The sequence below is a fragment of the Oncorhynchus kisutch genome, linkage group LG9 (assembly GCF_002021735.2).
Source record: "Oncorhynchus kisutch isolate 150728-3 linkage group LG9, Okis_V2, whole genome shotgun sequence".
NCBI classification, from domain to species: Eukaryota; Metazoa; Chordata; class Actinopteri; order Salmoniformes; family Salmonidae; genus Oncorhynchus; species Oncorhynchus kisutch.
This window is the reverse complement of record NC_034182.2, coordinates 24867374-24990125: the sequence shown is the minus strand read 5'-3', so window position 1 is coordinate 24990125 and position 122752 is coordinate 24867374. Positions and strand designations below refer to the sequence as shown.

General features: G+C 43.9%; 7 protein-coding genes across 15 annotated transcripts; 3 read left to right on the top strand and 4 right to left on the bottom strand.

Annotated features, from left to right (window-relative positions):
• The first annotated feature begins 12828 nt into the window (after positions 1-12828).
• On the top strand, positions 12829-16864 carry LOC109896965 (dehydrogenase/reductase SDR family member 4-like). 2 transcript variants are annotated; one of them, XM_020491440.2, is made up of 9 exons: positions 12829-12957; positions 13697-13839; positions 14141-14318; positions 14491-14592; positions 15421-15491; positions 15561-15612; positions 15717-15851; positions 16014-16069; positions 16368-16864. In XM_020491440.2, exons 2-9 carry the CDS (start codon positions 13700-13702, stop codon positions 16480-16482), a joined length of 849 nt encoding a protein of 282 aa, XP_020347029.1. In that variant the 5' UTR covers positions 12829-12957; positions 13697-13699; the 3' UTR covers positions 16483-16864. The 2 variants fall into 2 exon arrangements, 1 of the variants encoding a protein (XP_020347029.1); XR_004211044.1 differs by having other exon boundaries at positions 12925-12957; positions 15982-16069; positions 16368-16860.
• tinf2 (TERF1 (TRF1)-interacting nuclear factor 2) lies at positions 16733-29260 on the bottom strand. Of its 4 annotated transcripts, none has more exons than XM_031832225.1 (9): positions 21430-21791; positions 20635-20837; positions 20284-20382; positions 20025-20120; positions 19573-19807; positions 18684-19452; positions 18311-18375; positions 18089-18174; positions 16733-17804 (listed from the first exon to the last, which is right to left on the bottom strand). In XM_031832225.1, exons 1-9 carry the CDS (start codon positions 21455-21457, stop codon positions 17619-17621), a joined length of 1767 nt encoding a protein of 588 aa, XP_031688085.1. In that variant the 5' UTR covers positions 21458-21791; the 3' UTR covers positions 16733-17618. The 4 variants fall into 4 exon arrangements, with proteins under 4 accessions (XP_031688085.1, XP_031688084.1, XP_031688087.1 ...); XM_031832224.1 differs by lacking the exon at positions 21430-21791 and adding an exon at positions 29206-29260 and having other exon boundaries at positions 16991-17804; XM_031832227.1 differs by lacking the exon at positions 21430-21791 and adding an exon at positions 29206-29260 and having other exon boundaries at positions 16991-17796.
• LOC109896964 (cell death activator CIDE-B) lies at positions 28426-37251 on the top strand. Of its 2 annotated transcripts, XM_020491439.2 has the most exons (6): positions 28426-28755; positions 28892-29034; positions 32620-32743; positions 32967-33125; positions 36334-36524; positions 36642-37251. In XM_020491439.2, the coding sequence occupies exons 2-6, from the start codon at positions 29009-29011 to the stop codon at positions 36775-36777; spliced, it is 636 nt and encodes a 211-aa protein (XP_020347028.1). In that variant the 5' UTR covers positions 28426-28755; positions 28892-29008; the 3' UTR covers positions 36778-37251. The 2 variants fall into 2 exon arrangements, with proteins under 2 accessions (XP_020347028.1, XP_031688090.1); XM_031832230.1 differs by having other exon boundaries at positions 28577-29034.
• Positions 37252-37267: 16 nt separating this feature from the next.
• LOC109896963 (zinc fingers and homeoboxes protein 3) lies at positions 37268-41166 on the bottom strand. 2 transcript variants are annotated; one of them, XM_020491438.2, is made up of 4 exons: positions 40535-41166; positions 40073-40157; positions 39687-39979; positions 37269-39499 (listed from the first exon to the last, which is right to left on the bottom strand). In XM_020491438.2, exons 2-4 carry the CDS (start codon positions 40146-40148, stop codon positions 38201-38203), a joined length of 1668 nt encoding a protein of 555 aa, XP_020347027.1. In that variant the 5' UTR covers positions 40149-40157; positions 40535-41166; the 3' UTR covers positions 37269-38200. The 2 variants fall into 2 exon arrangements, with proteins under 2 accessions (XP_031688088.1, XP_020347027.1); XM_031832228.1 differs by having other exon boundaries at positions 37268-39499; positions 40073-41166.
• Positions 41167-44677: 3511 nt separating this feature from the next.
• Positions 44678-57766, bottom strand: LOC109896440 (GMP reductase 2). Of its 3 annotated transcripts, XM_020490693.2 has the most exons (12): positions 57673-57757; positions 56753-56922; positions 56538-56616; positions 52864-53001; positions 52526-52645; positions 50618-50701; positions 50295-50468; positions 49977-50058; positions 49745-49851; positions 47399-47441; positions 47064-47223; positions 44678-46804 (listed from the first exon to the last, which is right to left on the bottom strand). In XM_020490693.2, exons 4-12 carry the CDS (start codon positions 52948-52950, stop codon positions 46615-46617), a joined length of 1047 nt encoding a protein of 348 aa, XP_020346282.1. In that variant the 5' UTR covers positions 52951-53001; positions 56538-56616; positions 56753-56922; positions 57673-57757; the 3' UTR covers positions 44678-46614. The 3 variants fall into 3 exon arrangements, with proteins under 3 accessions (XP_020346282.1, XP_020346281.1, XP_031688083.1); XM_020490692.2 differs by lacking the exons at positions 56538-56616; positions 56753-56922 and having other exon boundaries at positions 57673-57766; XM_031832223.1 differs by lacking the exons at positions 52864-53001; positions 56538-56616; positions 56753-56922 and having other exon boundaries at positions 57673-57714.
• Positions 57767-58069: 303 nt separating this feature from the next.
• On the top strand, positions 58070-59618 carry LOC109896438 (NEDD8-like). Its single transcript, XM_020490691.2, has 4 exons — positions 58070-58272; positions 58502-58549; positions 58687-58769; positions 59059-59618. The coding sequence occupies exons 1-4, from the start codon at positions 58255-58257 to the stop codon at positions 59177-59179; spliced, it is 270 nt and encodes an 89-aa protein (XP_020346280.1). The 5' UTR covers positions 58070-58254; the 3' UTR covers positions 59180-59618.
• Positions 59619-63961: 4343 nt separating this feature from the next.
• Positions 63962-96089, bottom strand: LOC109896962 (large neutral amino acids transporter small subunit 2). Its single transcript, XM_020491437.2, has 12 exons — positions 95424-96089; positions 94978-95330; positions 82631-82835; positions 80195-80346; positions 74892-75017; positions 73137-73290; positions 72758-72881; positions 72300-72403; positions 70641-70737; positions 68605-68754; positions 66381-66558; positions 63962-65591 (listed from the first exon to the last, which is right to left on the bottom strand). Exons 2-12 carry the CDS (start codon positions 95117-95119, stop codon positions 65437-65439), a joined length of 1587 nt encoding a protein of 528 aa, XP_020347026.1. The 5' UTR covers positions 95120-95330; positions 95424-96089; the 3' UTR covers positions 63962-65436.
• Between the last annotated feature and the right edge of the window lie 26663 nt (positions 96090-122752).

The window sequence follows — 122752 nt, the reverse complement described above, 5'->3', positions numbered from 1 at the left end:
GTACACCGCAGGAGCCTCGGTCAGACTCTGATGCCAAGGAGACAGAACCGGCTGATTCTCCCTTCCAGTGTGTATTGGGGTAAGGTCAATGGCGGAGTGGCGGAGCGAGTTCTGGGCCATCTCTGCCTAGGGCACGAACGCCGCCCACACCCCCGGCCGGTCCTGGCAATAAGACCTCAGAAACCTACCCATATCGTGGTTAACTCTCTCCACCTGCCCGTTACTCTCGGGGTGAAAACCTGAGGTAAGGCTGACTGAGACCCCCAGACGTTCCATGAACTCCTCCCAGACCCTTGACGTGAACTGGGGACCCCGATCAGACACTATATCCTCAGGCACTCCATAGTACCGTAAGACGTGTGTAAACAGGGCCTCCTCAGTTTGTAGGGCCGTAGGGAGACCGGGCAAAGGGAGGAGACGTCAGGACTGAGAAAAACGATCCACAACGACCTCGATCGTGGTGTTACCCTATGAAGGTGGAAGATCGGTTAGGAAATCCACCGACAGGTGCGACCACGGCCGGTAAGGATTGTAACTCTGGGCAGGTGTCTAGATGCCTTGCACTGGGCGCACACCGAGCAAGAGGAAGCATAAACCCTCACGTCCTTAGCTAAAGTGGCCACCAGTACTTCGCACCAAGACAGCGCACCGTCTGACCGATCCCAGGATGACCAGAGGAGGGTGACGTGTGGGCCCAATAGATCAGCCGGTCGCGGACAGCAGACGGAACATACAGACACCCAGCTGGACACTGAGGAGGAGCGGGCTCTGCACGTGAAGCCCGCTCAATGTCCGGGTCCAGCTCCCACACTACCGACGCCACCAAACCAGAGGCGGGGAGTATGGGAGTGGGATCCACGGGCCGCTCCTCTGTGTCATACAGCCGGGACAATGCGTCTGCCTTAACATTCTGGGAGCCTGGTCTGTAAGAAAGGGTAAACACAAAATGGGTGAAAAACATGGCCCACCTTGCCTGGCGATGGTTCAGTCTCCTCGCCGCCCGGATGTACTCCAGATTGCGGTGGTCAGTCCAAATGAGAAAAGGGTGTCTAGCCCCCTCAAGCCAATGTCTCCACGCCTTCAGGGCCTTGACGACAGCCAACAACTCCCGGTCCCCCACATCATAGTTTCACTCTGCTGTGCTGAGCTTCTTCGAGAAGACGTGTGGTGGCATTTTTCTGCTTTACCAAATGAGGAGAGAGTTACCAACTTCACACACCAGTCAGAGTTACACTTAAACTACATATTTTTTAATAAGAGCTTTGCAATACACCCTTTGACTTTCAACAATTCACTATTTCTAATGACCCGTTGAGAAGTGGGGCGGCAGGGTAGCCTAGTGGTTAGAGCGTTGGACAAGTAACCGAAAGGTTGCAAGTTCGAATCCCCTAGCTGACAAGGTACAAATCTGTCGTTCTGCCCCTGAACAGGCAGTTAACCCACTGTTCCTAGGCCGTCATTGAAAATAAGAATTTGTTCTTAACTGACTTGCCTAGTAAAATAAAGGTAAAAAAAAAAGTACAAAGATCTTTTATAGCCAAGATACACCCCTCTCAAATTACATGACGAATCACAGATCTTAGGAACAGTTCACAAAGGTTAAGATTTGTATGAAAGATATCTATAAAACATAGATATTTACTGCTGTGTCAACCGTTCTCATTGTAAAGACCAGTGTCTGGCCCCCTCACTCCAAAAGCGAACCGTCTCTCCCTGACACGGCATAGAACAGAACCATTAGCTCGTGTTATCTGGAATGCTCTTTAGGCTTTATTACCCAAAGACATCGTAAATCTCCTCTGTCAGTGCTATCTCATAGAGGCCCATCTTCAGTGGAACAAACACAAACAACTATTATAATGTAATACAAGCATTGTAACAATCTTTATAACATAATTTAGCAATTTTCCATGACAGAAGGCACAAGGGTGGAGCTTCGGTGGCGTACCCGAGCGCTGAGAGAGCACAGCTCCTATCCCAGCCTCGGAGGCGTCCACCTCCACTATGAACGCCCAAAGAGGGATCTGGGATAGGGATCTGGGGATCTGGGCCAGCACAGGTCATGCCACAACAGGCGACCAAGCACTTTGCGCACCAGGGACACATGCTCGGTGCATGCAGCGGAGTATATCAAAATGTCATCAATATACACCACTACACCCTGTCCGTGCAGGTCCCTGAAAATCTTGTCTACAAAGCTTGGAAGACTGATGGCGCATTCATCAACTCGTATGGCATGACGAGGTACTCATAGTGCCCAGAGGTGGTACTGAAAGCCGTCTTCCACTCATCTCCCTCTCGGATACGCACCAGATTGTAAGCGCTCCTGAGATCTAGTTTGGTGAAGAAGCTCGCCCCATGCATTGACTCTATGAGCGGTCTACCTCACCGTGATCTGATTTAAACCCCGGGAGTCATTACACAGACGCAGACCTCCCTCCTTCACAAAAAATAAACTTGAGGAGATGGGTGAAGTGGAGGACCGAATGTACCCCTGACGCAGGAATTCGGAGACATAAGTTTCCATAGCCTCCATTTCTGCCTGTGAGAGGGGATACACGTGAGTCCTGGGAAGTGCAGCATCTACCAGGAGATCTATCGCACAATCTCCCCGTCGATGAGGTGGTAATTGAGTCGTCTTCTTTTTAGAGAAGGCGAGAGCCAAATTGGCATATTCAGGGGGAATGCGCACAGTGGAGACCTGGTCTGGACTCTCTACGTAGTAGCACCAATGGAAACCCCTAAACACCTACCTGAGCACTCTCGCGACCACACTGTGAGAGTCCTCTGTGGCCAAGAAACAGTGGCATTATTACAAGCTAACCAGGGTAGGCCTAGGACCATGGGAAACACAGGAGAGTCAATAAGGAAGAGACTAATTTTCTCAGTGTGACCCCCCTGCGTTACCATGCCCAAAGGAGCGGTGACCTCCCTAATTAACCCTGACCCTAATGGTTGACTATCTAAGGCGTGAACGGGGAAGGGCACATCCATGGGAACAATGGGGGTCCATAAACTATAAGCTAACGCTCTATCAATGAAGTTCCCAGCCGCGCCTGAATCTACAAGCGCCTTATGCTGGGAATGCGGGGAAAACTCAGGAAAAGTGACAGACATAAACATATGTGAATGGTGCCAACTCACCTGGGGTGAAGCCAGAGCACCCTGCCTGCTGCCTCGATTCCCAGAGGAACCAACCCGGCACCGACCAGCAGTGTGACCTCTTCGGCCACAGATGGTAGACGAGCGTAAACCCCCTCCGGTCTCCCTGTGCACCACCCTCCCAGCTCCATTGGTATCGGAGAGGGGGTGCGGGAGGATGGAACCACCAGACCCCGATCTGGACGCCCGCGAGTAGCCAGCAGGTTGTCCAGCCGGATGGTGAAAGCATAACCGCATGCTCCTGGACGTGCTCCTCCACCTCCACGGCCGGGGTACCTTCTCCTGCTGACTCCATAGGTGGTCTGAGATTCTGTAATGGGTGCGTGTTGGTGGCAGGGAAGTCAGGCGCAGGAGAATCGAACTTGGTATAAACGGAGTTGTTTAATCAGTGCTTCACAAAACTCCAAAACCAAAATGACAAAATAAATAAAAGTGGGTACAAAACCCGTTGCGCACCAACACATAATACACAAACATATAATCAAACAATATCTGACAAGGATATGAGGGGAAACAGAGGGTTAAATACACAACATGTAATTGATGGGATTGGAACCAGACAAAACCAATGGAAAATGAAAAATGGATCAGTGATGGCTAGAAGGCCGGTGACAATCGACCGCCGAACACCGCCCGAACAAGGAGGGGGACCGACTTCGGTGGAAGTCGTGGCAAGCTCAGAGTTGTCTGAGGGGCCGGTCGCAATGAAACCCGCCACCCCTCTACAGTTTTTAATTGGGAAATATCCCACTATGGAAAAAGACAAACTGGGTTTCAAGAAATGGCATGATTGGGCAAAAGACGCCTCTGAATATAGATGGCCCAATAAAATAAAACCAAGTATCAACATGTACAGAATATCGTGTAAAGAAGACAGGTAAATAAAACCAAGGAAAATAAATAAATCCACCCTGTTTTCTGTGACTGCTTTAGCAATGTTGAAAACTGAAGGTAACCTATTCTGGACTCAACAGAACCTGAACCTGCTTAAAGAAACAGTTAACAAAGACCCTGCCCCCGTCAAGACAGAGAAGTTTCCTCTAGAATGCAACGCCCCACCATATGCTCCACCACCCCCTCCCTACTGCGGAGATAGGTTTAAAGGAATTTATCCACTACTCCCAAATGAACTACTAGCTCCAGGCGATAATTCTTCTCCACCACCGCCACCGGGTAGAATGTATCAAGAACTAGGGGATATATGGAATGATGCCAGGGCACACTCAACGCTTCTCTACCCTGGAGTTGCCACGGAAAAGGACCTCATGGCAGCTCAAAAAAATAAGGTGCAGAGAGAAATGGATAAAGCTGTTGACAAAATCAGACGATATTGCGATGATGAAGACAGAGACAAAAGGATAAGTGGAAGTAACTTAACAAAGGGAAAGAAGAGAAGAGGAGATAAGACGAGAGAGAGAGCGGAATGTGAAGAAAGAGCAAGTGAACAATACATACATATCAATACATATCCTGCCGGTTTGGCCGTGTCTGGGGGTATCATCGGATGGGGCCAAAGTGTCTCCTGACCCCTCTTGTCTCAGCCTCCAGTATTTATGCTGCAGTAGTTTGTGTCGGGGGGCTAGGGACAGTCTGTTATATCTGGAGTATTTCTCCTGTCTTGTCCTGTGTGAATTTAAGTATGCTCTCTCTAATTTTATTAGAGGACCTGAGCCCTAGGACCATGACTTAGGACTACCTGGTATGATGACTCCTTGCTGTCCCCAGTCCACCTGGCCGTGCTGCTGCTCCAGTTTGAACTGTTCTGCCTGCAGCTATGGAACCCTGACCTGTTCACCGGACGTGCTACCTGTCCCAGACCTGCTGTTTTCAACTCTCTAGAGACAGCAGGAGCGGTAGAGATACTCTCAATGATCGGCTATGAAAAGCCAACTGACATTTACTCCTGAGGTGCTGACTTGTTGCACCCTCGACAACTACTGTAATTATTATTATTTGACCATGCTGGTCATTTATGAACATTTGAACATCTTGGCCATGTTCTGTTATAATCTCCACCCGGCACAGCCAGAAGAGGACTGGCCACCCCTCATAGCCTGGTTCCTCTCTAGGTTTCTTCCTAGGTTTTGACCTTTCTAGGGAGTTTTTCCTAGCCACCATGCTTCTACACCTGCATTGCTTGCTGTTTGGGGTTGTAGGCTGGGTTTCTGTACAGCACTTTGATATATCAGCTGATGTAAGAAGGGCTATATAAATACATTTGATTTGATTTTGATTTGATTTACATAAGGCAGTGTGAAGAAAAGAAGAGAGAGGAGAGAGAATGTGAACAATTAAAAGAACACGAAAGTGGAACTGAAGATGATGAAGAATATGGGTCTTGCGAGAGTCACAAGGACTCCCGAGCGCATGCCGGCGGCCAACAGAACATAAAACAGCAACTGGATCAATCGAGGGAGACATTGAGGCGCCTATCAAACATGGTGGTGCAAAGTGAGGAGGCACCATTACAGGGTGAATTTAAAAACATACAGCCCCGAACGTCACAGAGACTGGAGATGAAACAAACTGAATGGATGAAGACACAGCCAGGTGAAGATGACCGTCCTGTGGGAACTTACCCTCTGGTGATAAAACCCTCTGGTACAGGACAACCGTACTATGATTACAAACCATGGAGTTTTGGGGACTTGGACACAGCAGTGAAACAATTGCCCCGCCTATCTAAAGGAGCAGACAGGTGCATTCACACCTTTGAGACTGTTATAGCCTCACACCATCAGCTGTGCCTGGGTGACCTCAGAGCTCTCATGGCTAAGGTCCTGACCCCTGGACAGTGTGACACTGTTTGGAATCAACTACAACTTATCAAGGCCATGTCGAACTGCCGTTTACACATTTCAGACAACCGGCAGTTGAGGGAAATGTTTCCCACCACCGGAGACGTTGCCAGACTGGGTTAACTTCTTTTCACTGATATGATGATATCCTAAACTGGATGGATAAACTTTAGACAGAGTGGCAAAGAGAAGCCACTGAGAGGTTTGACTCCTCTGATACCACTGAAAACCTCCTCTATGCCAGACTCTGCAGGAATCTCCCTGAGTGGGTCAGAGATAAACTGATGAATGTTGTGGGATCGGACAGATTTGAAGGCCCTACTGAAGAGGACCACATTAGACATCACTTCAGAGCCTGGAAAAAGATGAAGACTGAAGAAAAAGCAAAGAAGGCTGGCCTTGACACACAAGAAAGCCCAACGGGACAAAGAAAAAACCATCCATCTTAATGGTGGCTGTAACCCCAGCTGCCCTGTAGCAGCAACCTCCTCCACCGCCTGCTCCACAGTTTACCCAAGCACTTGCTACTCAGTTCCCTCCTCAACCATATGGGAACCCACAACCATACCTACCCACACAGAGACAACCGCTGGTGTGCTGGTACTGCGGTGTGGCAGGCCATATGAGAAACATGTGCCCTCACCAACCACAGCAGCAGCCACCCTGGCAGCAGAGAGGGAGAGGGAATGCTGGCAGAGGGAACTTCCAAGGTGGTAGAGGTGGAAGACCAGCCTACACTGGACAGCCTCAGCCTGCCTTTTCCCAGACTCAGCCAATGAATGGTTGACAATATGGATGGCCCAACAGCCTCCTGCGACAAACCAGGTGTGTACCGCAGAAAAATCAACAATAGGGATGCCCTGACCCCCTTTGTCAGTGTCACCAGTACATATTTCCAGATGGTACCAAAGAACCAATCATTACAGCTTCACCTTATGATTCAACAATGTTCTGTTGTTAACCCAGCACAACTGCATGTGTCTCTGGAAGATAGAGAACCACACAACTGTCCTGATTTGGTCCAACCTGACTAACCTTTACGATGAACTTCTTGAGCTCTCTGATGTTACTCTCTTTGTTGATGGCTCTGTCTTTATTGATAGGGAGACTGGTAGGAAACATGCAGGTTTTGGTATAGTCTCACTATATAGGACATTGTTGATTGAACAGCCCTTGCCTGAACATTGCTCAGCACAACAAGCTGAGCTCCTGGCCCTTACTGAAGCATGAATATTAGGTAGTGGTTTGACGATTAACATTTATTCTGACTCTGCATACGCCATTGGTGTTTGCCTCTCCTGTGTTGGCGTTTGGAAGGGTAGGGACTTTGTCTGATACCCCCATTAAACACTGTTTACAGATTGAAGCCCTGCTGGAGGCCATGTTGTTTCCAGCTGAGTTAGCTATTCTTAGGGTCCATGCCCACACAGGTAACACTGACAGCGTTAGTTTGGGTAATGCAGCTGCTGCTGATGCTGCTGCTAAGAATGCTGCTTCCCGCTACCATACTCATGCTGTTCTGCTTGCCTCCCCGTGTACGTCTGAAATCACTGATCTGGACCATCACCAGGCTGCGGATGCACTTAATCATCCCTCGTGGGAGTCTAGAGATAACTCTAGGGGCCCCAATGATCTGTGGATCCCTCTCTGGCAAACCAGTTCTGCCTCTACCTCTCGTCTCCTCTGTGTGTCGCCTGGCCCAAGGGGTGGGTCACGCGCCAAGGGGGGAGATGGTAAGACTAATATCTGACACCTGGTTTTGTCCAAATCTGATTGAAATTTGCAAAACACACATGTTAAATGTACTACATGCATGCAATAGAACACTGGTTACGGTACCCCCCTGAAACCAGGGAAATTTCCAGCGCCGGCCCGTTCACCCATTTAGCTATGGAAAGACAGAAAGAGATACTGCCTGGTAATAACTGACTGCTTTACCAGGTGGGTCAAAGCATTTCCAACCTTGCACTGTGATGCCAAAACAGTAGCGAAACTTCTGGTAAGGGAAATTATTCCTAGATTTGTTATTCCAGAATTTCTTTCCGCAGACAATTGACACCCATTTCACAGGAGATGTGGTTGCACAGGTGGCTGGCCAATTGGGGATAGATCTGAAGTTTATTTGTATCTACCACCCACTGTCATGCTGGAATAAAGGATTTGGAGACAGACGCAGGAATACACAATAGGGGTTTTTAATAAACCCCCCAAAAACACGTATACAAAAACACTGGGATGTACCCAAACAAAAGATCAAGGGTAAACCTTGTTAAACGATACGGGACGATACCTGTAACACACAGCATAACAGCTGCACCAACGCATACAGTTGATGTCGGAAGTTTACATACACCTTAGCCAAATACATTTAAACTCAGTTTTTCACAATTCTTGACATTTAATCCAAGTAAAAATTCAGTGTTTTAGGTCAGTTAGGATCACTTTATTTTAAGAATGTGAAATGTCAGATTAATAGTATAGAGAATGATTTATTTCAGCTTTTATTTCTTTCATCACATTCCCAGTGGGTCAGATATTTACATACACTCAATTAGTTAGCATTAGCATTGCCTTTAAATTGTTTAACTTGGGCCAAACGTTTCGAGTAGCCTTCCACAAGCTTCCCACAATACATTGGGTGAATTGTGGCCCATTCCTCCTGACAGAGCTGGTGTAACTGAGTCAGGTTTGGAGGCCTCCTTGCTAGCGCACACATTTTCAGTTCAGCCCACACATTTTCTATAGGATTGAGGTCAGGGCTTTGTGATGGCCACTCCAATACCTTGACTTTGTTGTCCTTAAGCCCTTTTGCCACAACTTTGGAAGTCTGCTTGGGGTCATTGTCCATTTGTAAGATCCATTTGTGACCAAGCTTTAACTTCCTGAGAGATGTCTTGAGATGTTGCTTCAATATATCCACATAATTGTCCTACCTCATGATGCCATCTATTTTGTGAAGTGCACCAGTTCCTGCCGTAGCAAAGCACCCTCACAACATAATGCTTCCACCCCGGTGCTTCACGGTTGGGATGGTGATCTTCAGCTTGCAAGCCTCCCCTTTCCCTCCAAACATAATGATGGTCATTATGGCCAAACGGTTCTCTTTTTGTTTCATCAGACCAGAGGACATTTCTCCAAAAAGTACGATCTTTGTCCCCATGTGCAGTTGTTAACCGTAGTCCGGCTTTTATATGGCGGTTTTGGAGCAGTTGCTTCTTCTTTGCTGAGCGGCCTTTCAGGTTATGTCGATATAGGACTCGTTTTACTGTGGATGTACCTGCTTCCTCCAGCATCTTCATAAGGTACTTTGCTGTTGTTCTGGGTTTTGATTTGCACTTTTCACACCAAATACATTCATCTCTAGGAGACAGAATGCGTCTCCTTCCTGAGCGGTATGACGGCTGCTTGGTCCCATGGTGTTTATACATGCGTACTATTGTTTGTACAGATGAACGTGGTACCTTCAGGCATTTGGAAATTGCTCCCAAGGATGAACCAGACGTGTGGTCTACAATTTGTTTTCTGAGGTCTTGGCTGATTTCTTTTGATTTTCCCATGATGTCAAGCAAAGAGGCACTGAGTTTGAAGGTAAATCAATCCCATTTTTCCCATGATGTCAAGTAAAGAGGCACTGAGTTTGAAGGTAGGCCTTGAAATACATCCACAGGTACACCTTCAATTGACTCAAATTATGTCAATTAGCCTAACAGAAGCTTCTAAAGCCATGACATCATTTTCTGGAATTTTCCAAGCTGATTAAAGGCACAGTCAACTTAGTGTATGTCAACTGCTGACCCACTGGAATTGTGATACAGTGAATTATAAATTAAATAATCTGTCTAAACAATTATTGGAAAAATGACTTGTGTCATGCACACAGTAGATTTCCTAACCGACAGTCAACTTTAAAACAACATTAAAACCTATTCAGTCTGTCTACAAACAGGCTCTCAAAGTGCTTGATAGGAAGCCCAATAGCCATCATCATTGTCACATCCTTAGAAAGCATGAGCTCTTGAGTTGGGAAAATCTTGTGCAATACACCGACGCATGTCTTGTATTCAAGATCCTCAATGGCCTGGCTCCTCCTCCACTCAATATTTTTGTTAAACAGAAAACCCAGACATATGGCAGCAGATCCACAAGGTCTGCCATGAGAGGTGACTGTATAGTTCCCCTAAGGAAAAGCACCTTTAGTAAATCTGCATTCTCTGTGAGAGCTTCCCATGTCTGGAATACACTGCCATCAGACACACATAACTGCACCACATATCACACTTTCACAAAATGCTTGAAGACATGGCTAAAGGTCAATCAGATTTGTGAACATGGTCCCTAGCTGTGTGTTGCCGCTCTCCATGTTGTCTGTAGCTTGTGAGGTGTTGAAATACTTTGTTGCCTTTATGAATCTTGTCTTGCTGCTTTTTGTTTTATGTTGCTCTGTCTGTATGCTACGTCTTGCTTGTCCTATGTTGCTATGTCTTGCTTGTTCTATGTTGCTATTGTCTATATTGTAATTGTTTTTAATAACCTGCCCAGGGACTGCGGTTGAAAATTAGCCGGCTGGCTAAAAGCGGCACTTTTACTGAAACGTTGATTAATGTGCACTGTCCCTGTAAAAATTTAAATAAACTCAAACTCAGACTTGCCAAAAACTATAGTTTGTTAACAAGAAATTTGTGGAGTGGTTGAAAAACGATAATGACTCCAACACAAGTGTATGTAAACTTCTGACTTCAACTGTATATATACAGTACCAGTCAAAAGTTTTAGAACACCTACTCATTCAAGGGTTTTTCTTTATTTTTACTATTTTCTACATTGTAGAATAATAGTGAAGACATCAACACTATGAAATAACACATATGGAATCATGTAGTAACCAAAAATATATTTTATATTTGAGATTCTTCAAAGTAGCCACCCTTTGCCTTGATGACAGCTTTGCACACTTTTGTCATGATCTCAACCAGCTTCATGAGGTAACCACCTGGAATGCATTTAAAGGAACAGGCGTGCCTTGTTAAAAGTTAATTTGTGGAATTAATTTTCTTGATGCGTTTGAGTCAATCGGTTGTGTTATGACAAAGGCGGGGTGGTAACAAAATATAGCCCTATTTGGTAAAAGACCAAGTCCATATTATGGCAAGAACAGTTCAAATAAGCAAAGAGAAACGACAGTCCATCATTACTTTAAGACATGAAGGTTAGGCAATCTGGAAGAAATCAATAACTTTCAAGGTTTCTTCAAGTGCAGTGACAAAAACCATCAAGCACTATGATGAAACTGGGTCTCGTGAGGACCACCACAGGAAAGGAAGACCCAGAGTTACTTCTGCTGCAGAGGATACGTTAATTAGAGTTAACTGCACCTCAGATTGCCGCCCAAGTAAATGCTTAGCGGAGTTCAAGTAACAGACACATCTCAACATCAACTGTTCAGAGGAGACTGCGTGAATTAGGCCTTCATGGTCTAATTGCTTCAAAGAAACCACTACAAAGAACACCAATAATAAGAAGAGAATTGATTGGGCCAAGAAACACAAGCAATGGACAATAGACCAGTGGAAATCTGTCCTTTGGTCTGATCTGACCTTTGTCCAAATTTGAGATTTTTGGTTCCAACTGCCGTGTCTTTGTGTATACAGAGTAGGTGAACAGATGATCTCTGCATGTATGGTCCCACCGTTAAGCATGGAGGTGTGATGGTGTTGGGGTACTTTGATGCTAACAGTGTCAGTGGTTTATTTTGAATTCAAGGCACACTTAACCAGCATAGGTACCACAGCATCGATACGCCATCCCATCTGGTTTACGCTTAGTGGGACTATCATTTTCCAATTGAGCTGGTTTGCGATGAGTTGGACCTCAGATTGAAGGAAAAGCAGCATATGTGGGAACTGCTTCAAGACTGCTGAAAAAGCATTCCAGGTGAAGCTGGTTGAGAGAATGCCAAGAGTGTGGAAAGCTGTCATCAAGGCAAAGCATGGCTACTTTGAAGAATCTCAAATATAAAATATATTTTGATTAACCCTTTTTTGGTTATTACATGATTCTATATGTGTAATTTCATAATTTTGATGTCTTCACTGTTATTCTACAATGTAGAAAATAGTACAAATAAAGAAAACCCCTTGAATGTGTAGGTGTGTCCAAACTTTTGACTGGTACTGTATTTATATAATTGTTTACATGGAATTTAGCATAATGATTATGGCTTCATATGGCAGGAAAAAGCTGTTTTCGGTGTTAGAAAAATGCAACATTCTCCAACTTCTGGACTGGTGGCCTACCTCCCCTCTGGACCACACCCAAGCCATCCTCACATACTTTATACTTTGTGCCCCCTCAGATTTTTGGGGTGCATGATGCCACTTGGTCAATAGCGATTTAATGTTATTTTTTAATCATCATTGCAAGTATTGGCTAAACAGGAGGAACACTTCTGGCTATATGACAGAAACTATAAGGATTATATCATCAAACAAAATGCTAATTGTTTTGTCCCCAATGCAATGTGTTGACTGCATATTGATTGTGCTACTACGGCAATATCCGTTACAACAGACAGAGAAGGTTGTAGCCTTCACAATATTTTTGGAACGTTCGTTTAAATCGCAGCTGTTCAGAAATATGAGGAAGAGACATAGGATTCATCATCATATCGATCAAATTGGTTGATGGTTCAGAAGAGTGTGAGTAAAGAGATTTCCGTACGTTTCCAGAGGGGCGGTGGCGAAAACCCCCTTTTTCGTAACATTAGCCTTTTCCCAATGCTAAACTGCCTGAGTAAGACATCTTAATTTATCCATCATCGTTGGTGTGGCCCATATACTGCCGTACAGAGGAAAGTACAGGCGCGAGACCAATTGATGCAGTTAAATCATCGTTGGAACACCCATTGTAGGACTTTTATTTTGAAAAAGTGCCGGAAACGCTATCTCTCGTCTTTAAACTCGTGTTTTCGTCACTGTACTGAACGGACTCATCAACAGAGGTAGATTACTTTTTATATAAACCAACATTATGCCCAAACGTTGATGATTGGCTTTTCATGTAGCTCTTGTTGAAGGGAAGGTCATCTCTTTGCATTTTGAATTCAGCACTAACTATAGGCTACTGTAGTCGCGTGCTTGCACAATTCAACTTTCACCTACTTTCATCTCTTCAAGCTCGTCGACTGCTTGACAACTACAATTAAGGAAGAACATAAATTCAGTTTAAACATATGTGTTTCCTCCATCATGGATAAAGCAATGCAATAACTAAGGTAGCCGATTAAATCAAATCAAATGTATTTATATAGCCCTTCGAACATCAGCTGATATCTCAAAGTGCTGTACAGAAACCCAGCCTAAAACCCCAAACAGCAAGCAATGCAGGTGTTGAAGCACGTTGGCCAGGAAAAACTCCCTAGAAAGGCCATAACCTAGGAAGAACCCTAGAGAGGAACCAGGCTATGAGGGGTAGGGCGCAGAGTTTTAAAACTCAACTCCAGGATTTATGATGGAGTTGAGCGGTGACTAGTGTTTTTATCAAAAACTCCTGATTTCAGCATTCAAAGAATAGGCTGCAATTACACAAGTCACCGCTCAACTCCATCGTAAATCCTGGAGTTGAGTGTAGTCTGCTATTACTAAGGGAGCTTGTAAGTAAGATGTTCAGTTGTGTTTTTGCATCCTGAATATGTGAGCCTACTGTATGTGTGTGCATTGAGAAATATTCTTTCTTTCCAGGTAATGCTGCGGTGTCTTGTTAGCAGGTGCCTTTTGACCAATCCCGTCGCCTGTCAGACAAGAAAGATGTCAGGAGGCAGTCTTGCTGGGTCTCAAAGCAGTCTTGCAGGGAAGGTTGCCATAGTCACTGCCTCCACAGATGGGTAAGTAATGGCTGTACCAGCTGTTTTGCTGGGGTTATATTTCATTTGTTTATAGTGAATTGCTCTCCTGCTCTATGTTCCTTATAGTGATTTCTGACCACTTGACCTGACCTGGAAATTATATCTGGACAATTAGTTAGCCTATATTGTGTAACTAGGGTCTCTAAGGTATATCTACAGTATAGGGCCCAGAGATTTCCCTGGTTAGGTCATCCTGGCAGGAAAACTCTGGGCCCTACAGTATGTAATGCAAAATATACATATTTCTCCTACTGACTGGGACTTGTGGCATCTCTTCCAGAATCGGTTTGGCTGCAGCCCAGGCTCTGGGGCAGAGAGGGGCTCACGTTGTGGTGAGTAGCAGACGGCAGTCAAACGTCGACAAGGCCGTGGCACTACTGCAGAGTGAGAAGATACAAGTGACCGCGACGACTTGCAACGTTGGGAATAGTGAAGACAGAGCTAGACTTGTTGACATGGTAAAGAAAACCTCCATACAGTTTGGTCCCATTCTAACGGTTGCATCCAGAGTAAACATCAATTGATAATTCTGGCTTGGCCTTATACAGGTCGATTTAACACATGATCACAGGCATCAGTCATAAGCCTAAACTGAATTTCAGTGTTGTTATTTTCTGTTTTGATGTTTAGACAGTGGAACAGTGTGGTGGTGTGGACATCTTTGTTTCGAACGCTGCAGTCAACCCTTTCTTTGGGAACATTATGGACTCGACAGAAGCAGTCTGGGATAAGGTGTGTGCCTCGCATCCCTATTATCTAGGTCAGTGTTTTTTCATCTTGTTCCTGGCTCACGTCGTGGTGAGTAGCAGACGCCAGTCAAACGTCGACAAGGCCGTGGCACTACTGCAGAGTTGATGATTTGAATCAGGTTTGTAGTGCTAAGGCAAACACAAAAATGTGAACCCCTTTGTGTCCCCAGGACCAGGATGAAGAAACACTCATTTGGCCTCCCGGGTGGCGCAGTGGTTAAGGGTGCTGTACTGCAGCGCCAGCTGTGCCATCAGAGTCCCTGGGTTCGCGCCCAGGCTCTGTCGTAACCGGCCGCGACCGGGAGGTCCGTGGGGCGACGCACAATTGGCCTAGCGTCGTCCGGGTTAGGGAGGGCTTGGTCGGTAGGGATGTCCTTGTCTCATCGCGCACCAGCGACTCCTGTGGCGGGCCGGGCGCTAACCAAGGTTGCCAGGTGCACGGTGTATCCTCCGACACATTGGTGCGGCTGGCTTCCGGGTTGGATGCGCGCTGTGTTAAGAAGCAGTGCGGCTGGTTGGGTTGTTTATCGGAGGACGCATGACTTTCAACCTTCGTCTCTCCCGAGCCAGTACGGGAGTTGTAGCTACTACAACAATTGGATACCATGAAATTGGGGAGAAAAAGGGGTGAAAAAAAAGAAACACATTTAAATAACCAAACACAAAATGCATCAAATAACCATACATTTAGGAAGATATAGTTTCACTTAGTCTGAGAAGGATGATAGCATATGAGAAAAGTGGTATTTGTAAAAAAAAAAAAAAAAGTGTTGCGATATCAGCTGATTTTTATATTGTGCACTTCACACAGATCCTGGATGTGAATGTAAAGTCGGCCTTTCTTATGACCCAACTGGTGGTGCCTCATATGGAGAAGAGGGGGTAAGAGAGAGAACGAGGAATAGAAAGTTAGGCAAGTGTTTTGTGAGCTATAACATATCTGTTTTCCAGGGGTGGGAGTGTTGTGTTTGTGTCCTCTGTCGCTGGGTACCAGCCTATGCAGGTAAGTTCTTCTGATTTGACCTCTAAATTCCTCTTGGTTTGATCATTAGATCAATTTGCATTGTTATGGAGAATTCTTACTTTCTTTGACCTCCCCACCACCAGGCACTGGGCCCTTACAGCGTGAGTAAGACAGCTCTGTTGGGACTAACCAGAGCCCTGGCCCCTGAACTGGCCCAGAGCCACATCCGGGTCAACTGTGTGGCCCCTGGTGTCATTAAGACCCCCTTCAGCCAAGCAGTGAGGACCCCCTCCCTTTCTATTCTGTCATCTTTACCTGTGTACCCTTTTCACTTCACCTACCCTCCTTACCCTCACTGATCTTCCTGTCACACCTTTTATCCTTTGTTTCCCTCTATAATTCATACAGAGAAGGGAGTTTTGACGATTCTGTGTTCTCAGTTGTGGCAGGACGAAGACGTTGTGGACGAGTTCAAGAAGCAGCTTAGCATTAAAAGGTTGCCTTCAACTTCATACTTGGTTGTATCATTTAGGGTACATTCTTACCCTCGAGTGTTATTGTTTTTGTGATGTGTGGCCACAAGTGCCTCATTGTGACTGAATTGGGAGAAGTTGTGACATGGTCTGTGTTTGATTATTGATTTATTTTAGTGGCGTACACCATGAAGTAATCTGACACTATTCATCAAGTACAAAATGAAATGCATAATCGTAGCATGTACAACTGCCACCTTGTCACATAAGGTTATTTCATACAACAACAAAAATACATCCATTCTTGTAATATTCTCCCAGGTTTGGAAAGCCAGAGGAGATCGGTGGAGTAATCGCCTTCCTGTGCTCTAAGGATGCGTCTTACATCACTGGAGAGACGATCACTGTGACTGGAGGGATGAGCTGCAGACTGTGAGGCTGATTGACTGGAAAGTGTTAATAGAATCTGGCAACACTGACTGACACTCAACGGAAACTATGCTTTTGTAATATAATGGACTGTAAGACAGGAAGATTCACTATACATTTCAGTAATTTCTTTCTCTCAAAATCAAATGACACGAAGCCAGGAAGCGATGGGGAAGTGGACAGTCGCCACCACTGATATTCTTTCTGGGTATGTTTTCCAGTGGGCACTATACAGTTCAGTCAATTAACAAATAAACGGCATGTTTTTTTGCTAAGCTTTTAAAGCTCCGTCACAGCACATTGTAAGCATTTGAGCTCACAAGCAGCGTCCAAACTCAGGCCAGTTTATACCTACATTGCCTTAATAAAAAGGACTACACTGCTATTCATGTTTTGGATTATTGTACTTCATTAATAGAACTACATGGTAATTAGCGAAACCAAGAGAAGTGTGTATAAAAGACAGCCGAAACAGTTTAATACTTTAGTTTACACAGTAATAAAAATACATTGAATGTGAAAAAGGTATTACTTTACTTGGCAGATGCTTAATTTACATTTAATTCATGACAATCTTTAATGACATTATAGCTTAAACAGTTATTAGAATACAGTTACGAAAAGTCTTGACAAGATACAAAAGTACACATTAAAACCCCACTCATTTACAGAGAATTGACAATACTTGATTGTAAAAATATGTTAAATATTTTCTCCAAGTTATCACAACCAGGCATCAGAATCTGAAGATATTGAGCTGAAATAATCAGTTGAACTCTTGACAATTACTTAAATTGTCAGCCAATATGAGAAAGCTCTTGCCTCAGTTATCGCAGCCATCAACGTCTGAAGATATAAGTATGACCCCTAAAAGAAAATGTGTTGGGACATCTGAACTCCTGACAATGACAGCACACAGGCTGTAAGTATTGGTGACATAGGTTAATCCTCTTGATTTCAAAATAAAAGTCACAGGTTTTTAAATAATGCTTATTGCAGTGAGTCAGCTACAAAGAATCCTAAAACTGCCAATCATTCACTTTTACAACCATGGTTGTGTTCAGTTGGCCAAACTGTAGCAAAATGTTTTTGCAGTAAGAAACATGTTCCTATTGGAAAAGTTCAGATGGTACCCTTCCTGTTTCAAAATTCATATTTTGCTCCCCATGGATGGTGAAAGGATTTTGCCGTACGTCTGTGAATTATTGAGTGTGTCATCTGTGTCCGTTGCCGGGAAACAGCAGGTCGGGCCAGGCTGGGCTTCCAGAACTCCCTGAGGGTGGGTACATAGGTGTCGTGCTTGGTCCTATAGTAGCGCTTCCTAAACAGCTAGAAGAGACAGAGCACATTAGAAAGACAAGGTAGTAGTCCATTTTATTATCCCACAATGTGTAATTTGTTTGTGGTCATTTTAAAAAGACATGCCAAACATGATAGTACCAGTAGGGTCTCCGTAAGGAGGAAACATTTTGAAACAGAAATAGAACCTTTACTTTTTTTGTGGTCTTCTGATGCAAAATGTTTTGTTACGATGTAACCTACTGAACACGAGGGGGGGGAACTAAAGGTGCATCTCGATATTCTAAAGTAACTTCAACAGGATCAATTCTTACCCTGCCTTTGAAATTCTTTGTCGCCTCATCCTCTGAATCTCCTATGATGTCATCATTGTCACTGGTTACTGGTGAGGTCAGTATTTCTAGATGGAAAAACATAAATCTAAGAGTGTTACTAGGTTACCATTGCACTGTAAACTAATTCATAAACAGTACAATGAGTTCATTCTCACAGAAATGATCAAACATTTATTATCTTTTAGGGGGTGGGGAGATTACCTGTGCTTCTCATTTGAGGCAGAGGAACAATGGAGGGAGAGATGACTGAAGGAAGCAAACAGTTCCTGAAAAATGGGAGGTGTAACAATGAGTAAATGTCATACATTTCTGTTCGTATTGATAATCTTTTTACAATATAAATCGTTATGGCTCTAGTTTTAAGTATTAGTACTAGTAGTATTTTACTAGTTTAGTTGCCAGATCTGTTTGTGCTTTAATCAATTCCACAATTGTTTGTCGATCATTCCATCTATGATATGACAATGAACAACAGCGGAGTTGGCTAAAGAAACCACAGCCAGATCTGGCAACCAGGCTAGCATTAAAAAAAAAGTAGTCTTGGTTGTTTAATTAATCAGCACCAGACTCTTACTCTTTGTCAGCTGATGCTGGAAGCACCACATCTAGTGTCAACGAGCTGTCATTCAACTTCCGTTGCTGGGTCGAAGGAAGCCGACGCACAGTTATCGTCAGCCTCTTGTTCTGTCCCCATGGAGATCTACCTGCTGTTGGTGTCTCGTTGCTGCAAGGACTGTGAGGTTGTGACCTCACATGTGCAATGATGTCCGTGGAAGTCAGTCGGGGGATGAGCACTCTGGGTTGGTTAAGCAGACAGGATTTGATGTAAGAGCAGAGGTGCTGGTCTTCCGGAACCTTGAGGCCTGCAATCCCCAACTGATCCAAACAGTCCCTTTGAAGGTCCCTCTCAGTCTCTTCTTCTGTATCACTTGTCAAATCCTTCTCTTCACTCCTCCTCTTCCTCCCTCTTCTCACGACTATCACCTCCTCGTCCTCTTCAGATTCCACCTCAGTATATTTTGACCTTGCCGTTGACTCGGCTTTCTTCTCCACTTCTCTTGAATCCGATTGGATAGTAACGTCTTCCTTGCAAGTTCTTGTCCTGTTATTGGCTGAAGCCATGACTGGCAGATCTTCGCTGCAAATCCCACCTATCACAGGCGTGATGGGCGATGACCTGTTTTGTGTCTGTCTGTGATTGGTCAATGGGGTTAAAGACTGAGGGTTTGGGGTGGAAACAAAGGCAGGCTTAGATCCTGATTGTTCGCTTTGCTGAGCTCTTCCAGAGGGAGGGAGAGATAGGGATGAGAGTATGGAGTCTCCCATACAGGGAGGAAGAGAAGCTGAAAGGAGATAACAGACTGATGAGGTTAGCTGATACATTAAACACCTAACCAGGTGTTGTGAGATATGGCTGGTGACGCCAACGTAGTCGGCCTGGAACGCGCCCTATGTAGACCCACCTGCCAAATCCAGGTGACCCAGGCAGATCTGGTGCTGGAGCAGGGTCCTCAGGAGCTGTGGTTGGGAGGCAGCCTTCGCACACTCCTCTAGGACAGGAGGGGCAGCAGTGAGCCAGGACACCGTCTGAGCCAGGTTAGGCACGGGGAGAAGTTGATTCAGTCTGAGCAGGAACTCCCACAGCAGTTTCTCCAGTTCCTGGTCAAACTGAGGGCCATACTCTGAAGGAAACTCCTCCTGAAGGGAAGACGAGAGAAGAGTAAGGTGGGGGGAGAGAGAAAGGGACAAACGAGAGCGTGAGAAAAAAAAATAGGGGGAGAGAAAAAGGGAGACAAACAAAGAGAGCGAGAAGGGGGGGGGGGGGGGGGGGGGGCAGTTCCTAATTTGATGGTCTCTCAATAAGAGCTGTTCATTTAAACATTGATACATTGCATCTGGGAGGAGGCAGTTTCACCATGTAGAACAGTGCTCTCTCTGTGGGGTCTCTCAGGAGGACTTCCACCAGGCCATGCAAGTTGGTGACTGCGGTCTCAATCTTCAAATCCTTCTTCTGCAACATAGGCATGCAAAAACATAACTTACAGCAAACATACTGTATTTCTCACAAAATGATTGGGGAAAATGTGTTAAGGTGATAAAGGCCCATTCAAATACCACACTTGTGGTACAGAGAATTGCTGACTTAGAGGGGTCAGTATTTGACTGTCACTCACCAGTGCAGAGGAAGGAGTGAGGGCACGGATCCTGTCCAGCTGGGGAAGGATAACCGCTGGATCTGGTGGGTCCAGGCCATGACACACTTCTAAGATCAGCTATAAACAACCAGAGCTGTGAAAATTAGGGACTAAACAGAGATAGACAACAGCTCATACAGTGGAAGCACATACTGTATACATACAAAGTTGTATTCATTAGGACACACCATAGTAAAAGAAAACAAAATTGAGTCTCTTATTGGACAAGTTGAGATAGTCCCACAATGTTTGTTTGTTTTCTTCCATTAGGTGCCAAATTAATACAACCCTTTGCCACTACAACATAACTGTCCCAAAAGTCTCACCCACCCGTGCTCTCAGCCCCAGAGCCAGCTTGGCCTGGTGTCTAGATGTGAGCAAGCCAGGGACTGTCTCACAGGTTGATGTCACAAACTCCTCCAGCGTCCCATAATGCATCACATCGCGTTCCTTTATCACCTTCCACATGGCGGCAGAGACCAGCCGGAGAGGAGGGGCTAGGAGGCGTAAGGAAGATAAGGGGAGGGAGATGTCTGAGGGGGAAAGGGAGTAATGAGTGACTGGCTGTTCTTTAAGTAATTCCTTGATTACTGAGCAGAACTTCTTATTTTAGTTCAAATGTGTTCGATATGATATCAATGGCTCATTGTTACAATTGTTTATTGGAATTACAATTCTACTCAAAAACAACATATTACTGACAACTTCCTACCAGAGTAACCACACAAATATCAATACAAACAATATTGGGCAAAATGATACAAATGTAAAACAGTTGTTTAGTAACCATTTACTACGTTAGCCAAGCTAACGTTGATGACACCAGAATTTATTGACTAGGTTGTAAAACTGTCTGGCAACTGTCAATGTCACTGATTTTACACTGACTAGCGGTCTTGTTTTACGAGACTAATTACTACTAGTATAAGAGATGGTTGAACAAGCTAGTATGGCAACCACCGCGGGGTTTGGATTGTTCTGAACTGATTCAAGTAATTTAGCCTGCCACGGCAGTTAGTTATGCCGTGTCTTCACTGTCAATGGTTGCTAACTACTGCTACTAGTTCACTAGTGTCAATGCAAAGAGAAAACAGTTAGAAACCAAATATAATCAAAGGTAATTACCCATTTCAGATAACTTCTTAGTTGCCATATCGTCCAGTCCGAATTTAGGCAAAGTTAGCTCGATTTCTATAGCTGGGATAGTTAACGTTGTATGCTAACTAACAAAGTGCTTATTCTGAGATTGCTGGATATTGTTAACGACGAGGTTACAACAGTGACTAACTAGCTATACAAACTGAAAATATGCAACTCTTGAAGTTCTGTATCTACTACACTGACTTTGAAAGTTTGGACATTTTAAGAAGAAAAACAATGTGTTCTTTTATATCTCAATCACCATGTCTTCTCCCGCCTTGTCCAGGATACTTTCCTTTCAGGATGTGACGTAATGTGATGGCTCTCGCAGTAGTAATGCCGCGTTCAAAACAACTGGGAACTTAATTCCATTTAAATTGAAGGGGATTTATTGGCATGGTAAACATATGTTTACATTGCCATAACAAGTGAAATAGAGAATAAACTAAAGTGAAATGAACAATAACAAATTAACAGTAAACATTACACTCACAAAAGTTCCAAAAATAATAAAGATTTCAAACGTCATATGTCTGTATACAGTGTTGTAATTATGTGCAAATAATTAAAGTGCAAAAGGGAAAATAAATAAACATAAATATAGGTTGTATTTACAATGGTGTTTGTTCTTTAACTGTGATTGCACATTGTGGTATTTCACCCAATAGATATGGGAGTTTATCAAAATTGGAATTTCTTTCAAATTCTTTGTGGGTCTGTAAAATCTGAGTGAAATATTTGTCTCTAATTTGGTCATATATTTGGCAGGAGGTTAGGAAGTGCAGCTCAGTTTCCACCTCATTTGTGGGCAGTGTGCACATAGCCTGTCTTCTCTTCTCTCTTCAGATAACTTCTTAGTTGCCATATCGTCCCGTCCGAATTTAGGTAACGTTAGCAAGATTTCTATACTTAGCTAGGATAGCTAAGCAAGGCTATACTCACTGAGTCTGTACATAGTCAAAGATTTCCCTAACAGTCACAGTGGTCAGGTATTCTGCCACTGTGTATGTTTAGGGCCAAATAGCATTCTAGTTTGCTCAGTTTTTTTGCTGTAAATTCTTTCCAATGTGTCAATTAATTATCTTTTTGTTTTCTCATGATTTGGTTGGGTCTAATTGTGTTGCTGTCTTGGGGCTCTGTGGGGTCTGTTTGTGTTTGTGAACAGAGCCCCAGGACCAGCTTGCTTAGGGGACTCTTCTCCAGGTTCATCTGTCTGTAGGTGATAGCTTTGTTATGGAAGGTTTGGTTATCGCTTAATTTTAGGTGGTTGTAGAATTTAACGTCTGCCTAATTCTGCTCTTCATGCATTATTTGGTGTTTTACGTTGTACACTGAGGATATTTTTGCAGAATTTTGCATGCAGAGTCTCAATTTGGTTTTTCTCCCATTTTGTGAATTATTGGTTGGTGAGCACACCCCAGACCTCACAACCACAAAGCGTTCTATAACTGATTCAAGTATTTTTAGCCAGATCCTAATTGGTATGTCAAATGTTGTTTTTTAATGCATAGAACGCCCTTCTTGCCTTGTCTCTCAGATCGTTCACAGCTTTGTGGAAGTTACCTGTGGCGCTGATGTTTAGGCCGAGGTATGTATAGTTTTTTGTTTGTTTTAGGGCAACTGTGTCTGGATGGAATTTATATTAGTGGTCCTGGCTACTGGACATTTTTTGGAACACCATTATTTTTGTCTTACTGAGATTTACTGTCAGGGCCCAGGTCTGACAGAATCTGTGCAGAAGATCTAGGTGCTGCTGTAGGCCCTCCTGAATGGGGTACAGAAGCACCAGATCATCAGCAAACAGCAGACATTTGACTTCAGATTTGAGTTGGGTGAGGCCGGGTGCTGCAGACTATTCTAATCAAATCAAATCAAATTTCATTTGTCACATGTGCTGAATACAAAAGGTTAACCAATAATACAGTTTTAAGAAAAACAAGTGTTAAGTAAAAAATATAAATAACAAATAATTAAAGACCAGCAGTAAAATAACAGTACCGAGGCTATATACAGGGGGTTTCGGTACAGAGTCAATGTGCGGGGGCACAGGTTAGTCGAGGTAATTGAGGTAATATGTACATGTAGGTAGAGTTAAAGTGACTATGCATAGATAATAACCAGAGAGTAGCAGCAGCGTAAAGAGGGGGTGGGGGGACAATGCAAATAGTCTGGGTAGACATTTGATTAGCTGTTCAGGAGTCTTATGGCTTGGGGTAGAAAATGTTAGATTCTATGGATTCTTCAAATACATTGAGCTGATTTCCTTCTTTTTCCAAAGTGCATTTCTGTATTGTTTTAGTGATTCACCATAGTGAAGGCGTAGGCTCAGGTTTGCTGGTTCTATGTTTTTAGTTGGATAGGTTTCTCAATTTCTTTCTTAGGTTTATGTATTCTTCATCAAACCATTTGTCATTGTTGTTAATTTTCTTAGGTTGTCTGCTTGAAATGTTTAGATTTGCTAGGGAAGCCGAGAGGTCAAATATACTGTTTAGGTTTTCTACAGCTAAGTTTACACCTTCACTATTACAGTGGAACGTTTTATCCAGGAAGTTGTCTAAAAGGGATTGAATTTGTTGTTGCCTAATTGTTTTTTGGTAGATTTCCACACTATTTTCCTTCCAGCTATAGCATTTATTAATATTATTCTATTCCTTTTGCTTTGATGCCTCATGATTGTTCAAGTAGTGTGTTATTTTACTGTGATCTGATAGGAGTGTCAGTGGACTGACTGAACACTCTAAGAGACTCTTGGTTGAGGTCAGTGATAAAGTAGTCTACAGTGCTACTGCCAAGAGATGAGCTACAGGTGTACCTACCATAGGAGTCCCCTCGAAGCCTACCAATGACTATGTACATACCCAGCGTCCGACAGAGCTGCAGGAGTTGTGACTCGTTTTTGTTGGTTATGTTGTCGTAGTTGTGTCTATGGGGGCATATGGCGGAGGGAATGCTGTGACCTCTAGGTAGGTGTTTGTCCCCCTTTGTGGTGAGGGTGTTGGGATCTTGTCCAGTTCTGGCATTTAGGTCGACACAGTACATGTCCCTGAGCCTGGAAATTGTTGATCTCCCCCTCTAGGATGGAGAAGCTGTCATCGTTAAAGTATGGGGATTCTTTGGGGGGATATAGGTAACACACAAGGACATTTTTCTCTGTTGAGATCATTTCCTTATTAATTTCTAGCCAGATGTAACATTTTCCTGTTTTGACTAATTCAATAGAGCGGGTTAGGACTGCTCTATACCACATTTGCATACCCCCTGAGTCTCTTCCCTGTTTCACACCTGGTAGTTTGGTGAATGGAACTACCAGCTCTCTGTAACCTAAGAGGGCAACCAGTGAGTCTGTCTCCTTTATACCATGTTTCTTGTAGGATGACAATGTCTGTATTTCCAATTTATTTGATGAAGTCTGGGTTCCTGCTCTTTAGGCCAAAAGCAGATGACCTCACACCTTGTATATTCCAGGAAGAGATAGTAAAAGCTTTCTGTTCCATAGTGTCTAGTGTTGTTTTGTGTGGTTTAGGCCCGGACCATCACAGTAGGTGTGATCAGAGCTTGTTGAGCATCTGATACTTCTTAGGTCACAGGATGGGGCTTGGCTGGGTGTATTAGTGTGGGTTGGACATGTTGCTCTGCTCACGGCCTGGGCATATGTCCTGCTGTCATGTTGAGGTCCTTGCCGCAGGGGGGCATGGGGTGGGCAGAAGGGGCATAGGTCTGATATGGGGGGCCTACATAGGGTGTGGCCGCAGGGGTGGGGGGCATGGGGTGGGCAGAAGTTGCATAGGTCTGATATGGGGGAGGCCTATATAGGGTGTGGCCAGGGTTTGCTTGGGGTGGTCTTAGCTGGTTGGGGTGTGGCTGGTGATGCTGTGGTCTGGCTGTAGCTCCTCTTGGCATGGGTTTTCTCGGTGCAGGTTCTTCTGGAGGGGTCTTTCAGGACTGGGAGGGTATCTCGCTGGTCTGGGTGTAGAGTCCATTGTTCTGTTGCTCCTGTCTGAGGTGCTGGGGTTACGGTTGAGGGTGACGTCCTACCGGGTCCTGGCAAACGTTGGGATTGCTGCCTTGTAGAGGTGGACCTGGTCGTAAAGGCTTTTCAATTCCAGGGTGGAGTGGTGGGCCAGGTAGACATTAGGTTTTGAGGCACAGTCTCGCAAAATGCTAGCATTCACCCACTGTATGGTGGCAGAGTGAAAGTATTTTCGTGGTATCAGGGTGGAGACAACCACTTGTGCGTTGGGGAAAGTGGAAGAAGCTTTTTCAATCACTCCCTTGAGTGCTGTTGCCACCCTTTCCTGCTGGGCCCTCAGGTCATTTGTGCCCATGTGAATCTTGATGTGGCTGGGGGACCCTGGTGTCTCTTCTGACAACAGCTCCAGGGCATGCCTAGTGTTTGGGCACCAGAGTTTAGCCACTTTGTGTCGTCCTTCAGTTCCATGTGTGCCTCTTTAAGTTCTCCCACCTCAGTCCGTAGAGCAGCCAGCTCTCTCAGACAGCCGTCCATCTCTACCTTCTGCCCTCCGGGTCTTGTTGGGGGGGGGGGTGTTGTTGCGCTGGCCTGCTTCGTAGGCTTGTTCTGTCTGGATTGTGTGGACTAGCTCTCTGAGATCCACCATGTCTCTCTCCAGCTCTGTGAATGTATCCCTCTCAATGATGGAGGAGCAGTGCAGTTGTGGACCTGGGTGTGTTCAGTGCTGGAGGGGGGGGGGGGGGGGGGGGGGGACTATCCTCGTCTGCAGGACAGTTTGAAGAGGTGTGATAAGGCTCACTCAGGATGGGGGAGTCGTCACAGTGTGAGAGCTTTTCCTGGGCCAATACCTTCTCTCTTTACATTGGGGTAGTTCTAATTAGCACTGTGCCATGACAGGGGAAGGTTTGCTTATATTCCCCTCTTTGTAGCAGTCAGCAAATAGTGTCTCTGGATTGTCTTTGAGGAGTTTTTTTTTGTAGTTATTCCTTGCAGGGTTATTTTTAATATCCATGGGGTACTGTATTGATCTCTGGACAGGGATAAGCCATTGGGGCTTCTAAAGCCTCTGCGTTTGAAACTCTACTGCTATTATTGGGCTCAAGTGTTCACACTTCTGACTTCACACTGTTCTGTCTGTCCTAGCAGCTTGGTAGCTTAGTATGCTTATTTACTTAGCTTTATATAACACAATTACCTAGAGATGATTGTCTTTTACTTTTGGGCTTCAGAAGTAGCTTCAGACTGAATTTTGTGTTGGAACGTCATCTGAACGGAAATCTCTGACTTCCAACTTCAGTGCGTTCAAAATAACAGGGAACTCAGAAGAAATTAGCTCTGACTGGGAAAATCAATATTTATTTTAAATATGTATTTAACTACGCAAGTCATTAAGAACAAATTCATATTTCCAATGACGGCCTACACCGGCCAAACCCGGACGACGCTGGGCCAATTGTGCACCGCCCTATGGGACTCCCAATCACAGCCGGTTGTGATACAGCCTGGATTCGAACCAGGGTGTCTGTAGTGACTCCTCTAGCACTGAGACGCAGTGCCTTAGACTGCTGCGCCACTCTGCCATCCAACTCAAGTCTCGTTTTTGAGCTCAGACTTTCCAGCCTGACGATTTTTTGACGTCAATATTTGACCTATTTTTTTCAGAGTTCCCAGTTGTTTTGAACCAGACATAAGGAACGCCATTTGAGTATTTTTCCATGTTCAAAACAACTGGGAACTCAGAAAAATACGAGGTCAAATCATGACGCAAAGTCAGAGCTCTAAAAAGAGGCCAGAGTTTCCGAGTTGGATAACTAACAGTTCAAATCCATTGCCCCTGTGGGAGTTCACAGTTGTTTTGAACACACTGGGGTCGAAAACCAGAGATTTCCGAGTTCACAGTTGTTATGAAAGCGGTAAAAGTAACTTTATCACGCAATCAATGACCCCGAAGAATCGTTTGATCAGTGGTAGGCTTGATTACCAACAACGACGAGACGGCCTACAGGGAGGAGGTGAGGGCCCTCGGAGTGTGGTGTCAGGAAAATAACCTCACACTCAACGTCAACAAAACAAAGGAGATGATCGTGGACTTCAGGAAACAGCAGAGGGAGCACCCCCCCTATCCACATCGACGGGACAGTAGTGGAGAGGGTAGTAAGTTTTAAGTTCCTCGGCGTAGCGCCTCTTCAACATCAGGAGGCGGAAGAAATGCGGATTGTCACCAAAAGCACTCACAAAATGTTACAGATGCACAATCGAGAGCATCCTGCCGGGCTGTATCACCGCCTGGTACGGCAACTGCTCCGCCCACAACCGTAAGGCTCTCCAGAGGGTAGTGAGGTCTGCACAACGCATCACCGGGGGCAAACTACCTGCCCTCCAGGACACCTACACCACCCGATGTCACAGAAAGGCCATAAAGATCATCAAGGACAACAACCACCCGAGCCACTGCCTGTTCACCCAGCTATCATCCAGAAGGCGAGGTCAGTACAGGTGCATCAAAGCAGGGGCCGAGACTGAAAAACAGCTTCTATCTCAAGGCCATCAGACTGTTAAACAGCCACCACTAACATTGAGTGGCTGATGCCAACATACTGACTCAACTCCAGCCACTTTAATAATGCCACTTAATATAATGTTTACATACCCTACATGACTCATCTCATGTGTATATACTCTACTCGATACCTTCTACTGCATCTTGCCTATGCCGTTCTGTACCATCAATCATTCATATATTTTTATGTACATATTCTTCATTCCTTTACACTTGTGTGTATATAAGGTAGTTGTTGTGAAATTGTTATTTTAGATTACTCGTTGGTTATTACTGCATTGTCGGAACGAGAAGCACAAGCATTTCGCTACACTCGCATTAACATCTGCTAACCATGTGTATGTGAAAAATCCAATTTGATCAAGACGTTTTTCAAACCGTGTGCTACCGAAAAAGAGATCCCACTGATTTCGCTATGGTTCCGGTGATTTCTTCGATTCCAAGTTAGTTTCAAACACCGATCTCTAGTTGATACCATACTTACGATGTAGTTAGGATTTTTGTTCATTGAACGGTATCTCGAAACAGTGCAGCACTATGATTTGATTGATATTATGGAGAAAAAAAACGTTTATATGAACGCTGATTTTCATTGCTGACCAGCAGGTGTCCCATATCTACATTGTGTTAATCTCCGAGTAATGAACCGTTTCTCCGCTTTTCGGCACAGTTTGTTGAAGCCCCAAAGGTTTTAGAAAGCCACCGTTTCACATTACTAGTGACGTATGCTCTTCATTAGTATTATCGCAACTTCACTGAAAGGGTAGAAAACTGCTGAAAGGTAAAACGTTTTACAAATATGGAATTGAATGCCATGGCACAGTAAATGATATATAGTCAATGTTATCATCTCTCTCACGCACGCACACAGAGAGACAACTTTGCCCTATGCGTCTGTATCTGATTCATCGTCATAGGTCACTCACGGCAAAGTCCATCCAAAATAAATTGGTGAGTCAGACACGCAGAAATCGAGAGGCCACAGCAACAGGAGGAAAAACATAAAAAGAGAGAGGAAGATAAAAAAGTGGGATATGGAGACGACGTCATCACTAATAAAGTAAGTACAGTTGCTTCCTCCTAATTTACCACATTTTGGGTTGCAACAGCTCATTCTCAAGAGTATTTACGATAGAAAATATCTCTTTGGATTTTCACTTGTTCAATCAATTGTTATATTTTGAGATTCTGATTTGGTAAGCACGCTATTGTATAATACTATATCACTCACCGTTGGCTACTTGTTTAGGTGTGGGTTGTTGAAGGACCAGGGTAGGGATCATCAACTATAATGAACAAAAATATTTTTTATTTAACCAGTTAAACGAGTTGAGAACAAGTAATCATTTACAACTGCGACCTGGCCAAGATAAAGCAAATCAGTGCGACACAAACAGAGTTACACGTGGAATAAACAAGCGTAGTCAATAACACAATGGAATAAAGAAAGTCTATATACAGTGTGTGCAAATGGCGTGCCGCAGTGTTTCGAGATACCGTTCCGATTCACTTTCCATGAACAAAAATATAAACACAACATGCAAAAATGTCAAAGATTTTACGGAGTTAAAGTTCATATGAGGAAATCAGTCAATTGAAAAATGTATCAGGCCCTAATCTATGGATTTCACATGACTGGGAATACAGATTCATCTGTTGGTCAAAGATACCTTACAAAAAATGGGCCTTACAATGCGCCTCAGGATCTCGTCACGTTATTTCTGTGTATTCAAATTGTAGCTTATATGCCTGCCCATGCCACAACCCCACCTCTATCATGGGGCACTGTTCACAACGTTGACATCAGCAAACAGTTCACCCACATGTCTCCATACATGTAGTCTGCTGTTGTGAGACCAGTTGGAAGTAATGTCAAATTCTCTAAAACAACATTGAAGGTGGCTTATGGTAGAGAACTGAACATTCAATTCTCTGGCAACAGCTTTGGTGGACATTCCTGCAGTCAGCATGCCAATTGCACGCTCCCTCAACTTGAGACATCTGTAGCATTGTGTTGTGACAAAACTGCACACATTTTAGAGTGGCCTTGCACCTGTGTAATGATCATGCTGTTTAATCAGCTTCTTGATATGCCACACCTGTCAGGTGGATGGATTATCTTGGCAAAGGAGAAATGCTCACTAACAGGGATGTAAACAAATTTGTGCACAAAATTAGAGAGAAATAAGCTTTTTGTGCGTATGGAACATCTCTGGAATATTTTATTTAAGCTCATGCAACATGGGACCAACGGTTTACATGTTGCGTTTATATTTGTGTTCAGTGCAGATTCAGCCGTGGGCCAATTTGTTCTGGTGCAGGTGGTTGGGGGGCCGGGACATAATACAAAATGTAGACTGCAAATTGAACCCAAGAAGCCTGAAGTTATATATTTGACTATAACATAATCATTTCAAACCTTGATTACATTTGGGAACATTGTCCTGCGTCGGATGCCGGCTTTCGGATGGGTTGTTAAAATGGGTGTGCCCTGACTGTCTGTGGTCATTCCAATTCCCATAGCTCTTGTAAGAGTAGGGTTTGTTCACCCCGTTTTAATGGCTAATTTCACAACTTGGCCAAATTCCTTCATGGCCACCTAATCATCCCCCTCATTCCTAATGGGCATATATCACTCCTCACCTCTCCACGTGATAGCTGATGTGTGGTGAGAGTTCTGGTACAAAAATAGTCGCTGTGCATCACTGAGGTTGGTGCTGCACATTGATGGAGGATGAGGTGAGTTTCCCCCTACTATGTAAATACTTTTGAGTACCTCAGTTGATGGAAAAGTGCTATATAAATCCAATTAAATATTGTTATTTGTATGCAATCACATACAGTATGTCTCTCTATTATGCAATACTTGGGAACAGATTTCCCAATTTAAAGTCACTTGGAGCTGATTTCCTTGTGTTTTAACAGTTTTTATGGCCAACAACGGAAAAATAAATAATTAAATATATATTTTTTTCTTTTTCGGGCCACCAGTTGGGGAACCCTGGCCTAGGAAAAATAAATAATTAAATATATATTTTTTTCTTTTTCGGGCCACCAGTTGGGGAACCCTGGCCTAGGGAGTTGGCAAAAAGGCACAGTGACAACAAACCACTGGAACATTTATATAATTGGGGCCTCTAATTGGAGTTGGACTTATTTCCACACTTTGTCTCACAGACACTGTATTGTCTCTACTACCACATTCATAGACGCTAACTGCTGTAGCGCCTATTGACGATAGTGTGTTCTGACCGGGTGAGTTTAGCTAAATGCCCCAACGCTTGCTGTAAACATGATCACACATCACTTGTGGTACTGTTTTGGAAACATAAGGAAGTATCTATCATGTCGGCGACAAATGTTTTTCAAAAAACAAAAGTTTAAATTACTACACACCTTTTTTATAGGGTTAGTGCTCACAGCCATATCTCCATGTTACAGCGCTTGTGTAGTAGAAGTGTATTTTTTTCGGATGGAAGCACCCATAGCTGTATGGATCTGTGCAAAACTGCTACGGTTACTGCATATTTTATTTATTTGAAGGGTTCTTTCTCGCTGATGAAAGAGCCATATGTTTCGAACCCCCTATCGCAAGCGATGATTATTGACTTTTTCTAACCTTTAAAACACAGCGTCTGGATTGTAGTTCACACGAGCCAGTCGTGGGCGAAGCTAATCGCTTAAACCTGTAAGGAGAAGGCAGAATGCTTCCTAGAGTTTTCGAGAGCTACACTACATGACCAAAAGTATGTGGACACCTGCTTGTCGAACATCTCATTACGAAATCATGGGCATTAATATGGAGTTGGCCAGCCCTTTGCTGCTATAAGAGCCTCCACTCTTCTGGGAAGGCTTTCCACTAGATGTTGGAAAATTGCTACGGGGACTTCATTCCATTCAGCTATGAGCATTAGTGAGGTCGGGCCCTGATGTTGGGCGATTAGGCCTGGCTCGTAGTCGGCGTTCCAATTCATCCCAAAGGTGTTCGATGGGGTTGAGATCAGGGCTCTGTACACTTCCACACCGATCTCGACAAACCGTTTTTATATGGACCTGCTTTGTGCCGGGGCATTGTCATGCTGAAACAGGAAAGGGCCTTCCCCAAACTGTTGCCACAAAATTGGAAGCACAGAATCTTCTAGATTTGTCCGTCAGACTGCCAGATGGCGACGTGGTTCATCACTGGAAGAGAATGCGTTTCCACTGCTCCAAAGTACAATGGTGTCGAGCTTTACACCATTCCAGCCAATACTTGGCATTGTGATCTTAGGCTTGTGTGTGGCTGCTCGGCCATTCTATTACTCTTACTATCTCTCAGTGAAATATTTGTAAACCAAATCAATCTTCCATAGAGCAGTACAAATGTATACACTTGTATCTATGGACTAGGAAGAAGTTGTCCCTAACCACTGATACAGAGTCAGGTTGTACATTCCCTTCATGGTTCAGGTTAGGATTGGTGTGTGTGGTAATCTGATACAAGAATAGGGCAACTTCAAGCCTTCCCCGAGATCTGGTTGCGTGACAATGACCGTAGGTGTTGATAAAACCGCATAAACAGATCTGGGACCAGGCAAGGCAAATTCTACATTAAGCTGGCTGTGTCTGGCCTTGTGAACATCTTCTTACTCCTCTTCCTCCACAGGTCTGTGACCAGGCGGGTGTGGTCGTCGGCCCCTGCCCATCAGAGACCATTCAGGGTGTGTTCCCATGACAGGGGCACCAGGAAGGGCATCACAGCAGGAACCCTGGAGGAGCTGAGAGAGAGGGTGAGAGAGATGGACATGATGAATAAAGAAAGAAAAAAAGGGTTTCCTGTTGTTATAAGGCCATGAGTGACCATGTGACCTGAACAGGAAAAGCTCTGTACTGTAGTTGTATAAGGACAGGTCTGGGATCTGAAGCACTTGCCAGAGAAGAATGTATTTGTGCCTTCAAAATACACTGTGACTGTATGTCCTCTGACTATATCTACCTTTGTTGCTACCCCAGGTGTGCCAGGCCAAGATGCTGTGTTTGTCCAGTCTGGCTGTGGTGCTGGTGTGTGAGGAGGATGGGACAGTGGTGGACTCTGAAGACTTACTGATGTCTTTGCCAGACAACACAGTCCTCATGGCCCTGGAACCTGGACAGACATGGAAAACTCCTCCGGTAGGGGTGTCCTGATCTACACTACCGGTCAAAAGTTTTAGAACAACTACTCATTCAAGGGTTTTTCTTTATTTGTACTATTTTCTACATTGTAGAATAACAGTGAAGACATCAAAACTATGAAATAACACATGGAATCATGTAGTAACCAAAAAAACGTGTTAAACAAATCAAAATATATTTTATATTTGAGATTCTTCAAACAGCCACCCTTTTCCTTGATGACAGCTTTGCACACTCTTGGCATTCTCTCAACCAGCTTCACCTGGAATGCTTTTTCAACAGTCTTGAAGGAATTCCCACATATGCTGAGCACTTGTTGGCTGCTTTTCCTATACTATGCGGTCCGACTCATCCCAAACCATCTCAATTCGGTTGAGGTCGAGGGATTGTGGAGGTCACGTCATCCGATGCAGCACTCCATCACTCTCCTTGGTCAAATAGTCCTTACACAGCCTAGAGGTGTGTTTTGGGTCATTGTCCTGTTGAAAAACAAATGATAGTCCCATTAAGCCCAAACCAGATGGGATGGCGTATCGCTGCATAATGCTGTGGCAGCCATGCTGGTTAAATGTGCCTTGAATTGTAAATAAATCACAGACAGTGTCACCAGAAAAGCACCCACACACCATCACACCTCCTCCTCCATGCTCCACGGTGGGAAATACACATGCGGAGATCATCCGTTCACCCACACCGTGTCCAACAAAGACACGGCGGTTGGAACAAAAAATCTCAAATTTGGACTCCAAACTAAAGGACCATTTTCCACCGGTCTAATGTCCATTGCTTGTGTTTCTTGGCCCAAGTAAGTCTCTTCTTATTATTGGTGTCCTTTAGTAGTGGTTTCTATGCAGCAATCATGAAGGCCTGATTCACACAGTCTCCTTTGAACAGTTGATGTTGAGCTGTATCTGTTACTTGAACTCTGAAGCATTTATTTGGGTTGCAATATCTGAGGCTGGTAACTCAAATGAATTTATCCTCTGCAGCAGAGGTAACTGGGTCTTCCATTCCTGTGGCGGTCCTCATGAGATCTAGTTTCATTATAGCGATTTATTGTTTTTGTGACTGCACTTGAAGAAACTTTAAAAGTTCTTGACATATTCCCTATTGACTGACCTTCATGTCTTAAAGTAATGATGGACTGTCATTCCCCTTTGCTTATTTGAGCTGTTCTTGCCATAATATGGACTTGGACTTTTACCAAATAGGGCTATCTTCTGTATACCACCCCTACCTTGTCACAACACAACTGAATGCATTAAGAAGGAAATAAATTCCACAAATGAACTTTTAACAAGGCACACCTGTTAATTTAAATGCATTCCAGGTGAGTACCTCATGAAGCTGGTTGAGAGAATGCCAAAAGTGTGCAAAGCTGTCATCAAGGCAAAGTGTGGCTATTTGAAGAATCTCAAATATAAAATATATTTGGATTTGTTTAACTTTTTTTGGTTACTACATGATTCCATATGTGTTATTTCATAGTTTTGATCTCTTCACTACTACTTTACAAAGTAGAACATCGTAAAAATGAAGGAAAACCCTTGAATGAGTAGGTGTCCTAAAACTTTTGACTGGTAGTATAGGTATCTCAACTTGAATGTGTTTTGTTAGCACAATATGTCCATGTGTGCAGATGATTAAAGAAAAGTAGGGTTCTGAGTTTTTCTCTCCCACATGACCCGATCAGGAAAATCTTAAAGGCCCAGAGTTTTTCCTGGTTAATAATGTATAATATATGCCATTTAGCAGACACTTTTATCCAAAGCGACTTAGTCATGCGTGCATACATTTTACCTATGGGTGGCCCCAGCGTGAAACAAACAGTAGCAGTGCATGGGTAAAATCACTGGGGAAGCCAAGCCAGAAAAAAGCCATATTACAACCCACGTGTTGTGATAATTGCGTTGTTTGTTCTATAACCTGCTAGTTCATATGCCTCGCGACCGTGATATATAGGCCTGAGGCCTAGACAATACGAATACACAGTGGCAGAATAAATTAAACCACACCTTTTTTGTTTCATCACAAAACCGGAGAGCAACCTCTGTCCGGTGAAGTCCACAAAGCATATTACACATAACAAACAGTTAGGTGACCTACTGTTTGACCTTGCATGGTCAAGCAAGTTTATGTTTCCAACATTTTCAGACTACTAAATATCTATTGATTTAGAACCTCAGAGTTACCACCATTCTAGCACCATTTCAATTTCTACATCATCAAATCATGCTTAGTCTAATACAGTGACAACTGTATTTAGTCCAATCAGCGTAAGCGAAGTATGTGGCTATCCATGGTTCTGATTTGTGTGTGTGTGTGTATGTATCTGTGTGTGCGTTCGTGCAAGTAGAAAAAACATGTTGACTCACCCTACTTGTTGAGAAAGGCCAATGCCATCCTCTTTCATGTTGATGAAATGGTCTATGTCATACAGTACACGCTTGTATTTTTTGTTTTCCTAAGCTACCTGGCTAAAATGCTTGCTGGCTAACCTAACTTCCTTTCATTGGCAATGTTAGCTATTTAACGTTAGCCTTCTACATCTAGCTACATATTGAACTTACATCCTCTCAGGTCAGGGCCCATTGTATACATTTATGGTTGGATCAGAATCGCCATTATAATCATTGGCCAGTACGGAGAATTAAGTAAAACCACAAGTCCAAATCCCTGTCTTCATCCATGGCTAATTTAGGAAAGGGACAATTTTAGCTAGTTAGCCACTGGAGGACAACAACACAACGAGATGCAACAATTAAAGTTGTTTTTGTCAGTGACGGTATTGCTCTCGATGTGATTGGAGTGAAGACAAATCCAAACTGGCTTCCCAAAACATTTTTTTTGTGTGTGCCAGGACCATTCACAGTTGAGTTCACTCGGTTTAGCTCAACGCTGATTGACTATTTTTTAATCAAGGGAGGCCAAACGCTAGCTGGCATCCCTTGCATTCAATGCTACGGGCGGCAACAATCTTATACTCTTTTTGACCTGACAGCATCAGATAGATGGCCTACACATATAGAGACAACCCGCTGTGAGCTCTAAACCAACAATGCTACCGTCTCTTCTGGAGTAGGGTGCTGATCTTGGGTCAGCTTTGCATTTCCCCCACTAACCTGATCCTTAGATCTGTACTTAGGGGAAACTTCACCCTGGAGCGTCTCTCCCTTTCACACCATATCCTATGCTAAACCTACAGGGTACAACGCTCTCTAAAGCCCAAGACCCCACCCAGCCGCGGACAGGAAAGGATATAGCCCGCGTGACCTTTGACCTGTACCGGCAGAACCCCAAGGACGTGTTTGGCTCCCTGAACGTAAAGGGCACCTTCTCAGGCCGGTACTCCGTCAGCGCCGACTTCAAATGTCTGGGGCCCAAGAAAGTCCTCAGGTGAGTAGAGTAGAGTAGAGTAGAACGGGATGGGATGGGAGGAAGTCTTGTCCCTGGTGGAATGTGTCTTTAACAATGGTAATTTATAATACTCTCTTTCCCCATTCTCTCTCTCAGAGAGGCCCTCCGCGTGGCCTCCACTCTCCTCCAGGCAGCAGGTCACATGTTGATCACCTCAGCTAATCTGATCAAGCGGCTCATCGAGGGAGCAGAGTTCTGGCAGCCCCAGAGGGCGGAGGTTGCAGAGTACTGAAACTGAGACAGTTGAGGCTGTAATTAAGGCTTTTGAGGCTAGAATTGAGTATGTACAGGTCCAATCTTAACACGAGCTCAAGTTAGGACATGGCCCTATAAAAGTATTGCTCTAGGATCAATGAAGAAGAGAAGAGATTCGATGTTTATTAAAGCTGAACACAACAACCACACTTGTAGTAATACCAATTGCTGCAGCGCAACATTCCTATTTGTCTGTTGAATTTTAAATACTGTACCATGTGTATGATAGCGTGATGCAAGGTTGTGATGAATCTATGTGTAGAAAGACAATTACTCAAATGGGTGTGTTGTAAAATAGGATGTATCTATTTCTATAAATCTTGGGAATTTCCTATGAAAGTAAGGAATCGAATTTTAAAAAAAAGAGTAGGCATACATTTTTGACTTTCTTTGTAGTTTCTAATCACTGTCTCATCTTGTGTTCAATAAATGCTTTCAGTTGTTACATTCAGATGGTCACCTGTCAACAACGTAGAGGTTCATGATCCAAAATATAAAAGATACCCAATTGCAGAACAAGGAGAACAGTTATTTTTATTCACAAAAGGGAAGAAACCTGTTCACCACACAAAGAACCAGATACGACTCCACATACTAGCTCTGAAATCAAAATAAATGATCTACTTTCTTACTACCAATAAGACCACACCTTAAGGTATGTCCCAATAATCTCTGTTCTCCCAAAGTGTGCACTTGTTCAATTCCCTTAATGGACTCCCCCCTAGCCCATGTCTACATCACTCCAATGATTTTAACTTTATGGGGAGAAATGAATGCGCAAGTGCACACTTCAGGAGGAAGGAGAGATTATTGGGACGCACCCAAGGACATAGGTTGTCGCAGGTCTGGTAGTTTCCCTAATTCTTTACACTCTGAACATATCAAACAAGGAACATCAATGCAATGTCATAGAAACTTCCCAGCATAAAATTGTGATAGAACTTGAAAGATGAATTGCCATTTGAATGAATAACTGAACAGGAAGTGCCAGTCTCAATAGTGCTACAACTAAAGTAGACTAGAACATCATAAACATAATCAACAACTTGTAACATAAAAACAGAATGCTGTCTCATTCGTGACAATTCCTAATATGTAGCCCTTTTCAGCACCCTCCAGGCCTCTCCAGCATTACAGCAGGGGTGTGACTCTACTCCGCTTCCTTTTCCATCACTGCAGACAGGTGAGTTTCAGATTTCAAGTTTCAACAAATAACATTTCACCTGTTAGGCCATGCTGGATCAGTGCTCCTAGAGGAGAGAGCACAAAGGAGAAGAAGCCTTTTTATACTATTGAGTACCCCAAGTCTCTCAGCGGTCACTCCAGCTTCACGCCATTCATAGGTCTCAAAGTCCCAGCTCCATCCTCCTCCCTGCCAGCCTCCCCATTAGCACTATGAGTCACGGTAAAGCAAAAGCCGGCACGGAGGAGGACCCTGATGGACCGGTTTCCTCAGTCATCAACCAGTCCCTCTGCCGTTGCCTCTGCTTCCCCCTAATCTGCGCCAGGACCTTCTGGTGCTCTTCCCCACTCATCCAGCGTTCCATGCCCTTCTTGACGTAGTAGCGGGTGTCTCCGAACCACTGGGTGAGAGCCTTCCGCGAGAGGCCTGTCTGCTGCTGCAGCTGCGTGTAGTCCCCTTTGGTGGGCCACTGGCAGGTGAGGAAGAAGTGTCTCAGGAGCTCCAGCTGAGCTATTGTCTTGTTCTTCGGCCACGGGCCCATTTTGAGAACTTGTTCTTCTCCGTCGTCATCGATGAATTTGGTGATCCCCACCGCTTTCCGCTCCTCCTTCAGTTCCTTCTTGACGTTCTTTGTCCATCTCTTAGCTCCAGCTCTGGCCGTTTTCTCTTTGTCTGCTGCTCCCGTCTTCTTCTTCTGTACGTCCGCTGGTTCTTTCTCTTTTTCCTTCACCTTCAAGTTTGACCTAATCTGGTGGGGGGTGTTAGCGGGGTTGCCATGGACAGGGTTACCATTGCGGCTCCTGCTTAGGAAGTCGACATCATCTACTTGACAGACCCTTTTCTTTGCCGGTGATGGTCTGACCCTGCTGTCAGTTGGCGGTGGTGGTTGTGTCAGACGCTGAATAAGCTGTGTCTGTGACGACAGGAGGTCGTTGGACTGTGACTGGCCGTTCTCTTCAGACTCTGGGTCGGCCTTGACGCGGTGATGGAGCAAGAAACGCCGGTTGCAGAACCACTTGCGGATGTACTTCATGTGGAGCCTGGTGAGGGCCTGCAGACGCTGGAGCTCCTCCTTCGGGGGATTTGTGTTGCGGCCGAAGCTCCGCCACAGCTCTGAATGAAAATCCTGACAGTGCCTCTGGGGTTTGTTGGGGGCTTCGAGGGTTTGCCCTGTGGTTGTGGGGGGCGCCACTAAGCACAGAGGGAGTGGAGGAGAAGGGTGTTGCAGATTGGAGTTATTGGGTGCAACAACAAGGTGGTGTTTATGGCTTTTTTGAGGAACGGGTGACGAGGACTCGAAGGACAGGCTGCTAAGCTGATTGGAGGTGGAGACAGGTGAATGTTCGATCCTGTTTCTCCCATCATCCTCCTTACTGAGGGGAGGCAATACCTCCTCTTTCTCTTTTTTGTCCTTCGCCTGGTTTGGTCCGCACATCTTGCACCGTGCCATACAGATCTCTTCTGCATCCCAGCTGATCCCATAGCGGAGCCGCTGGACCATAAACCACACTCTGACCTAAGATAAGGACAGGATAAGATTGGTTGTTTTCACAAGACATGTGCTGCTGACTCCTAATGACTAAAGGAAAGAAGGTGAGCAAGGACCATGTGTTGGTAGTTTCCCCATGCTATGTAGATGTCAACTAGAAGTGGACAACCATGTATCAGGGCAAGAGGACTGGGGACTGTACAGGGGACTATACCTGGTCCAGATGCAGAGAGCAGCTCTGGGCGAGCGATGCCGTCTCCCCCAGGGTCGGGTATGGGAACACGTTGAAGGCCTCTATGAGATAAGTCACGCCGTCCAGTTCCTGGGTCTGGTCTGAGCACGCCCACAGGAGCTTCAGGTGCTCGGAGACCAGAGGCAGACACACCACGTGGTTCTGGTTGAGGCCGAAGGGAGCCGGAGCCAGATTGTAGGGGGATGCTGTGCCTGCCCTCCCCTGACTTTTGGGGGACATGATCCCTGTGCCCCCCTTGCTGCTGTCAGCGGGGCCTACGGGAGGGAAGGGAGTTTGGTCAGGGATGGAGGCTGGGTACTGTGGTTGTGGTATAGGTGTAGCTGATGTTAGGGCTGGAGCTCACTCACTCTTCTCTGTGAGCTTAGCAGCTGCAGCTGGATCCGGATGCTTGTCCAGCTCTGCTGTCTGCTTTGTTCTGGTCATCACAGCACTCTTATGGTAATAGATATATAATTTAAAAACTCCTACCTTTTTGCATATTCTTTTCATAATTTAAACAACAAAGTTGGCTAGCTAGTTTGCTACTATAGTTAGAACTGCTTTGGACAAATTAGCTAGCTACACTTCCATCCAAGTGTTTTGGTCATTGTCATGTATTCCGTGCATGTGTGCGTGTCATGCGTCAGCGTGCTAACCACTGGGTGTGTGCAATGCAATGTAAGCTACAGTACTTGCTACTGTTAACCAACAATGCTAGCTTGCTAACTATTTGCTAGCTACTATAGCTAACTGGGATTCATAGTTAGCTAACTAGCGCTACTTATTACTGTTATCATCCCAACAACAAATATTTATCTAACAGTACTTACCAATAGATACCATTAAACGAACTCGCAGTATGGCTAGCTAACGTTAGTTTGCTGTGCTTCACTGTTGTTTCTCATAACATTGGCACCGTATCCATGACCACATAGCTAGCTAAATTTAAGCGTCAACCCTAGCTACATGCCACCGATTATTATTTTTGATTAAAGGATGGATGGATTCAGGTTTACATGTAAACTCGCACTTTGTCTCCCCCTGTTGGCTATGTTGTACATCTAACATGAGTTCCATTCATTTATGCCCTGGGTCTCTTTCTCCCGGTTTCCACTAGATACAGTGGTGGAAAAAGTACCCAATCTTCATACGAGTAAAAGTAAAGATACTGTACCTTAATGAATCATGTAAAAATGAAAGTCACACAGTAAAATACTAGTTGAGTAAAAGTTCAAAAGTATTTGGTTTTAAATGTCATTGCTAAAATATAACGTTACTTTCAGTATCAAAAGTAAAAGTATGAATCATCCAACATTTCTTATATTAGGCAAACCAGACGGCACGATGTATTTGTTATTTAAATTTATGGCTAGCCAGTGGCACACTCCAACACAATTTACAAACGAAGCACTTGTGTTTAGTGAGTCCGCCAGATCAGAGGCAGTATGGATGACCAGGGATGTTCTCTTGACAAGTGCTCGAATTTGAGCATTTTCCTGTCCTGCTAAGCATATGAAATGTAACGAGTACTTTTGGATGTCAGTGAACATTTATGGAGTAGAAAGTACATTATTTTCTTTAGGAATGTTGTGGAATAAAAGTAAAAGTTGTCAAAAATATAAATGGTAAAGTACAGAGACTTAAAAAAACGACATAAACAATAACCCTTACCTAACTCTTACTTTAACCATTTAAAATGTCAACTTCAATGGTGTAGCTATGTCTCAAGAATTCAGGATGGCACTGACCAATTCCACAGCCACAAAGTCTAAATTTGGTACAAAAGGTATAAAATATGTGTGTTATACATAAGGTTAGCAGTGTGGTTAGGATTAGGTTGAAAATACAATTTTAAGAAGATAAATGATAGAAATGGACAGGGGTTAGACAATATTGGCCATATTTAAGTGGATCAAAATGACTGCAGGCGACTGCTCTACAAAGCACCTTTTATCAAAACGACTCATTATTTGAAGATCGGTCAGTCACAATTTACCCATGATGCATTGCGGGTTTGAGCCTCTCGAACATGGCCTATGACTGTTGCTGTGTTAATGATACATTGGAGCTGAAGATTCGAATCACGTTCTTTTACCACTACTTTACGCACATTTTGGTAGTCATCCAACCTCGAGTCCGTTCACATTTCCCACTGTCCACCGTGAATGATAATTCTTCAAGTTTTCACTTAGGGCCCTTAAAAAGGCTAGGGACGGCTTTGACTGCATGTGCTGGTATGGATGTGGGTACTCAGACCCGCAAGCCACTGAGGACCCTAATGAAGACTACAGATTTTTTGTGGCCCCCACCCCTATCCAAGTTGGCATCCCTGATTTAGCTCTTCTTGAGATGCTGTTGAGTTTTGGCCACATGAGAGAAGCATGTGACCATGTGCACAATCATCCTAAAACCTCCTAAGAAATTTGGTGGTGTTTTTTGTCTTCCAGTAATGTTATACTATGCTATTACTACAGTATATTTGGGTATGTTATGTAGAATACTATCATTATGTGATCTTGCCGCCATCCCTAAATCAGGGATGCCAACTTGGATAGGGGTGGGGGCCACAAATCTGTAGTCTTCATGAGGGCCCTCAGTGGCTTGCGGGTCTGAGTGCCCACATCCATACCAGCACATGCAGTCAAAGCCGTCCCTAGCCTTTTAGGCTTTGACCTAACTTTATTAAAACAAGCACCATTCGCCAGAGTAACATGTTCTCAGGAGGTGACCCAGCCATTGCCAGACAGTATGGAGAGCAGCAGTGGGGATGCCCATGTGGAGAGGTCTATCACTTTCAACAGCAGTCTTACCACCACCAAAATCTAATGAGTGAGTCTCACCAAGGTCCCATGTGCAAGTGTGAGAGGGTTATCGGTATGCCGTATATAGAGGAATTCTGTGAGCTTGTCTAGGCAATATCTTAAATGTATTGAATTCAGTTTGGATCCCGACTATTGTGCTGCCATGCTATGTTGTCGTCATAGGTCTCTCTTTATGTGGTGTTCCTGGTGTCTCTCTTGCATTGTGTTTTGTCCTATATTTTTATTTAATTTTTAATCATAGCCCCCGTCCCGACAAGAGACTTTGTGCCTTGTGGTAGGCCATCATTGTAAATAAGAATTTGTTCTTAACTAACCTTCCTAGATAAAGGTGAAACAAAATACAAATATTGTGTCTTACACTGGCTAGATTTCGGTTAACTTGTAAGGCAGGACTTTGTCTCCCCCTGCTGGTTAAATTACCCACCTATCACAATGTTGTCCCATTGAACTTCCATCTTTTCATGTCCCTTAATCACATTTCATTGACCTCCATCATTGTACAATAAATAACGTAAATATTCAGTTGATTGAATGTAAATACTGATGTTTCTGTCCAGATATTTTGAAATGGTTCATTTACAAACAGGTCTGAGGAATACATTGCCATTTTCTTGACAGTATGCCAATATATCAAACAGTACAGTTTATTTATGTACTGTATTTTGTATACTATATTATGTGGATATTTCTGTCATGTTAAGATGTACTCTTAAAATGAACAATAAACAATGTACTAACAATAAACAATGCTCTCTGAGTCAAGAATACTTTCTGAATCAAAATACAACATAACTTTAAAAAAAATAAGCCTACGCAACATAAACCAATTAAACAGTTGTGTAGCAATGAGGTTTGTGCAGTAGGCTATAGGCCCAATACATTATCACTGCCTATTGGCAATGCTTGCATTGCCCTGCTAATGTTGTTCTTCTCAGACCATCTTGAAATCATATTTAAACATGTTAGGTGTATGATCACACTGGTAATAGATCATTTATTGTATTACTTGTGAGGCACAGCTGAGTGAGCATAATAACAACATTTTGTTTATACTGGACCGATGGCCTGCATCTGATGGTCAGTCTGAGGGGAGAGAAGGAGCAGCGGTGAGGCTGCCTCTCACCGTCCCTCCGCTCTACCTTCCCTCCACTGGGGAAAGGGGACAGTTTTCCAGCTGATGTCAAAACCTATTTCTGCCTCATGCACAAATTCATGTTGTTAACCTTATGACCAGAGAAAGTGAAACAGTCCTTCACATTAGAAAAGACAAGCCACTAGTAATAACAGACGCAAGCTTATCAGGAACACTTCGCCATCTATACTCCTTCATTGCAGCTGCAGTGATGGTTGCAGCGTGAGTGGAAGTAGGGAGAACATGCATTTTATGGCTTAACATGTTGACCGTGCTGAATAACAACTTAAACGTGAACTTACTCATAAAAACATCCGTTCTTTGCTGTATTCGTTGAGTCTCTTTGTAGTCAGGGTTTTAAACTCTCACAGTATACATTTTTGCTGTGCATTCCGGGCTTATTTTTAGTCTCTGGCTCGAGGAAACTGTGCAGATAGGTGATCTGAGCTAAAGTGTTGTAGTCTTATAGGTGCACTTGATTTGCTCTCTGGGCCTGCAGGGTAGGCCGGGTTCTACATTCAGACACATGAAATGGTTAAAAATGGGAATACTTTGCCTTCCTTTTGCTGGGACTGCTGAATAAAGTGCACCTACCGCCAACTGTATGAAATAAATCCAATTAAATAAGAAACGCTAGGCTTCATCACAAAGTTTCTAAACCCAGAAGTCAATGAAAGAGAAGTCAATGAAAGAAGTGAAAAATTCAACTTTAGCTGTTAATTTTCTAGATTCGAGACAATGTCTTAAGTTGTTGAACATGCTATTACTCCAACCTCGTCAAAGTAACAAACTGGGACGTTTTAATTTTCGTTTAAAAAAAGATATATATCAAATGAGTGACTTTGATTTGACAGCTTGCACATCTTGCGCTGTTCGATGCGAGACGACCGTTAGACCCGATGGCGTGTTTCTGCGCTTTATCGTTGTTTTATTTGACCTAAATGCTTGGCGATCTAGGAATGCCTTGGAGCTGGACCGGTCGATGGTAACCATTGCTCTAAAACAAACGGTGAAACAACTCATATGGAATGCTCTTTATTGGTCAGAACCAGGGGCGCAACTTTCACTGGGGCGGGACATGTCATTCTGAAATTGTATTTTCAGTTTTATTATTGGAATGTGATACAAAACAAGGCAACCGTGTGCTTTATGACCATGCGGACGACCCCGAGCGGTCGGGTAGGCTGTTTGGAATGTTTATCTGACTGAAACAACAACAAATGTGGCTTAAAAACGGCATGACATGTTTGACTAATACCAAAATATATGAAAAGGAATCATCCTGGAAAACACTATGAAGTAAAGTAAATATACAGACATAATGAAAACTAGTCAGTTGCACACCTTAAAATAATAATGCATAGACAACATTCTAGCAAAGTAACTGAATATCCAGTAAAGTAATAATGTGAATACTGATTGAATGGAGATTCTATCTAGTCTAAATTAAAAGTAAATCGAGGTAACAATCAAAGCTGTCCTGCCTTCCTTAGCAACAAAACATACTGTAGCGAATTCAGGAGGGAGCCCTGACAAGGACTCGAACCATGTCCAGTGACTGTCAAGCCAACACCTTAACCATTAAGCTAAGAAGTGCAAACCTCTTGACGAAGTCGCTAGGTGTTGTGTTAAAGGTCGCTACAATACTTTGAATTAGGGTTGCAAAATCCCGGTTCCTTTCCCAAAATTCCCAAGTTCTCCAGAAATCCTGGTTGGGGGTTTGCTGGATTTCTTGCTTTTTCTGCCATATTCTGGGAATTTTCCAAGTTCCACTCAGGACTTCTGGAAAACCTGGGAATTTGGGGAAAGTTACAGGAATTTTGCAACTCTATATTTTGTATTCCACAACAGTTTCCCGTCAACCTGCGGTGTGTCATTTGACTGACCGGGTTGCTGCTGTAGCTGTACAGCACACTATTTCCTCCTCGCCTTAATATTTGGTCCGCATGAGAATAGCAGAAAAACTAACTTTCTATGGGGAAAACGACTGGAATACTACATCATTGCAAATCTTTAAGTGCAATATATATTTAAGTTATTTTGAAAAGGATAAAATAATCTAAAATATTTTAAATCGGCAGTATTGGTCATTATTATGAACATCTGAATCTCTTCACTGTATGTATGTCCACTTGACTCAGAATTTGTTGACTATCTAAAATAATAAAAGCAGAGGTTTTTAACGCTTGCAATCTCAATATAGTACATACTTCATACAGTGAAATACTGTATATTCATTTATGGCATATGGTTTTCAAACAGCATGGCGATGAGATGTCTTGAAAAACAGGGATGTGCATAGAAGTGTTAGGAAAATGGGGGATTGAGAGGTAAAAGAGAGAGAGAGAGCGCAAGATCATGTGAAATGATAGGACATGGTAGATAATATTGAACATAGAGAGAAGCCTGTACTCACCGCCCCCAGAGCGGAATGGGAATGATTGAGCAAGATGACAAAAGAAAAACCTGGAAATACGTCCTGAAGTGCCCTCAGTTCACTTATTACCAAGAAATGTACATTTATGGCAGTTTAGTATAAGTCAAATTAAGTTGAATTATGAACTGGGTGGATTCGAGCCCTGAATGCTGATTGGTATGACAAAATGTTTATTTTTACTGCTCTAATTATGTTGGTAATCAGTTTATAATACCAATAAGGCACCTCGAGGGTTTGTGGTATATGGCCAATATACCACGGCTAAGGGATGTATACAGGCACTCCGCGTTGCGTCGTGTGTAAGAACAGCCCTTGGCCATGGTATATTGGCCATATACCACACCCCCTAATGCCTTTTGCTTAAATATGACTCTTAGATAAGGGATTGTTTGATAATATTATCTAAAAAGGTTTTGGTTTTGGCAACCAAACATTTATACTAGGTTTAAGTTTCTCAAATGACTGATTCTTACTATCAACGGTATGGTGTGTGTATATGTGAACCAGCCTGGGCCTCGCCTAGTTATCATTCCCAAAGACGGTGTTGAGCTGCTGGGTGACCCTGATGAAGGTGGTCCTGCGGCTGAGCTCCTTGAGCTTCCCTGCACCCACGTAGGTACAGGTGGAGCGTACCCCACCCAGGACATCCCGTATGGTCACGTCCACGGGACCCTTGTAGACTACCTCTACCGTCTTCCCTTCAGATGCCCTGGGGGAAGAAGAGGGAACGGTTTCGCGATCTCTTACGCTTCCCCATATTAGAGTCCTGTCGAGGGGGTGTACTTGTACATCAAGCTGCCTCATGCTACAGAAACAGGAGATAGGTTCCTGGCATGCCCCTGTGGGCCGTTCTGACTCAGACAAGGCTTACTTGTCCAATACTGACTTACTACTTATTCTTTCCCTAAAGTGTGCTACAAAGTTAAAAACTGCTAATTTCCTGCTTTGCTGCCAGTAGCATCTCTGACCTGTACTCGGCCACACCCCCGGCGTGTCTCTTCATGGCCGTGTCGGAGCTCATGCCGTAGAACAGCTTGTACTTCTTCCCGTTCTTCTCGATGACCTCTCCCCCGCTCTCTGAGTGGCCGGCCAGCATCCCGCCCAGCATCACAAAGTCCGCCCCGGCACCTGTGAGTCACACACAACCACAGCACACAGCCAATCAAAATGCAGAGCAAATCCAGCCGGGGTCAGACACATAGTACTCTGTTGTAGACTCTCTGTCCATGGTTGAAGGCTGATTAAAGTAGGTACTGTGTGCTTTGTGAGCTGAAAAATCGAATTTGACCGTTACAAAACTCACCAAAAGCCTTGGAAACGTCACCAGGGCAAGTGCATCCACCATCCTTTATGAGAGAAACGGAAATAGGGAATAATAAGATCGTGCACATTTTCAGACAAAGTCTCTGCCTACGGAACAATCTTTGTATGTACAGGGACACGCCTTGTTTGTAAATAAGAATATAATGTTTTAGACACTTGCACATTAATGTGGATGCTACAGTGATTACAGATAGTCCTGAATGAATTGTGAATAATGACTGAGTCATAGCGTCCACATTCATTGTAGATGTGTTTAGAAACATATTCTATTCTTATTTACAATAAAAGTGACTGCAAAATGACACTATACATTATTTACCATTCATTTGTATTGGGCACAAATATAATCGAAAACACAAACAAAACAAACAGCAAATGCATCCAACAAGTTTGTAGAGTCACAATCTCGATGTATTCTGCTTGGAATATGAGACAGAATACAAAACGTTTGACTACACTATAAGTGAAATTGTCCCAAAATGAAGGGACTATGTTTTAAAAAATGCTGTAATTTCTACACAGTTCACCAGACATGGATGGAAATACCCTCAAATTAAAGCAGACTGTCTGCACTTTAACCCCATAGTCATTGTATAATTTAGAATCCAAAGTGCTGGAGTACAAATCAACACAAAAAAACGTGTCACTGTCCCAATACTTTGAATGTACAGTTCATTCAGAAAGTATTCAGACCCCTTGACCTTTTCCACATTTTGTTACGTTACAGCCTTATTCTAAAATGGATTTGTTAAAAATCCTCATCAATCTACACACAATAGCCCATAAGCAAAAACAGGTCTTTAGATTTTATTTTTAGAAATGTATATGTTCCAAAAACAAATTGAAATATCACCTTTATATAAGTATTCAGACCCTTTACTCAGTACTTTGTTAAAGCACCTTTGGCAGCGATTACAGCCTCGAGTCTTCTTGGGTATGACGTTACAAACTTGGCAAACCTGTATTTGGGAAGTTTATCCCATTCTTTTCTGCAGATCCTCTCAAGATCTGTCAGGTTGGATGGGGAGCGTCGCTGCACAGCTATTTTCAGGTCTCTCCAGAGATGTTCGATCGGGTTCAAGTCCGGGCTCTGACTGGACCACTCAAGGACATTTAGAGACTTGTCCCGAAGCCACTCTTGCGTTGACAACAACCCTAAGCACACATCCAAGACCTGTTAGAAGGTGAACCTTTGCCCCAGTCTGAGGTCCTGAGTGCTCTGGAGCAGGTTTTCATCAAGGATCTCTGTTCTTTGCTCTGTTCATCTTTCCCTCGATCCTGACTAGTATCTCAGTCCCTGCCCCTGAAAATCATCCCCACAATATGATGCTGCCACCACCATGCTTCACCATAGGGATGGTGCCAGGTTTCCTCAAAACGTGACGCTTGGCATTCAGGCCAACGAGTTCAATCTTGGTTTCATCAGAACAGAGAATCCTGTTTCTCATAGTCAGAGTCCTTTAGGTGCCTTTTGGCAAACTCCAAGCGGGCTGTCATGTGCCTTTTACTGACAAGTGGCTTTTGTCTGGCCACTCTACCATAAAGGCCTGATTGGTGGAGTGCTGCAGAGATGGTTGTCCTTCTGGAAGGTTCTCCCATTTCCACAGAGGAACTCTAGAGCTCTGCTCAGTTTGGCCGGGCGGCCAGCTCTAGGAAGAGTTTTGGTGGTTCCAAACTTCTTCCATTTAAGAATGATGAAAGCCACTGTGTTCTTGGGGATCTTCAATGATGCAGACATTTTTTGGTAACCTTCCCCAGATCTGTGCCTCGACACAATCCTGTCTCGGACCTCTGCGGACAACTCCTTCGACCTCATGACATGGTTTTTGCTCTGACATGCACTGTCAACTGTGGGATCTTCTATAGACAGGTGTGTGCCTTTCCAAATCATGTCCAATCAACTTAATTTACCCCACGTGGACTCCAATGAAGTTGTAGAAACATCTCAAATATGATCAAAGTAAACAGGACGTACCTAAACTCAATTTCGAGTCTCACAGCAAAGGGTTCTGAATAATTATATGAATAAGGTATTTCTGTTTTTGATCTTCTATAAATGAGCAAAAATTTCTAAAAACCTGTTTTCGCTTCGTCATTATGGGGTATTGTGTGTAGATTGATGAGATTATACTTTTAAAAAAAATCTATTTTAGAATAAGGCTGTAATGTAACAAAACGTGGAAAAAGTGAAGGGGTCTGAATACTTTCCAAATGCACTGTATGTGTGTATAATGATGTTCAGGGTGTATAAACGTTTTATAAAGACTGTTGAGCCAAAAGGATGTGAGTGTATAACTATAGGTGTAATATAATAATGGAGGCTTACAGAGATGATGTGTCCGCCCAGGCCGTGGGCAGCATCTGCACACTCTATCACAGCGCTCAGCTGGGGATAACCCACCCCTGTTTTCTTACGGGTGGTGCACACAGAGCCTACAGACAGACATACATACAGACAGAAAGTTAGGTGTTTATCAGTATGATCACACGAAGGTTTCAATTCAATACGACGATCCAGAAAAAACAGCCATGTGATAGTCCCCAGTTTATGACATCACCTGGGCCGATGCCCACTTTGATGATGTCAGCGCCAGCGAGGATCAGCTCCTCCACCATCTCCCCGGTAACCACATTCCCCGCCTGTGGCAAAGACAACACAATCACTTTAAATGGTGCACTACTATATAGTGCACTACTTTTGACTAGTCCTATATGGCTTCAATTGACACCCTGAGTGCACTACTTCGACAAGAGCCCTCGGGAATAGTGTGATTTGAGACGTATCAACTATCATCAATGTCATCACTGTAAAAACACTCCAAAAGGCCTAACCAGAGTTCGCCCAATGGAAAAGACAGCGTAGAGGAGTCACTGACCATGATGGTGTGTGTCGGGTACTTCTGGCGCACGTCTTTAACAAATTGGACAAAGTGCTCAGAGTAGCCATTGGCCACATCCACACAGATGTACTGGAGCTGAGGCACAGCGGCTGTGATCTCACCCAGCCTGTCAAAGTCCCCTTCGCCTGTCCCTGTGCTGACTGCCATACTCTAAGAGAGAGGGAGTGAGAGAGTCAGAGAGCGAGAGAAAGAGATAGAGAGACCAAATTAACACATCATTCAAAAACAAGAGGAGTCTTGTCATACAGTTATTACAAGGAGTCATACATTGGATTGCAACTGATATTGTTTCAACGTACCGGTACACATTCTGGATTCTTTGTTGCAAACTCCTTCCAGTCATCTACTGAATAGTGCTTGTGAATGGCAGTGAAGAGTGTGAACTGTGTGGGAGAAAGAGAGACAAGACCACTTACTTTACAAACACCTTTAAAGTTATAAAACCTATGTGTACAGAGACATCAGAAAGTATTCAGACCCCTTGACCTTTTCCACATTTTGTTACGTTACAGCGTTATTCAAAAAATGGATGAAAAAATATAAAAATCCACAGATCTACACACAATATCACATAATAACAAGGTGAAAAAAGGTTTTTAGAAATGTTTGCAAATGTATAAAAAAATAAGGAACAGAAATACCTTATTTACACAAGAATTCAGAGCTATAAAACTCGAAATTGAACTCAGGTGCATCCTGTTTCCATTGATCATACTTGAGATGTTTCTACAACTTGAATGGAGTCCACCTGTGGTAAATTCAATTGATTGAACATGATTTGGAAAGGCACACACCTGTCTATAGAAGGTCCCACAATTGACAGTGCAAAAACCAAGCCATGTGGTCGAGGGAATTGTCCGTAGAACTCTGAGACAGGATTGTGTCGAGGCACAGATCTGGGGAAGGGTACCAAAACATTTACGCAGCATTGAAGGTCCCCAAGAACACAGTGGCCTCCATCATTCTTAAATGGAAGAAGCTTGGAACCACCAAGACTCTTCCTAGAGCTGGCCGCCCGGCCAAACTGAGCAGTCGGGGGAAAAGGACCTTGGTCAGGGAGGTGACCAAGAACACGATGGTCACTCTGACAGAGCTCTAGAGTTCCTCTGTGGAAATGGGAGAACCTTCCAGAAGGACAACCATCTCTGCAGCACTCCACCAATCAGGCCTTTATGGTAGAGTTGCCAGGCAGAAGCCACTCCTCAGTAAAAGACACATGACAGCCCGCTTGGAGTTTGCCAAAAGGCACCTTAAAGACTCTCAGACTATGAGAAACAAGATTATCTGGTCTGATGAAACCAAGATTGAACTCTTTGGCCTGAATGCCAAGCGTCACGTCTGGAGGAAACCTGGCACCATCCCTATGGTGAAGCATGGTAGTGGCAGCATCATGCTGCGGTGATGTTTTTCAGTGGCAGGGACTGGGAGACTAGTCAGGATCGAGGAAAATATGAACTGAGCAAGTACAGAGAGATCCTTGATAAAAACCTGCTCCAGAGTGCTCAAGACTTCAGACTGGGGTGAAGGTTCACCTTCCAACATTACAATGACCCTAAGCACACAGCCAAGACAATGCAGGAGTGGCTTCGGGGCAAGTCTCTGAAAGTCCTTGAGTGGCCCAGCCAGAGTCCGGACTTGAACCCGATTGAACACCCTTGGAGAGACCTGAAAATAGCTGTGCAGCGACGCTCCAAGCTGTCAGAGATTGAGAGGATCTGCGGAGAAGAATGGGAGAAACTCCCCAAATACAGGTGTGCCAAGCTTGTAGCATCATACCCAAGAAGACTCAATGGTGTAATCACTGCCAAAGGTGCTTCAACAAAGTACTGAGTAAAGGGTCTGAACACTTATGTAAATGTGATATTTCAGTTTTTTATTTTTAATAAATTAGTAAACATTTCTAAAAACATGTTTTTGCTTTGTTATTATGGGGTATTATGGGGTATTGTGTGTGGATTGAAAATTTAATACATTTTACAACAAGACTGTAACGTAACAAAATGTGGAAGAAAGTGTCTGAATACTTTCCGAAGGCACTGTACTGTATTTGTAGTTTGCTTTCTATGGGAGCCAGGAGGGGATATTTGTGGGAGTAGAGGTTGTTTAGTATTAGAAGGTTGGACTGAGGGAGGAGGTTGATGATTGCTTTTTGCTATCTATACCCAATGATGTATATACACACACTATGTATTTCTCTATGTCTATACCTTGGACAAAGCCAGAGCCATCTCGAAGGTGCCGACAGTGTCCATGTTGGCTGCAACAATGGGGATTCCTCTGTAGCTTCCCTTGGAGTTCCTGAAGGTGTAACTTCTCATCAGGTCCACCTGGAGGAGAAGGACAGACAGACAGGCAGAAAAGCAGGCAGGCAAAAAGACAAAGACAGACATACGTACGGAGGGACAGACAGACGTGTTATAATTAGAGAAAAAGCCTTCATTTTTATTGAAGAGCGATACGCTGTGTTTGTCTGGGACAAAATGGGTATCTGAATACAACAGAACAATACACAAACACTACAAAATAGGACAAAGGAGGTATGCACCTCACTACGGGACTTGAGTGTGCTTCGTTTCGGACGGAGAAGTACATCCTTGAAGTCCAACTTGATGTCATTCTCAATGCGAGGCATTTCTACTGCTGGTTATCTGTAGTATGGACACGTTGTATCTTTTTCTGCTGTCTGCAATGAGATCGACAAAACGGAATAGAACAGGCTGTCACACCAACACAAGGTTGTGTTGGTTACTTTCTAAATGTAATCCGTTACAGTTACTAGTTACCTGTCCTAAATTTGAATCAGTAACGTATTTTCTGGATTACCCAAATCCGTAATTACTTTCAGTTACTTTTGGATTACTTTCCCCTTAAAAGGTATTAGTAGAAGACAAAAATAATCCATCAAATACATCTGGCGTGTGATCATAGCGGTCTCTGACTTGTGGTCAGACTCGTTCAGGCGGAACAAACATCCTAAGTGAATAGAACAATAATCCAATAAATCATCATCTAGTTTTTCAAAAGCATCTGTAATCTGATTACAATATTTTTTGCATGTAATGTAACTGATTAAATTGACTTTTTTTGTTTTTGTAATCAGATTACATCTCAGCTAACATTATGATAACCATATGTTTCTTAGAGCTTGGTGAGTGTACTGTATGGTCGTCCTATGGTTATTTTGCCTTCTCACAACTTTCTGGGAATGGTGCAGGGTAGTTGCTTGGCTTTGGAACATTCTCAGCACATTTAACGAACTTGACAAGAAACATTATTTTCTTGGTATTTCATTACTTTAACAGAACGTTTCCTTAAAGTTAAAACATGGTTACGTTCTAGGAACGTTCTCCAACTGGTTTGACATTGGGTATGTTCTCAAATAGGCTAGTTTAGAGAATGCTAAGAAAAAATATATGTGGGAATTTCCGTACTTCAGCATAACATTTCCTACAGGTTTCCTACAGGTTAAAATAATCAGCGGCGTCAAACTCATTCCATGGAGAGCCATGTGTCTGCAGGTTTTTGTTTTTTCCTTTCAATTAAGACCTAAACTACCAGGTGAGGGGAGTTCCCTACTAATTAGTGACCTTAATTCATCAATCAAGTACAAGGCTGAAGCGAAAACCCGCAGACACTCGGCCCTCCATGGAATGAGTTTGACACGTGGTTTGAATAGACTAAAATGAACAGCTTTGCATGCGTAAAAAAAACATGGAATTCAGTAAAAGTTTTAAGAAAAACAAAAACCTCCAAAAAAACTGTAATTTTTGTTTTCAGAGCGTTAATAAAACCTCCCAGGAAAACTTTCAAGGAACCATAGTAAAACCTTTTCAGAACCTCGCTGCAACCTAAAAATAAACGTTCCCAGAACAGGCTACATTTTCACTTTTCACTGTTCTCAGTGCATTTAAATAAATTAGTAAATCAGTTTTACCAGTCAGGAAACGTATGGACTTGCTCCCAGAAACAATGTCAAACCAAAAACATACGTTCCCACAACTTACATGTAATCAGTTACCACTCCACAACCCTCCCCATACACACGCACTCACTCAAACTTAACGCACAAATGCACACACAATATTTGTATTAATTCATACACAAATGCACATTTTTGCAATTGTATGATTATACAAATTCCAATCAAACATAAGGAAAAACAAGGGAGAATGTGATAAACAATGTGTGCCTTACAAATAGGTCACAGAAAACAGCAGAGTAAGCACATTTTTGCATAAAATCCCATTGAGGGTCTGTTCATTTTAGTGACAGTGGGGCAAGAAAAACAATACACCCTTTAAAATGTTTAAAGTCATTTTATGATCATCACTATCAAATGAACAGAATATCCATAATGGGCCAATTGAGATATCGCTTGTGACTAATGAATTTCAGTTAATTACTATAGAAAGTTTCAAATTACTATAGAAAGTTTCAAAGTGGCACCGTCATAGGATGCCACCTTTCAAACAAGTCAGTTCGTCAAATTTCTGCCCTGCTAAAGCTGCCCCGGTCAACTGTAAGTGCTGTTATTGTGAAGTGGAAACGTCTAGGAACAACAACGGCTCGGCCGCAAAGTGGTTGGCCACATAAGTTCACAGAACGGGACTGCCGAGTGCTGAAGCGCATAGAGCGTAAAAATCATCTATCCTTGGTTGCAACACTCACTACTGTGTTCCAAACTGCCTCTGGAAGCAACGTCAGCACAATAACTGTTAGTTGGGAGCTTCATGAAATGGGTTTCCATGGCCGAGCAGCTAGACACAAGCCTAAGATCACCATGTACAATGCCAAGCGTCGGCTGGGGTGGTGTAAAGCGCGCCATTATTGGACTCTGAAGCAGTGGAAACGCGTTCTCTGGAGTGATGAATCACGCTTCACTATCTGGCAGTCCGATGGACGAATCTGGGGTTTGACGGGTGCCAGGAGAATGCCACCTACATCTACAGTGCTAACTGTAAAGTTTGGTGGAGGAGGAATAATGGTCTGGGGTTGATTTTCATTGTTCGAGCTAGGCCCCTTAGTTCCAGTGAAGGGAAATCTTCAAATCAAATCAAACCACACTGCCAGTTCTCTGACCTCCTCCCTATAGGCTGTCTCATCATTGTCGGAGATCAGCAAACTCGTCAGCAAACTTAATGATGGTGTTGGAGTCGTGTTTGGCCACGCAGTCGTGGGTGAACAAAGAATACAGGAGGGGACTAAGTACACACCCCTGTGGGGCCCTAGTGTTAAGGATTAGCGTGGCAGACGTGTTGTTACCTACTCTTACCACCAGGGGGAGTCCTGTCAGGAAGTCCAGGTTCCAGTTGCAGAGGGAGGTGTTTAGTCCCAGAGTCCTTAGCTTAGTGATGAGCTTCGTGGGCACTTTGGTGTTGAACGCTGAGTTGTAGTCAATGAACAGCATTCTCACATAGGTGTTCCTTTTGTCCAATTGAGAAAGGACAGTGTGGAGTGCGATTGAGATTGCGTCATCTGTGGATTTGTTGGGGCGGTATGGGAATTGAAGTGGGTCTAGGGTGTCTGGGAGGATGCTGTTGATGTGAGCCATGACCAGCCTTTCAAAGCACTTCATGGCTACCGACGTGAGTGCCACGGGGCAGTAATCATTTAGGCAGGTTACCATCACTTCCTTGGGCACAGGGACTACGGTGGTCTGCTTGAAACATGTAGGTATTTCAGACTCGGTCAGGGAGAGGTTGAAAATGTCAGTGAAGACACTTGCCAGTTGGTCCACGCATGTTTTGAGTACACGTCCTGGTAATCCGTCTGGCCCAGCGGCTTTGTGAATGTTGACCTGTTTAAAGGTTTTGTTCACATCGGCTACCGAGAGCGTTATCACACAGTCATCCAGAACAGTTGGTGCTTTTTTTTTTTTTTCAGATTGCACATGCTCGTAAAAATTTGTTTAAACTGATTGATGTTTGCCTGCAGTAAAGTCCCCGGCTAGGAGTGCCGATTCTGGGTGAGCATTTTCTTCTTTGCTTATGGCCTTGTGGAGTTGGTTGAGAGCGGTCTAAGTGCCAGCTTCGCTTTGTGGTGGGAAATAGACGGCTACGAATAATACAGATGAGAACTCTCTTAGTAGATAGTGTGGTCGACAGCTTATCATAAGGTACTCTACCTCAGGCGAGCAATACCTCGAGACTTCTTTAACATTAGACATCATGCACCAGCTGTTATTGACAAAAAGACACACACCCCCACTCCTCGTCTTACCAGAGGTACCGTCTCTGTTCTGCCGGTGCATGGAAAATCCCACCAGCTCTAAATTGGCAGTTTCTTCATTCAGCCACGTCTTGGTGAAACATAAGATGTTACAGTTTTTAATGTCCCTTTGGCAGGATAATCTTAATAGTAGGTCATTCATTTTATTTTCCAACTATTGCACGTTAGCAAGGAGAATGGAAGGCATTGGGAGTTTGCTCGCTCACCTCCGGATTCTCAGAAGGATCTCCAATCTGCGTCCTCTTTTCCGGTGTTTTTTCTTCACCCAAAAGGCGTGGATCTGGGCTTGTTCCAGTGAAAGCAGGATATCCTTCTCGTCGGACTCGTTAAAGGAAAACGTTTCTTCCAGTCCGCGGTGAGTAATGGCTTTTCTGATCTGCAGAAGTTATTTTCGGTCATAAGAAACGGCAGCAGAAATATTATGTACACAATACGTTTTTTTATTTTTTTTATTGCACAATTGGTTGGGAGAATGTAAAACTGTAGCCATGTTCTTTGGCGCCATCTAACGCTACAGCTTACAATGACATTCTAGATGATTCTGTGCTTCCAACTTTGTGGCAACAGTTTGGGGAAGGCCCTTTCCTGTTTCCGCATGACAATGCCCCCGTGCACAAAGCGAGGTCATACAGAAATGGTTTGTTGAGATCGGTGTGGAAGAACTTGAATGGCCTGCACAGAGCCCTGACCTCAACCCCATCAAACACCTTTGGGATGAATTGGAATGCCAACTGCAAGCCAGGCCTAATCGCCCAACCTCACTAATGCTCTTGTGGCTGAATGGAAGCATGTCTCTGCAGCAGTGTTCCAACATCTGGTGGAAAGACTTCCCAGAAGAGTGGAGGCTGTTATAGCAGCAATGGGGGGACCAACTCCATATTAATGCCCATGATTTTGGAATGAGATTTTCGATGAGCAGGTGTCGACATGTAACTTAGCTACTCGAAAAAAATCTAGTCAATACAGGCTATCCTGCTGTCATTTCGATGGTCCTGTCAAAATTCAAGGTTAGCTAATATTGAATCAAAACCGCCAAATTAGGTTAAATTCCCTATATCTGTACGGTTAGATGTAATTATATATGTAACCATATTCTTCTCTACGAAATGAGGCATAAACTTCTTACCGTTATGAAATGTGTGAGAAAGATATCTTATTTCACCAGCACTGTTTCCGCTACAAATGCGAGGCATGAATGTTTAAGAGGACGGGTCTTTACTGTAAAGCCATTATTGTAGTTCTATTATTCGGCTATCTGTGACATTATTGGTGCAGTGGAGGTTGAGAAAAGACTACAAATAAAGACTAATTTACGAAATTCCTAAGACTAATTTACGTACGTTTTTAAAAAGGTCTACGAAAATGTATTTTTTTTAACAGTAGTTATGGGGCTACCTGTAGGGATTTTTCGAACAGTAACTAAACTATTTAAATAAACATATTTAATCTAATACAACTTTTTGACGGAGAAAACGTAACACCGTAGTTTTACTAAGCACATCGCGGACCTCTTTCGTTGTGAGCACGGAGAATAGTGGGACCTATTTCTGAGAAACACAGGAACTTCAATTTAATTATTTGCGACAAAGAAAGATTGGTGTAGAAATGTCTCATGTTGTAGCTAAGCAGGATACCACATTTATCTGATATTACACAGATACCAATTCAGTTATAATATAATTGTGTTTAGAAAACAAAATAAGTCAAAATGTTGATTAAAGTCAAGGTAAGAGAACTTCAGACACATACAGTATATGCAGCCACACAAGCAATTTGGCTAGTTTAGGTTTTAATTCAGCTGCTCAGTGCACACAGTCAGTAGCTAGCTAGCCAGCTACATGGGTCCATAAAATAAGAATCGAATAACTTGGATCATAAGTAACTAACTGATGTGTGCTGGTTATGAAGGCATCCTTTTAACATGACTAACTATTTGATCAATGTCTGTCTCTCAGACACTCACTGGGAAAGAAATTGAGATTGACATAGAGCCCACAGACAAGGTATGTGCTAGAATTTGTTCCACTATTCCCATTGTTCCTTATCAGTGTGTGTGTGTGCCCATGCCACAGCCCTCAGTGAAACCATACAGTGATATTATGTATTCAGTGTGTGTATTCTCTGGCTCGTCTCTTGTCAGGTGGAGAGGATTAAAGAGCGAGTGGAGGAGAAAGAGGGGATTCCACCTCAGCAGCAGAGGTTGATCTACAGTGGGAAACAAATGTAAGGCACAGAGGCAACATCGTGGAATTAATCATGTGTAAAAGAAACCTTAGCTTATATATTCTCTGTGTTCAAGTGATTGCGCCGCATTAGCCTTGGGAGTTCCAGACCTAGGGCAACAGCACTGGACCATTGTTAATGTAGGAGGCAACCCATCTTCGTAGGAAGAGTACACGTCCACAGACATTCTCTCTAGTCAGTGGTCAGATAACAACACACACAAAAATAACAGTTTGTGCATGAGAATGAAGTTGTCCCTCTCTTCCTAATATCAGTTTCTTTCCCTCAGGAACGATGAGAAGACAGCAGCAGACTACAAGATCCAGGGAGGCTCCGTACTACATCTGGTCCTTGCGCTAAGAGGAGGGGAGGTCCTCCACTGTCCCACGAGCCTCCTGCTTGCCTTGTAACGACCACACCCACCTTGGCCCCAGTAGATGTTGCCCTTAGGCACAGATCTAGGATCAGCTTAAACCTCCACAAATCCAAACCATAACCATTATGGGCTATAAATGCTGAACTGATCATAGATCAGTGATTATGGGCAACTTCAGCCCTCTCCCCTTGGGACAGGCCACACTAGACCTTCTTGGAGACGTATTACCCTGTTACAATCACTCATGTGTCATTAATATTAAAATATGAGGACCCTGCTTCATATCTGTAAAGAGAAGGTTTTGTCCTTTGGGCTTATCAGCACTCGCTCCTGTCCCTCCCTCTTTTGAGTGCATCAAACTGATGATGCCGATGTTACGTTTACAGTGCATGAAAGTGAGAAATTATTATTATTTTAAGTAGATTAATGTAATGATTTGCTTTGTCAATAAAAAAAACATCAGCTATCAGTTACCGGTGTTGTGTTGTCATTAATGATGTGTTTAATGTTATAGAACTGAAAGCTACGTTCTGTAGGAAAAATACAAACGCCACACCAGTCATCAACAATGAATATACTTCAGTATATATTTATTAATCTCTTGTTACTATATGTACATTCATGCTGAAACTCACAAAAATAATCCAGAAGAGACAGGAGGTTGGTAGAAAGTTAAACCGTTATCATGTGGTCAAGAAAATCTCTTGGCTCTATGTGTAAGGGAGATGGTTGGACTCAAAAATAATTTGCAGCAGAAAAGTATTTTTTTTAAATAGCTTAATTTATTTGAACTATCTGTCTATTTGGCTCCCAATGGTGCCAGGAGGATTAAGTATGGAGCTCACAATCTTATTGCTTAGAACAAAAACGTAGTGAGACCTCACATCATGTATTGCATGGCTTTTAGCGCGTCCATCTCCATCAACACATAGATAGGCATTGCCATAGCCCGGTTAAATGTGTTGTTATTGCGCTCACCATTGTTTCACTTGGTGAGTGCAATGTTCAGTGTGGTTTAACCAGGCTAGCATAGACAAGAAGGTGGGCAATGATTTACTGAGGTGTGTTTTGCATATAAAAATAGAATCTACCTATTTTATTTCTATGTTGCAGTACTACACACCAAGGCTTTTACTGTATATTCCTGAACCACCATTGAAGGCCTGCAGTTCTCTGTTTGGTCTGTGTCAAGGGAGGCAATTACTTGGTGTTATTAAATAGCTCATCAGTGTAGATGAGGCAGTGATTGAGTAGCCTGGTTCTATCTGTAGTCTACGTGCTTCAGCCATTCATTGTACGCTACCACGGTGATAGTCATGGTTGCATATACAGATCTAAGACCAGGCTAATATTGACCAAGCAGAACAGAAGGTCTGATACTACAACGTAAGCAGAACAGTAGGTCTGATACTACAATGTTGCTACAACGATTTCTCATTGGTAACGCATAGTAGTTGAAAAGATGAATATTCTACTGAAGGAAATAGCAAAATGGGGATATTTAAGTGCTATACCTGTGGGATTCTTCCTCAGTAATACACAAATGATACACATTGGGTTTAACATTGGGTTACCATGAATGTATATGAAGACATCAACCCTGTGCACATGCATCGCAATGTCCTTCTGTTGTAAGAGTAAAGCCAGTTTGTTTCTGAGGCGACTGAGCTGATGGTAGTGGATTAATAATGCACAGTTATGTCGATAAAGAGGATACATTACCCACTTTAAAAAACAAAATGTTTTTCCTGTGGTGAGTTCCCATACAGTACGTACAGTAGAATATATAGTTAATGTGACATCTAGTGATATATAGGCACATATCACACAACTTTCAGACACCCTGTCTGAGCTACAGTATATGTTGAAGTTCCAGGCAGACTACATTGCAGATGCATGCCAGATCTCACAACGCCTGGGTAAGTGTTTAACACATCAGCTAACCACATGATATAATATAGCAATCTGATGCCTGACTGCCCAGTTGATGACGTGACACATAACCATTGATTGATGCAATGCAACATCAGCAATGTAGTCGCCCTGGAACTCGACCTTTGACCCTGAACGAACGCTGTGATTATTAAACCTTCACAAGGACAACAGACACCAACCCATACCATTACCTTTGACTTGTGCTAGCACTGCAGAGGGCAAACTGTCTCTATACAAACTGGTTGACTTATCATAAACTGCATGTATAGATGTATATTGGTTTCAATGACTTAATACTGTAAAGTATGTGTCTACGGTCCAAATCTGTATTATTATTGTACATTATTAATACAATTGCATCCATTACATTATTTTTGTATCTGCATGATCAGTAAATGACCATCGGAAATAACGTTAATGTGATTTCAGAGGAATGCGTATACATTTATGAAAGATGAAGACATCTAGACTAAAGGAATGACTTCTTCACTTCACTGGTAAGAGGTCTTAGGACAAAGGTGGTGGTCATTAACATAAAGCCAGCCCTCTATGGAAACCGGTAAACTCTTGAGTGTTCATTGGTTTTTGGCAGTGTGGAGAAGGCAGTGTGAATGTACTGAGAAGGCCCCAAACTGGTTATAAAATCTGAAGAAGAACAGTGTGTGTACGTGTGTGTTTCAAAGGTCAAATAGCAAGGCCATTGTTGGTATACTGGGCCACACCACCATCCATAGTATACACTACCGGTCAAAAGTTTTAGAACACCTACTCATTCAAGGGTTTTTCTTTATTTTTACTATTTTCTACATTGTAGAATAATAGTGAGGACATCAAAACTATGAAATAACACATATTGAATCATGTAGTAACCAAAAATGAAGCCAATAGCCACCCTTTGCCTTGATGACAGCTTTGCACACTCTTGGCATTCTCTCTTCATGAGGTAGTCACCTGGAATGCATATTTCTGTCTCTCTCTTTCTCTCTTTTCTCTCGGAGGACCTGAGCCTGATGACTCCTTGCTGTACCCAGTCCACCTGGTCGTGCTGGTGCTCCAGTTTCAACTGTTCTGCCTGCGGCTATGAAACCCTGACCTGTTCACTGGACGTGCTACCTTGTCCCAGACCTGCTGTTTTCGACTCTCTCTCTCTACCTCACCTTCTGTCTCTAACTCTGAATGATTGAAATTGAAATCGAAATGATCGAAATCCAACTGAGTTTTACTCCTGAGGTGCTGACCTGTTGCACCCTCTACAACCACTGTGATTATTATTATTTGACCCTTCTGGTCATCTATGAACGTTTGAACATCTTTGCCATGTTCTTATATAATCTCCACCCGGCACAGCCAGAAGAGGACTGGCCACCCCTCAGAGCCTGGTTCCTCTCTAGGTTTCTTCCTAGGTTCTGGCCTTTCTAGGGAGTTTTTCCTAGCCACTGTGCTTCTAAATTTCCATTGCTTGCTGTTTGTGGTTTTAGGCTGGGTTTCTGTACAGCACTTTGTGACATCGGCTGATGTAAAAAGGGCTTCATAAATACATTTGATTGATTAACAGGTGTGCCTTCTTAAAAGCTTATTTGTGGAATTTCTTTCCTTCTTAGTGTGTTTGAGCCAATCAGTTGTGTTGTGACAAGGTAGGAGGGTATACAGAAGATAGACCTATTTTTACTATTTGGATAGTCCATACTATGGCAAAAACAGCTCAAATAAGCAAAGAGAAATGAAAGTCCATCATTACTTTAAGACATGAAGGTCAGTCAATACGGAATATTTCAGGAACTTTGAAAGTTTCTTCAAGTGCAGTCTCAAAAACCATCAAGCGCTATGATGAAACTGGATCTCATGAGGACCGCCACAGGAATGGAAGACCCAGAGTTACCTCTGCTGCAGAGGACAAGTTCATTAGAGTTACCAGCCTCAGAAATTGCAGCCCAAATAAATCCTTCACAGAGTTCAAGTAACAGACACATCTCAACATCAACTGTTCAGAGGACTGTGTGAATCAGGTCTTCATGGTCAAATTGCTGCAAAGAAACCACTATTAAAGGACACCAATAATAATAAGAGACTTGGTTGGGCCAAGAAACATGAGCAATGGACATTAGACTGATAGAAATGTGTCCTTTAGTCTGGAGTCCAAATTTGAGATTTTTGGTTCCAACCGCCTTGTCTTAGTGAGACGCGGTGTGGGTGAACAGACGATTTTCACAGGTGTAATTCCCACCGTAAAGCCTGGAGGAGGAGGTGTTATGGTGTGGGGGTGCTTTGCTGGTGACACTGTCTGTGATTTATTTAGAATTCACACTCAACCAGAATGGCTACCACAGCATTCTGCAGCGATACGCCATCCCATCTGGTTTAGGCATAGTGGGACTATCATTTGTTTTTCAACAGAACAATGACCCAACACACCTCCAGACTGTGTAAGGGCTATTTTACCAAGAAGGAAAGTGATGGAGTGCTGCATCAGATGACCTGGCCTCCACAATCCCCCGACCTCAACCAAATTGAGATGGTTTGGGATGAGTCAGACTGCAGAGTGAAGAAAAAGCAGCCAACAAGTGCTCAGCATATGTGGGAACTCCATCAAGACTGTTGGAAAAGCATTCCAGGTGAAGCTGGATGAGAGAATGCCAAGCGTGTGCAAAGATGTCATCAAGGCTATTAGAAGAATCTAATTTGTTTAACACTTTTTTGGTTACTACATGATTCCATATGTGTTATTTCATAGTTTTGACGTCTTCACTATTATACAATGTAGAAAATAGTGAAAATAAAGAAAAACCCTTGAATGATTAGGTGATCTAAGACTTTTGACCGGTAGTGTATGTATACTGTATATTACAGAGTCACCTGACAACAAACAAACAGAACATTTCTCGTCCATATAGGGGGTGTATTTAAATCCCTGATGACACTTCAACAACAAACGTAACTTTACATTCATGTAATATTATCCCGTTATTCTTTTGGGGATAAAACATGATCAGTTATATTAATTCAAACGTCACCAAATACAGCACTATCAAACTACGTTGAAGAGTAGATGTGTAGATGTGTATTCATCTACAAAAATACTGAATTACCTCATTACTGATAGACATTAATAATAGACATTTACATCAACACCAGCACGCCACTGCTGTTGATTTACACTGAAGTAAGCTTAACTACACATACAATTCAACTTCTGACAATTTTCTCCCAGGGCGTTGACATATGAGTGTGTGTTTGTGTGCATGCGAGTGTGTGTGTGTCCGTGTCTCTATAGGTGTAAGAACTGTAGTCGGCTTGTTAGTCTGTGCTTCTCGTCTTTTAAATCATCAGACTGTTCATTTGTGGAGTTGATTGTCTGCCTTTAATGAAATCTTCCTCAGGTAAACACACCTGGAATATTCAAAATGGCCATTTCTTTGTTTTTTTTCATCAACATGATTTAAAAAAAAAATCTCTTTAAAAAGTCTCTGGATAAAATAACCTGTCAATAATAACAATTACATACGACTACCTAAGGCACCGAATCAGATCCCTCATAGGCTCTTAAAAGTATACCGTCGCTGTTGCAAAAAAGAAAAGAAAAAGACCCAAAAGTTATTGATATAAGAACATAAAAAAACTAATATAATAACAATGACACGTGATATAAACAATTACAACAATTATAAAAAAAATCAAAGACACTATTTAGTGTATTTGAAACAGAACATTCAAAGAATGTATCTGAATTTGATGGTTTTGATAAAAGAATACAGCTTTGGTGTGTTTTCAGTAAGACAAGGCAAATTCTATTCCAAAGGTGGCAAAAAAGAAACAAAACACAAAAGCAATGCTGATGATGAATCTGCCACAGTACAGTATGAGTACTTTAAAATGGCCAGCGCTCTCTCACTCATGGAGTGTTCAGGGAGTGTGTGAAGGAAGATGAGGAGGATGAAAAAAAAAGAGTAGTTAAGGGGGTAAATGAAAGGACTAGAGGATGAAAAGATGAGTGTGTATCTGTGAGGATGTCAGGTTGGATATGCAATAAGCAGCGTTGAAAGGTGGCACACTGAAACGTAATGACCGGATATAGGTCTATATAGGTCTCCTCCTCCTCTCCTCTATTTGGCACAACATTGGTGATTGAAACAAAGATACAATCAGATGGGTGAACACATAAAAACAGTGTGTGTCACTAAGAGTATTTCCGGGTCTATGAGTGTTAACTCCTCTCTGCCATAGTGATATACCTGAAACTCTGACTCTACCTCAATGAGAGTGTGTTTCTCTGAGTTTGTGTGTGTGTCTGTGTGTGTTGAGGAGTTGGTGGGTGGTGGTGGTGTGTGTGTGTGGGGGGGGGCTAGTAAAGGTGTGTGTTTAGCAGTCTGCAGACTTTCGTGTCTCCCCATCGTCTTGCGAGAGAGGAGCCTGGGACTCCTTCAGCTCCTCGCCCTCCTCCCCGTTCCCTGCTCCCTTCGTCTCCCCTGGATACACCACCACACAGAACTTCTGGCCCAGGTAGGTCATCTTGGCTGAAGAGAGAGAAGAGGAGCGGTTAGGACACTAGAGTAGACTCCAAAACTAGTCAGTGGATCCATAGTAGAAATAGAGGGAAACAAGAGGATGACAAAAGACTGCAAACGTATAGTGAATGCAAAGTTGATATAGAGAGAAAGACAAAGAAGTTTATAAGTATCACATCATAAACACAGTACAATAGAGCCTTGGCACATGTAACAGGAAAATACACAGGGTTAGATAGTTAGATTAGTAACTGTGGCCTTGTCTGAATACCCATACTTGTGTTCTAAATAGTAGGCATTTTGGGTTTGGGAAAATAGAATGTTTTATGGTAAGTGGAATTTTGAAAATCTAGTATGCTTTAAATCCCAGGATGTCATACTCATTTTGGCTTTTCATCTAGTAGAATTCTCTGCACACTAATGAGGCAGAGAATCGTCTTTTGAGACCTCCGTGTGATTACTACACAGTACATACTAAATGATACACAGGTTGATTAGTACACAGTGTGTTGTTTTAGTAAGCAGTAGGCAACACATATTTCGGACACATAGTCTATCATAACAGCCTTAACATTGCCGATTTGGTTTTGGCTACTGAGATTAGAAGTGACACGCTGTGAATCAACATACGTAACATAACGTCAAGTGACTAGAGACAGTTGAGTTAATAAAAACAACAAAGGTTGAATAAAGTTGAATTCATCTGAAGGAAGTTCCAGTTTATTGTAAATACGAAGTTATTCTTAATTGACTTGCCTGGTTAAATAGAGGTTAAATAAAGAAATAAAGTTGCCGTACCAACGAAGCTGTTGAAGCATTCAGGCTTGTTGTCCCAGTAGACACCGAGGAAGTAGACCGGCACTCCAGTCAGCATGATAGCCATGCCGAGGCCACACACAATGGGCTCAGAGTACAGGGAGAAGATGAGCAGGAAGGCCCAGAACAATAGGTAGATGACCGGCCATACCAGACTGATCTGGAGGGGGAGAGAGAGAGGGTGAGAGAGTGAGAGTGATCGGTGGAGTCATAATGCAAAAACACAATGAGAATAGGCCCTCAAATACCTACAGTCAGATTTACCAAAATCTTTGCACTAGCTATAAAATTAGCCCATACTTTCAAAAGGGAATTAAACACTGTGAAACAAACTAGATGGTACTTTTACATTAAGTAAACTTGTGGGACATAATTTAGCTCTTTAAAAGTATTCTTCTGGTAGTGGAGGAAGTGTTCTGATTTCAGATTTAAATAGCAGAGAAGTAGACCAGGATGTCATAATGTGACACCCCTATGCGACACTCGTCCCTCAACTGATCTGTCTTGTAGGACGTGGAACTCGTCTCTAAAAAAAAATCTAGATTTTTGCTCATCGATCTAACACTGGTTCCTAAATTCAAAAAATCGCAGTAGCTATGACGCACTGGCTACTACGGCAAACTCATCATCTGAGCAAACTTGCTCCAGCTAGCAGCCTAGTGCAAGCTTGTTTGAATGGTCTTTATTTAGGTAGCTTGTTTGCCAGCTTGTTGATGAAGTTGAACGGCACCAAAGTTATTTGACTGTAATCAGAAATCAGCACGTACAGCATCTGATTGACAGCTGGCACTGTGCCTTCGCTACTTTATAACATTTGTCCAACGCGATGATAATGTCGCAGAGGACAGTCAGCTGTGCTGTAGAACTGGGCGCACTATTACTGCAGAACAGATATATTGAAAACGTATTTGTGCATTAGCCACATCTTCACTACACTACCTAGCTAGGAAACGTGGCTAGGTAGTGGTAACATTTTCAAACGTTAGAACAGCCAAATTGATTTTTTTGCTATCCCGTGAGTGCGCGTTATCAGACAGATCAGTGCAGACGGTCGTCACGCTATCTAACATGAGACAATGGGGGAAAGTGGTCAAAGTAGCTGATTTGTGTCAAAGAATTACATTGTTGACATGGAATAGAATGTTTGAAGTCTTGGAAGTTTATAACAATGGGACTTTTAGAAGGTTTTAGAAATCCCATTCAAGTGGAGGATTACATTTTTTTAAGGACAAAAAGCGTAATAGGTTAAAAAGTACAAATATTATCAAAAAGTTGTATGCAAGCAACTTAATCCAGACACATTTTAAAGTTTGAATGTAATTTCTAGCTTAAATGGTGTCAGAGGAGTAACATAAACTCACCCCATTCCGTACAAATGTGAGCAACCGCAACATTCAAATGAGGCTAAAAAGAAAACTAATGGGACTGTGTTGACGTCAAAATCGGGGGTGTGAACTAGGTTTCTATTCAAGCGTTGATCGACATGGTAATGGCTCTATAGTATTGGAGAAAAGTTGAAAAAACGGACCCTCCGTTACATCTTGACGTGTCATGTAGTTACATACAGCACGCATAAAGCAACTATTTCTGTCTTACGATCTCTGTCCACCAGGTGTAGCACTTCTATCCTCCTTTAAAAACAAGAAATGGACAGTGACGGGGGTAATGGGGGGATACCTAGTCATTTTTTTGCGTCATCATTGCATGCGATCAATCATCATTCTCAAAGCTGTTGGACAGATCGAGTGAAAAAAAGTAATTTTCCCACACAACATCTCTCCTTCTCACTATCACGCATTAGTTTCTCTTCCCCACCCGCCATTTTTAAAAAGACCCGACGGGGCTCATTGCCTGCTTGAATTATGCAGAAACGGCCAGCGTTTAGGTCATGTAATTGATTCTGTTGGAAAGGGGAGAAATTGTGCTTTACAATGGTATTGACAGTACAGTTGATCTGGAAGTATTACATTTTTGGGGAGCTAAAATAAGGGCAATTGTACGGACCGAGACGATGTACGAGTTTACATGAGTTTACGTTAGTGTACTAAACAATCATATAAAGATAGATGTATGACAAAGATTTAAAGTGGGACATCCAATTAAAAAGTATATATAAAGTGTATCCTAAATGAAGATTTGTTGGAAACGTTTAGTAAGTATAGCCTCAAGAACCCAGTGCCAAGAAAATGTCTTCTTTGAAATTCACCCTGATTGGTCGGTGCATGTCGGGTGCCTTGATGCGCAGCACGATCTGCCCGGCAACAGTGACCCCGTAGAAGAGGTAGTTGATGAAGCCCACGTAGTTAATGAGGGTGTACATGTCACTGGTGCACAGCATCAACAGGGTGGACAGACACTGGGGGAGGGAGAGAGGGAGAGAATGGGTCAATATGGGTACAGTATATGAAAATATAAGGTACACTACATGACCAAAAGAATGTGGACACATTTTTTACCTTTATTTAATGAGGAAAGTCAGTTAAGAACAAATTCTTATTTTCAATGACGGCCTAGGAACAGTGGGTTAACTGCCTGTTCAGGGGCAGAACGACAGATATGTACCTTGTCAGCTCGGGGGTTTGAACTTGCAACCTGCCGGTTACTATTCCAACACTCTAACCACTAGGCTACCCTGCCGCCCCGAAAGCTCATGCTCGTCGAACATCTCATTCCAATATCATGGGCATTAAAATGGAGTTAGTCCTCCCTTTGCTGCTATAACAGCCTCCACTCTTCCACATACATTTGTATATACAGTGGGAATAAAAAGTATGTGAACCCTTTAGAATTACCTGGATTTCTACATAAATTTGTCATAAAATGTTATCTGATCTTCATCTAAGTCATAACAATAGACAAACACAGTCTGCTTAAACTAATAACACACAAGCAATTATAAATGTTAATGACTATTTTGAATACACTGTAAATATTCAAAGTGCAGGTTGGAAAAAGTATGTGAACCCCTGGATTTAATAACAGGTTGACCCTTCTTTTGCAGCAATAACCTCAACCAAACGTTTTCTGTAGCTGCGGATCAGACCTGCACAACGGTCAGGAGGAATTTTGGACCATTCCTCTTTACAAAACTGTTTCAGTTCCACAATATTCTTGGGATGTTTGGTGTGAACCGCTCTCTTGAGGTCATGCCACAGCATCTCAATCGGGTTGAGGTCAGGACTGACTAGGCCACTCCAGAAGGCGTATTTTCTTCTGTTCAAGCCATTCTGTTGTTGATTTACTTCTGTATTTTGGGTTGTTGTCCTGTTGAATCACCCAACATCTGTTGAGCTTCAATTGGCAGACAGGTAGCCTTACATTCTCCTGCAAAATGTCTTGATAAATTTGGGAATTAATTTTTCAGTTGTAAGGTGTCCAGGCCCTGAGTCAGCAAAGCATCCCAAACCATGAAGCTCCCTCCAACATAGTTTAAAATTGGGATGAGGTTTTAATGTTGGTGTGCTGAGCCTTTTTTCTCTCCACATATAGTGTTGTGTGTTCCTTCCAAACTACACAACTTTAGTTTCATCTGTCCACAGAATATTTTGCCAGCACCACTGAGGAACATCCAGGTGCTCTCTTTTGCGAACTTTTTTGGACAGCAGTGCCTTCTTCCATGGTGTCCTTCCATGAACACCTTTCTTGTTTAGTGTTTCACATATTTTAGACTCGTCAACAGAGATGTTAGCATCTTCCAGAGATTTCTGTAAGTCTTTAGCTGACACTCTATGATTCTTCTTAACCTCACTGAGCATTCTGCGCTGTGCTCTTGCAGTCATCTTTGCAGGACGGCCACTCCTAGGGAGAGTAGCAACAGTGCCGAAATTTCTCCATTTATAGACACTTTGTCTTACCGTGGACTGACTTTTAGAGATACTTTTGTAACCCTCTCCAGCTTTATGCAAGGCAACAATTCTTAATCTTAGGTCTTCTGAGATCTATTTTGTTTAAATTATGTATTCAATATAGACAAGAAAAACACAATCATTTGTGTGTTATTAGTTTAAGCACACCGTGTCTATTGTTGTGACTTAGATGAAGATCAGATCAAATTTTGATGTAAAATATATGCAGAAATCCAGGTAATTCCAAAGGGTTCACATACTTTTTCTTGCCACTGTATAGTGTACTGTGCAGACACAGACACCTGTGTCAAAGGTAAATACATAGAGAGAAAGAAAGAGAGAGGGGAAGAGAGATGGAGAGAGAGAGAGAGAGAGAGAGAAAGGATGTAGCACTCACAGTGAAGAGCAGAGCAGGGATGGGGGTACAACGCTTCACGTGGATCATGGCCAGGAGACTGGGGAGGTGGCCCTCTCTGGCTCCAGCAAAGAACAACCTGTTCGAGAGAAAGAGAGAGAGATTGAGAGCGAGTGAGAGACGGGTTAACTACTAATACAATCTAACGCAGTGAAACAATACGGAGAAATGAACGGTTGACGTGGGTGGGATAAGTACACCGATAAAAAAAAAGAGAGTTCACAGAGAAAGATATACAGTACCAGTCAAAGGTTTGGACACAACTACTCATTCAAGGGTTTTTCTTCATTTGACTATTTTCTACATTGTAGAATAATAGTGAAGACATCAAAACTATGTAATAACACATAAGGAATCATGTAGTAACCAACAAAACAAAATGTATTCATCATCATGTTGAATCATGTTAAAAAAATCAAAATATATTTTATATTTGAGATTTTTCAAAGTAGCCACCCTTTGCCTTGATGACAGCTTTGCACACTCTTGGCATTCTCTCAACCAGCTTCATGAGGAATGCTTTTCCAATAATCTTGAAGAAATTTCCACATATGCTGAGCACTTGTTGGCTGCTTTTCCTCCACTCTGCAGTCCAACTCCTCCCAAACCATCTCAATTGGGTTGAGGTCGGGTGATTGTGGAGGCCAGGCCATCTGATGTAGCACTCTCCTTCTTGATCAAATAGCCCTTACACAGCCTGTAGCTGTGTTGGGTCATTGTCCTGTTGAAAAACAAATGATAGTCCCACTAAGTGCAAACCTGATGGGATGGCGTATCGCTGCAGAATGTTGTGGTAGCCATGTTGGTTAAGTGTGCTTTGAATTTTAAATAAATCGCTGACAGTGTCACCAGCAATGCACCCCCACACCATCACACCTCCTCCTTCATGCTTCATGGTGGGAACCACACATGCAGAGATCATCCGTTCACCTACTCTGCGTCTCACAAAGACAAATCTCAAATTTGGACTGATCAGACCAAAGGACAGTCTAATGTGCATTGCGCTAGTTTCTTGGCCCAAGCAAGTCTCTTCTTCTTATCGGTGTCCTTTAGTAGTGGTTTCTTTGCAGCAATTCGACCATGAAGGCCTGATTCACGCAGTCTCCTCTGAACAGTTGATGTTGAGATGTGTCTGTTACTTGAACTGTGAAGCATTTATTTGGGATACAATTTCTGAGGCTGGTAACTCTAATGAACTTATCCTCTGCAGCAGAGGATGAGAGCCAGTTTCATCATAGCGCTGGATGGTTTTTGCGACTGCACTTCAAGACACTTTCAAAGTTCTTGAAATTGATTGGCTCAAACAAATTAAGGAAAGACATTCTACAAATGAACTTTTAACAAGGCACACCTACATCATGAAGCTGGTTAAGAGAATGCCTAAAGTGACTTTGAATAATCTCACATTTTAAATATATTTTTTGTTTGTTTTAAGACTTTTTTAGTTAGTACATGATTCCATATGTGTTATTTCATAGTTTTGATTTCTTCACTATTATTCTACAATGTAGAAAATAGTAAAATATAAAGAAAAATCTTGGAATGAGTAGGTGTGTCCAAACTTTTGCTGGTACTGTATATGGAGATAGATAAAGAAAAATAGAGATACAAGAGGCAGATAAATAATGTGGAGGAGAATACCGTGACGAGGTGAAGAGGGACCCGTTGACCCCTCCGAAGGTGGACAGAGCAACAGAGATGGGCATGATCCATGACATCACGCCTAGCAGCTTCTCACCAAACGTCTGGAGAGAGAAAGGAAGGAAGGAATAGACGGAGGAATATAGGGAGGATGAGAGGGGAGAAGAGAATATCGTGAAACACACAATTACACATTCAATGAACTGCTACATAGCTACACCACAAGGTTTGATACTTAAACACTTAAAAGTTAAAATTGTAGCATCAGTTGATTGATAATATGGTACAGATATGCCACTCCACTAAGCAGAATTCAAAGTTGAATCTGAATTTAAGGACCATTAACTCTCTGTGACCGACGAGGGGGCGCCAGAGGCCTTTGTTAATACTGTGGTTGAACGCGAATAAACCCAGAGCTGCTTCCTGATCCTGGCAGGACGGTGGGTGGAGCTACTCACTACAGCAACAGCGTTGGAGGCCAGCAGCTCCTGAGGACTCATGGCGGTGACGTAAGCGATGTTGGCAAACACGTACACGAACGTCACCAAGGGGATGGAGATGAAGATAGCACGTGGAAGATTCCTAGAATAGAGAGAGGAATGGAGGGATGGGGAGAAGGGATGGGGGAGGGTATATCATTCATTAGAGACATGTAGGTAATAGGTATCAGTCCAGTTCAGAATAGAGAGAGGGATGGGGAAAAGGTAGACCAAAAAGGTAGACCCTTCATTAAAGACATGTAGGTCTCATTCAATAGGGATCAGTCCAGTTCTCAAATATAATATCAAAATATAGAATTTGGGACACACGCATGGACTAATTGTAGTAAGGCTTTACACATAGGGGTCAACCAGCTCCTCAGTGACGTAGTTGAGGAAGTTCCATCCTCCGTAGGCGAAGGAGCCTTGTAGGAAGGCCAGGGCTATCAGCCCCACGTCGTACTCCTGGAAGGGATCAAAGGCATGGGCTGGCTCCAGCCAATAGTACTCCCCTGGAGGAGTAGAGAGGAACAGAGGGGAAGAAGAGCGAATGAATGGGGTTTAGAATGAGGATTTTATGGTGGTGTAAGGCCTAGATTTTAAAGTGGTGTAGGTCTAGATTTTAGCGTGGTGTAGGTCTAGATTTTAGGGTGGTGTAGGTCTAGATTTTAGGGTGGTGTAGGTCTAGATTTTAGGGTGGTGTAGGTCTAGATTTTAGGGTGGTGTAGGTCTAGATTTTAGGGTGGTGTAGGCCTAGATTTTAGGGTGGTGTAGGTCTAGATTTTAGGGTGGTGTAGGTCTAGATTTTAGGGTGGTGTAGGTCTAGATTTTAGGGTGGTGTAGGTCTAGATTTTAGGGTGGTGTAGGTCTAGATTTTAGGGTGGTGTAGGTCTAGATTTTAGGGTGGTGTAGGTCTAGATTTTAGGGTGGTGTAGGTCTAGATTTTAGGGTGGTGTAGGTCTAGATTTTAGGGTGGTGTAGGTCTAGATTTAGGGTGGTGTAGGTCTAGATTTTAGGGTGGTGTAGGTCTAGATTTTAGGGTGGTGTAGGCCTAGAATTTGTATTTTTTGTGAAATATGTATTTATAAAAATGAAAAACAATTGAATGAGGATTTTTGGGGGATGTGTAGAGATTTTAGCTTTGTGAAATTGGTTCACTACTACTGCCTCTGTTATAGCAATGCAGATTGATAAGGGAGCTGCCAGGTCACACATAGGACATAACAATAAGGATGCAGTGTGTGCATGTGTGTGTGTTTGTGTGTGTGACAGACAGACAGAGTACGCACTATTGGCTTGCACACCATGTCTACTTCCGACCGCGTCTATCTCTGTCCTTTCCTCCTAGTCTCATCTTTTCGTTGTCATGCCAATACGAACAGGTTATGCATCCTTAATCTCTCTTCCTGCCTCCCTCTTTCTTCCTCTCCTTCTTTCTCTGTCATTGTCTGCCTCTTCCCCACCTCTCTCCCTCAGTTTTTGCTCTTACTCTCTCTCTGTCCCCATCTCTCTCTGGTTGGTGATTCTCCCATACTCTCACCCATTGTATTCTTACACCAACACTCAGAATCCCTCTCTCCTCTCTCTGTGTCTACAGCCCTATTCTCACTGTTGTCTCTGTCTGTCTTTCTCATAACTGACCCTCATTAGTGTTATGCTAACTAACCCACAGACACGACTGGGATGAAAACCACCTTAAAACTCTATTAGCTCTGTGAGTTTTATCAGAGGCCCCAGAACTGGAACCTCTTATCTCTGTGAATCGGGAAGCTATGTCTCTATCGCAAACAGCACCCTATTCTCTATGTAGTGCACTACTTTCGATCAGGGCCGTTAGGGCTGTGATGAAAAAAAGTGCACTATATGTGGATTAGGGTGTCATTTGGGACACAGACTTTGAGTCCACAGCGACCCAGACTTTGAGTCCACAGTGACCCAGTGATGGGATGTGTCTTTGTGGTGTCTCTGGACCGAGAGAGAGATGAGAGAGATGGGCAGACTCTGTGGTATGGAGTGTGACACACACACACACACACACACACACACACACACACACACACACACACACACACACACACACACACACACACACACACGCGGTGCCTAGTCCTACCCTTGCAGATCTGCACGATGCCCATGATAATGATGAGAGCCAGGGCCAGCAGCTTGCCGGCTGTGAAGATGTCCTGGACTCTGGTGGCCCATCGCACACTGGAGCAGTTCACCCACGTCAACAAAACTGAAAGAGAGAGAGAGAGAGAGAGAGAGAGAGAGAGGGAGGAAGCGATAGTGTTATAGTGTTATAATTGATTAAATGTGTTTTTATCATTATGCATTTTTGCTGTGGCAATATAAGATAGGGACTTATAATGCCACAAAAGCTTGTTGAATTAAACTGTATTCAATTGTCAATAAAGCTTGGAATTATATTCAACTGAAAGGTTCAATTGTCAATAAAGCTTGAATCAAATTGAACTACAAGAAATATTACACAACAGAGATCAAAACAATACAATTCACGCTGGGCGTTGTGCTCCGTTCATTCATGTCCTCCACTGCTCTCTGCTACATTACACCAGCCAGGCCAGAATAACACAGGAACACAATGGCGAATCCCAGTACAATAAACATAGTAGATTGGAGGAATTCTCACCATAGAATTCTCATCAGCTCAGCAGAGATCTGTTGCTAACAATGCACAAAGGGAGAAGTACACGGCTACACTACATTTCCTTCTGTTGTGTTTTTTTTGAAGGGTTTCCAACAGCGATCGGTGTGAGTGCACGGACACTAGCTAGTGGTCATAGTACTATAAACGGTGACGTAAGGAGAGAGGAATAGAGGGAGCGAGAGAGAGACTGAGAAACAGAAACAGTAGTAGCGGATGGATAGAGAATCGGAAGGAGGGAGAAGAAGGTGTGTGTGTGTGTGCGACGGGAGTTGCACATACACGCAGCTACCGCACGCAGCTACCTTTGCTACCGTCATTGAAATGACGTGCAAACCACGTGGATTCAACCAGTGTGTGCCCAGTGGGGCTGTACTATCACAACGTACTAGGACCCCCCCCCCCCTCTCTCTCCTTGCCTCTCAACTTCTCGGACACATTGACACGTACCACACGCCAAAGGCTCATGGGTCTGAGTTCATCCACAGACACTGACTGGGGTTCAGTGTGTCTGTCCTGCACTCTGTCTCACCTCCACCTTTCTCGTGCTGCAGTTTCTCGTGCTGCACTGTCTCCTGACCCCTCCTGTCTCAGACTCCAGTATTTATGCTGCAGTAGTTTATGTGTCGGGGGGCTAGGGTCAGTTTGTTATATCTGGAGTACTTCTCCTGTCCTATTCGGTGTCCTGTGTGAATCTAAGTGTGCGTTCTCTAATTTTCTCCTTCTCTCTTTCTTTCTCTCTCTCGGAGGACCTGAGCCCTAGGACCATGCCCCAGGACTACCTGACATGATGACTCCTTGCTGTCCCCAGTCCATCTGACCGTGCTGCTGCTCCAGTTTCAACTGTTCTGCCTTATTATTATTCGACCATGCTGGTCATTTATGAACATTTGAACATCTTGGCCATGTTCTGTTATAATCTCCACCCGGCACAGCCAGAAGAGGACTGGCCACCCCACATAGCCTGGTTCCTCTCTAGGTTTCTTCCTAGGTTTTGGCCTTTCTAGGGAGTTTTTCCTAGCCACCGTGCTTCTACACCTGCATTGCTTGCTGTTTGGGGTTTTAGGCTGGGTTTCTGTACAGCACTTTGAGATATCAGCTGATGTACGAAGGGCTATTTAAATAAATTTGATTTGATTTGATTTGCAGTACAGTACATGTCACCATGGTCCCCGCAATGGAATTAACGTCCTGTCCAGGTGGTGTACTTGTACATCAAGCTGCACTATGCCACAGAAACAGGAGATGTATGGGCTGTTCTGGCAGAGCTGCTTCCTTACTGTTGCAAGAGTAAGGAGACCTACTTACTCGGGTAATGTTAGACGTGATGGAAACGATAGGGGCAGCAGGTAGCCTAGCGGTTTAAGAGCGCTGGGCCAGTAACTGAAAGGCCGCTAGTTCAAACTCCCCCAGCCGACGAGGTGAAAAATCTGTTGGTTAACCCGCTCTGCCAGGCACAGATGGAGAGGAGGAGAGGAACAGGGGATGAGAGGAGGGGCTTGTTAGTAGTTGATAGTTGTGAAAGAGTGTATGATGTTTAGAGGTTTGGGGGAAGTCGAGGGGGTAGTGAGAGGAAAGGGGGTAGGGGGCTGTTTGGCCTGATCTGTGGGCATGTTGTCAGCCGGTAACACATAGTTAGTCTGGTCCCAGATCTGTGTGTGCTTTATCCAACTCCTCTGAATATTGTTGTACAATGGAGCGTAAAAAGCACATTAAGTACAAATCATGGATCAGGCTAACAAAATAACAGCTGCAACACACTGTAGACACAACAGTGGTAGTGGTGTGTGGGAGAGCCAGTGTGCTCTATGGGGAGTAAGACTGTGCTGTTTCTGCTCTCTGATTCGGTAAACAGGAAATACAGACAACCACATATGAGTTGAGCTGTGTGTGTGTCGAACCTCATATCTACATTTAAACAACAACTATACGTAACGAAGAACGAACCGTACAGATGTGCTCTCTCTGCAAAGCGGCAAGTGCGTTTGCAATCATTCCAGTAACAATAACATACGTAATGGAAAACACCGGTGACATTTCTGCAAAATGCCCCTGTCAGTGCAGTCATATCCACTTGGCAGCACCTGTGCTACAGGGCAGGGGCACATTTTAATCAGCCCTACTGTGGGCTGTCTCATACTCTCATTTTTCAAAACAGCATGAATCCCACTCCTCTCTGTTCTACATGTGGTCAGGCTAAGAGGAACGTATACTGGTTAACACCTGGGAAACCGGGCGCGTTCTGAGAACCCGAGCCAATCTCAGCTGTTTGTAAGCTGAGTACACACTGGGATCTGAGGAACTCCATAACCAGGCACCAACTCCAGGCCACGGAGACAGAGAGAGGGGAGGAGCTGGCTGGTGGCACGTTTCTGAACCCGGTGACACTTTCCTAAAGTATGCCCATGGCTGCAGCACGAGTCCCCAGTGACCAATGAATGGTTAGTGGTTGTGTGTTTACAAAAACAGGAGTGTGGGGGGGGGGGGGGGGCAGTTAATATATATATATATATATATACTGTATTGCAGTTTTTGTTTTTGTTTTTTTGTGTATAGTCAGAATAAGTGATTGCACAGCACCATTCAGGTACTGGAAACACATACACCCTCACAAAAAACATCCCCATACCTGCTATAGATTGTATATTGATTTTCTAGGGCATATGTGATAGAAAACAGACAGCAAGGACGTCTGGACTCTCACGACTCTTCTTAGACACATGAAACCTCTTGTAGAACACAAACCTACAGAATATCTCGGACACCCTCCCTCCCCAAGACACAGTCAGCCAGTCACAGATCGAGAGTGTACTGTACGTTCAGGGGCAGTAAGAAACAACAACAGAAAACAGAGATGGAGGAAGGGCAGAAAAAGGGAGAGAGGGAAGAGGGGGATGAAAAAGAGGAATTGTAATAAGGGTTCAGCTATCAGAGTATACTGCTCTATGGGCAACATGGGCAACAAGACAGATACAGGTACATGCCATATAAAGTGGGTACTGTAGACGTGAATGGTGACACTAAAGAACAGTTTCCCAAACTGTTAATCAGTCGCTCAAGTAACAATTGACCAATTGATAAGATCTTCTTAGAAAACACTGATTTGAAGATGATTATTAAACTGTTCTTAGGTTTTTTTTTTAAAGATTTAACAGACAGAAGACAAAGGATATTTGGGAGGTTGTTTGCTTTTTCACAAACTAGCTTCACACTGTTCATGTTCCCTCTCTCTGTTCCCTTTGTCGCTATGACTCTCTGTCTCTGTCTCTCTCTCACTCCCCATCTCTCTCCCCATCTCTCTCTCTCTCTCTCTCTCTCCCCATCTTTCTGTCTCTCTCTCTCTTTCTCCCCGTCCCGCTCTCTCCCTCTCCCTCTCCATCTCTTTCCCTCTCTCTCTCCCTCTTTCCCTCTCTCTCCCTCTCTCTCTCTCCCTCTCTCTCTCTCTCCCTCTCTCTCTCCCTCTCTCTCTCTCTCCCTCTCTCTCTCCCTCTCTCTCTCCCTCTCTCTCTCTCTCCCTCTCTCTCTCCCTCTCTCTTACTTTTCCCACATATGATTCACGACATGTAGCCTATTAAAACAATTGGGCACCTAAGAATCTAACGTTAGCAACAAACCAAAGACATTTCTATAAAGTGGCTTTTAGTTGCCTGGCTTGGTAGATTCAGCTATCCTAAATCCATTCTTAAACGGATGTTTCTTTGTGTGCACAAAATAGAGCAGGTAACGTTGCTACTTGGACCAGACTGCTATTTAAATGAGCTACAAGTTTGAAATCGGACAACAACAATAGAATGTTCATGATTTAATGCATGCCAAAGCCGGTAAGATGAAAGGAGACATTAATACCGAGGGGTTGGCAGCAATTTTAAACATAATACCGCAACGATTACTAGGTCAGTTGGAGGAAATAAAAGTACAACACCTTTCAGATATAAAGAAAAGTCTGCAACAAAAATTTGGCGTCAAAACGCCCCTTTTAGAAAGGTGTAGCTGTCTCTCTCTGACTGTCTGAGCACTGCTTGTGGTATTTGGGCAGCGTGTGTGAAGTTTTCAGAGGGTTCCGGCACTACGACTCTCAGAGTGGAGCAAACACAAGTATCCGTTTGTCTTAAAACACTCTCCCACTTTGCTACCTTCTTTTACCCACTCTCTTCCTTACATGCTCTTTGACCCTGGGTGAAGAGAAAAAAGGGCAGAAGGAGGAAGTGAGAGAGAGAGAGAGAGAGAGAGAGAGAGAGAGAGAGAGAGAGAGAGAGAGAGAGAGAAAAGGACAGACAGAACCTCACAAAGTCGTTCCCTTCTTTTTGCCCTTCACGCTCATTCACAGATCTGCTATGATTGGATAGTTGAAAGCTCTAAGGCGTAAACCAGGTGTAGCTACTGCTGGCACCTATCCCATATTCTTAGATTTGTGAAAGAACAGTCTGTTGATGTTTCATTCCTCTTTCTTTCTTTTGTCCTTTTCCCGCCCTTTCCACTCTTCTATCTCTCTCTCTTTCACATCCATGTGTGACTTTACCCATGGTCAGAGAACTCGGATCATGGCCAAAACACCAAGTGGCGCTACTACAACACAAACAAAGAATCTTTAGCATGCAGAGAGTTGACAAAAGTGTGTCTACAGGATAACTCATTAAAGTTGTCAAAGTTTAAAGAGTTTTTCAGACTTTCAGTAATTGTTGCACAGCTGAAAGTCCCTCCCTCCCTCCCCACCATCTCCCTCTCCCTCCAGGATATAGGGTACTCACGTAGGCAGACGGCGGCCAGCAGGCGCAGTCCGTTCTCCGGGGGGAAGCAAGTTGGGAAGAGGGGCTGTAGGACGTAGTTGGAGAAGGTGAGGGCGATGACTGCCTGGTTGGTGGGGTAGATCACCAGCACCGCGATCCACAGACGCAGGAACCTAGAGGAGAAGGAGGGAGGGAGAGATGGAGGCAGAGGGGTCAATTAGGGTTATGAACGGCATTTAGACACTGACGTACGTACGCACACACACATACACACACACATACACACACACACACACACACACACACACACACACACACACACACACACACACACACACACACACACACACACACACACACACACACACACACACACACACACACACTCACTAGCTTCAGGTCAGAGTGTGGTAACACATAATTGTATTAATGGGGCAGAGTCTACACTTAGAAGAATACAGGTTATTCACTTAGAATGTGTGTGTGTGTGTGTGTATGTGTGTGTGTGTGTGTATGTGTGTGTGTTAGGGAGGGGGCAATGGGGAGTTGAGATTTAGCTGACTAGAGAGGAGGCCACATTAGGACATGGTTTTTCCACAAATTCTCCACAAGCTTATGGAGAGAGCATTACGCGTCGCTGCGTCCACCTTGTTAGCCTGGTTGTCCCTCACAACGAATGTGTGTGTGTGTTTATGCGTGTGTGTGAGCGAGTGTTGCGCTAATGTATGTCTGTGTTTCTATATATGTGTGTGTGTGTGTGTGTGAACAAATGTTCACAAAGCAATAAGTCTGTAAGATTAAAGAAAAGCCCCAAAGCTGAGCCATCAGTAAAGGACTTTATTTGCTAACACTGCGGATAGCGTGTCATCACGACTGTATGTCACCACCACTACCAAGTGTGGCCCCTGGAATGCTTGGCCCTGCACCGCTGGGGTGAGTGGGCACCTGTGGAGAGTCTCCGTGGAAGAGTCCACTCCCCCCGGGAACACGGGGGTGTCCTTATCGACACCCTCCTCCTACTCCTATACAGTACACCATCCAAACAAACACTCATTGATTGTAGCTTGGTATCACAGAGAGAAGGAAACAGGGAAACAGTATGCGCCCCGAAAAACTTCAAACCAAAACATCTGAGGCACTTGGAGGAAACAGTTCGAGACCATTTCTAACATACCAAACAAAGCCTTCAAACAGAGAATATCAGTTGGTTCTGGGTAGAATATCATGTTTCATTGTATATTTCTCATTGATGTATTGATGTCTATAATGGGACACTAACAATAGTCTGAGGTGCTGTTTTGTCTGGGTGGATTCCTATCTGAAAATATCCATGTATCCATGAGACTTTTACAAGACAAGGTCAAAACTTAATCTGAGTGTGTTTACCGTCTGGGAGAACACTATGAACACACAGACAGTCTTCAATCAATGTGTACAAAGGTTTGATGATATGTTCTGGGTAGAAGTTGTCAGAGAAGATAAGAGGGTGAGTGAGTGACACAGAGAGAGAGAGAGAGAGAGAGAGAGAGAGAGAGAGAGAGAGAGAGAGAGAGAGAGACATCCTCCTCCATGCTTCACGGTAGGAACCACACATGCAGAGATCATACATTCACCTACTCTGCGTCTCACAAAGACAAGGGGTTGGAACCAAAAATCTCAAATTTGGACTCATCAGACCAAAGGACATTTTTCCACTGGTCTAATGTCCATTGTTTGTGTTTCTTGGCCCAAGCAACTCTCTTCTGAACCATGAAGGTCTGATTCACGCAGTCTCCTCTGAACAGTTGATGTTGAGATGTGTCTGTTACTTGAACTCTGTGAAGCATTTATTTGGGCTGCAATTTCTGAGGCTGGTAACTCTAATGAACTTGTCCTCTGCAGCAGAGGTAATTCTCTTCCTTTCTTGTGGTGGTCCTCATGAGAGCCAGTTTCATCATAGTGCTTGATGGTTTTTGAGACTGCACTGGAAGAAACTTTCAAAGTTCTTGACATTTTCCGGATTGACTGACCTTCATGTCTTAAAGTAATGATGGACTCTCGTTTCTCTTTGCTCATTTGAGCTGTTCTTGCCACAATATGGACTTGGTCTTTTACCTTCTGTATACCAATCATAACTTGTTACAAAACAACTGATTGGCTCAAACACATTAAGAAGGAAAGAAATTCCACAAATGAACTTATAACAAGGCACACCTGTTAATTGAAATGCTTTCCAGTTGACGACCTCATGAAGCTGGTTGAGAAAATGCCAAGAGTGTGCAAAGCAGTCATCAAGGCAAAGGGTGGCTACTTTGAAGAATCTAACATATATTTTTGATGTCTTCACTATTATTCTACAATGTAGAAAATAGTACAAATAAATAAAAACCCTGGAATGAGTAGGTGTGTCCAAACTTTTGACTGGTACTGTATGCTGTGGGTTAAAGGTCACCAAACACCACAGCTCTAGTCACTCACCCTGCCAGTCCTCCGAAGATGTCCTTGACGTATGAATAGTCTCCCCCTGACTTGGGGATGGTGACACCCAGCTCGGCGTAGCACAGCGCTCCGATGGCCGTGATTATGCCGGTGACAATCCACACGATCAGCGCCAGACCCACTGAGCTAGCATTCTCCATCACGCCCTTAGGGCTGACAAAGATCCCAGAGCCGATGATATTACCTGGGATAGAGAGAAGAAGAGGGGGATGGTTATTCATGTGACACAAACAGTTATTTGAAACACTGAAGAGAAAGGGGAACGATTATTAGTGTGACACCAGTGTCATTCATAAGCTGGAAGAGCTGTAGGGGGGTTGGAACATTTTAAGTGAGAGAACATCTGACTTGCCTAGCTAAATAAATGTTAAATGAATTAAATTTAAAAAATCTCTTCCACCAGCTCATGATGAGGGGAGAGGGGGCCGTTATCGACGGGACACCAGCATCTGTCACAGAATGCAATCAGGAGCTCAATTGGGGGGAGTGGAACAGAGTGAACACAATGGAGAGGGATTCTAATCAATATATGCAACAAAAGCACAGTTCCAACTCCTACAGAATCCCTATTCCAACCATGAGTGTAATCTACACTGAATATACAAAACATTTGGTACACCTGCTCCTTCCATGACATAGACTGACCGGGTGAATCCAGGTGAAAGCTATGATCCCTTAACGATGTCACTTGATGGCTGACGTTTTACATGCTCCTAACCACCTGTGCTATTTTGTTAGTTTTTACTTATTTTGTACATAATGTTGCTGCCACCATCTCTTATGACCGAAAATAACTTCTGGACATCAGAACAGTGATTACTCACCACGAACTGGAAGAAGCTTTTTCCTTTAACCCGTCCAACGAGAAGGATATACTGCTCTCCCCGGAACAGGCCCAAATCCCCGTCATTTGCGTGAAGAAAAGACGAAGGAAAAGGGGGCGTGTGGTAAGACGAGGGGTGGGGGGTGTGTGTCTTTTTGTCAATAACAGCTGGTGCGCGATGTCTAATATTAAAGAAGTCTCGAGGTATTGCTCTCCTGAGGTAGAGTACCTTATGATAAGCTGTAGACCACACTATCTACCAAGAGAGTTCTCATCTATATTATTCGTAGCTGTCTATTTGTCACCATAGACCGATGCTGGAACTAAGACCGCACTCAACCAACTCTATAAGGCCACAAGCAAACAAGAAAATGCTCATCCAGAAGCGGCGCTCCTAGTGGCCGGACACTTCAATGCAGGCAAACTTAAATCAGTTTTACTACATTTTTACCTGTATGTCACATGTGCAACCAGAGGTGAAAAAAACTCTAGACCATCTTTACTCCACACACCGAGATGCATACAAAGTTCTCCCCCACCCTCCATTTGGCCTATATGACGATAATTCTATCCTCCTGATTCTTGCTTACAAGCAAAAACTAAAGCAGGAAATACCTGTGACTCGCTCAATACGGAAGTAGTCAGATGATGAGGATGTTTCGCTACATTACTGTTTTGCTAGCACAGACCAATGGCATTGAGGAGTATACCACCTCAGTCATCAGCTTCATCAATAAGTGCATCAACGATGTCGTCCCCACAGTGACCTACGTACATATCCCAACCAGAAGCCATGGATTACAGGCAACATCTGCATCCAGCTAAAGGCTAGAGCTTCCGCTTTCAAGGAGCGGGACACTAATCCGGACATATATAAGAAATGCCCTCAGACGGACCATCTAACAAGACAAGCATCAATACAGGATTAAGATTGAATCCTACTACACCGGCTCTGACAATTGTCGGATGTGGCAGGGCTTGAAAACTATTACGGATGACAAAGGGAAACACACACGCGAGCTGCCCAGCAACGTGAGCCTACCAGACGAGCTAAATGCATTTTATGCTCGCTTTGAGGCAAGCAACACTGAAGCCTGCACGAGAGCACCAGCTGTTCTGGATGACGGTGTGATAACGCATTCGGTAGCTGATGTGAGCAAGACCTTTAAACAGGTCAACATTCACAAAGCCGCGGGGCCAGACAGATTACCAGGACATGTCCTCAAAGCATGCACAGACCGATTGGCAAGTGTCTTCACTGACATTCAACCTCTCCCTGATCGAGTCTGTAATACCTACATGTTTCAAGCAGACCACGAAGGTAACCTGCCTAAATGATTACCACCCCATAGCACTCACGTCGGTAGCCATGAAATGCTTTGAAAGGCTGGTCATGGCTCACATCAACAGAATCCTCCCGGATACCCTAGTACCACTCCAATTCACTTACTGCCCCAACAGATCCACAGATGACGCAATCTCAATCATACAACACACTTCCCTTTCCCAACTGGACAAAAGGAACACCTATGTGAGAATGCTGTTCATTGACTACAGCTCAGCGTTCAACACCATAGTGCCCATGAAGCTCATCACTAAGCTAAGGACCCTGGGACTAAACACCTCCCTCTGCAACTGGATCCTGGACAACTGGATCGTTGTTGCCAAGACAACAACGTCTCCCTCAATGTGAGCAAGACAAAGGAGCTGATTGTGGACAACAGGAAAAGGTGGGCCAAACAGGCCCCCATTAACATCGACGGGGCTGTAGTAAAGTGGGTAGAGAGTTTCAAGTTCCTTGGTGTCCACATCACCAACAAACTATCATGGTCCAAACACACCAATATAGTCGTGAAGAGTGCAAGACATAACCTTTTCCCCCTCAGGAGACTGAAAAGATTTGGCATGGGTCCCCAGATCCTCAAAAAGTTAAACATCGAGAGCATCCTGACCGGTCGGATCACCGCCTGGTATGGCAACTGCTTGGCATCTGACCGTAAGACGCTACAGAGGTACAGCCCAGTACATCACTGGGGCCAAGCTTCCTGCCATCCAGGACTTATATAATAGGCGGTGTCAGAGGAAAGCCCATAAAATTGTCAGAGACTCCAGTCACCCAAGTCATAGACTGTTCTCTCTGCTACCACATGGTAAGCAGTACCGGAGTGCCAAGTCTAGGTCCAAGAGGCTTCTGAACAGCTTCTACCCCCAAACCATAAGACTGCTGAACAATTAATCAAATGGCCACTGGCCTTTTTACATTTACACCCCCATTTGTTTTGTACACTGCTGCTACTCGCTGTTAATTATCTATACATAGTCACTTCACCCCTACCGCACACTGACTCGGTACCGGTACCCCCTGTATATAGCCTCGTTATTGTTATATTATTGTGTTACGGGCTCGGGAGAGACGAAGGTTGAAAGTCATGCGTCCTCCGATACACAACCCAACCAAGCCGCACTGCCTCTTAACAGAGCGCTCATCCAACCCGGAAGCCAGCCGCACCAATGTGTCGGAGGAAACGCCGTGCACCTGGCAACCTTGGTTAGCGCGCACTGCGCCCAGCCCGCCACAGGAGTCGCTGGTGCACGATGAGACAGGGACATCCCCTACCAGCCAAGCCCTCCCTAACCCGGACGACGCTAGGCCAATTGTGCGTCGCCCCACGGACCTCCCGGTCGTGGCCGGTTACAACAGAGCCTGGGCGCGATCCCTGGGACTCTGATGGCACAGCTGGCGCTACAGTACAGCGCCCTTAACCACTGCGCCACCCGGGAGGCCCCTTTGTGTTACTTTTTATAATTTTTTACTTTCATTTATTTGGTAAATATTTTCTTAACCCTTCTTGAACTGCACTGTTGGTTAAGGGCTTGTAAGTAAGCATTTCATGGTAAGGTCTACACTTGTTGTATTTGGCACATGTGACAAATAAAATTTGATTTGATAAATCCACTTCAATCAGTGTAGACGAAGGGGAGGAGACAGGTTAAAGAAGGATTTTTAAGCCATGAGACAGTTGAGAAATGGATTATGTAGGTGTGCCATTCAGAGGGTGAATGGGCAAGACAAAAGATTTAAGTGCCTTTGAATGGGGTGTGGTAGTAGGTGTCAGGCGCACTGGTTTGTGCCAAGAACTCTGGGGGTGCAATGGGGGCGCAACTAAATATTAGGAAGGTATTCCTAATGTTTTTAACACTCAGTGTATATCACTGAGAGACCACCCACTGGGCACACACTGGTTGAATAAACATTGTTCACACGTCATTTCAATAAAAGGACGTTAAACCAATGTGGAATATACATTGAATTGACATCTGTGCCCAGTGGGAATACTGTGTTACCATACCCATGGGGAAGAATAAGCTTTGCACCAGAGGCCGTTAAGGCCCCTCATTGCTCCGCCTCTCAGTTCTAATGAGAGAGTGTGGAAAGAGGAGGAGAGAAAAACAGAACAATGGGAGATTAATATGGGTGTAGTGCAAAATGGATGAGAGGGAAAAAAAATGGGGGCAGAGAGAAAATTGGACGAAGGAGACAGACAGACAGAGAGCAAGAGAGAGACAGCGAGACATAGAGAGATAAACAGAGAGACAGAGAGAGAGAAAATTTTGTTTTAAAAGCAATGAGCAGACCCTCCAGCAGACAGAGTGGGAACGCAATGTGCTGAGTTAGCACTGAGGATGAGGAGTCATGGAGAGAGATACTGAGGGAGAGAGAGAGAGAGTGAGCGAGAGAGAGGGGTGGGGGGGGGGTTACAGAGTACAATGAGGAATGAGAGGCCCGTGTGTATGAGTGTGTACTAGGGAGGAGCCAAAACTACATCTGAACATCAGAACAATGCCCTGACAGCCTCTATAAGCATCAGACTGTCAGTCAGTTTATAGAGCAAGGAAACATGAAAGAGACTGCGTGTGTGCCTGTATGCGTGTGTGTGTGTGTTTCTGGTTCAGACAGGTTCACTACTCGTGCCCCATCAAAGATCTGACAAAGCAGTAGGGATCAGAGGTCGGGGGTTGAGAATCAGAAAGCTGACTGATTGGCTCATAAACATTGACAGCCAATAGGGCTTCAGGGCCAAAGGTTATATGTTAGAGCTTGCAGTCGGATCTGAGTGTGGAGAATTTAAAGTTCAAAGTCAAAGATATTGATACCGATCTGTTTGAGATTTTAATGTGCTAGTGGTGTAGTTTGATAAGGTGTTGCGTGTCTCTGTGTGTGTGTGTGTCTACGCGCGCATGTTTTAACACACATATGTTCTCTTTCACTTCAGCATTTCTCCACACGTGCAGTACCAGTCAAAAGTTTGGACACACCTACTCATTAATTTTTTTATTATTTTTTTAAACTATTTTCTAGATTGTAGAATAATAAATGAATCAAAACTATGAAATAACACACATGGAATCATGTAGTAACCAAAAAAGTGTTTAACAAATCAAAATGTATTTAAGATTTTAGATTCTTCAAAGTAGCCACCCTTTTGCCTTGATGAAAGCTTTGCACACTCTTGTCATTCTCTCAACCAGCTTCATAAGGTAGTCATGAGGGCTTTATAAATACATTTGATTGATTGATTAACAGGTGTGCCTTGTTAAAAGTTAATTTGTGGAATTTCTTACCTTCTTACAGCGTTTGAGCCAATCAGTTGTGTTGTGACAAGCTTGGGGTGGTATACAGAATATAGACCTATTTGGTAAAAGACCAAGTCCATATTACGGCAAGAACAGCTCAAATAAGCAAAGAGAAACAACAGTTTATGACATGAAATTCAGTCAATCCGGAAAATGTCAAGAACTTTGAAAGTTTCTTCAAGTGGGCTCCCGAGTGTTGCAGCGGTCTAAGGCACTGCATCTCAGTGCTAGCGGCTTCACTACAGACCCTGGTTTGATTCCGGGCTGTATGACAATTGTCCGTGTTTGGGAGTTCCATAGGGTGGTGCACAATTTTCCCAGCAGCGTTAGGGTTTGGCCGGGGTAGCCCGTCATTGTAAATAAGAATGTCTTCTGAACTGATTTGCCTAGTTAAATAAAGGTTCAATTAAAATAAAGGTTAAATTGCAGTCACAAAAACCATCAAGAGCTGTGATGAAGCTGTCTCTCATGAGGACCGCCACAGGAAAGGAAGACCCAGAGTTACCTCTGCTGCAGAGGACAAGTTCATTAGAGTTACCAGCCTCAGAAATTGCAACCCAAATAAATGCTTCACAGAGTTCCAGTAACAGACACATCTCAACATCAACTGTTCAGAGGAGACAGCGTGAATCAGGCCTTCATGACACCAATAAGAAGAAGAGACTTGCTTGGGCCAAGAAACACGAGCAGTGGACATTAGATCGTTTTAAATCTGTCCTTTGGTATGATGAGTCCAAATTTGAGATTTTTGATTCCGACCACGCCGAGTCTTTGTGAGACGCAGAGCAGGTGAACGGATGATCTCTGTATTTGTGGTTCCCACCGTGAAGCATGGAGGAGGAGGTGTGATGGTGTAATGGTGCTTTGCTGGTGACACTGTCTGTGATTTATTTAGAATTCAAGGCACACTTAACCAGAATGGCTACCACAGCATTCTGCAGCACTACGCCATCCCATCTGTTTTGCGTGTTTGTGGGACTATCATTTATTTTTCAACAGGACACACCTCCAGGTTGTGTAAGGGCTATTTGACCAAGAAGGAGAGTGTTGGAGTGCTGCATCAGATGACCTGGCCTCCACAATCACCTGACCGCAACCCAACTGAGAAGGTTTGGGATGAGTTAGACAGCAGTGACAGAAAAGTAGCCAACAATTGCTCAGCATATGTGGGAACTCATTGGAACTGGAAAAGCATTCCAGGTGAAGCTGGTTGAGAGAATGCCAAAGCTTTGACCAAAGCTTTCATCAAGGTGGCTACATTAAAGAATCACAAATATAAAATATATTTTGATATGTTTAACACTTTTTTTGGTTACTACATGATTCCTTATGTGTTATTTCATAGTGTTGGCGTCTTCACTACTATTCTACAATGTAGAAAATAGTAAAAATGAAGAAAAACCCTTGAATGCGTAGGTGTGTCCAAATTTTTGACTGGTACTGTATGTACATATCACATGTGCAGTGTCTAGCCTAAACCCCTCTCCTGTATTATTCCGTAGCAAGGTTACCTTAGTGGGTGAAAGGTAAAAGCACGATAAATCTCAACCTCGACAAAAGCAAGTGACTGCTCCAAGATAGCTGACTCCCGTGGTCTTTGGTACTCCGCTGTATGAGCAGTGACTGTGTCAGCTTTATAATGCATCAGTTCAGCAACTTTGTGTGTAACACCGATGATAAGACAATGAGGAGACTGGGTTAGGTTGTAGTGTCACTGGTGAGCTGGTGAGAGCAGTGTAAAAGAGACTGGTTTAGACTGGTTAAACTATGGTACACCTTATCTGTGGGATGAGCTTCTAGTTTCCTTATTCAGACTGTGTGTGTGTCTGTGTGTGAGAGTGAAGGGTGCTGACTGAAGTGGAACACACATGCATACACGCTTACACACACACACACACACAACGATTCACACACGCGCACACACACTTACGTTTCCTATTCTCACTTTCGCCCTGCTTCCCCTTTGTGTGAATTGTACTGGAAACACAACAATGCACACACACACTCCCTCACACACATACGCACCCACACACATTTCTTGTTCTCTCTGTCTACCTGCTTCCACTTCCTGCTTCCTGTTCTCACTTTCCCCCTGGTCCCCTTTGTGTGAACTGTACGAGAAAGAAACATCCCTGACACACTCTGACACAATGCTCCAGAACGGGTGGTTTTTCCTCTCTCCTCTTCCCTCTTCCCCTCCTCTCGTCCTACCTCTGATGCCAGGGCTGCGATTGTCCACCCTTCTCCAAAGTGGGCACTTGCACACTCCCGTGATGGATTTAAAAGTGTAGGATTGGTGCAAACGTTGGCTGGAGGTAGTTTCCGCCATTGTTAAATCTATGACGGGGAGTGTGCAACCGCACACGTCTTGAAAAGGGTGGATCATCTCTGGAAGCACCAGAGCAGGTAAGAGCCAAACCCAACGTGTGTCATCTCCAGGAGAATATAGCCAAAACATCACTGGCCTTAAAACGAAGCTACGGTAGTAGGCCTAAAGCTCAGACAAAGCCGTTCAAGTCATGGACGAGGCTTACTTACTCGGACAATGGCTGCATCCCAAATGCACCCTATTCCCTACATAGTGCACTACTTTATTTGGAATAGGGTCCCATTTGGGACGCAACCATTGTCTACTTCAGCTTTCTGATTCCCTTTTCAGGAACAATGTGCTGTGTAGTGTAGTGCCTACTCAGGCTTTTGCACATGAAATGTAATGATACATAGAGTGTCAGCAGCAGTGTACTACTACGGTGTAGTTTCGGGGAGATCGCTGATGATTGGTGTCAAAGTTGGACGTCTATCCATGAGGACTTCAGGAAATGCCTTCGAAATCGGCCACTAGTGGCAACAGTGAGCACTATCACCATCAAGTGGGCTTGGGTTTTGCTAGGGTGTTGTGGACGGGCGTCGCGTCATCCCATGACTCTGGATCAGAAGGTTGCGTGTTCGGTCGTGGACACTGTTCTTTATTTTTATTTGACCCTATCCAAAACCTTAACCCTTGCTTTAAACATTTGGAATGACTGCCTTAACTTTACCCTTAACTTCTACATTTGATGTTCGGAGAAATAGAACAATACAGAGCAGCAGGAACAACAACAAAAAACGCTTTCAAATTTTACGTTTGGAGAACGTGGATGAACGTCTAATTCTGTAGTGAGAGCTTGTTGGTAGTTTTGCATTTTCCCCATTAATGGTTGAGTTTAGGATCGGGGCCAACTACTGCTTGGACACTGTCCAACACTGTCCAACCTCTCTAGTTCCACCAAATCTGCAAAAGTTCACTTCTGATCCCAGCTTTGCGTGGAGGAGGGGAGGGGCAGGGGGGGGGGGGCTGAAGAAGGGGGTGGAGGTGGACTTGAAGGAAAATAGGTGTACCTTAAACTCATAAAGAACTCCCTCAGCCCACTTTGAGGAAACTGAGCGAAGCAGACAGAGAACAAAGGGAAGAGTTTGAACATGGCAGTTTGAGTTCAGTGATCTGACGATAAGGCCTCTCACGTGAGATAGGAGGAGAGATCAGGGTCATTTTCATTTGGCAACAAACGTACAGAAGAAAACAGGGAGGGGCACTGTCTGAACATATCCAATAAGAAACGTCCCTTTTTGTATTATGTTGCAAAACCTTTTGCTATGGTGTAAATAAAAATTAAAAATTAAATTATTTCACCTTTATTTAACCAGGTAAGCCAGTTGAGAACAAGTTCTCATTTACAGCTGCGACCTGCCCAAGATAAAGCAAAGCAGTGCTACAAAAACTACAACACAGAGTTACACATCAACAAACGTACAGTCAATAACACAAAGTAAAATAAAAAAAGAAAGATCTATGTGCAGTGTGTAAAAAATGTAGAAGAGTAGGGAGGTAGGCAATAAATAGGCCATAGAGGCGAAAATGATTCAAATGTAGCATTAATACTGGAGTGATATATGTGCAGATAATGATGTGCAAGTAGAGATACTGGGGTGCAAAAGAGCAAAAGGGTAAGTAATAATATGGGGATGAGGAAGTTGGGTGTGCTATTTACGGATGGGCTGTGTACAGGTACAGTGATCGGTAAGCTGCTCTGATAGCTGATGCTTAAAGTTAGAGAGGAAGATATAAGACTCCAGCTTCAGAGATTTTTGCAATTCGTTCCAGTCATTGGCAGCAGAGAACTGGAAGGAGAGGCGGCCAAAGCAGGTGTTGGCTTTGGGGATGACCAGTGCAATATACCTGCTGGAGCGCTTGCTACAGGTGGGTGTTGCTATGGTGACCAGTGAGCTGAGATAAGGCGAAGCTTTACCTAGCAAAGACTTATGGATGACCTGGAGCCAGTGGGTTTGGCAACGGATATGTAGTGAGGGCCAGCCAACGAGAGCATAGAGGTCGCAGTGGTGGGTAGTATATGGGGCTTGGTGATAAAACGGATGGCACTGTGATAGATTACATCCAGTTTGCTGAGTATAGTGTTGGGGGCTATTTTGTAAATGACATCGCCGAAGTCAAGGATCGGTAGGGTAGTCAGTTTTACGAGGGTATGTTTGGCGGCATGAGTGAAGGAGGCTTTGTTGCGGAATAGGAAGCCGATTCTAGATTACATTTTGGATTGGAGATGCTTAATATGAGTCTGGAAGGAGAGTTTACAGTCTAACCAGACACCTAGATATTTATAGTTCACATATTATAGATATTTATAGTCCGCATATTCTAGATGTCTACAGAATGGTGTTGTCTGCGTAGAGGTGGATCAGAGAATCGCCAGCAGCAAGAGCGGCATCATTCATATATACAGAGAAAAGAGTCGGCCCAAGAATTGAACCTTCATGAGGTAGTCACCTGGAATGCATTTAAATTAACAGGTGTGCCTTGTTATAAGTTCATTTGTGGAATTTCTTTCCTTCTTAAAGCGTTTGAGCCAATCAGTTGTGTTGTGACAAGGTAGGGGTGGTATACAGAAGATAGCCCTATTTGGTAAAAGACCATGTCCATATTTTGGCAAGAAGAGCTCAACTAAGCAAAGAGAAATGACAGTCCATCATTACTTTAAGATATGAAGGTCAGTCAAAATGTCAAGAACTTTTAAAGTTTCTTCAAGTGCAGTCGCAAAACCCATTATGCTCTATGATGAAACGGTCTCTCCTGAGGACAGCCACCGGAAAGGAAGACCCAGAGTTACCTCTGCTGCAGAGGATAAATTCATTAGAGTTACCAGCCTCAGAAATTGCAGCCGAAGTAAATACTTCACGGAGTTCAAGTAACAGACACATCTCAACATCAACTGTTTAGAGGAGACTGCGTGAAACATGGTCGAATTGCTGAAAAGAAGCCACTACTAAAGGACACCAATAATAAGAAGAGACTTGCTTGGGCCAAGAAACACGAGCAATGGACATTAGACAGGTGGAAATCTGTCCTTTGGTCTGAACAGTCTAAATTTGAGATTTTTGGTTCCAACCGCCGTGTCTTTGTGAGATGCAGAGTAGGTGAATGGATGATCTCTGCATGTGTGGTTCCCACCGTGAAGCATGAAGGAGGAGGTGTGATGGTGTGGGGGTGCTTTGCTGGTGACACTGTCCGTGATTTATTTTGAATTCAAGGCATACTTAACCAGCATGGCTACCACAGCATTCTGCAGCGATACACCATCACATCTTGTTTGCACTTAGTGGGACTATCATGTGATTTTCAACAGGACAATGAACCAACACACCTCCTGGCTGTGTAAGGGCTATTTGACCAAGAAGGAGAGTGATAGAGTGCTGCATCAGATGACCTGGCCTCCAGAATCACCTGACCTCAAACCAATTGAGATGGTTTGGGATGAGTTGGACCCCAGAGTGAAGGAAATGCAGCCAACAAGTGCTCAGCATATGTGGGAACTCCTTCAAGACTGTTGGAAAAGCATTCCAGGTGAAGCTGGTTGAGAGAATGCCAAGAGTGTACAAAGCTGCCATCAAGGAGAAAGGGTACCTACTTTGAAGATTCATTTTGAATTGTTTAACACTTTTTTGGTTACTACATGATTCCATATGTGTTATTTCATAGTGTTGATGTCTTCACTAGTATTCTACAATGTAGTAAATTGTAAATAAAGAAAAATCCTTGAATGAGTAGGTGTGTCCAAACTGTTGACTGTACTGTATGTAAATGTAATGTTTCCGTTTTTTTATTTTTTATTTTTTAAATAAATTAGCAAAGATTTCAAAAAAAAAAAACGTTGTCATTATGGGGTAGTGTGTGTAGATTGATGAGGAAAATATGTTAAATAGATTTTAGAATAAGGCTGTAACCTAACAAAATGTGGAAAAAAGTCAAGGTCTCTTTATACTTTTGTAGCTCTGGTGATCAGATTTAGTGTCCAGATTTAGAAATTATACATAGAGTAGTTCGCTGGTTACATCGGGTTTCCAATTCTACTGGTAACGTGGGTGTAAATAACTTGCATTTACAAAAAAGGTCAGTTCAGTCATCTTCATTTACAGTAATGATGGGGATAATGTCATGACAGTTTCGGTTTGCGCTGAAGATCAAAGAGATTTTCAAACCACCTCACAGAGAGATAAAGAATGACTGTCAACTGCTGAAGTGATGCAATAGGCATCAATGATAATTAGCCTTAATTAGAAGCTTAAACACCTACATTATAAGTTGAAAGTGATCCATAACTAGTAATAGAGTAGGTGACCTTATGCTACTTAATAACCCAAACCTTGTTCTAGTCTTTATATAAATCCGACTGCAAACCAACTCTCAGCAAACCTGAGCAGCAGTGGTCAGTTACATTTTCTACTAGGCCTATTCATAATTCCCACACAATCAAACCTTTGCAAATATACATCAAAATTAGGACATTATCTATACCCATTTTTATTTTTTTTTACTTACCAACAATAATTCCGCACGCGCTCACAAGACCGATCTCTTTCTTCAGAGCCACCCCTCCTTCTCCGGACTCTTTCCCGGACTCGGGGCCAGCATCCCCGCCAGACGCCGCTGAACATCCTCGTTGCCTTGGTCCGTCCGTCATTTTGTTGATAAGAGTTGTTCAGTCCTCGTTGACACTTGCTGCTGCAGCTGTACCTGTGGTCGCTCTCAGTTGACAGCTAAAGAGCGCTTGGAAACAGGGGCTCAATTTGCGCTTTGGTAAGACAGCACAACACACCTCACCCAAAGTTGCCGAAGATGATCGGATACAAGTTATTTTGACTTGTTGCTGTATACTGGTTTGGCAATTCAACCTTTAAAAAAAAATCGAATGGAGATTTCAGATGTTATGGGCACCGCACTACACAAATGGTTAATTTATATATACAAAAAGTCAGTGCACTTACACTTTATGTAAACTTTGTTTTTAGCTCTGTATCATCATCATGTTTCTGTTGTCCAGAATACCAATGTATTTGTTGTTATAATGTTGCACTCGTGCGCTGCTTGCGCACTAACGAATTTTGTCAAATAAAAACACATATGCCTAGTTTGCGCTGCGGGCAACCACAACAAAACATTAGATGAGATAGCTTTCTATCTCGACTAGCACATTTGTGATTTCATTGTGCTATATTTTCACTGTTTGACGTCTTATTAAACATGTCTACGCAAACAAGTTACACGTATTCAATAGTACATTTAGTGAACAAGAATTGCGTGTTCCAGTGACATACTGCGAAAGAAACCTCCTGTCACAAAACAATAGCGTTCACTGCTTCCTTGTTTCCAGGCGAGAGCTCGAGAGACCCGACTAAAGCATCCTTTTTTTTTAACTCACAAACAAAACTGGTTGAAAACCACACGGCTGTGTCTTCTTATCCCAAAATCGACCCTCAATAAAAATGTCCTTTCTGGTCTTCAGACACGAGCTGGATCCTTGATGCTTCGGTTTGACTCAGCAGTGAGCAAGATATTGGGTACATATACATATCCCTTCATTTGAGTACAGTAGGACCGCCCCTTTACCGCACTAGCCCGCTCCTCTTCTCGCCACCACTATTTCCTGAGCTTGTTTTCTTCCTTCAGTTCAGCCTGTTCCATATACCCAAACCCTCCTCCCCCATATTCAAGCAATCAGCTGTTCCTCGACCCACCTCTGCTCCGTACAGTACACCACCATACCCCCCCCCCCCCCCAAAACACACAGCAAACGTAGTACTACACTGTCTCTCCCTCTCACTCATAGGTCTTCGTCAAGGTGCAACCTAAGTCTAAGTGTAGCATGTTCACTTGCACCTCTTGTGGAGTGAATTTTTCTGACTTCAGGGTGATGAAATTCCACTATGACCTTGTCATTGCACACACAGACTACACACACCATGCACACGCAGACACACAACACACCATGCACACGCAGAATGCAATTCTTGTGTTTCCAGCAGGTATCTTTGGATTTGCTGACGTGCTGCTCTTTGTATCCTTGATTATACGCGGTGTGTGTGTGTGTTTGTCTATCAGACCTGAGCAGAAAATAGTTGTCTTTTTCAGTTTATAAAAAAAAAAAAAAACTGTTCAACTCCTTGAGGTTGTCGAATATAGTTTATATATTGGGCTACCATCGGCTACAGCTGATGACAGAAACAAGTATTTACAGTTTTATTACAGACACAATAACAGTTTAATGTTTTTTATTTATGATTTTTGTAATTTAACCTTTTTCTTATTTAACTAGGCAAGTCAGTTGCCTACCAAAAGGCAAAAGGCCTCCTGCGGGGACGGGGCCTGGGATAAAAAAAATATTATTGTTACTGAGAATGCAAACAGTACCAAAATATGGATATTAAGTGTCAAAAAGAAACAAAATATTCCAAAACTGCCTTCTTGAATCAACTACAGCCAAGGTGAAAAATCATGTTAGTTTGCATGTCCGCAGGAACATGTAGTTACTTTCTGAGATCTGTATTCAAATAGTTTTGAAAAGTAGTTACTTTCTGAGATCTGTATTCAAATAGTTTTAAAAAGTAATCATTTTTGGGGATCTGTATAGTTGTAGTCACCTCCAAAGTAGCTATTTGTTCCCCGGGTAAAATAGTTACTTTTCCATAAAGCATAGTTAAACCTATAGTTAACCCAGGTCGGATGTGTGTACTGTATGTCTAAAATTGAGTAAGAGATGGTGAGAGATTCTGAAAAAAAGTGTTTTTTTTAAACGATTCCATATTGTGTTATATGTTTTCTCTCACCCATCTACACACAATACCCCGTAATACCCTTTGGATGGTGTATCAATACACCGAGTCACTACAACGATAAAAGCGTCCTTCCTTACTCAGTTGCCGGAGAAGAACAAAACCGCTCAGGCATTTCACCATGAGGCCAATGGTGTCTTTAAAACAGTTGCAGAGTTAAATGGCTGTGATAGGAGAAAACTGAGGATGGATCAGCAACATTGTAGTTACTCCACAATACTAACCTAATTGATAGAGGGAAAAGAAGGAAGCCTGTACCGAAATACAACTATTTTAAAACATGCATCCTGTTTGCAACAAGGCACTAAAGAAGCTCTGCAAAAAAATGTGTCAAAGCAATTAACTTTTTGTCCTGAATACAAATGTTATGTTTGGGGCAAATCCAATACAACACATGACTGAGTACCACTCTCCATATTTTCAAGCATAGTGGTGGCTGCATCATGTTATGGATATGCTTGTAATTGTTAAGGACTTGGGAGTTTTTCAGGATCAAAAAGAAACTGAATGGAGCTAAGCACAGGCAAAATCCCAGACACTGGCAGATTAATTCACCTTTCAGTAGGACAATAACCTAAAAAAGCAAGGCCACTGGAGTTGCTTACCCAGAAGACAGTGAATGTTCCTGAGTGGCCGAGCTACAATGGTGACTTACATCTGCTTGAAAATATATGTCAGTGGTTGTCTAGCAATAATCAACAACCAATTTGACAGAGCTCGAAGAAATTAGAAAATAATAATGGGCAAATGTTGCACAATTCAGGTGTGGAAAGCTTGTAGAGACATACCCAGACAGATTCACTGCTGTAATCGCTGTTAAAGGTGCTGCTACCAAGTATTCACTCAGGGGTGTGAATAATTATGTAAATAAGATATTTCTGTATTTCATTTTCAATAAATGTTTTTTAAAACATGTCTTCACTTTTTCATTATGGGATATTGTGTGTAGATGGGTGAGAAAATTTTGAATTTTTTTCCATTTTGAATTCAGGCTGGAACACAACAAAATCTGGAATAAGTCAAGGGGTGCGTATGTGTGTGTGTGTTTATGTGTGTGTGAGTGTGTCAGTGTGTGTGTGTGTCAGTGTGCGGTCACTGTAAATAAGACCTACTACACTAAAAAATGCTGGGTTGTTTGGAAGACCCAACTGCTGAGTTGCAGACATTGGGTCACTTAGTTGGGTTGTTTTCTTAAAATATAGCAAGGTTGAGTTGTTCATCCTGGGTCATTGATGAGTAAATGTCATTCCGGTTCATCTGTTCAGTTGATTTGTCATCACATGTTAAGGTTGAATGAGGCTTTAATGAGGCTTACACAAGTGTATGGATTCCTCAAGAGCCTATGCATATCCCACTTTGTTACAATATGTAAATAATAATGTTATGAATTTTATATTAAAACATGTAACGTGCAAAAATATTCATGGAAAATGGAACATTGCAATGTACAATCTTAACATGAGCAGCAATGACATTAACTCTCACGAGTGGCCAAAAATAACTATCTGAAAGCCACAGTCCTAATAAGCCAAGCATCTTGAAAATAACCTGTGGATTATATTTAATAATACCCAGCTGCTGGATCAACCCAGTATGAAAGTGAATAAAGGCCCAATTGATGGTTAAATTAACCCATGTTTGGTTAATCCAAACAACCCAACTGGCTGGGTCAAAATAACTCAGCGTGTGATCTGTCCAATATTTACCCAGCGCTGGGTTACCCAATAACCCACATTGTTTTTAACTGAGCATTTTTTTTAAGTGTAGGTGATACTTCTCGTCTGTCCCTCTCAACAGAGAGCAGGCATGCCAAATGGCACCCTATTCCCTATATAGTGCACTACTTTTGACCAGGGCACACAAGGAATAGGGTGCCATTTTGGGACGCAACCTCGCTGAAGGCTATTTTAAGAAATCATTCGTCCAGGTTATGCAACTTGTTCTTTGTTCTGAGTGCTTAGAGCTCTAATGATGAAAGGATTAAATGTGATTCGGATGTTTCAGTTTGTTCCAACACTGTATGCGAGGGTGAGGAGCTAAACCTACTTTGCTTGTTTAAATTAGCATGACATGTTTCGTTTATTAGGATCCCCATTAGCTACCGCACATGCAGCAGATACACTTCCGGGGGTCCACATAAAATGTACAAATACATGACAAAGTACAGAACTGTAATAGACAAGAACTACATAAGATATTACATTCAATTCAAAATAAAAATGTTAATAATAGATATGTAGCAAAGACACCAAGAGACAACAAAAATACTATTTACACACGATTCATATACATCTTCATATTCTTATGTACAGTACAGTTAAAGTAGATCTTTAGAAAGAGGAGAGGCGTTGGTGATACAATAGTTTCTTATCTGTTTTTGTTGCCTGAGTAACCTCTGGTGGCAGAGCATTCCAAATCTGTTTTCTTTATTGGTTACCGTGAAGAAACACATAGTGGTATGGCTGGTGGAGTATGTATGTCTGTTTGAAGTGTATGCAAATAGATTAGACAAGTGGTTAGGCATTTTCAACAGACAAATGTTTCTTAAAAATACTAGAAGAGAAGTAGTCCATTTCTCCTCAACCCTCAGCCAGGAAAGACTATGATGCATGTTGTTGATGCCAGTTCTGTGTGTGCAGTTAAGTGCAAGGCGTGCTGCTTGGTTTTGAGCCAGTTGCTGTCATGTCTTGTCATATTATGTCTTGTTCCTGTTCTTTCTCTTCACTCTGTCTCCCTCTGCTGGTCGTATTAGGCTACCTTCTCTTTCTCTCCTCCTCCAGCTGTTCCTCATCTCCTCTAACTACCTCGTTCACCCTTTTCCCACCTGTTCCCTTTTTCCCTCTGATTAGGTCTCTATTTCTCTCTCTGTTCCTGCTTCTTTCTTTGTCAGATTCTCGTTTGAGTTTCTCATGCCAGAACCAAACTATCGTCTTGTTTGCTTCACCCTTGTCCCATCCTGTTGGAATCTGCCTGTTCTTCTGATGCTACGTGTGATCAGGTACCTCTGTCCGCTACGACCCGCGCCTACCCAGAGAGACCAGCAGTCTGTCGCCGCAACCCAGCTATTCTCCTCTGCTGCTAAGAAGGGGACTCTTTTGTAAATATCAGAAGGACTTTCTGTTTCATTTGTCGCCCTCTCTGAGGGTTGTCTATTTTGCAATTTTTCTACATCTGAAGAGGATCTATGTCTTCCCTGTGTTTTTACATTAAAGGACTCTGTTTTTGTTAAATCGCTTTTGGGTCCTCACTCAAGTGCACAACAGAAGAATCTGACCAAGAATGGACCCAGCGATTTCGGATCCTTTCCACTCAGCCGTCGAGATCCAGGGAGCGATGCTAGGCAGACACGAGCAGGAATTGTCTGTTGCTCGACATGCCGTTGAGACCCTGACCGCCCAAGTCTCCGACCTCACAAGACAGGTTCACCATCTCCGCCTCGATCCACCGGCCACTTCCAGGGCTTCCGAATCTCCGGAGCCCAGAATCAATAACCCGCCGTGTTACTCTGGGGAGGCCACTGAATGCCGCTCGTTCCTCACCCAGTGTGATATTGTGTTTTCTCTACAGCCCAACACTTACTCCAGGAGCACAGCTCGTATCGCCTACGTCATATCTCTCCTTACTGGACGGGCTCGTGAGTGGGGCACGGCTATCTGGGAGGTGAGGGCTGAGTGTACTAACCAGTATCAGGACTTTAAGGAGGAGATGATACGGGTTTTTGATCGTTCTGTTTTTGGGGAGGAAGCTTCCAGGGTCCTGGCTTCCCTATGTCAAGGTAATCGATCCATAACAGATTACTCTATTGAGTTTCGCACTCTTGCTGCCTCCAGTGACTGGAACGAGCCAGCTTTGCTCGCTCGTTTTCTGGAGGGTCTCCGCGCTGAGGTTAAGGATGAGATTCTCTCCCGGGAGGTTCCCTCCAGCGTGGATTCCTTGATTGAACTCGCTATTCGCATAGAGCGACGGGTTGATCTTCGTCACCGAGCTCGGGGAAAGGAGCTCGCGTTCTCCGTTGCCCCCCTCTCCGCATCACTACCATCTTCCTCCGCCGGCTCGGGTGCTGAGCCTATGCAGCTGGGGGGTATCCGCATCTCGACTAAGGAGAGAGAACGGAGAATCACCAACCGCCTCTGTCTCTATTGCGGTTCCGCTGGTCATTTTGTCACTTCATGTCCAGTAAAAGCCAGAGCTCATCAGTAAGAGGAGGGCTACTGGTGAGCGCTACTACTCTGGTCTCTCCTTCAAGATCCTGCACTACCTTGTCGGCCCATCTACGCTGGACCGGTTCGTCAGCTTCCTGCAGCGCCTTGATAGACTCTGGGGCGGAGGGCTGCTTTATGGACGAGACCTGGGCTCGGGAACATGACATTCCTCTCAGACAGTTAAAGGAGCCCACGGCCTTGTTTGCTCTGGATGGGAGTCCTCTCCCCGGGATTCAGCGTGAAACGCTACCTTTAACCCTCACTGTCTCTGGTAATCATAGCGAAACCATTTATTTTTACATTTTTCGTTCACCTTTTACACCTGTTGTTTTGGGTCATCCCTGGCTAGTTTGTCATAATCCTTCTATTAATTGGTCTAGTAATTCTATCCTCTCCTGGAACGTCTCTTGTCATGTGAAATGTTTAATGTCTGCTATCCCTCCTGTTTCCTCTGTCTCTTCTTCACAGGAGGAGCCTGGTGATTTGACGAGGGTGCCGGAGGAATATCACGATCTGCGCACGGTGTTCAGTCGGTCCAGGGCCACCTCTCTTCCTCCGCACCGGTCGTATGATTGTAGTATTGATCTCCTTCCAGGAACCACCCCCCCCCCCCCGGGGTAGACTATACTCTCTGTCGGCTCCCGAACGTAAGGCTCTCGAAGATTATTTGTCTGTAGCTCTCGACGCCGGTACCATAGTCCCCTCCTCCTCTCCCGCCGGAGCGGGGTTTTTTTTTGTTAAGAAGAAGGACGGGTCCCTGCGCCCCTGCATAGATTATCGAGGGCTGAATGACATAACAGTTAAGAATCGTTATCCGCTTCCTCTTATGTCTTCAGCCTTCGAGATCCTGCAGGGAGCCAGGTTTTTCACTAAGTTGGACCTTCGTAACGCTTACCATCTCGTGCGCGTCAGGGAGGGGGACGAGTGGAAAACGGCGTTTAACACTCCGTTAGGGCACTTTGAATACCGGGTTCTTCCTTTCGGCCTCGCAAACGCTCCAGCTGTCTTTCAGGCATTAGTAAATGACGTCCTGAGAGACATGCTGAACATCTTTGTTTTCGTCTACCTTGACAATATCCTGATTTTTTCACCGTCACTCCAGATTCATGTTCAGCACGTTCGACGTGTCCTCCAGCGCCTTTTAGAGAATTGTCTTTATGTGAAGGCTGAGAAGTGCACTTTTCATGCCTCCTCCGTCACATTTCTCGGTTCTGTTATTTCCGCTGAAGGCATTAAGATGGATCCCGCTAAGGTCCAAGCTGTCATTGATTGGCCCGTTCCTAAGTCACGCGTCGAGCTGCAGCGCTTTCTCGGCTTCGCGAATTTCTATCGTCGTTTCATCCGTAATTTCGGTCAGGTGGCAGCTCCCCTCACAGCCCTTACTTCTGTCAAGACGTGCTTTAAGTGGTCCGATTCCGCCCAGGGAGCTTTTGATCTTCTCAAGAATCGCTTTACATCCGCACCTATCCTTGTTACACCTGACGTCTCTAGACAGTTCGTTGTCGAGGTTGACGCGTCAGAGGTGGGCGTGGGAGCCATTCTTTCTCAGCGCTCCCTCTCTGACGACAAGGTCCACCCTTGCGCGTATTTTTCTCATCGCCTGTCGCCGTCGGAACGTAACTATGATGTGGGAAACCGCGAACTGCTCGCCATCCGCTTAGCCCTAGGCGAATGGCGACAGTGGTTGGAGGGGGCGACCGTTCCTTTTGTCGTTTGGACTGACCATAGGAACCTTGAGTACATCCGTTCTGCCGACTTAATGCGCGTCAGGCTCGTTGGGCGCTGTTTTTCGCTCGTTTCGAGTTCGTAATTTCTTATCGTCCGGGCTCTAAGAACATCAAGCCTGATGCTTTATCTCGTCTCTTCAGTAGTCTCCACCGACCCCGAGGGGATTCTCCCTGAGGGGCGTGTTGTCGGGTTGACTGTCTGGGGAATTGAGAGGCAGGTAAAGCAAGCACTCACTCACACTCCGTCGCCGCGCGCTTGTCCTAGGAACCTTCTTTTCGTTCCCGTTCCTACTCGTCTGGCCGTTCTTCAGTGGGCTCACTCTGCCAAGTTAGCCGGCCACCCCGGCGTTCGGGGTACGCTTGCTTCCATTCGCCAGCGTTTTTGGTGGCCCACTCGGGAGCGTGACACGCGTCGTTTCGTGGCTGCTTGTTCGGTCTGCGCGCAGACTAAGTCCGGTAACTCCCCTCCTGCCGGCCATCTCAGACCGCTTCCCATTCCCTCTCGACCGTGGTCTCACATCGCCTTAGATTTTATCACCGGACTGCCTTCGTCAGCGGGGAAGACTGTTATTCTTACGGTTGTCGATAGGTTCTCTAAGGCGGCTCATTTTATTCCCCTCGCTAAGCTCCCTTCTGCTAAAGAAACGGCACAAATCATCATCGAGAATGTTTTCAGAATTCATGGCCTTCCGTCAGACGTCGTTTCGGACAGGGGTCCGCAATTCACGTCTCAATTTTGGAGGGAGTTTTGCCGTTTGATTGGAGCTTCCGTCAGTCTCTCTTCCGGCTTTCACCCTCAGTCTAACGGTCAAGCAGAACGGGCCAATCAGACTATTGGTCGCATCTTACGCAGTCTTTCTTTTCGTAACCCTGCGTCTTGGTCAGAACAGCTCCCCTGGGCAGAATACGCCCACAACTCGCTTCCTTCGTCTGCGACCGGTCTATCTCCTTTTCAGAGTAGCCTCGGGTACCAGCCTCCGCTGTTCTCGTCTCAGCTCGCCGAGTCCTGCGTCCCCTCCGCTCAGGCTTTTGTCCAACGTTGTGAGCACACTTGGAAGAGGGTCAGGTCTGCACTTTGCCGTTATAGGGCGCAGACTGTGAGAGCCGCTAATAAGCGTAGAACTAAGAGTCCTAGATATTGTCGCGGTCAGAGAGTACGGCTCTCCACTCAAAACCTTCCCCTTAAGACAGCTTCTCGCAAGTTGACCCCGCGGTTCATTGGTCCGTTCCGTATTTCTCAGATCATTAATCCTGTCGCAGTGCGACTTCTTCTCCCGCGATATCTTCGTCGCGTCCACCCGGTCTTCCATGTCTCCTGTGTTAAGCCCGTTCTTCGTGCCCCCGCTCGTCTCCCCCCCCCCATCCTTGTCGAGGGCGCACCTATCTACAGGGTCCATAAGATTTTGGACATGCGTCCTCGGGGCCGTGGTCATCAGTACCTAGTAGATTGGGAGGGGTACGGTCCTGAGGAAAGGAGTTGGGTTCCCTCTCGGGACGTGCTGGACCGTTCGCTGATCGATGATTTCCTCCGTTGCCGCCAGGTTTCCTCCTCGAGTGCGCCAGGAGGCGCTCGGTGAGTGGGGGGGTACTGTCATGTCTTGTCATATTATGTCTTGTTCCTGTTCTTTCTCTTCACTCTGTCTCCCTCTGCTGGTCGTATTAGGCTACCTTCTCTTTCTCTCCTCCTCCAGCTGTTCCTCATCTCCTCTAACTACCTCGTTCACCCTTTTCCCACCTGTTCCCTTTTTCCCTCTGATTAGGTCTCTATTTCTCTCTCTGTTCCTGCTTCTTTCTTTGTCAGATTCTCGTTTGAGTTTCTCATGCCAGAACCAAACTATCGTCTTGTTTGCTTCACCCTTGTCCCATCCTGTTGGAATCTGCCTGTTCTTCTGATGCTACGTGTGATCAGGTACCTCTGTCCGCTACGACCCGCGCCTACCCAGAGAGACCAGCAGTCTGTCGCCGCAACCCAGCTATTCTCCTCTGCTGCTAAGAAGGGGACTCTTTTGTAAATATCAGAAGGACTTTCTGTTTCATTTGTCGCCCTCTCTGAGGGTTGTCTATTTTGCCATTTTTCTACATCTGAAGAGGATCTGTCTTCCCTGTGTTTTTACATTAAAGGACTCTGTTTTTGTTAAATCGCTTTTGGGTCCTCACTCAAGTGCACAACAGTTGCAGCTTAGGTATGTATTTTCTGCACCTGAACACATTACTGGACAGGTATCAAGATCAAAGACTGAACAACTAATGCAGTTGATCTTTGTGTCAAACAAATAACCTTTTTTTTATTTTTAAATAACAGACATACCTCTCCCCATCTTCACAACAACTTTGTCAGTACGACTGGACCATGATAACTGACCATCCAATGTTCCTCCCAGGACCTCAACTTATTCAACTTGTTTTGTCAATAACAAATTATGATCAATAACATCGAAAGGCAACACTGAAATCGAAATCCTTTTCTATTTTTAGGCTGTGGAATTACTTTAGCGTCCTTCCACGCCTGTGGACACACAGGCTTTGGTTCAAGACATGGCAAATGCGGGTGGCAATACCGTTTCCCATCTAGGTTGTCTATACCTGGTGGCTTATCATTATTGATGGTTAACAACTGTTTTTCCACCTCTTCCACACAAACTTTCATTATTAGATCTTCATTACACACATATGATGTCATTTCACTTCTCGGTTTTCCCAATTTACCAGGTGAAATAGTCATAGGAATGATTGTCTATATCAAAAGGTTTCGGAATGAATGACTCATCAACTTCATGACTCATCAATGACTCATCAACTTTAAACGACGTAGATGAATTGGGTTTTCATCCCATAATATAAATTTAAGGTGTTCCAAAGTTTTTATGTCATTTATCTTGTTTTGGTAATATAATTTCAGTTTAGTCACATTTCTCAATTAATACAAATCATACCAACATACATTTTTTAACATCTTCAACAAATGATGTCTGTTTGTCCCTACCAGATAAATATGACGGAACTCCATCTAAATGCCGTGGCTTCCTACTCTAGTGCTCCCTCAAATTTGCGCACCAGATGGGAGCAGCCGAGAAGAGATCAACATCCGACGAGCTTCTCCTTCACGTCTCTATGGATTAAAATGACATTCCGGTTACCTTGTGAAGATGCTGAAGGAAACAGGTACAAAAGTATCTATATCCACAGTAAAATTTTCCACTATACAGGATAATATATTCATAGAGATTAAAAATCTAATTGGGACAGCAGGGAAACATTCAAACAAAACAGCAATAATTTTTTTCCCAGGCCTAACAGTCCATTAAGTGACCAAGACCAAGAGGTCCAAGGTTGCCACGGTTATTTCTCTGCTGACTAGGCGGGTGTTGGAGTGGGCTACGGCTGTCTGGGAAAGAGGAGAGGAGGAGCTGGCTTGGGATGAGGGGTTCATGGCTCTGTTCAGAGGTATCTTCGATCATCCACTGGAGGGCAGAGAGGGCGGTGAGCACCTATTCCAACTATGGCAGGATGACCAGACCGCTGCCAAGTACGCGCTCACCTTCCAGACAGTAGCAGCATCCAGGGGATGGAATGAGCCGGCGCTCCGTACACTATGCTTAAGATTCATAAGAAATTACTAGAATCTGTAACGCTCATCCTCTTCTTCTGATGAGGAGTAGGAGAGATCGGACCAATGTGCAGCGTGGTAAGTGTCCATTTTAGTTTATTAAACTGAACACTACAAAATACAAAATAACTAAGTGAAAGAATGAAACAAACGAAACAGTCCCGTATGGTGCAAACAGGCTACCTAAGTATGGTTCTCAATCAGGGACAACGATTGACAGCTGCCTCTGATTGAGAATCATACCAGGCCAAACACAGAAATCCCAAATCATAGAAAAAGGAACATAGACAACCCACCTAACTCACGCCCTGACCATACTAAACAAAGATATACCAAAATAACTAAGGTCAGAATGTGACAGTATCCCCCCCCCAAAGGTGCGAACTCCGGCCGCAAAACCTGAACCTATAGGGTAGAGTCTGGGTGGGTGACTGTCTGCGGTGGCAGCTCTGGCGCGGGACGACCCCACTCCACCATAGTCTTTCTCCGCCTCCTTAACCACCTCCGTGGCCTCTTTAAAGCGGGCTACCCTCGCCGCCGACCTCGGACTGGGGACCCTAGCAATGGGTCCCAAATGGACGGGAGATTCCAGCAGCACCAGACAGGCGGGAGACTCCAGCAGCTCCGGAATGAAGGGCGGCTCTGGCAGCTCAGGACAGACGGGCGACTCTGGCAGCTCAGGACAGAAGGGTGACTCTGGCAGCTCAGGACAGAAGGGTGACTCTGGCAGCTCAGGACAGACGGGCGACTCTGGCAGCTCAGGACAGACGGGCGACTCTGGCAGCTCAGGACAGACGGGCGACTCTGGCAGCTCAGGACAGACGGGCGACTCTGGCAGCTCAGGACAGACGGGCGACTCTGGCAGCTCAGGACAGACGGGCGACTCTGGCAGCTTTTTTAAAATTGTACCTTTATTTTACTAGGCAAGTCAGTTAAGAACAAATTCTTATTTTCAATGACGGCCTAGGAACAGTGGGTTACCTGCCTGTTCAAGGGCAGAACAACAGATTTTGTACCTTGTCAGCTGGGGGATTTGAACTTGCAACCTTTCAGTTACTAGTCCAATACTCTAACCACTAGGCTACACTGCCACCCCAGGAGCTCAGGAAAAACGGGCGACTCTGGCAGCTCAGGACAGAAGGGCGACTCTGGCAGCTCAGGACAGACGGGAGACTCTGGCAGCTCAGGACAGACGGGAGACTCTGACAGCGCTAGGCAGGAGGAAGACTCTGGCAGCACTGGACAGGCGGGAGCACCTGTAGGGAGGAGACGGAGAAACAGCCTGGTGCGAGGGGCTGCCACCGGAGGGCTGGTGCGTGGAGGTGGCACCGGATAGACCAGACCGTGAATGCGCACTGGAGGTCTCGAGCACCGAGCCTGCCCAACCCTACCTGGCTGAATGCTCCCCGTAGCCAGGCCAGTGTGGCGAGGTGGAATAGCCCACACTGGGCTGTGCTGGTGAGGTGGAATAGCCCGCACTGGGCTGTGCTGGCGAACTGGGGACACCATGCGTAGGGCTGGTGCCATGTACCCCGGCCCGAGGAGACTCACTGGAGACCAGATGCGCTGAGCCAGCTTCATGGCACCTGGCTCGATGCCCACTCTAGCCCTGCCGATACGAGGCGCGGTGCCTCTCTCTCCACGGTAAGCATGGGGAGTTGGTGCAGGTCTCCTACCTGACTTCGCCACACTCCCCGTGTGCCCCCCCCCAATAATTTTTGGGGGCTGCCTCGGGCTTCCAACCGCGCTGCCGTGCTGCCTCCTCATGCCTCCAGCTCTGCCTTGGGGCGGCGATACTCTCCAGCCTGTGCCCATGGTCCCTTGCCGTCCAGAATCTCCTCCCATGTCCAGGAGTCCTGAGATCGCTGCTGCTGCCCGTTACCATGCTGCTTGGTCCTTTGGTGGTGGGTGATTCTGTAACGCTCGTCCTCTTCTTCTGACGCGGAGGAGTAGGAGAGATCGGACCAATGTGCAGCGTGATAAGTGTCCATTTTAGTTTATTAAACTGAACACTACAAAATACAAAATAACAAAATGAAAGAACGAAACAAACGAAACAGTCCCATATGGTACAAACACAGACACAGGAAAATAATCACCCACATCTCAAAAGTGAAACCAGGATACCTAAGTATGGTTCTCAATCAGGGACAACGATTGACAGCTGCCTCTGATTGAGAACCATACCAGGCCAAACACAGAAATCCCAAATCATAGAAAAAGGAACATAGACAACCCACCCAACTCACACCCTGACCATACTAAACAAAGACATAACAAAAGAACAAAGGTCAGAACGTGACAGAATCTCCTTTTGTTGCTCTAAAATCAGGTACGACAGTCAGTAATTGATCAATACAGTATATTTCCTTATTTTAATGCACTTACAGTAACGTGCTCTGGATGAGAGGGTCTGCCAATGATAACATTGTACATTGTTTCTCTTTTGAATAATAGCATCCTTTGATAAAACCTGATAACACTTGATCAGGTTTTTTTGTTGTTGAAATGCCATGATTGATTAAATGCATCTGACGGGAACAGTCTTTGCTTTGAGTAGCACATGACTTTGATAAGTGGTTGAAATGAATGGCAACAAGTGATTAGTGATTTAGAAATAAGATGCTTTGGGAAACGGGTGATTAGCACTTAATCAAAGATCAATCAATTGATAAAAAGTATTTATAAAGGCATTTTCACATCAGCAGTTGTCACAAAGTGTTTTTTAATAATCCATTGTTTGGGTTCTGTTTACAAATTTACAAGTGTACTGTCCTTATCTAATCTAGTAGTCTTGAGTATCATATGTTTGTGCACTAATGTACCCTAGTGTAGACTAAAGAGTAGTCAAAGTGTTTTCCTGTTTTGATCATTGAGACAGAGCAGTGAATAGGTTAAGAAGGATCTTTCTGTTTGCACAGTTGGTTGTTGGCTCACATAACAGACCTGAGGTAGAGACAGGCTCCTACAGTATGTGTGTGTATACATGTGTGTGTGTATGTGTGTGTGTGTGTGTTGTGTGTGAGTGTGTGCACACAGTTGTGTGTGTTGTACGTGAGTGTGTGTGTTTGTGTGTGTTGTGTGTGAGTGTGTGCGCACAGGTGTGTGTGTGTGTTTGTGTGTGTTGTACGTGAGTGTGTGCGCACGTGTGTGTGTGTGTGTGTGTGTGTGTGTGTGTGTGTGTGTACGGCTTGATGATCTTTCCACTGGACCATTAGGGCAACGAGATAAGGAAAGACAATGCCTGCTAACACACAAGAGACGGAGGAGAGGGAGAGACAGAGGGCCGAAATAATTGGCAGATGAGAAATGCATAGAGAGAAGAATGATAGGCGGGAAGGGGGATCCGTGCAAAAAGGAAAAATGAAAACCACAAAATATCTAAGACAAAAAGATTACAGGGAGGGAGCTAGAGGTGAAGAAAGAGTGTAGAAGGAGAACCATAAAGAAGTGTAGAGGGGAAGAAATGAGGCTAGAAGCAAAAAGGAGCATAGAAGAAGAAGAAAAGGAAGCAGAAAGGAATGTAAAATAAGAAGAAGAAGAAGAAGAAGAAGAAGAGGAAGCAGAAAGGAATGTAAAATAAGAAGAAGAAGAGGAAGCAGAAAGGAATGTAAAATAAGAAGAAGAAGAAGAGGAAGCAGAAAGGAATGTAAAATAATAATAATAAGAAGAAGCAGATGAAGCAGTAAAATAATAATGTAGAGTAAGGATAAAGGAGCACTGTAAAACAAATCTAAATATTATATAAATATATAAATATTATTAAGTAACTGGTTCCACAGGCTTTTAATACTCAACTTTTCTGTCAAAGTGTTACCTGAACTTAATGTTTTTAGTCGTCCCAAACTTAGCTCTAACATGAGAAAACACTTGAATTCTGTCAGCCTAAAAGGATGTGTGAGCTCAAATTGTGTCATATGTTAATTCAACTAGAAATTATTAATTGGGCATCTTATCTAAAAAAAAAGGCTGTGGAACTAGTTACACACAGTGCTTTAACATGTTTTTTTCCCGACTTACATATTTGACAAACTTTGACATACACGTTACATTGTGTATATTCATTTATACACTCTTAGAAAAAAAAGAGCTATCTAGAACCAAAAAGGATTCTTAGGCCGACCCCATTGTCACGTCCTGACCTTAGTTCCTTTTTTATGTCTCTATTTTGGTTTGGTCAAGGCGTGAGTTGGGGTGGGCATTCTATGTTTTTCATTTCTACGTTTTGTTCTGTGTGTTGTATTTCTACGCGTTTGGCCTGGTATGGTTCCCAATCAGAGGCAGCTGTCAATCGTTGTCTCTGATTGAGAACCATACTTAGGTAGCCTGTTCCCACCTGTGTTTGTGGTTAGTTGTTTTCTGTTTTGTACCTTGCAGAACTGTTTGTTCTTTGTTCAAGTGTTCATATTTATTAAACACAATTACTTACCACGCTGCACCTTGGTCCTCTTCTCCTTCTCCCGACGACATTCGTTACACCCATAGAATAACCATTTGACAAATCCCTTTTGGTTTCAGGTAGAATCCTTCTACCTGGAAACAAAAATGGTTCTCCTATGGGGACAGCCTGAGAACCTTTTTTTCTAAGAGTGTACAGTAATTATTATTCAACATATCCTTACCTGGGATTTGAACTCTTGGATCACAGCATGCCAATCTTTCTGCTTTGCCACCAATAACTGATTTCACCTGTTTTGATGCACTTTGCAATTCAAAGTAAATCTCAGCTCTATTAAAAGTACACTCAAGAAAAACTATTTAATTGATCATAGTGATTAAGGAGTAACATTAAAACAGAGAAATTTGCCCCACCAACATTAGACAACTATACAGAAAAACCTCAAATTGGCTAAATAAGTAAATCAAATAAATGATGAAAGAATAGTCAAATGACATTTTAATTGACACAGACATGGTGGCATAGCAGGAAGATTGGAATTCTGTGAATTAAGAGGTTGTGAGTTCAAGTCCCAGGTGAGGACATGTTTGAGTAATAATGACAGTCTAAATGAACATGCACTAAGTAAGCATGTGGGTCAAATATGTAAATTGAAAACACTATGTTAAAAACTCTTGGCGCACAGATCCCTTTAGCGGGATCATTTTCGTCAACATCCGGTGAATTGCAGAACGCCAAATTCAAATTAAATCACTAAAAATATTAAATTTTCATGAAGTCACAAGTGCAATATACCAAAACACAGCTTAGCTTGTTGTTAATCCACCTGGCGTGTCAGATTTCAAAAAGGCTTTACGGTGAAAGCAAACCATGCGATTATGTGAGGACAGCTCTCAGCAGACAAAACATTACAAACAGCTAGCAGCAAAGTAGATTGGTCATGAAAGTCAGAAAAGCAATAAAATTAATCGCTTACCTTTGATGATCTTCGGATGTTTGCACTCACAAGACTCCAGTTACACAATAAATGTTTGTTTTGTTCAATAAAGATTCTCTTCATATCCAAAAATCTCCAATTGGTTGGTGCGTTTTGTTTAGTAATCCAAAGGCTCGTGCGGTCACGACGGGCAGATGAAATATATATCCGTATCCGTAAAGTTCGTAGAAACATGTCAAACGTTTTTTATAATCAATCCTCAGGTTGTTTTTACAATAAATAATTGATTATATTTCAACCGGACGGTAGCCTTTTCAATAGAAGAGAGAAAGAAAAGGTCTCGCTCCAGTGGCACACGCATGCACAAATCTGAGGACATCTGGCTATCCACTGACACGATGTGATCATTCTCGCTCAGAATAAAAGCCTGAAACTATGTCTAAAGACTGTTCACACCTTGTGGAAGCCACAGGGAAAGGAATCTGGTTGATATCCCTTTAAATGGAGGATAGGCTTGCAATGGAAAAGAGAGGTTTCAGAAAAACAGCACTTCCTGGATGGATTTTCCTCACACTCACAGACAATATTTTGACAGTTTTGGAAATTTTAGAGTGTTTTCTATCCTAATCTGCCAATTATATGCATATTCTAGCTTCTGGTTCTGATAATTGGGCAGTTTACTTTGGGCATATTTTTCATCCAAACATCAAAATACTGCCCCCTAGCCTCAAGAGGTTTTGAAAGCACTGTGTGTTAAACTGACTGCATTCTTGCCAAAGTTTTCTCAAGTTGGAGCTATGTTTGGAGCCACATTTGTTTGTGGTTCAGTTAACACTTGGACTGAAAAGTTGAATAAAAATAAGGCTGTGGAACCACTTAATAATTTGTTGAAACATCTACATTTGTGTGGCTGTGCTTCTCTTTTTACTGTGAGCGGCAGTGCTGTGCTCTGTGTCCTGAGTGTGAACTCCAAAGGCCTGTCCTGACTCAGCGGTTCCTCTGCTTTTATCACAGTGATAACATAAAACAGTATGCTTCGCACGCACGCGCGCGCACACGCACGCACGCACACGCAAATGCGCGCACGCATGCACGCACGCACGCACACACACACACACACACACACACACACACACACACACACACACACACACACACACACACACACACACACACACACACACACACACACACACGCCTCTATGGGTGATGAAACACCAGGTAAAAGGCGGGGATATTCTCCAGATATGGAGGGTTAATGTGTAACCGTGGCTTTTCAGTTCGTTTGCTGCTCAGTGGCTGGAAAATTGGAACAATAACATGCAAACACAAAGGTAATGGCTGTGGTGCCACTGAGAATGCCAAGTAGTCAACCGAACCTCACCTAACAGGCCATTAGATTAGTTAGTTCTACAACAATCACAACCGTCCCTACCAGACCCAACCGTAATGCTCCAATGGCTGTATATCAGGGCTATATTTGTGGAAAAGGAGCAAGACGATTTTGTCCATCTCATCTCATCGCATTTGAAGCCATTCCCTGTACCTACCTACAATAAAAAGGAAATAAGAAAAGAAAGCTGTTTATTGTTAAGACAAGTGTGTTTTACTACTTGCAGTAACATCCACCATCCATTATGATTGGAATGTGTATCATCTGGTCAATCTGTGGGCTGATTGAGGTGATAAAATGGATGGGCCCATTGTAAAAGTGAATGATAGTTGTTCCACTTGGTATTTCCACCTGGAACTGCTATGATGCAATAGGCAGAGTGCTGGGGCTGGGGTGAGGAGGAGGAATGGGTGGGTGGGAGAGTCACACTCACTGTGTATAGCATAAGTACTGCTGTGGAAGTAATCATCACATGGGCCAGGAGTGTTTCCTCATCATGTGACCTAGCAGGGAAAATCTCCTGGCGCTTGTTATCACACACAGTTACACTATATTGACTACAGTTGACTTCCGGCGCCGACAGAGATGGCCGCCTCGCTTCGCGTTCCTAGGAAACTATGCAGTGTTTTTTTTTTTTTACGTGTTATTTCTTACATTAGTACCCCAGGTCATCTTAGGTTTCATTACATACAGTCGAGAAGAACTACTGAATATAAGATCAGCGTCAACTCACCATCAGTACGACCAAGAATATGTTTTTCGCGACGCGGATCCTGTGTTCTGCCTTACAAACAGGACAACGGAGTGGATCCTATGCAGCGACCCAAAAAAACGACTCCGAAAAAGAGGGAAACGAGGCGGTCTTCTGGTCAGACTCCGGAGACGGGCACACCGTGCACCACTCCCTAGCATTCTTCTTGCCAATGTCCAGTCTCTTGACAACAAGGTTGATGAAATCCGAGCAAGGGTAGCATTCCAGAGGGACATCAGAGACTGTAACGTTCTTTGCTTCACGGAAACATGGCTCACTGGAGAGACGCTATCCGAGGCGGTGCAGCCAACGGGTTTCTCCACGCATCGCGCCGACAGAAACAAACATCTTTCTGGTAAGAAGAGGGGCGGGGGCGTATGCCTTATGGCCAACGTGACATGGTGTGATGAAAGAAACATACAGGAACTCAAATCCTTCTGTTCACCTGATTTAGAATTCCTCACAATCAAATGTAGACCGCATTATCTACCAAGAGAATTCTCTTCGATTATAATCACAGCCGTATATATCCCCCCCCAAGCAGACACATCGATGGCTCTGAACGAACTTTATTTAACTCTCTGCAAACTGGAAACGATTTATCCGGAGGCTGCATTCATTGTAGCTGGGGATTTTAACAAGGCTAATCTGAAAACAAGACTCCCTAAATTTTATCAGCATATCGATTGCGCAACCAGGGGTGGAAAGACCTTGGATCATTGTTACTCTAACTTCCGCAACGCATATAAGGCCCTGCCCCGCCCCCCTTTCGGAAAAGCTGACCACGACTCCATTTTGTTGATCCCTGCCTACAGACAGAAACTAAAACAAGAGGCTCCCACGCTGAGGTCTGTCCAACGCTGGTCCGACCAAGCTGACTCCACACTCCTAGACTGCTTCCATCACGTGGACTGGGAGATGTTTCATATTGCGTCAGATAACAATATTGACGAATACGCTGATTCGGTGTGCGAGTTCATTAGAACGTGCGTTGAAGATGTCGTTCCCATAGCAACGATTAAAACATTCCCTAACCAGAAACCGTGGATTGATGGCAGCATTCGTGTGAAACTGAAAGCGCGAACCACTGCTTTTAATCAGGGCAAGGTGTCTGGTAACATGACCGAATACAAACAGTGCAGCTATTCCCTCCGCAAGACTATCAAACAAGCTAAGCGCCAGTACAGAGACAAAGTATAATCTCAATTCAACGGCTCAGACACAAGAGGCATGTGGCAGGGTCTACAGTCAATCACGGACTACAGGAAGAAATCCAGCCCAGTCACGGACCAGGATGTCTTGCTCCCAGGCAGACTAAATAACTTTTTTGCCCGCTTTGAGGACAATACAGTGCCACTGACACGGCCTGCAACGAAAACATGCGGTGTCTCCTTCACTGCAGCCGAGGTGAGTAAGACATTTAAACGTGTTAACCCTCGCAAGGCTGCAGGCCCAGACGGCATCCCCAGCCGCGCCCTCAGAGCATGCGCAGACCAGCTGGCCGGTGTGTTTACGGACATATTCAATCAATCCCTATACCAGTCTGCTGTTCCCACATGCTTCAAGAGGGCCACCATTGTTCCTGTTCCCAAGAAAGCTAAGGTAACTGAGCTAAACGACTACCGCCCCGTAGCACTCACATCCGTCATCATGAAGTGCTTTGAGAGACTAGTCAAGGACCATATCACCTCCACCCTACCTGACACCCTAGACCCACTCCAATTTGCTTACCGCCCAAATAGGTCCACAGACGATGCAATCTCAACCACACTGCACACTGCCCTAACCCATCTGGACAAGAGGAATACCTATGTGAGAATGCTGTTCATCGACTACAGCTCGGCATTCAACACCATAGTACCCTCCAAGCTCGTCATCAAGCTCGAGACCCTGGGTCTCGACCCCGCCCTGTGCAACTGGGTACTGGACTTCCTGACGGGCCGCCCCCAGGTGGTGAGGGTAGGCAACAACATCTCCTCCCCGCTGATCCTCAACACTGGGGCCCCACAAGGGTGTGTTCTGAGCCCTCTCCTGTACTCCCTGTTCACCCACGACTGCGTGGCCACGCACGCCTCCAACTCAATCATCAAGTTTGCGGACGACACAACAGTGGTAGGCTTGATTACCAACAACGACGAGACGGCCTACAGGGAGGAGGTGAGGGCCCTCGGAGTGTGGTGTCAGGAAAATAACCTCACACTCAACGTCAACAAAACTAAGGAGATGATTGTGGACTTCAGGAAACAGCAGAGGGAACACCCCCCTATCCACATCGATGGAACAGTAGTGGAGAGGGTAGCCAGTTTTAAGTTCCTCGGCATACACATCACAGACAAACTGAATTGGTCCACTCACACAGACAGCATCGTGAAGAAGGCGCAGCAGCGCCTCTTCAACCTCAGGAGGCTGAAGAAATTCGGCGTGTCACCAAAAGCACTCACAAACTTCTACAGATGCACAATCGAGAGCATCCTGGCGGGCTGTATCCCCGCCTGGTATGGCAACTGCACCGCCCTCAACCGTAAGGCTCTCCAGAGGGTAGTGAGGTCTGCACAACGCATCACCGGGGGCAAACTACCTGCCCTCCAGGACACCTACACCACCGATGTTACAGGAAGGCCATAAAGATCATCAAGGACATCAACCACCCGAGCCACTGCCTGTTCACCCCGCTATCATCCAGAAGGCGAGGTCAGTACAGGTGCATCAAAGCTGGGGCCGAGAGACTGAAAAACAGCTTCTATCTCAAGGCCATCAGACTGTTAAACAGCCACCACTAACATTGAGTGGCTGCTGCCAACACACTGTCAATGACACTGACTCAACTCCAGCCACTTTAATAATAGGAATTGATGGGAAATGATGTAATTATATCACTAGCCACTTTAAACAATGCTACCTTATATAATGTTACTTACCCTACATTATTCATCTCATATGCATACGTATATACTGTACTCTATATCATCGACTGCATCCTTATGTAATACATGTATCACTAGCCACTTTAACTATGCCACTTTGTTTACATACTCATCTCATATGTATATACTGTACTCGATATCATCTACTGTATCTTGCCTATGCTGCTCTGTACCATCACTCATTCATATATCCTTATGTACATATTCTTTATCCCCTTACACTGTGTATAAGACAGTAGTTTTTTGGAATTGTTAGTTAGATTACTTGTTCGTTATTACTGCATTGTCGGAACTAGAAGCACAAGCATTTCGCTACACTCGCATTAACATCTGCTAACCATGTGTATGTGACAAATAAAATTTGATTTGATTTGATTTGATTTGATGATTTATATATACAAAAGTATGTGGACACCATTTCAAATGAGTTGATTCGGCTATTTCAGCCACAATCGTTGCTGACAGGTGTATAAATTCAAGCACACAGTCATGCAATCTTGATAGACAAACATTTGCAGTAGAATGTTGCATCGTCATAGGATGCCACCTTTTTAACAAGTCAGTTTGTCTAATTTCTGTCCCAGTCAACTGTAAGTGCTGATATTGTGAAGTGGAAATGTTTAGAACCAGCAATGGCTCAGCCGCGAAGTGGTAGGCCACGCAAGCTCACAGAATGGGACCGCAGAGTCCAAAAATCATCTGTCCTTGGTTGCAACACTCACTACCGAGTTCTAAACTGCCCCTGGAAGCAACGTCAGCACAACAACTGTTGTCGGGAGCTCCATTGCCGAGCAGCTACACACAAGCCTAAGATCACCACGCACAATGCCAAGTGTCGGCTGTACTGGTGTAAAGCCCCAGAGCATTGGACTCGCATTGGAAAATCGTTCTCTGGAGTGATAAATCACGCTTTAAGATCTGGCAGTCAATGCATAGTGTCAACTGTAAAGTTTGGTGGAGGAGGAATAATGGTCTGGGACTGTTTTTCATGGTTCAGGCTCCTTAGTTCCAGTGAAGGTAAATCTTAACACTACAGAATACAATGACATTCTAGATCACTCAGTGCTTCCAACATTGTGGCAACAGTTTGGGGAAGGCCCCCGTGCACAAAGCGAGGGCCATACAGAAATGGTTTATCAAGATCGGTGTTTAAGAACTTGACTGGCCTGCACAGAGCCCTGACCTCAACCCCATCGAACAACTTTGGATGAATTAGAACGCCAACTGCGAGCCAGGCCTAATTGCACAACATCAGTGCCAGACCTCATTTATGCTTTTGTGGCTGAATGGAAGCAAGTCCCCGCAGCAATGTTCCAACATCTATTGGAAAGACTTCCCAGAAGAGTGGAGGCTGTTACAGCAGCAAAGGGCGGACCAACTCCATATTAATGCCCATGATTTTGGAATGAGAGCAAGTGTCCACATACTTTTGGTCTTGTAGTGTATGTTCTCAGCATTTTCTGTGATTTAAATGAAAATCAAACCATCAGGGCCCGTGTCAGATCAGGTCCTTTTCTGCCCATGATATGTTGTTCATTATGATCTGAAGGCAACACTGTGTCTGGAACAGCACTCATACTTTGAGACTCTGTATGAATATGGGCCCTGGAGAAGTCAAGTGATGACTCAGTATAAATAAAATACAGTTGCTTCCATGGAAGGGCGGGTGTGTTCCCAGAACCCTGTCTACCTTTTAAGACATGGGGGGGGAGGGTTACAGCAAGTGGGCTATCCACAGTATGACTAGTGACAAATAATGATTAATCACCTGGTGGTATAAATATTTTACTTGCCGAAACACGAGAGGGATCTACCACGGCCACACGGAGTTCCAATCAAATCAAATCAAACTTTATTTGTCACATGCGCCCGAATACAAGTGTAGACATTACCGTGAAATGCTCACGCTCAAGCCCTTAACCAATAGTGCAGTTCAAGAAGAGTTAAGAAAATATTGACCAAATAAATTAAAGTAAAAAATAATAAAAAGTAACACAATAACATAACAATAACAAGGCTACATACAGGGGGGTACCGGTACCGAGTCAGTGTGCGGGGGTACAGGTTAGAGGTCATTTGTACATGTATGTAGGGGTGAAGTGACGATGCATAGATAATAAACAGCGAGTAGCAGCAGTGTACAAAACAAATGGGGGGGGGGGGGGGCTATGTAAATAGTAAATAGTCCAGTGGCCATTTGATGAATTATTCAGCAGTCTTATGGCTTGGGGGTAGAAGCTGTTAAGGAGCCTTTTGGTCCTAGACTTGGCCCTCCGGTACCGATTGCTGTGCGGTAGCAGAGAGAACAGCCTATGACTTGGGTGACTAGAGTCTCTGACAATTTAATGGGATTTTCTCTGAAACCGCCTATTAACCGACTCTCTTGCTGTGTCTGTACCATGATAGATTGTGGGTGATGTGGACACCAAGGAACTTGAAACTCTCGACCCGATCCACTACAGCCCCGTTGATGTTAATGGGGGCCTGTTCGGCCCTCCTTTTCCTGTAGTCCCACGATCAGCTCCTTTGTCCTCCACACATTGAGGGAGAGGTTGTTGTCCTGGCACCACACTGCCAGGTCTCTGACCTCCTCCCTACATGCTGTCTCATCGTTGTCGGTGATCAGGACTACCACCGTTGTGTCGTCAGAGATAGAGAGAGAGAGTTGTTCCTGGACCATGTGTTCCTCAGTGTCTTGGTAAACACATGGCTCGAATTACGCTCCTACACTCCACACCTCTTACACTCCCTGTCTCCTTTACAGGCCTCTTACACTCTCTCTCTCCTTCCTCCGTGAAGGGGAGAGGGAGTGTAAGAGGCGTGTAGTGGAGGAGTGGAGGAGCGTAATTCGAGCCATGTGTTTACCATGCTGCTGAGGCACGCCAAGGTCCAGGAACAATATGTTCAAATCCTTCCTCAAACAAACGTATGGATCACATCGCCATCTTCCACTATCTGCTCATCTGCTCTGTTTTCGTTGAAAAAAAGGTTCCAAAAGGGTTCCAAAAAGGTTCCAAAAGGGTTCCAGGTAGAACCTTCTGTGGAGGGTTCTACATGGAACTCAAAAGGATTTTACCTGGAACCAAAAAGGGTTCTACTTCCTATGGGGATATCCGAAGAACCCTTTTAGGTTCTAGATAGCACTTTTTTTCTAAGAGTGTACTGCATCTCAGTTTGTTTTGGTGAGAGGTTGATTAAGTGAGTGAGGGGTGAGGAGTGTGTATAGTTAGTATTGTGCCTCTGCACGAAGTGAAAATGTGTTCGTCTGCCAATGCTTTTGTCAGGCACCATTAGCACCTGTTTGTGTGTGTGTGTGTGTGTGTATTTCTGGTTAGTGGGTGGTACCATTGGCAGTGTTTGCACATGTTTATATCTTGCACATGTTTATATCTTGCACATGTTTATATCTTGCACATGTTTATATCTTGCACATGTTTATATCTTGCACATGTTTATATCTTGCACATGTTTATGTCTTGCACATGTTTATATCTTGCACATGTTTATATCTTGCACATGTTTATATCTTGCACATGTTTATATCTTGCACATGTTTATATCTTGACACAGAGTTATTTTAATAGTATTTCACTTTTCATCTAGCTTAATTTTGGCTAGATAAAAGCCATGACACTGATCAAGCAATGTTGAAACTGCATTTCATACTGGTCAAATTAAGATCCTACACCTGTACAGTACATATTATCCAACCCACAACTGTTTTGTTTTTAAGCACCATGCCTCCAATCAACTGAGCCAGCTGAACTCTGAGCATATGACAAAAGGCAGTGTAGGTCTGATGCTTTTTGTCAAGCAACTAACTATAGCTGATTAAACTAAACCCACTTGTTTCTCTTTCACCTATGGAGAGGTATAATGCACCTTATACAGTACCAGGCTGAGTATGTGTGTGTGTTGCTGTGTGTGTGTGTGTCTCATATTCACCTCAGATGCCCCGCCGCCTCTCCACCCCCTCCTCTGCATGTATGGGTTGATAGGAGTGTTTTCATGGAGGTCTGGCTCAATCCAGTTCCCACTTCCTTCTGCCAGGGCCCCTTCGTCTCTTCGCCTGCCCGCCCCCCCCCCCCCCCCCCCCTCTCTCACACTCGCTATTTCTCCTTTGTAACTCCCTCTCTCTTCCTCAACCTTCGCTCTCATCCTTCCCATGTCTCTGTCCTCTTTCTCTTCCTTGACATTTCTCTCGCGCACTCTCTTCCTTCACTTCTCTCTCTCTCTCTCTCCCTCCTGACACCATGTGACTTTAGCACTTGCCTGAGGATTTCTTTAGTCAGCAAACTGACAAATTGCTCTACATGAGCGAGAAAGAGCGGAAATTGGAGAGTTAAACTGTAGAATGTGGTGAAGTGTGTGTGCGTGTGTGTGTGTGTGTGTGTGTGTGTGTGTGTGTGTGTGTGTGTGTGTGTGTGTGTGTGTGTGTGTGTGTGTGTGTGTGTGTGTGTGTGTGTGTGTGTGTGTGTGTGCGTGTGTGTGTGTGTGTGTGTGCGTGTGTGTGTAGGCTACCTATAATGCAGTGGAAGCTGCTGAGGGGAGGATGTATCATAATAATGGCTGGAACTGAGTAAATGGAATTGATGAAGTGTGTGTGTAATGTATCTGATGCCGTTTCACTGGTTCCGCTCGAACCATTACAGCCACGAGCCCATCCTCCCCAATTAAGGTGCCACCAACCTTCTGTGCTATAATGTCAGGTGAATGGGAATGTTTTGATGTTTCACAATGAACGAGTGTGTACTTGTGTACGTGTCTGTGTGGTGGCACTGTAGAGATGTCATTTATCTGTGAAATGTTACACTATGCATTTGTGTGGACGTTTCCCACGATACAGCTCTCCATGCGTTCACCTGTGGGTTATTGAATGAGTGTGTGTGTGTGTGTGTGTTTGCACATGTGCTGCTTGTATGCATGGATGAAAGCAGTCTAGAAACGACATATATGGAAATGACATCATGTTACAGACAACTTGCTCATGGTGCGGCGGGCCTCATGAAATATGCATTAAGTGTGACTCACTGGAGGCTGGTGGGAGGAGCTATAGGAGGAAGGGCTCATTGTAATGGCTGAAATTGAATTAATGTAACGGCGTCAAACATGTGGTTTCCATATTTCTATTATATTTTATTATTATTATATTTGAATCAAAGCAAGTTGAGGAAGAAACAAGGAGAACTCTTCAAAACAGTTCTGTAGGCCTCCTGTTTTTGTTATTTGTTTACCTAAGCAAGTCAGTTAAGAACAAATTCTTATTTTCAATGACGGCCTGGGAACAGAAGGTTAACTGCCTTGTTCAGGGGCAGAATGACAGATTTTTAGCTCGGGGATTTGATCTTGCTACCTTTCGGTTCCTAGGCCAACAATTTAACCACTGGGCTACCAGCAACCCCATCTTTAATCTTTAAGATTAGCAATTGCATAGCAATCATTACGAAAGTGAAACGGTAAATTCTAATCAAAGCCCCAGTCAGGTGAACAGAATGTGATGTCGTGTGCTTATCCAGCAGCTGAATAGAGAATCGCTCTCTGGCA

Excerpts from the sequence above, each read along its gene's own strand:
- LOC109896964 (XM_020491439.2), top strand. The coding sequence starts at position 29,009 with ATGGAGACGACGTCATCACTAATAAA. Across the intron at positions 32,744-32,966 it reads TGGAGGAGCTGAGAGAGAGG|GTGTGCCAGGCCAAGATGCT; the intron begins GTGAGAGAGATG and ends TTGCTACCCCAG. Across the intron at positions 33,126-36,333 it reads AGACATGGAAAACTCCTCCG|GGTACAACGCTCTCTAAAGC; the intron begins GTAGGGGTGTCC and ends CTAAACCTACAG.
- LOC109896963 (XM_031832228.1), bottom strand. The coding sequence starts at position 40,214 with ATGAAAAGAATATGCAAAAAGGTAGGAGTTTTTAAATTATATATCTAT. Across the intron at positions 39,980-40,072 it reads TGCTAAGCTCACAGAGAAGA|GCCCCGCTGACAGCAGCAAG; the intron begins GTGAGTGAGCTC and ends TCCCTCCCGTAG. Across the intron at positions 39,500-39,686 it reads GCTCTCTGCATCTGGACCAG|GTCAGAGTGTGGTTTATGGT; the intron begins GTATAGTCCCCT and ends TCCTTATCTTAG.
- tinf2 (XM_031832224.1), bottom strand. The coding sequence starts at position 29,257 with ATGATCCCTACCCTGGTCCTTCAACAACCCACACCTAAACAAGTAGCC. Across the intron at positions 20,383-20,634 it reads CTCTGGGGCTGAGAGCACGG|CTGATCTTAGAAGTGTGTCA; the intron begins GTGGGTGAGACT and ends GGTTGTTTATAG. Across the intron at positions 19,453-19,572 it reads GGGTCACCTGGATTTGGCAG|CTTCTCTTCCTCCCTGTATG; the intron begins GTGGGTCTACAT and ends ATCTCCTTTCAG.
- LOC109896965 (XM_020491440.2), top strand. The coding sequence starts at position 13,700 with ATGCTGCGGTGTCTTGTTAGCAGGTGCCTTTTGACCAATCCCGTCGCC. Across the intron at positions 14,593-15,420 it reads CAGAAGCAGTCTGGGATAAG|ATCCTGGATGTGAATGTAAA; the intron begins GTGTGTGCCTCG and ends CACTTCACACAG. Across the intron at positions 15,613-15,716 it reads CTGGGTACCAGCCTATGCAG|GCACTGGGCCCTTACAGCGT; the intron begins GTAAGTTCTTCT and ends CCCCACCACCAG.
- LOC109896962 (XM_020491437.2), bottom strand. The coding sequence starts at position 95,119 with ATGACGGACGGACCAAGGCAACGAGGATGTTCAGCGGCGTCTGGCGGG. Across the intron at positions 80,347-82,630 it reads ATCTTCGGAGGACTGGCAGG|GTTCCTGCGTCTGTGGATCG; the intron begins GTGAGTGACTAG and ends CTTCTCCTCTAG. Across the intron at positions 75,018-80,194 it reads GCTGGCCGCCGTCTGCCTAC|TTTTGTTGACGTGGGTGAAC; the intron begins GTGAGTACCCTA and ends TCTCTCTTTCAG.
- LOC109896438 (XM_020490691.2), top strand. Across the intron at positions 58,550-58,686 it reads ACATAGAGCCCACAGACAAG|GTGGAGAGGATTAAAGAGCG; the intron begins GTATGTGCTAGA and ends GTCTCTTGTCAG. Across the intron at positions 58,770-59,058 it reads ATCTACAGTGGGAAACAAAT|GAACGATGAGAAGACAGCAG; the intron begins GTAAGGCACAGA and ends TCTTTCCCTCAG.
- LOC109896440 (XM_020490692.2), bottom strand. The coding sequence starts at position 52,950 with ATGCCTCGCATTGAGAATGACATCAAGTTGGACTTCAAGGATGTACTT. Across the intron at positions 50,702-52,525 it reads TGGCTCTGGCTTTGTCCAAG|TTCACACTCTTCACTGCCAT; the intron begins GTATAGACATAG and ends TCTCCCACACAG. Across the intron at positions 49,852-49,976 it reads CAAAGTGGGCATCGGCCCAG|GCTCTGTGTGCACCACCCGT; the intron begins GTGATGTCATAA and ends GTCTGTCTGTAG.